The sequence below is a fragment of the Cheilinus undulatus genome, linkage group 6 (assembly GCF_018320785.1).
Source record: "Cheilinus undulatus linkage group 6, ASM1832078v1, whole genome shotgun sequence".
NCBI classification, from domain to species: domain Eukaryota; kingdom Metazoa; phylum Chordata; class Actinopteri; order Labriformes; family Labridae; genus Cheilinus; species Cheilinus undulatus.
Genome location: NC_054870.1, coordinates 29,080,213 through 29,224,391, shown reverse-complemented (window position 1 = coordinate 29,224,391; position 144,179 = coordinate 29,080,213). Strand labels below are relative to the sequence as shown.

Below are 144,179 nucleotides of genomic sequence, written 5' to 3'. Positions count from 1 at the left end.
TTTGGCGACTGACCACTCTACTGAAGCAACTGTCACTGGAAATCTGTATTCAGCATTTTGGGAAGCTTGGTTGGGGTAGAGAAGGGCCCTTAAGCAAGTTTTGTCCAATGAAAGACCACCCTGGAGAACACATTATCATTTGTCCGCTGAAAGGGAACCCTTGAGAGCACATTGCAACATTTGTCCACTTGAAGGACACCATAGATGCCTTTTATCACATTTTGTCCTCTCTTAAAGCACCCTGGAGGACACTTGCCCATGTTTTGTTCACTTGAGGGGCACCATGGAGGGCACTTCCTTATGTTTTATGTACCATGGAGGCATCCAAGAGGGCCCTCCCTGCCCCCCTCTGAGTCCACCAGTGCTTAACACACCTGTTTGTCTCTATGTGTCTCTTTCTTTTAGCATATTTATCTGACTCACTTTCTAAGCCCTTAACAGATTGTGTTTCAGCAACAGAGCCATAACAAAGCTCTGCTGTCATTACACCTTTACTTATTGCATCCACAGCAGTCTAATATTGATCTTCCTGATGTTGATGTTTTTATTGTCAAGTTGATTTTATCTCTATGTACAGCACTTTGACTGAAAGCGCTTTATAAATAAATGTATTATTATTATTATTATTATCATTATTATTATTATTATTATTATTATTTCCTGTGTGTGGATTCACATTGCATAACAACATTGCAGCTTCCAATAGAGGCCTAAGGGGCATGGCATATTAACACATAATCGGAGCTCTACTCAAACACACACACACACAGGCATGGAGACATTCACAGCCCTGTTAAACTCTGATGCCTCTGGCATTACACATTAGCAGCACATCTCCCCCATTATGACTCTTTCACCACCTCAACTTCCCATCACCATTCTTCTTCCTCGAGTATCACATTGAAGGCAAGAAAACAAACAGGTGTCAATTTTCCACTTAAAGACCCTGTAAAGTGAAATCCGAAGTTTTTGTCTTAACACACTGGATATGTTGAAAACATTGAGATCTACATGTGACTGGATTCTGTATTTAGACTGTTAGAAAGTTTTGCACCTCTTTCCTGGCTTGATTTCATGTGGGCGGGGCCAATATGTGGGCTTATGATGTCTGAGCCCACAGTCGGGAATGACCCCGCCCCTCTAACACTACAGTATAAAATCACACAGCAGTTTATCTCAGTACAGTCTGTTGTTAGCTGATGTCACAAGGAGCCCCTCAATGCAGTGTGCAATAGGGGGCAGAGCCCAATGTGGGAGATCCTCAATGGTGGGCATCGCCCACTCAACGCTGCCTTACCCTTCCTGTGAAACCTGTGGGGTACTAGGAAAATAGTACCGAAAAAGATAGTTTGCGACCCACCAATAAAACAATACTTAGAAGTGCTAAATGGAACAATGAGTATCTGACAAAAATCATCGTAATTGAAGGCTTCACAACATTATAAGTGGAATAGATTGACAGTTGAATTTTATGTGATAAAAGATATGTTTTAACTAATTGAATATTAAAAATCGGAATTAATCTATTTGTGAGTGTGTTACACTTTATATATTATAAACTATAGTGTAATAGAGTTTTGAAGATGTATCTAAAAAAAAATCATTTTCATAGCATACTGTTTACTTCCTGTTTCTTGAAAGTGGATGTGATGACGTTGGTCAAAGGTGATGATGACGTAATGACGTAGACCAAACGTCTGATTGGACAACAGCTTGAAAGTGGGCGATGCCCACCACCTTACAGTGGGTGATGTCAAACGTTTCTTTTTCGGTTGTTTTTGATGATGATAAACGCTACAGTATTTTGAACTGTTATCATATATTCCAGTTCTATTCAGTCCTAGGCTTATCATCATTATAGCTCCTCTTCAGATTTGTTCCTGACTTTTCAAAAAACAAGTTTAGTGAGCTAAATTGCAGTGCTTTAGTGACCCTGCTGTCATGTTTCTTTAGTCCATATCTAATGTATTTTGATGTTTTGTGGTGACCTCTCTCACTTATAAACACAGCCCTCTAAATGTTGTATTTAATATGAACTATTTATAGTACTATAGGAATGCAAGTTCCACACTTCATGACGTTTGCTGCCATTGATTTATGTGTGTGTGTCTTTTATGTTGTGGTGACCTCGGTCACGTGATTGTGTCACATGATGCTCCTTTTGTACTTAAACGTGTTTTTTATCTGCTCATCATGTCCTGATGAAGACTCGTTGGAGTCGAAACACGTAGACATCCCTGTTCAATAAAGGATTTTTATTACATCAGAGTGCCTCGGACTTTTAGTTCTGACTGCCATCTATATCATGGACTTTTATTGATAAGTAAACAGGAAAGTCATTGCTCCCCTTTTTTTTGCAAAAGATATTTTCGTCCATCTCCTGAAGAGCACCTGATCCTGAGGACACAGTGATGGATACTTTGACCCCATGTAGCACTCACCAACCCTTTTTTTCTAAAAGGTGTTTTAGTTGACTGAAATTTAATTTAAAGGTTCATACCACAGTGACCTGTCATACAAGAAACCTAAATACAGATTCATTTTCACTTTACAAGGTCTTTAACTCTGACAATCTATAAGTGTCAGTTCACACAGCAGACAACTCTTCAGCACAATAGTATTTATTCTCACAGTTTCTGCCTGTTGGAGGGAAGTCTTTCCTTACAACTGTGACTTGTTACATAGGATAATTGGGGGTGTAAATCTCTACTTACTATACACTACACTATACTGATGATTCACTAAGCCAGTGGTTCCCAAAGTGGGGGTCGTGATACACTGAAGGGGGGGTTGCATGTGTTCCAAAAAATAATAATAATAATAATAATTTTTTAAATAATTTAAAGTTATATATTTGATCCATTATTGTTAAAAATCCATAAATAAGTTCATTTTAACTTTGTTATCAAATGAAATCTGTGCTTAAATTTGCATATTTTGTTCAACAACTCCCTACAACATAAATTTGTACTTAATGCTTTATGCACAGTCGTACCCTTCAACCACCGTGTGGTGGGGGTCCCCAGTCTCTGGAGCTGTTATTTTTCGGGTCACAGGCTGAGAAGTTTGGGAACTCTTTCACATAACTATAGAGTGATTTGGACCAATTCTATTTGAGTGAGACACTTAGGTACCTAGAGAATCACTGAGGTAATTCTAACAAAAGGTCAACATGAGTCTTATGAGATTTAAGATGATAGAGCATACAGAAAAAAAACTATAATAATAATAATAATAACAGTTATTATTATTGTCATTATCATTACCATCATCATCATCATTATTATTATATAGAATCCTTAAATAAAAGGTTTACAATGTGCTCTAACAATAAGCAAAACCACAATTAAACAAAGCATCATAACACAACACCCAAACAGCAGAAGAAACCACGAAATATTCAGCCAACAGTGAACTCCAACATCCTAATAACTCAGCAGACACGTTATAAACCCCAAGAACAATCCATCTTCAAATTAAAGACATCATAGAAAGCCAGATTTGTAAAAATCCAGATTGAAAATCAAGACCTAGAATAAAAAACTTAGAATAACCTAGACGAATCCAGGGAACACAGAAACCTGACTACATAAGAGTAATAGGGATCAGAAAAGTTAGAGAGTATTAAAAATTAGGAAGACATGGAATAGAATATAAATCAAAATAACAGGAACAGAATAATAACAAATAAAATGTGTACAGATTAATTAATCCAAATACAGAACTTAGAAAGCTGGAAACTGTAAAATAATAATCATGAAATAAAAAGATTATAATAAAGATAATAATTGGTTAAAATAGATTTAACATCAAAAATAGGTCAAAACAATGAAAGAGGAGGAAGGGGGGAAAAAGCTCTAAAATCCATTTGGAGAAGTGAAGATATAGCAATAAGAGTCTAACCAAGCATAAAATACAGAGCAGAGAAGATTAGGAGGTAAATATGAGGAAGAAGTAGAACATTTGAGAGAGAAGACAGTAAAAGACATCTGTCAAGTCTATGAAAATAAGTGTAAAAAAGGGATTTAAAAGGTGTTACTGATTCTGCATGCCTTATTTCCCTGGGCAGCTTGTTCCAGAGGAGTCCTGATGGAGAAAGCCCTGTCACCTTTAGTTTTGAGTCTTGACTTTGGAACGACCAGGATACCCACACCTGGTTGTGGGCTGGCTCATAGATGGTTTAAAGTTCTGTTAAGTAGTTTGGGACCAGGCCCAAAGTAACGAATAAAATCCTAAAATCAGTTCTCAAGCTTACAGGGATTTATTGTAAGGAAGCAAAAGCAGGGAGGATATAATGTCTTCTGTTAAAACTAGTAGGAAGCCTGGCTGCATTCTGAACCAGCTGTAAGAGAGAGAGGGAATTTTGATTGATACCAGAGAAAAGAGCGCTCAAGTGATCAAGTCTTACGAAAATTAATATTTTTTCAAGGTCTGACTGGGTGAATATTGTTTTCATTTTGACGATGGTTCAAATATGGAAAAAGTATGGTTTCTGATATAGAAGTGTTACTGATATGGGTTGTGAAGGTGAGGTCTAATGTTTTCTGAGAGGGTACCATTTTGGATTTGTTGAGGTGGATGGAGTTTTGAATGTTAAAAAATATATATTATTTCAGAATTTGAGTCACTGAGTTGAAGAAAATTCTGAGCCATCCAGCAGTTGATATCATTTAGACAGTCTGTAACAGCGGCTTGGCTTCTAGGGTCCTCAGGTCTCAGGAGCAGGTATATCTGTGTGTTGTCTGCATAGCAGTGAAAGGAGCATTTGTGATTTGATAATTTGACCAAGGGGCAGCATATAAATAGAAAATAAAATTGGACCTAATACTGAACCTTGTGGCACACCACAGTTGTACTGTGTTATTGTGGTTTACATCAACATATGCAAATCTGATCTAGAGATGCTGCTGAGGCGGGAGAACACATAGCTGAAAGTTAATTCCTGTGATAGTGTGAAACAGGATGTCCCTCTGGAAGAAAAAAAATAAAGGTCTTAGAATGTTTTACATGGCATACATATGAGCAAATGTTGTTTTCAGGCCCATTTTGACCTAACACTCACTATAACACACAGCAGCTGTGCCTGTCTGTAGCAGTGTATAGCCTAGCTTCCCTGCTGGTTTTCCCAGCACATACTGAAATCTCTTGAGTCTAATGTCACCACTATTACCAGGTACCTTAAAAAAAAACAAACTTTAACAATACAGAAATGTCCCTTTAACATAATTAATTCTTTCTGTGGGTGAGAGGGCTGTCCTTTATATATAACCTCTTTCAAAGTCATCTAATTCTGTATGCACACTGACAATAGTTACTCTTATCTCCTCCACTCAGAGTCATTCAGTGGTTGAAGTGAAACTGTTTTCCATTTTAGTCAATGGGCTTTTGAATTTTAGTATGGATAGAGGACTTGATTGTCAAATGATTCAATGAACACAAATGGGTGCGCCAGAATGACTGCAGAGGAGACATCTATAACCAATCTGAAAGGAGAGCACAAGTGATTATCATTCCTCAACCTTGGTAAAGAAATGGGGGGGGGCTGTGTGATTCAGGGAAATTGAATTTGAAGATAATAACAGAAAAAGTGCTTCACTGGAGGACATCAAGTGACCATGACTGTTGAACACGTGTTGGAAAAAAATTAGGACACAACGGAAAACAGGCTATTTGTTGAGTTTTTAATTTTCTTTACAACTAGTGAAATCCAAAATAATCCATGTACAAAAATACAGAAAAGGAGAATAAGTGTGTATTTTTGATTTCAAGTGAAACTGATGTGCTGAGTTGGTCCTTAGAAATCAGTACACCTGCCAGTGTCCTGGTTTCCTGCTTTTCAGAATGAAAATCAACTTTATAGAAAGAAGCAAAAATGGGAGACAAATGGGAAAAAGATAGGTTAAGAAGGGCAAAATTGGGCAGAAAATGGTGAAAAGCAGGTAAGCAGCTGCAAAAATGGGTTACAGAGGCAGAAATGGGCTGCTAATGTGGGGTGGGTGGGTGGGTGGGTGGGTAGGTAGGTTTACAAACCTCTCTAGCCCCTAAAACAGTTTAAAACAGTGTAAGCAGTGTAGACGTAGGTAGTTATTGACAGCCTACAAAATTACAGCCAAACTCCTCACTTCCCACTTAGTTGGGTTAGTTATTTCTTCTTTACTTATCCAAATGGATATATTCCCACAGATCTGGGCACATTTTATCCCTTTTTTTGCTAAACGAAAAGAAAAGTTCCATAATTTTGAAAAAACAATCATTAACTTTGAAAAAAATAATTGAGATTTTGTCAGTTGCTTAGACAAACGGCTGATCTTTTACATTTCAAAAGTAAATGCACCAATCTTCCTTTAAAATCATCCCTCTGAAGCAGCTAGAAATTAGCTTATGCCCTGATAAAAAAAAAGCAGGCGGCACAGAAGAACAGAGGCTCTTCCGTCTGGGTATAAGGACCATTTGCATGTCTAAATCTCCTGCTGGTTGCAGTGAAATTCAGACACGAGAAAGATGGCACATACTGTGAAATTGGATAACAGCTGTTTCTACAGGCAAGACATCACTGAGTCAATACAAGATTGAATTAGCGTTATTGATCTGCTGCATGGACGTATGAGACGTGTAAGAACATGACAGGGAGAATGGATACTGCATAAAAAAGGAGATTTCCTTCTAGTGTTTTTCAGTCATTCTTTCTGCTGTTGATGGAGAAATGGGAGTCACAGACTGTACCCTTAAATTCATGAAATATTTATCAATATTTGTTTCAACTATAAAAAATCAGAGTTCTGCAATGTTTATAACTAATGAACATGTTACAGAAACACCACCTAGAGCTGCTTATAAAAGTTAAATCATTCTCTTGTAACCAGAAGTGTTAAAGGCTAAACTGTTCAAATATAAACCCAGAGGGTATCATTTCCTGGCGAAGTGTGATTCTACCTTTTTTTATGATCTATGATGCAATTATACTGAAAATTGGACACATTTTCATCACATCAATTGCAGAAAGTCACAGAGAGTAGCAGATGAGTGTTTTCCATCTTAGAATACCAATAATGTTTTTTTCTCACAGCATCCTTTGAGCAAGGTCACATTGAAGAATGAAGACTTCAGCTGTGCCAGTTTGTAAAAAGAAAAAAGAGGAAGAGGAAGAAGAGGAAGCAGAGCCCATTTTGTGATTTTATTGCAAGAAATGTGCTGCATGATGGTGAAGGAGTACAAGAACAGAGGGAACTACTTTTGAAAAACACATTTTTTTACTCTCAGAGGATGTGGATTGTTTTATGCATAATCTTTGCAATAGATGCATGTTGAATACAATTAAATTAGTTCAAAAGCAATCAATCAATAGTAGCATGAATCTTAATATGAGAGTGCAACAAGGAGGAGGCTGGGGTGGAGGAGGTTAAACTTTGCCAGCAGCAGGAGCGTGGTGCATCAGCATTAATGCAAGCAGAGATTGGGGAGAAGCACATCATATGTAAATGACCACCATGTCCTGCATGCACTAACGCTGAGCTTTATTTTATGAACCATATCCCTCTGATGACATGGATATGTTTTTTTTTCTGTTTTGTTTTTTAATTAAAAGCTAACTTCATGGTTTGAGAATCGTGGGATGCATTTTTATGTACTCTGGGCGCTTTACAGTCAAAGCCATCACTGAAAATGTAAAATCTGAACTTCAAAAATAATTTAAACCACCATCCTTTATATGAATAAATCATGAATGATTGTTTTTATTTTGGTTACATACATGTTAACAAAACAAGCATCAAACTTCATCAAACCTGTATCAAATTTGTCATTCAGTAACTGATAAAGGAATGCAGTGGTCCAATTGAAGTGGAAAGTGCCCTGCTATTGCTACAGTCACTTTAAAATCATTTGTGTGGCAGCTGGTAAAGAAACAGAGCACAACTAATCCTCCATCAACCCCCCTCACATGTTAAAAAAAAATTGTGTAATATCTCATCTCCTGTCATTCTTGTGCGCAAAACATCCTGTCACACCCCTACTGAGCTTACGGGAAGGCTTTAACTGTTCTCCTGACCACAGTTTATTTAATTTTACCTTTTCAGCTGTTCCCTTCTGTGGCTTACCCCCTGTGTTGTGTAATGGTGTTCACTGCTCCTTGAACTTAAAGCCTTGCTTAATACAGCAAACCAACATGGGCCATCCTCTTTATGTTTGTGTAACCATGGAAACAGCTCTCTGCAACCTCCAAGCTCTTTTCTTCCTTTACTTACACAAAGGCAATTTTTGGCCTGCTTTGTGTGGTCATACAAGAATGTAATGGGGTATATGTGGCTTGATAAGCATGTCAAATCAAATGGCACTGTTTTTTCTTCATAAGCCACATGCACACGCATGCATACACATGCACACACACACACACACACCCCCACACACACATACACTTGACCAGACATATCCTCTCTAATGCTGAAAGGAAGAAGGGCTGTCATCACATCTTTTTAGTCTGACAGATCTGTCAGCATGTCAAGTTGTCCTGTGGTTGATTGGAGCTGACTCTGAGCAGAGATAGAAAGCCTGATAGATACAGTATTCTCATCAGTCTTGACTTTGTTGCCTTTACTCTGTCACTTTGGCTTTTTTTCTTTTTCATCCCTCAGGTTATGAATGGACATAATGAGGATGTCTATTCTCAGTGTCCTCTGGAATTTTAGTGTCACAAATGTAATCGTACAAGGGTTAATGGAAACCAGAGGGTTTAACCCTTATTAAAACAGGTCTATCATACAGCAATGATACTCAGGAGGAAGAATGTCAGGGTTGACCCCTCATAGTCAAATATTTGACAATAGTTTGAAAAAGCCTCAGTTAGCTGCCAATCTCACAGCTTAAATGCCTGCTTATAAAACAACAACAATCCCATTCCAGCCATATGGGGGTACTATTGTCTGTTTTTCCTCCAAATAAATCATGGCAAGCCTATCTAAGTATAAATCTACATGAATTAAACACCTAGGTGATTTAAGGTGGACTATCCCATTTGCCAGAAGTACCTCAGCTGGCCTGTGAATCTTTAAAGTTTCCTAAAAGCTCACATTGTCAGGGAGGAAAAGTTCATAAATGTGGGAGCTTGTTGTTATAAGGTCACCAAGATTCAGACTTTTGACAAATGATTTATCTTGCCTGACGACCTCTGAAATGCCACACTGGCACTGAGAAAGTAATGCTCATATTTTACTCAAATATCCTGACATTTCTGAATGAAAATGTGGAGACCTGCATGACAGCAGCAACGAATAACATGCTGCACATCCTTCTGACTAGACTGTTTCATTAATTCATTGGATCAGATATATTTCACATCCATCTGGGCAGCCACCAGTAGTCTGTGTTAGTGCTGGCCAGTCCATCACCTCCATCACAGGCCAATCAGAGCGATTAAGACACATGTCACAGTGGATGTACACCACATCACATAAGCTCATCAGTCAACCACTACAGTTGTTTACTATCTGTAGAGTCAGTTGGTGAATCAAACCCATGCTGAAGCTGGTCAGGGGATACGCAAAAACATCTTTTCCCTATAGCAACATCTGAGCTAACGGCTTCAACGGCAGCAGCCATTGTTTGCTGGCTTGCAGTACAACTAAGCCCCACCCATAGCTACCGCCTTGTTTTCCTCAAATTATACTGACTGGCAAGGTCATTCTCAGACATCAGGGGTGTCCAAACTTGTTACACTGAGGGTCACATACAGAAAAAGATTAAGGTGGTGGGGCCACTTTCATATTCCTCGCCATGAGGATTTTAAAGTTCTTAAGACTAATCCAGTGTAAGTTTATACACGCTTAGTGATTGAGTATGCCCAAGTGGCTGGTTAATGGCTGAAAGGGCAAATAGTCATTTTCAGGATTTCTGGGGGTCAATAAGATTTCAGGGGGCCCCATTTAGCCCTGACTACCACTGGCTCTACCCCAGAAAGTTCTTGGTGCTGCTAATTGCTGTGATAATCCATCAGTATGTTATTAATCAAGATATCTTCTTGTCAAAATGTTTGCTTACAGATTTAACATGGTAGCGCTGCCTCATGCTGAAAACAGGAAGTACAATACAGTTAAGCACAAGCTTCACATTTTAATGTGGGCCATATTTAATTTCATCTCTGGAATTTGCTGCAGGCCTATCAAAAATGGGCTGCGGGACACATTTGGCCCCCAGGCCATAGTTTGGACACCCCTATCAGACATGGTGCAGACGTTCAGACCGGAGCATTTCAAGATGGGTTTGTCTATTGTCAAACATGTAATGTTGGTTAATACAGTGATATGCAACGCATGGCTCTTGAGCCACATGTGGCTCTTTTTGTGATAACTTGAGGTTCTTTTAAATTTTACTTTGAAAAAATCCCCCTGATAACCTTAAAAAAGGGAAATTCTGCCATCAAATATGATCATTGCAAGTCACATCAATCACTGTTTCCTACACTTGTACAGTAGGCTTTTTAATGTCAAATTTAATCGTCAATGTTTTTTTCTGCAAATTTCCATCAGATGTGCACAGAAGAGAACATGCAGGATGAATATCACTGATTCTTGAGAAAAGGGATAAAACACAGTCTGAATCTGATTTTGTACCCTTGTTTTACTACAACAATTTAAAGTTGATTTTTTGTATAGGTTTAGGTCTCAACTAGCAGCTGTGTGAAGGAACAGATTTTAAGCTCAGCATTTCTTACCAAAATATGCCTTTTTGCCCATCAAATCTGGATTTTTGTGGACTCTGTTACACAAACTAAAATGTATTCAGTTTCAATTTTATTAATTCAAAATTAATGTAAGATTTTCAGTTAGCAAATAATGGTATTCAGTAAAGATATTTTGTAGTAAAATGCATCATTTTTGCTTTTTTCCCCTTTTACTCACCTGAACTATATAATCATAGAATTTTATGATAATCATATTAACCTAATGTTTTTAAATAAATTGGTCATTTTGCATATAGATTCGCTGGTATTTTTAGAAATAAGCAGTAAAATATGAACAGAGGATAATGTATTTTTGAAAAATGAGGGAAACCTTCCTGAAGGAGCTGACAAATATCTGATGAGTTGATGAGTATGTGATTGAGTTGACAATGGGGATAAAAAGTGATGGCCGAAACTAGCTTTTCAAACCAAATAACTATCTCACTTGACTGAAGATAAAGAAAATGATGAAAATGAAAGCAGAAACCAAGCTCTCTGCATGCTCTGATTAATTATTTTGTGTCATAATTTTTGGATTTCCTCCCCAAGTTTGGGTTGTGGCTCTTACAACAATCTTCTTCTTTTGAGTGGTGTTGAGTAGCATCCGTTAGTTTTACATGCATTCCCAATCCTTTAGTCTCTGTTGAAATTACGCCTTAGTGTATGCTGTAGGTTTACTTAGCACTGAAGCCTATGCTGAGGCCTAAACATCGTCGACAAAAATGTAACTAATTGTTGAGATGACACAGATCACAAGCACTATGTCCAGTGGTTAGCACTGGGGGATATAAATGGCTGGAGTTGGAAATACAAGTTGTCAAATGTACTTGCCAGCTTCTGAAAATAAAGAAAAATAAAGAATATGAATCTAAAACATTAGCATTTCCTCATTCATGTCTTTCTCAGTGGCTCAGTGGGTGCAAAAAATCTCCCATCCTCTGCTTCAGCTGATTAACGTGCTGTAGTTTCTATCTCCTCTGTTGTCTGCTCTTTTCCTCTGCATCACTGTTATCAGCTGCAGCTTGACATGTATCAGCTCAAACATAGTACACTGGTTTATGATACTGGTTTCAGTTGCCATGTGTCAGTGACACTAGGAAATGGCAGAAAGTCCCACTGCCTAGTATATTAGTGAGGGTATTTCAGAGTGGTGCAGACATGATGGCACACATGTACTCACAGTAGTGTAGGTGGGGTAGCTACAGAATAAATGTGACACAGTTGTAGAGGACTTTAATTAGGGTCACACCTACATGATATTAATGCACATTAATCAAATTAACCAACTCCCTGAGCGCTGTGAACACCAGTTACTCTGTCACACACATAATACTACTTTAAACCGTCCAACCATGTATTCACAGACTGGTGTCTGATAAAAGCTAACAAAGGCAAAGGCAGAAGTCACAATGACTGTCTGTGTGCGCTATGTGTCGATAAACTGAGTCCACATCCAACAGGGTTTATTACACCAATCTCATTGGCTCTGCTGCTGAGGTGATTTGGAAAGACTCCCTGAAGCTGTTTTCCTGTTTTCCTGGAATAAAGTCTGCTTTTGTGTGTGGACACATATCTACTGTGAGTGAATGGGCAGTTTATTTAAACAATATGTTGAATGAATTTTAGATTTTAAAAGACATAGAAAAAGAACATTTATAAATATATATATATATATATATATATATATATATATATATAAATTTCTTGACCTATTATCTGCCAGACCTGTTGTACTTTGGGTTGAATTAATGTTGTAGGGAAGGACAGATGATGGCTCCGCATAGGATTATGAGCCGAAATGCCTTCACTCTGTGACGGACACTCAATGTTTAGCACTTTTATGAGCATCATTCTAGCTGTCATCTGTAATTGTAATGTTGAGTTCTCTTTCCCACAAGTCTTTTGGGTAAAAGGTATTTGTAGTGTTGTATCCTTTAAGTATATTATTAAATATACTAAAAGAGCTGTTTGGCTGTGTTAGAAAAAGCTGCTATCTATTATTCCAGGTGGGAAATTTAGGTCTCTTTATCAAACCATAAAGACGTCAACCTACCATACACCCAGTCTGCTATAATGCATAAATAAACACTAAGTTGGTATTTCTGAATGTCTGGGAGGTCTAGACTTCCCTCTGAGGGTGAGAGACCTAATGTAGCTAGTTTGAGGCGGGGCTTCTTCTTAGCCCATATAAATGAACGGAACCAACTATTCAAATGCTTGATGGCCTTTCGATGCAACATTACTGGGACCATTTGTATCATCTGTCTTAATCCAGCCTAAAACACTCTTATACATGAGTAGAGTTTACTTTATATGTTTGTTCAAAAGTGGGTGTTATATGTATTCCTAAATATACAAAACCTCTGGAGACCATTTGAAAGGAAGAGGGCATGGAGTTTTAGGCTTCAGTTTCAGACTTCCTATCGGCATTACTTCTGACTTGCTCAAATTAATTCTGTAGCTAGAGAAGGTACTGAACATATTAATGATCTTTATAAGGGGGGAACAGATACTTCAGGTTTAGTCGGTACAATCAGAACATCGTCGGCTGATGTGTGATCTTATGCTGTCTGTAATCATAAAGCCGTTTATGTTCTCATTTGTTCTCATTACCTCTGTGAGTGGCTCTATTGCCAGAGCAAAGGACAGCCTTGTCTTGTACATCTTAAAATGTTGAAGATAGAAGATTGTAGACCATTTGTAAGCACTGCTGAAAGAGGGTTTTATAACGTAATTGTATCCAATTTATGATTTTTTTTCTCCTAAGCCAATCTTTTGTAGTGTGCAAAATAAGTACAATAATTCAACACAGCTAAAAGCCTTCTCAGCATCAGGAGAAAGCACCCGCCCTTCAGGGATCGTTGTTAAAAAAAATCTTGGATTATGTTAAGTAATCTGCGCATGTTATTGTATGAATCACTACTGTTAATAATCCTGTTTGGTCACCATTAATAAGCACAGGGAGCAAATCTTCCAAACGTGTTGCCAGTATAGTATATGATGCACAGTCCTAAGGAGCTTTACCTTCCTTTAAAATTAGAGAGATGTTTGCTTCTCTCAAGGACTGCCTTTCTTGAAGGTGTCATTCAACATATCCAAAAGAGGGTCCATTCATAAATTACAGGATTCTTTGTAAAACTCACTACTGAGTCCATCTGGTCCAGGAGCTTTGCAACACTGCGGTCCTTTAATAGTGTCAGTCACCTCTTTCCAAGATAAAGATCATCAGATCATCAGGTAGACTAGGCACATTAAGAGAGGAAAAGAAAGAGTTCAAAGTCTCTGGAGCATCAGATTGTATTTGAGATTTATACACATTTTGGTGAGATTATTAATTGTACTGTTAATGGTTAAAGTGTCAAAAGCTGCTTACCTGAGTCACCTATGATTGAGTGAATGGAGTAAGAGTCAGCTTTTTTCTTTGTCAGATATGCTATGTATTTCCCAGCTTTGTCTCCATGCTTGTATATTTATGTTTAGTAAATCTGATTTTAACTTCTGCGTCTTTTGTTAAAAGAGAGTCTAAAGCACTTCTGAGTGCAGAAATGTCTTTAAGTTTATGTGCAGAAGAATTTTTGACGTGTTCTCCTTCAGCGTGCTTTAGTTTAGTTAGTGGTTGTTGTTTGATGTTAAGTGTCAGAAACTCCATTAATGCTCACCGAAGCATCCATCTATCATGATTTTATCAGTGTTTTTTCTCTCTCTTTTCATTTTTAACCACTCCTCTCCTCTCTCGACCATCAGACAGAGAGTAATAGTTGTTTCTACAAAATGATGGTAGATCTCACAACAGCTCTTAGTGTAATTAACCTGAATGCCACAATAGCTGCATTGGCATATGGCCATTAAGCCACAACATTATGACCACTTGCATTTATTGTACTGGTGCCACTTGCCGGGTTAGGGCTTTTAAGTGTGTGCTATGGTGGATCATGTATGATAGATAAGGTTGTTATGATTCCAGTACCAGTATCAGAAATATGTCCGATACTGCTTAAAATGCAGTATTGGTATCAGCGAGTACACAAGTTTATGTACCAATGATTAGATTAGACTAGATTAGATTAGATCAGATCAGATCAAATCAGATCAGATCAGATCAGATCAGATTAGATCAGATCAGATCAGATTAGATCAGATTAGATTAGATTAGAAATCTTTATTGATCCCCAGTGGGGAAACTCATTTGCCATCTCATCAACACATGCAAACAACATGGACAGTACATTTATAATACACAACAATAAAATAAATAACACCAGAGAATGAATACATTTGATGCATGATTTACAGGTTGGGGTCACGGTTTTACTGAGAATGTTCATTAAAAAATCTGACTGCAGCAGGAACAAACGACTTTCTAAGCCGCTCAGTAGAACACTGAAGGATCACCAGCCGATTGCTAAAAGAGCTCCTGGGTCCATTAAAAACAGTGTGTAGAGGATGACCTTCAAAGATTAGGACTGTCTTTAAATCGGTTCTCATTCTCTTCTTGAAGGTAACCTCAAGAGAGTCCGGGGTAATGCCAATCACTGACCCAGCCTTTTTGATCAGCTTATTGATCCATTTTTTATCATCAGCACAGATATTTACCCCCCAGCAAAGCACAGCATAGAAGAGGACACTAGCCAAGATACCATGATGAAAGACACTCAGAAGCTTCCTGCTGATGTCAAAGGATCAAAGTTTTCATAAGAAAAAATTCTGGACTGTGCTTTTTTGAATAAGACCACAATATTCTTTTTCCAGTTCAGTTTACTGCCCAGAAAGATGCCAAGGTACTTATAAAACTAAACAATCTCAATCTGCTGGCCCTTAATCATCACAGGGGTGTCCTCTTCCTCTTCCTTCTAAAGTCAAAAGAATCAATCTGGTTTTTGTACCCAAGGTCGTTACCCTGGGTAAGTAGACCATCTAGGGCTGCGTCATCTGAAAAGTTCTGTATAACGCAAGAGGGCTGACTGTGTCTAAAGTCTGCAGTATAAAGAGTGAATTAAAAATGGGGATAAGACTGTGCCCTGTGGAGCTCCAATGTTTGTTAAGATGATGTCAGACTGTTTGTTATCAAGACTGACAAACTGAGGGTGAAACAATAAATAATCTAAAACCCAAGCAATAGTTCGGTTGTGCAATTTAAAATTGATTTATTTATTTGCTAAAAGATGAGGTTGGATAGTATTAAAAGCACTTGAAAAATCAAAGAATAAAATCCTAACAGACCTAGCTGTTGTTTCAAGGTGACTGTAGATGCTGTGAAGCATGAAGAGCAGTGCATCATCTTCTCCCACATCTTTCCTGTAAGCAAACTGCAAGGGGTCTTGAAAAATAGAGACCTGTCTAGTCAGGTGACCCAGGACAACCTGTTCAAAACATTTCATTATGTGTGAAGTCAGGGCAACAGGTCTGAGGTTAGTAAGACAGCTTCTCGTATTAGCTTTTTTGGGAATGGGGACAGTACAAGATGTTTTCCACATTTGTGGAACTTTTGATGTGGTCAAAGACAAGGAAAAAACAGAGTGAAGAACAGAGTGAAGAACAGAGCACAACTGATCAGCACAGACTTTTAAGGTGCGTGGATGAACACCATCTGGACCAGCTGACTTGCTGGCATTAAGGCGCTCTAACTGTTGTTTGACCTCGTCAACATTAATAACAATAGGTGAGCTGCAGTCATCAACCTCTGTGCAATAGTTGAAAAGATGCTCTCATGAGCAGAAGAGAAATCATGCTCATCAAACGTAGCAAAGAATTTGTTTGCCTCATTTACATTAATCTGAGAGGCAGAAAAGCCAGAGTTACCGGTTCCAAAGCCAGTAATAGATTTCATACCTTTCCAAAGACCCCTTGGGTTACTATATGACATCTGACCCTCCACCCTCTCCTTGTATTTGCATTTGCCTTTTTTGATTATTTTTTTCAGCTCTTTTCGAGCAGCTCTAATGTTGTCTTTGTCACCACTAAAAAAAAAGGCTGCTTTTTTCCTGTTAATAGCGGCCTTAACTTCCCTTGTTACCCATGATTTATCATTAGAGTAGATTTTAATTTGCCTACAGGGAATCTGATACCGTTTGGTTTTGCTTTGTTTAGCCATGCTAAATATTAACGCTTTAAACTGGAAATCAACTCTTCTTCACTGCTGAAAAGCACTGCGTGCACAGGCTACTGTTTTAGAGCAGTGTAGAACAGTGGTTCTCAAGTGGTGGGTCGGGACCCAAAAGGGGGTCATGAAGCTGTTTCCAGTGGGTTGCGACCAGTGTCTGGGGGAAAAAATGGTGGCAAAAGGTCTGAGAAGTACTGCAGCCTTAGTGGACATGCATCCATACATGTTCTTTTACTGTGTTTCATCATAATAATAATGGGTAAATGTAAATGTTTTCTCATTATTTCCACTCATCTGTCTCCTGACAGATGAGTGGAAAAAACAACTTTGCTTCTCCCATGATAATGAGTTTTTTTTTCTCAAAATCATTTAAAAAAAATGTATTCATGGGGAAATGGGGTGTAAAACATGTTTCTTGTCTTTTTTTTGCATTTATTTGTTCTATCCAATATTCCAACTGCAAAATTACATATTTAATAAAGACACCTTTTTGAGGGGGGCTCCCAATTTGTCAGTGAGGAAACTGGTGGGTCCCTAGGCTAGACCAGTTGAGAACCACTGGTGTAGAAGAACCAAATGACCCACTGCAGCAGCGAAGAATGGTGGCTGTGTGATACCTGTTCAATTTCTTTTTAACATAAATAGCTCATCAGCCAATCACATGGCAGCAACTCAATGCATTCAGGTATGCCGATGTGGTCAAGACAACTAGTTGAAGTTCAACCCGAGCATTAGAATTGGGAAGAAAGAGGATTTAAGTGACTTTGAACATGTCATGGTTGACCAGACAGGCTGGTCAGAGTATTACAGAAACTGCTCTTCTGGGATTTTCACACATAACCATCTCTAGGGGTTTACAGAGAATGGTCATAAAAAGGGAAATATCCAATGAGTGTCAGTTGTGTGGATGAAAATGCCTTGTTGATGTCAGAGGTCAGAGGAAAATGGGCAGACTGGTTAGAGATGATAAAAAGGCAACAGTAACTCAAATAACCACTCATAACTACCAAGGTATGAAGAATACCATCTCTGAATGTGCAACACATCGAACCTTGAAGCAGATGAGCTGCAGCAAGCAGAAGACAACACCGGGTGCCCCTCTTGTCAGCTAAGAATAGGAAACTGAGGCTACAATGACAAGGGCTCACCAAAATCAGACACAAGAAGATTGGAAAAATGTTGCCTGGTCAGATGAGTCTAAATTTCAGCAGGAACATTTGGATGGTAAGGTCAGAATTTGGTGAAACAACAGCATGAAATATCCATCATGGATCCATCCTGCCTTGTATTAATGGTTCAGGCTGCTGGTGGTGGTGTAATGTGTGGGGCAATATTTTCTTGGCAAAATTTAGGCCCCCTAGTACCAAGTGAGCACCTATTAAATGCCTCAGCCTAGCTGAGTACTGTTTCTGACCATGTCCATCCAACAGTGAACCCATCTTCTGATTTCTACTTCTGGTGGGATAATGCACTATGTCAAGAACGTCAAATCAACTCAAACTGGTTTCTTGAACGTGACAGTGAGTTCACTGTACCCCAATGGCCTCCACAGTTGCCAAATCTCAGTCCAGTAGAGCACCTTTGGGGTGTGGTAGAACGTGAGATCGTCATGGATGTGCAGCCAACAAATCTGAAGCAACTGTGTGATGCTATTATGTTAATATGGATCAAAATCTCTGAGGAATGTTTACAACACTTTTTTAAAACTATGCCACAAAGAATAAAGGCAGCTCTGAAGGCAACAGGGGGTCCAACCTGGTACTAGCAAGGTGTAGCTAATAAAGTGGCGGGTGAGTGTATATGATCAATTTAATTGAGACTTCCACTGGGTTTTTTTTATGTTGTGGTGTGAAGAAATGTTGGAAGTAAGAGCTGACAGTGAGGCCCAATAACCTTCTATGCAGATCTACAAAACAACTGCATGCATAGCCTACTGCCACTGTAATGGAATGTGTACACATGTAAGGGGGGCAGACATGGGACCATGCTGCATCTTTGACAGCAGAGCAGAGGGGAGAGGGAGCAATCAGGTTCAGACATTTAATGAAAATGATGCCTCATGAGAACACGCTCAGCTGTGCATGAATTGTGCCATATCAAATTGGTTGAGTTGGATTCAAAAAGAGCCCAATAATTTTGCAGGTGAAAAGAACATAGATACTTGTCCAGCAGTAAATCTTATTAATGTATGCAACATCCATGTGCTCTTGTATCTAAGTTAGGAAGCCCGTAGTCTCTTTATACAAGATCTCCTCGTAAGAATAAATCAGTAGAATTTATTTACTAACCTTTATGACACTAATCTAAAAACTAGAAAGCATCAAATCAGGACAAGTGCTGCACTCAAGCACATCCTCACTCCCTGCCTAGAAAAAAAAGGCTTTTTTTTTTAGTGACAAAGAAAAAACCTGGGCTGAGATTAATTTAAAAGGTCAGGTGGAAATAGGTAGTGATGTGTTCAGAGGGAGGGACTCCACATGTCAGCCATACATATGGAAAAAATACATTTATGTCCATCCCCATGTTATGGTGGCTTTCATCTATCTTCACGCTGTGCTGGATGTCAAGGCGATGCAGTTCATGATCAGATAGTGAAAGGAATGTGTGTGTGTATAAAACGGCTTCAGTGCCTGACTGAACTGCAGAGTCTCCATTTAAAAAAACAGATTACAGTGAGATCCATAACTTTTTTCATTTCCTCTTTTGCCATGATATCAAGTTATTTTTTGCCACCTATCAAGAGTTTGATTTATTATCTCATTATAAAAACACTGCTTGTTCAATTGCAGTGAGCTCTTGTTGCTCTGATTGGCCAGCAATGACTGTGACAGGTGGAACATTGGTCGAATCACCTTCTGAAATTCTTTTGGAAGTCCTGCCCCAAGGATCCTTTACAGCACCTGATCGTAGGAGACCTGAGGAGATTCTGCAGGAGGTCCAAGTTGAAAAAAAAGGCCTGTTGCTTTTCCTCAGTAGCCATGCCACCACCTTCAAGTTCCAGCAGCAGAGCAGCTGCCTTCCACTGTGTGCTCTGTGCTCCCAGCTTAACCTAAGAGTTGGGCACAGTCAGCCAAAGAGCCGGTGAAGCAGAAAGAGTTTTCTTTCCTTTCATCGACGGCATCCAGGAGCGCCTCAGAAGGCCAATTTAGCCCTGCTCTCATCCTAAGGCTGAATGTTGACACCACAAGACTTTTAACTTGCTTGAACCATGAGAGAAACATGAATGTACTGACCTCTGCTTACCTGGATCTTGTTGGACATCAGACTCTGATGACACATTATGATCACAAGTAAGACACTTTGATCTAGGCAGAACTGGCTATCAGAAGCGTTTCATGTGCATTTGTTGAAAGCTGCATTTGCTGTATTATTGTCTCAGCTTTTGTAGTGTTGATTTATTTGCTGTGTCCATTTATGTCCAGTACAGTGCCTTCACCTACACAAATATTAGTGACACACATGAACTTCCTTGGTTCTTTTCTGGTCTTTAAATTAACACGTGAAACCACTTGTGGTCCAGCCATTTTATTTTTTTGATTAGGTTTCATTGATTCTGATTGATGCTGCTTTGTTAATTAAATTATTTTATAGATCTTAATAGAAGACTTTTGTGATTATTGGGCTTACACATTGTAATATTTTGCTGGGTTGAGAGGTTCATGCTCTGTTTCATACCTTCTATTTATTTAAAGACCAATATTTATTAAATTATATTTTATGTTTGCTGTTCCCTGTCTCAACTTCATGGCTTTATGAAACAGTCTTTTTGGCATATCAGGTTTTGTTCACTCGGGAACAGGGCTTGACATTAATTTTTTTGCTCACCAGCCACAGTGGCTAGTTGTTTTGCAAACTTACTAGCCTCTCTGTATTTCCACTAGCCACAATTTTGGTGTTTGGAAACTATGAGCTATATGCCGAATTTGGTACAAAGGGTATGATATGACACACGTGCTCTACTTTCCCTCATCAATATGATCAATATCAGCTCTCCTCTTAATAAAGCACCTCTCCCTGTACACAGCACACTACAGAGATATTTCATACTTCACTGTTAGAGACAGTCATCTAAGAGTCAAGGCTCTTAGATTTTTATTTTCTTCAGTGGATATTAAGTTTATGTTAATATTAAAATACTGTTAATTGGCTATTTATTAGGAAAATCTACAGCAGATTACAAGAACATCTCTAATTTTCACTCTGACAGATCTCTACCAGAGAAAGTTGACTGTCAAACTTCTGTCTTCTGCTCTATACTCCTTTAAACTGTATGCTGGAAATGTCTTCATATGCTTGTCTGATATTAATTTAAAAAACTGTTTAAATAATAGATGACTTACGTTTTGTGCATGAAGGTCACATTTGGAGAACATTAAACAATGTTGCTGTCTGTTGTTTAATATTAGCAGCAAAAAAAAAAAAAAACCTGTTTGGTTGAATTCTGTTTGACTCCTAAGTGAACAGTTACAGACTTTCATCCTTCTGCTTCTGTTTCTCACTGCCTCAGTAAACTGATTTAAAGTTTTGGAGTTTCTCTCGTCTTTTATATCCGTTAATTATCGATATTTGACAAATCATTATACAAACGTGTCAAAGGTTTTAATAACGTTTAAATTATGTGCGTATTTGCGGAGGTTTAATCATTCAGATCATCCTTAACAAACAAAGAATATGGATGGAGTATTTATCAAACAATGTTCAGACACACTACACACCCTGGAGCGCACACACACACAAGCAGCGCTGACTGCTTTAAATCAGAAGGAGAAAGTTCAGGTCTGAGCTTATCCTCCAACATTCTAAAACATTTTCCCTAAACAGATAGAAGCCTTCAGTCTACATTACCAACACGTCAGTGTGAGTGTATCATATCAGTATATGTTTGTCATGCAGCATCAAAGCCCTTGGCACTGCATAAAAACGCACGAATGGATGAAGAGACCAGCCTTTTCAGTTATTTTTTGAGGGATATGTGAGCCTTTATGTGCCAAACGGCCTCTCTGTAAGCCTAAATCATAACGGCTGACAGACAAGCACGGTCAAAGTGAAGCATTAGTTGTGACACCGATAAATTCAACCCGCCATCGTGGCTAGTTAGAGTCACGCTGCTACCCACCACAGCTGAAATCCACCCGCATTTGGCTAGTTGGCGGGTGTAAATGTCAAGCCCTGCTCAGGAAATATTGCTTTCTTCTTAATGTGCGTTGCAGGGTGAGTTACCTGGCCTGACAGTCTGGGTGACATTGCCTGAGCGTGAGCCGTCATACCTGCAAAGATGACCTTATCCTTCCTGACAGAATGATGTGCACCATATACCAGAACATGCTGCTCTGTCTGACAGAATTAGCAAATCTGTATGACAGTCTGAGTTTCCCTGTCTGACACAATGGGCTACCTGTCACAGTTTACATAAAACAAAGGGAGGACCAAGTGCAGGATACAAAAATAATGTTTCAACAAAGACAAAGGCGAATAAACAGTTTTTACTCATCACAGCGTCCTAGGGATTACACAAAGAGAACTGACACAGAAGGGCAGAGATTAAACACACATGGCAATAAATTGAGACTGAGACACAGGTGCGAACAATGAGGGCAATAAAAACTGGCTGCAATGTCACAAAGCAGGAAGTAACACCACAACAAGACAAAGTGGCCCTCATTCATCAAACATGGCAGAAACTGGGTGTATGGTTATTTTTACACAGATCAGCACCTATAAATCTGGACATGAGTGAGGAAATGTTCAGATCCCATGCCTGCTTTCAGCATGTGTATGTGTGTTTTGAAGTCAGTGTGGATTTGCTGTGATGTGTAAATCTGGCAGTGTTAGATAAGATATGGCATTACAGTTTGAAATCTTTGATCAGCTGGCACATTTGAACTTATTTTCATGCATGAAGTGTCATACATTGACCATTTATGGTTGAACATGACTGCAGAGGGCAACAAATGAGGCAGATCTATATGTGTATTTTCCAAGTAGGTCATGTTTTATAAAGAGAACATTGTATGCATATGTGCATGCACATGGTTATATAAATTTGAATCTTTTTTAGTATACACAGTTTCCAGGTTTTGGGGGGTAGTTATATTTGGTATGGATTCTACACACAGTTCTAATGCTCTAGTGATGATTTAATTAATGAAGGTATAATTGGGTATGAAACAGCAATTTTAGAGCTGCTTAATCAAAGGAAACTAAAATAAAGGGCTCTATGTACTTACCTTCCTTTGTACCTACCTGACTACCTTCCATTCATCCACTAACCCATATATCCAGCTCGCCTGCCTTTGACTAGTGGATTAATAAATTCATTAATGTGTCTGTTTGTATCTGTGGCTGGTAAAGGGGTGAGCTGTCTGGGGACCAGCCAAATGAGGGCCCAATGGAGGCCAGGAACATCATTATCCATTGCAAAGTTAAGCTGTGATAACCAAAGCCCCTCTTATCAAAGCAACAAAACTAGATTGTATTTATTTGTTTATACTGTAGTACAATATAGTATTTCCAAATGTAAACCCCTTTTCTTAAACCTGAATTACCTTTTCATCTGTAACATTAACAATGTGGATGGTCACATGACTACCATTTGGAAAGTAATGTCAGACTTCATATTTCAGTCACTATGTGCATAAACGTCAGGATACAGGAGAATACAACAGAAAGAACTGAAACATATTTAAAGGAAAACTACTTAAATAATTGCAGTTGGGTTGATTAAATGGATTAAAAGTGGCAAAAAAAATTGGCAGAAAATGGTGAAAAGTGCAAGTAAAGATTGTTTTAAAGGGGCAAAAATGGGTGGGAAATGGTAAAAGTTGTCAAGTAGCAATAATGGGTGAACAGTTGCAAAAATTAGTTGTAAGTGTTAACAAATTGGTTTGAAATAAGGCAAAAAGGGCAGCAATAATTGGCAGAGAATGGTGAAAATGGTTAAAAAGTAGCAAAAATTGGTTAACAGTTGCACACAAACAGTAGGTCCGAAAAAAAGGCAAAATTGGTGAAAAATGGTGAAAGCTGTTAAAAAGTGGCGGAAATAGGTTAAAAGTGGCAGAAATGGAAGGCAATAGTGGTGAAAATGGGTTAGAAGTAGCAAATAGTAGGTAAAAGCAGAAAAAATGTGAGGCAGCAATTAGTCAAAAGAAGAAAAAGCTGGTTCAATGGGGAAACAAATTTGGCAAAAATTGAGGAAACTGATGAAAAAGGATTAAAAAGTGGCATTAATTGATCATCTGAACCATTATCCAGAACACCAGTTCTACTGATCCAACACACATGCATTGATGTCATCAATAAAGCACAACTGGGGAGGGTCCATTCACTGGGTTTTTCAGGGGCCCTGCCAGCTCTGTGGGCAAGCCTGACATCCAGTAAAACAGCCTTTTTCTGTTCTACTGGTTGCCTGCATGACTAATGGGCTGTATCAACAGAAAATTTGGGTTCAGAGCCCCAAAACTAGGGGCCTTGCACTAATCTGCCTTCCTACCATACCTACCAGTCCTAGATCCTTAATACTTCGACTGATCTAAAGCAACTGTGAGACAGCAGTTTTCAAAATGGAAGCAGACTGGATTCACAAGCCTCCTTTAGTATCAGATCACTGACGTCATTCAGCTTTTTTCAGTATTTTCTACAGTTTCTGTTTTTGAAACCAACATGTGTTTACTCATATTTTAGTGCCCATATCCTGTCTGTGTTCTTTGAGCCACTGTTGGAAGACTGTGAGGAGCAAAGATGAAAAACCAAGCAGCTCTGTTTAAGGATGGTTAAGGGTCTGATTCATGGCGGTACATCAGTTGGTCACGCTGCCTGCAGCCTCGCCACGAGAGGATTCTCTCTACTGAGTCTTCTCCTCCCTCTGCTCTGAGTGGGCAGAGGACGATCATCCCTGAGGTTTAATTAGGCTTTTTAATTACAGGCTGGAGATGCTTCTTGAGAAGATAACAGTTGAGCAGAGGTGATAACAAAGGGAGGGGGTTACGGAAAAGTGGCAAACACATACACAGCTGAATTCACTGTTAACTAAAAGACAGCTCATTTGTGTCATGATGGAGTACATTTCCATCCCCCTGAAGGAACTTTAGAGAAATGATCTAAATTGATTCACTGCAGTCTCTGTGAGTTGGGCTCAAGTTAACAGAAAGGTAAAGAAGTTTTTCTCTAAGCCATTAGCTGAGCCGTGCATTTAAGAATAAATGTCTAAGTTTAGAAAAAGGCTTGAGTGTGACCACCTAGGTAAACCCCTTTTCAGATGTTCCTTATAAAGCATGAGTCATGGGTACATTTCATTCAAAGACAGGTTGTACATGTGCCAGCCAATCAGTTTAATTTCCTCTATTGTGTGTGGCTACTGATCCAATGTTTGATATGCATCAATGTATCTGTAGTTACTTTATGTGGTTTTACATCCTGTTTTTTAAGAAGTAAGAATGTGCAACTCCAGTAGTAACCTGAGCTCTACAGGCAGGCATCGCCATAGTTTATGAATGGTGGAGCCAGTTGGTTGAGAAAAGTCATGATCGAGAGAAGAACAAAAACATCTTTGCTTTGCTTTTAATAAAGAAATATGGCCCAGTTCTGGATAAACTGTTTCTATACTCTAGCTGCATCTGAGCTAATCGCTATTAGCAGCCATTGCTATTGGCTTCCGGTACTACTGAACCCCGCCCATAGCTACCACTTTGTTCTTTTCAAATGACGCTGATTGGTCAGATCTGTTTTCAAACCTTGCACAGTTGTTTCAGATCAGAGCTTAGCGAGATGGATTTGCCTGATGTCAGACATGGATTCTGGCCAATTCATCTGCAAGGTATCACAACAATCATCTCACACAATCTTTCTTCACACAATATTTGTCCAAAGCATTTCTGGTTCAAAGCGTGGCTTGTTTGTTCAAAGAGAAAAATAGATAAAGAAAACAACACAGAGATTGTCTGTTTTGGAAATCCCAGTAAACACGTAAATTGCAGAACCTAACAGGCATCGGCACAACAGCTTAGTATATTTACAGCAACATTTTTGCATTTTTCTTTATTTCTCCCACTACCAACATTGATCTGAGATCAATAAACTTGTGGAAAATCTCTCTTTTTGCTTTATTTTGTTGCAAACCTGCAAGAAATAGGTATTGCAAGGTTTTGGTTTTAAAATATTGTCAGTAAATTTGCTGGAGTTTGCTGATAGACTCCTCACCTATACACCTGTCAAATCAGATCTGTGCAAATATTCTACTTCAGTCTTATCCATCCATCCATCTTCTTCCACTTATCTGAGGTTGTGTAGCAGTGGCAGCAGACAAAGTAAGTCAACCCAGACGCCCCTCTCCCCCAAGCAACGTTTTCCAGTTCCTCCTTAAGGAATTCCCCGGCATTCCCAAGCCAGGTGGAATACATAATCCCTCCCACGAGTTCTGGGTCTCCTCCCAGTTGGACTTGCCCTCCACAGGGAGGCAACCAAGAGGTATCCTGATCAGGTGTATGAACCACCTCAGCTGGCTCCTTCCAATGTGAAGGAGCAGTGGCACTACTTCAAGATCCCTTTGAATGTCCGAGCTCCTCACCCTATCTCTAAGCCTGAGCCCAGACACTCTCCTGAAAGCAAGGCTTTGTCTGCTCTGAGATTGTCAAAATTAGATTTGCCAAAATAAAGTAAAATCACGATAAAGCACTTAATAAGCAATTAACACCATTGGTCCTTTGGTACGAAAAACCTTATCTTGGCAGCAATATGTTTTTTTGATCAGCTCTTGGGGGGCTCAGCTTGTCTTTGAAACCAATAGGGGGGGCTCCAAGGAAAAATGGTTGGGAGCCACTGTTCTACATGATCATATCATCATTTCACACTCTTGAAGCTTGTGCTAAGTCTACCATAAATGGTTTTGCCATTATGGCTAATGATGAGATCTGGACAGAAGCATGAACTCACTTAAGTTTTGGCTGGTAAGGGACGGCAGGAAGGGGGGTCAGGCTTGTTTTAACACCCCCCGCAAGCCCTTTCCATGGCGTTCCAAAGGCCTTTTATAAAATAACAGAGTAGATGGACCTCAGCTGAAACTCCAGGGTTTCATTAGCCTTTAAATTAAACAAGCAGCCCTTAGTACAGCCCAAGAAGCTGATTTTAACAGAAGTCTAATGCAAGCAGCAGCCTCTGGATGTGAATGTTCCTGTCCCGCCCACTTGCTAGCAATAAATACTCCCGACTTTAACCATCTGTGCTAAAACACTGACTCGCCTTAACTTCATATAGGCTTTTTACTGGAAGGCTGGCACAAAAAAAGTTCTCATAAAGATAGGGTGGACAAATTTTCTTGTCGTCATTCACACATCAGCCCTTCCTTCACAATGTCAGGAAACTGAAATGACTTCAGGAGGGTGACCGGGGCTGTACTTTACCAACAGCTCTTTACATTTCCCTAGTTACTGACACAGGATATTGTCCCTTTGCACACCATTAGTCTGACACTAATGGTGTGTTATGCTTAAATGTATCAGAACTAAACTGGCTAACTAAAGTGTCTGCTCAGCAGACTTTGGTTTGTTAACACATCACTTCCAGTTGTTTTTATCAATATTTATTCTTCTAAACCTGCTAGAATTCATTAACACTCAATGCTGTTTATATCATTGGTTTCAGGTGTAGACCTTGAAGGGGGAGAAGAGAAATTACAGAAGGTGTAAAGGAAACAGAGAGGATGAAGAGAAGGAGGAAAGAGGCAATTATGAGTTTGCTGATGTCATGTTCCCATTAGTTGGGGAGATTGATCCTAATGTAGCCATGGAAACAAAAAAGTATGAGTCATGGTGTGCAAAATAAGAGTGAGGGATTAGCAGAGATTGAATCATGCTCTGAATATTACTGAAGACTCCACAGGAGAAGTCAGAGGGAAACTATTGTTATCAGAATAATGCAGACAGAATTTCATTTTCATTTTTTTTATTCCGTATGTCAGTATTCCTAGCCTTCTCTAGTTGAGTCTCAAGCCCAGTTCAGACCAATGAGTTGCAGCAAGTCCTTGTCGAGTCTTGCAACGGTGCACTCTGCAACGGTTCAGAATCACTTTTTTAAAGAGATTTTTTTAAAACTTACTGTGGAATAATTCATCCTCTTCACAAGGGACAGTACTGAACATTAACTGCACTGTAAATCTTTATTATCTTGAAAATGCAAACATTAGACTGTACGATTCCTGCTCATCACTGATTTATACACTATATTGCCAAAAGTATTCACTCACCTGTCTTGACTCTTATATGAACTTCAGTGACATCCCATTCTTAATCCATAGGGTTTAATGACGTTGGTCCACCCTTTGCAGCTTTAACAGCTTCAACTCTTCTGGGAAGGCTTTCCACAAGGTTTAGGAATGTGTTTATGGGAATTTTTGACCGTTCTTCCAGAACATCTAGCGCCAGCTGTGAGGTCACACACTGATATTGGACAAGAAGGCCTGGCTCTCAGTCTCTGCTCTAATTCATCCCAAAGGTGTTTTATTGGGTTGAGATCAGGACTCTGTGCAGGCCAGTCAAGTTCATGGAATTGTCCAAAATCTCTTGGTATGCTGAAGCATTCAGAGTTCCTTTCACTGGAACTAAGGGGCCAAGCCCAGCTCCTGAAAAACAACCCCACACCATAATCCCCCCTCCACCAAACTTTACACTTGGCACAATGCAGTCAGACAAGTACCGTTCTCCTGGCAACCGCCAAACCCAGACTCATCCATCAGATTGCCAGATGGAGAAGGGCGATTCGTCACTCCAGAGAACACGTCTCCATTGCTCTAGAGTCCAGTGGCGGCGTGCTTTACCCTTTTCATCCAATGCTTTGCATTGCACTTTGTGATGTATGGCTTGGATGCAGCTGCTCAGCCACGGAAACCCATTCCATGAAGCTCTCTATGCACTGTTCTTGAGCTAATCTGAAGGCCACATGAAGTTTGGTCTGTAGCTATTTACTGCAGAAAGTTGGCGACCTCTGTGCACTATGCACCTCAGCATCCACTGACCCCACTCTGTCATTTTACGTGGCCTACCACCTCGTGGCTGAGTTGCTGTTGTTCCCAATCGCTTCCACTTTGTTACAATACCACTGACAGTTGACTGTGGAATATTTAGGAGAGAGGAAATTTCACGACTGGACTTGTTGCACAGGTGGAATCCTATCACAGTACCACGCTGGAATTCACTGAGCTCCTGAGAGTGACCCATTCTTTCACAAATGTTTGTAGAAACAGTCTGCTGGCCTAGGTGCTTGATTTTATACACCTGTGCCCATGGAAGTGATTGGAACACCTGAATTCAATTATTTGGATGGGTGAGTGCATATTTTTGGCAACATAGTGTATCTCATCAACATTGTAGTGTGGCAGCAAAATTTCACAGCACATACAAACTCTAAAATGCTTTGCTCCCTCAGTCTAGTTACAACAAAGGATAATCAATATTCCAGTGACAAATTAAGCTCCCATAGTCTTGGATTTCTTTCTTTCTTTCTTCTGTCTGTTTCTTGTGTATTATCTCATATATTGCACCACACGTCATATAGCACTGTACAAATGATGTTTCTGTTTCTGCACATTTATCTGCTTCTTGGAGATTACACGGAGTGTTTTTGGCCTGGGTTTCCAAGTTAAAACAAAAAAATTAAAGGATATAATTATCTCCAAAATTCATGGCACAACGTAATCTAATGAAATTGGCATTTATAGCCATTCATTTAAAAAAGGCCAATTTCACACTTTTCACTGTAAACTGCAATAGTAATATGTCATTTTGTAGCTGTCAAAATCTGAGTGAACTTTGTAATTCCCTATGTAGTGCACACATTGTATCCCATAATGCACTGTGAAAAGAAGTCAACAAGCAGTGATCACTCTTGCAGCTGTGTTTACCATCATGCATCACTGTTTAAAACTTTTTGTGTTTGTTTTTTATTGTGCTGATGAGCTCACTCTAGTCCACTACAGACAGTTCACTATACAGTGTAGTGCATTGGTTCTCAAATGGTGTGGGTCAAGTTTAGGTGCACCATAGGAATTTCTACAACCATATCTTATTACTACAACTACGCAACAACTAAAGGACTCCTAACTGCACTGTGCTGTAGAGGCTATTTTTGTATAGATAGGAATATGATGTGCCTTGAGATTTTGGCTTGATCTTAGATGTGCCTTGGGCCAATAAAGTGTAAAAACCACTGATATAGTGAATATGGAGTAGGGAATGAGAGTGGGATTTTAACGCAGATCTTACCTGTCAGAGTAAACACTGCTCCTGCTACAGGCCATCACAAGGTTTTCATCCAAATTGATTGCAAACGTAAACATTTTTATAGAAATTCAGTTAAATAAAATACAAATGTAAACATGTTTCTATCCACTTGTCCTTTGCGAGTATTTAGAGTTGAACAGGTGGTACTACTCGTGAAAAAAAAAGTTGAAACACTGCAGAAGAAGAGGGCCCAATGCCACATTGAATTGTGGTTCAAGTTTTTATCTCGGCAGGTATGAATGTAAGAAGATTGTATCCATGTAAATGGATCATTTTGACAACTTTTTCAAAAACTGTGTTCTCTTGGGAGAGCTCTGGAAACAGCCACAGACGTCATTGTTTATTCCAGGGTTTTTTAGAGTGTGGGAGAGTGCACCTCCCCTGTGCTTGGTGCAGGTTTGCACTGTGGAAAGGAGTAACTATGGATCATTGTCCACCTTCAGCCTCGATCCGTTCTTACTTTTCATTAATTTCTAAGTGGAAGAGCCATTCTCACACAGGTTGCCTTGGTATTTAACAGTGATTATTATGTGTTTGAAATTCCTTTATCTTCCTATCAGTAAAACTCGTGTTGGTCACCAAACATTGGTGTTTGGTCCAAACATGACACCAGAATTTATACGGCCTCCTGATATCAAAGCAAGAACCTCTTCAGCGTAGCCCACACTACACACATTTTTAAATTATAATCATTTTTTAATGTTCAGTACAGCACACATGGCAGAAAACAAGTGTTAGCATTTTGTTCCTAAAGTGTGTGGTGTGGAATAACATGACCAACTCAGCACACTAAACACTTTCAGATTCTTTAACCAACAACCTAAAGATCCACTTTTAAAATCCAAATCTCACATGGTCAAAATGTCTATAGAGTAAACCAGCTGTTAGCTACCTGCTACATGTATTGCACTAGCAGTCTGGATATATGTCCTTCCATTTCCATTTTGATTGCGGTATGTTTAATAGTACCTGTTGCACAAACACTCTTTGCATCAAATAAACAAGTTCCTCCTCCATTTCTGATGTCCATCTAACTTTATGTTTCATGTTTGGGCTGTGTTTGTTGTGCTTCCTCCTTTGGTCAGCTTGCTTTCTGATCAGCTATTACTCCACGCCAACTAACAATCCTGTCCTTAGTGTTCCTCTCACACACAGAGGGATTTCTAATCATAAATACTCCAATCATCCTCTAAGAAGATCAGAGAGAACTAAAGATCACTCTAAACAAACCTCAGGATAATCTGTCATGGTAATCTTTAAAACTATCTGATAATCAGGCCTTTGCTGACTTTTCATAGAAGGGGAAATCAGCTATGATAAGAATGCAGGCATGATTATCTTCTAGTGTGTGTCATGTTATAGCAAATTACACACTGTGACACATTAAGAGGACCCATCCAGGAAAACCTAAACTTTAAGTAGTCTTTGTGATACTTCATTTTTTTCTGTTCGTTGTTGAATCTCTCTCCTTTCTCGCTGTAGTTACTAAAATATATATATTTTGCACTAACACAGCAGAAAGCAAATAACTTTTTTTTTCTGGTTTATATTTCTGCACCTCCCCTGAAGTCTGCCATTGCCAGGGGAGGCTGGCCTCACACTTTGAAACTTTCTGTTTATTGCTAAATCTGTTTCCACTGCAGAAAGTCACACTTTCCTTTTATTGACACATCAACTTTTACACCTCCTTCAAGTGAAAAAAAGAAAAATGCTTCTACAATATTATGAGTTGAACCAACAGCATGTCATTCTTCTCTTCACCATCTGCATATTTCCATAATGCAAATTTTGAACTACTCAAACAAGTGACCTTTCACACACCAGTGGTTCAAACAGTTTTCAGCCTTAATGTCAACTCTGTGGTATTCTTTTTCCCATCATCTTCCTGATCTTCCCTTATCTAAGGCTGCCCATAAGGGGTGATAAAGGGGAGAGCTTTCTAGGGTCCTGCAAAACTGAGGAGCCCATGGAGGTCTGCAAAATCATAGTCCATTGTAAAGTTAAGCTGTTATGATATTTTATTTTTTTATTTAAAAAAAAAAAACTCGGAGGGTGATTGGATGAATGTTCTGTCTGTCACATTTTTACGGGCCAATCACAGCAATAAAACACGTGACGTTGTACCCCCAAACTGAGGTGCGCTGCTATAAAGAAATAAACTCCATAGAGAACTGCATAACGCGAACCATGGCGACTGTAGACACGTCAGTACATGACTTTTGTCATTTTTGAAAAGGAAACAACTCAATGCTGTTCTTTGTTGTTCTTTCAATGAAGAATGTCATCATGTTCTGGTAAAATTAATGCTTTAAAAGCATCCACGCTAATCTCTTCCACCATAATTGCACTGGCCTCTTGTTGCTGCTTGCATATGTCATGACTCCGCCACATCCAGAAGTACTGCCCCTCGACGCTGATTGGTCCTGTCACTTTCTATCCGGACCCAAACATTTCAGACGGGAGCTTTGCAAAATGGATTTGCCAGTGAGAAACACGGGAATGGGGGAATCCATCTGCTTTGCAAGGTTAGTGTGCAAGGTTAGGTTAGTGTTGCTTTGAGTAATTTTCTAGTGATTGATCTCCGTGAACGTACCTGTGTCTAACCTTGCCTTCTCCTCCATTCCCTCCAGTGCCTCCACGAGCTGCCAGCACAGCCCAATCTCTGCCACGCTGCCGCACTCTCACAACTGGACTCACTCACAGCCTCTCAAGCCCTCACCTCACGTCTGGAGCCTCTCACAGTCACTTGCAGCCATTCAAGCCCTCACCTCACGGCTGGAGCCCTGTCACCGGTGGATTCCCCCCTCCTAACTCCCCACTGCCTGTTTCCCCTCGATAAAACCTGTTTAACTGCTTCCTGGTTGTCCGGTTCGCATTCTGGGTTCAACAATAAAATCACAATCATCAGATACTCACCATTAGAGTAATTGTGAAAAGAGACCAAAAAAAATGTGAAAAAGTGGGAAAATGGGTTTAAGTGGCTAGAAATGGGTTAAAATGGGCAAAACAGGCAAATATTGAAGATTCCTTGTCTACCTATATAGCGGACCTGCCTCTCGCAACATGGCGACGATGTCAACGTCTGGCCAGCCAGCCAATCTCCTGTTGCATATTATGTCTGCGCTCAGTGATATGTGAATTGGGATCATAAATTGATTTATTAAAATTAAAGTTGAGTAATCGCTGTGCTTGTTAGTCCGAAAACTCACGTATTTTTCATCTACTTGTATTTCCTGAAGTGGCGGACCTGCCTCTATTAATATGGTGGTGACACATAAAGAAAACAATGAAGAAGATGATCAGTTCAAGTGACTTTCAGTATTAGAAGACAAGATATGGCGTCGCTTGTCCAACTTCAGGAATGAAGTGTAGGTCCTCGGCTGCATCCAGGTCCCTCTCCATAAAGTAGCAAATAATTGGGGAAAAGTGGCAGAAGTGTGTGGAAAAGGGCATAAAGTAGCAAAAATGGCAAAACAAAAAGGCAATGAAAGGCTAAAATGGGCAAATAAAGACATTGTAGAAATGGGAGAAAAGTTGCAATAAAAAGACTCAAAAAAATCACAAAAAAATGGAAGAAACTGGCAAAATGGGTAAAAAAGTGGCAAAAAAAAGTTGCAAATATGGGTTAAAAGTGGCAAAATAAAGGCAAAAAGAGGCACAATGGGCAGGAAAGTGGCAACAATGGACAGAAAGGGTTAAAAATGGATTAAAGTGGCAAAGCCTTTTCTTTTTTGAATTGCCAAAAACTTAGTGAAAAGTGGCAAACATGGGTTAAGTGTGGCAAAAGAAACGACAATAATAGATGGAAAAAGTAGTGAAACACAAATCAATAATTCCAAAATCAGAGCCTAATAATACCTTGACACATTTTTCATCTCCAAATTGGGGTAACTATTGGCCAGGATGCTAGCACCAATGCTACTGATCTAACACACATGCACTGATATCGTCTATACATCACATCTTAGGAGTGGCTGTTCTTTCATTTTTTTTCAGGGGCTCAGACAATTCTGTGGCAGATCTGATCTGCAGCAATAGGATGAAAGCGCATACAACTTCACACTTCACATATGAAGACTACATAGTCATTGTCACATTGCTTAATAATATATGAGGAATATAAATGTCCTTTGTAGACTTCTATTTTATGTCACAGTGACCTGCTGAAAAAATATACAGTAAAAATTATGTTTTTAACAGGTTGATGATGAATGGGAAAATTTATTATGTACTTTTTATTTACACTTTGGACTAGATTTTCAAAGATATTGGATATCCTTTTTTCCCTCACATAAAGATTTTCTAGTAAGTGTTGACAGCAATATAGAAAGTCTTCAGAGACATGTTCAAAGTGAATTAACACGTTAATGTGTACAACACACTTATTGGTTTATAACATTTTACCCTTCAGGTACATCTTTTTTGCAAGAAAACTAAACAAACATTGTGCTCTACTTGGCACACTCACAGTTTCCCAGACTCTGAATGATAAATATTTCAATTTGCAAACAGACTGACCTTTCATAGATAATTCTCTGATATTCAGTTGTATTAAACACTTTCCCTGCTTTGGAGATGATTTGGCATTTTCCTGAGAAGTGAGGTGTGTATAAAAGGGGGCAGGCAAATCTAGAGAGGAAGGAAATCATAAATACGATTGATATCAAATCCTAGAAATGCATTCAAAGAAGGAGGGCAATAGTTTGGGAAATATGCTTATTCGTTTTTGGGGCCAGTTGCCTGGCAACTAGGGGGGATAGAAGAGTTTCTGTCTCACCAAAAAGTGATCTAACTAAACAACGGCAACAATCACACAACATTGCACAACCATAGACTGTAGAAAGAATTGGACAAACCCTGTGTGACATCAGCCATCTGCTTACAATCGGCAGACTCAAGCTGCTTTGGAAGCCAATCTGTGGCGGCTTCCATATTGAAATCGTGGTCTCAGCCAAACTTTGGATCAACCTGACGGCCCGCCCACTAAGCTCAACTTCCTGTCAGCTAACTAGCTAGCATTCTGGTCCACAAAAACATAGCTTCTGCCTTTTGAGCTATCTGTCAATCAAATGAGACACACCAATCAGTCCAGAGTGAGGTTTTTCCTAAATACAATCTAAACCGTCATGGTACAAAAAATTTCAACCCCGTACAGTGAGAGCACATGAAGACATTAGCTAATGAGACACGTTTGGTTTTTTGAACCAGGCTGTAAACCAGTTTATTTCTAGTGTCAAAACCGGCTGTTTAACAGGTGTGGGACTTCTGGTTTTTCTGCAGCCAGCCTCAAGTGGACACTCATGGTATTGCAATTTTTTGCACTTCCACGTTGGCTTCATTTTTCAGGACTAGCGTAGCTGCTTGGGCACAACACAGAGAGTGTGATCCTGCGTTACTTTTGAAATGGTGCCGGTGACTACGGTGCTTGATTTGTTACTTTTTAGAGAAGAGTGTTGAAAGTCAGCAGGAGGATTAAAGCTGTCTCTGTATTGTAAATGATTCAGAGAAATATCTTTCAAAGATGCCAGTAGAACATGGGATAAGAAAAGGAAACAGGTGTAACTCTGTTATGAAGGAGGCTAAAACAAAAATTCATATGCTGTCTTAGAAAAATAAAGTTTCCGTGTAAATGTTGATTTTCAGAACAGGCAGATCCTTTGGTAGATCATGAAAAGCATGGTAAACACTACCCGCAATCCTAGAGTGTGTCAGCAGCGTCTGTAATTGCTATAACTCACACTCTTAAAAGTTTATCTGATGTTTGCTGAAGTTGTGTAATAATTTGCATGATTCGAATCCATTTTTGTGCTTTAGTGGTGATTGTAAACTGTTGTGGGCTATTTCAATTTCAAATTCCAAGTTGCTCTTTAACGTAGAGCTATGAGTTTAGGTAAAGTGCATTAGGGTTGCTTGGCTGTCTGCTGAATCAGCAGAGTTTTCCCAGAATGCCTATGGGCATTAAACTCTTTTTCACCATGAATGAAGTCGTTGGCTGTGTCCAAAATCACTCCCTATTCACTATATAGTGCACTATATAGGGAATATGCCATTTTGTAGTGGTGTCCGAATTCTGAGTGAGCATTGTTATTCACTATATAGTGCACTCATTCTATCCCACAATGCATTGTGAAAAGTAGTGAGCAACCGATGGTCACTAGCTCAGCAATATTTACCATAATGCATCGTGGTCGCTGATGCATGACATGACAGACGAACGAGAGGAGCACAGGAACATTTTTGAAAACTTTTTAAAATGCTTTTTTGTTTATTGGTTTTGCCAAATCTGTAAGATAATATTAAGGATTCAAAACAGAGTAACTTTGTCCCCCTATGATGATTACAAGACATGAGACCATCAGCTTTATGCAAAAATAAGTGATAATACACACAAAAAATGTATATTATGTTGTCACTATAGAGAGAACTTTTTCATCTATTAGTATATCTATTTTTTGTGAAAATACGTTACATTTTGTAGCAGTTTTTATTGAAATTTTACCGTTAATTTCGATCCTCAGCCGTTGTCAAGGAAATTTACGAGCCGTTGCTGCTAAACGTTTAAATTGTGAGACGGTGATGACATCATCGCCGTCTCACAGCCAGTGTAGTGTCCGAAATCATTTCTGCGTTTTGCAGTTGAGTCCACTATATAGTCCACTATATGCTGTTCACTATATAGTGGATAGAGAGTAGGGAATGAGTGAATGGTTTCGGACACAGCCATTGACTCAGTTAGAGAAGTCTCACCTGTGGGGATCAACTAAAGTTTTGTAGGGAAGATTTGACTCTATGGATGTGCACTTTCTTGATTAAATGTATTTTTCTGCCTTTGATTGTAAGGCTGAACTGTTTAAGGTTAAAAAATGGACTTGTGTTAACTTAATCAAAAACAGCCATTAAAGCTTGCTTTTGCTTAGTCAGAACAAACTTTTAGTTTAAAGTGAATAGTATTAAAAAAAAATTAAGTGCTTTTTGTAATTGTACCATTTGACCATCAGTCCCTAATCTGCAGTCTTCCCAGGGTGCCTTTGGGCATGAGACACTTCTGCACCATGAGTGAAGTTGCTGACTCAGTCAGAGAAGTTCCATCAGTGAGGAACAACCACAATCATGAATAGATGGTCTACTGAACATGATGGAAGAGGACTTCCTGGTTCATGGTGCAATTTTGGTTATGGTCACATGCAGTCTCTTTAGTTGGTCCAGGGCTGGAGTGGTGATCTGGCATACAGGGAATTTTCCCAGTGGGAATCATACTAACTGCTTGCGTACTTCTACCGTAATAAGGGTATTTTGTCCACTACATTACCAATTAACATCAAGAAGACCAGTGAAAACAGATTTGGAATCATGCCATTTCAATTGACTATAGCATTTACTGCATGTCTCAGCCTTTAAGCAGTCTTAGGCGACCATTTGGTAGACCTATTAAAAGGGGCAAAGGAACATTTATGGCATGTTCAAACCCCTAGTCCTAACCCTAACCAGGGGTAAAGGGACAGTTCATATTAAAAAATGCCAGGGCCAAGTTTTCTTTCCAGTCTGGCACTGAGTTGGCCTGTTTTGAGTGAAATAAATATTCAAGATTAAAAAATGTTTTAGAAATAGGGGAAATAGCAGTGGAAGACAAACATTTAGCTTTATGAAAAGAACTTAAACATGTTGCTTTGAGTTGGATTTCAACACAATTTTTAAGTCTAGGAAAGTTTAGATAGTGTAGTTAAACTTCAAAATTTCAAGTTAACCTATCATGAATGTGGGGGTACAACTGAGATGATATAACTTAAGAGTGTGACTCAAAGGAACTGTATTAATACAACTTGTTAATTTGAGTTGAGAAAACTTAATTCAATTGTGAGTTACCACTTGAAGAAATTTTTGAATTTATTTAACTGTTCTCTTTTTTCAGTGCACTGCTATCCACAGATTTCAGGAATTAGCAGCTACTACTGAAGTTAACAGTCATGGTAAACTGTGCGCTCACTGTCAAGGTTTGTGTGGTGATGATGAAAGCTGACACCGTATACGTCACCAGATCAGCAAATGGAAGAAATTCAGTTGCAGTAGCTGAGTTTGAACCTGTAGAGGGCAGTCATTATGTATATTTTTAACACATAATGTAAAAGAAAAAAGCTTTAATGTTGAGATCTGGACCCTAACTTAACAATATCACAATATACACATTTGTATATTCAGCAGAAAAAAAGTGGTCTGAGAGTTAAGTAGGCCAGCCACACACTAGACGATTTTTTAATCTGAAACGATTTTAAAACGATGAGAGACCACAGACTTCAGGACAATTTCCAAAGATTTTTCATCTTTAATCCTCTGAACGCACACACTAGACGACTCAGCAAGATTCTCAGATCACTGGAGACCACACACCTGCCGACCTACCTACGACCTTGTATGATCACGTGACTTCAGAAAAAAAAACACGGATGTCTGTCGATACCATCTTGCTGTCTCTTCACAACAGGCTGTCCTGGCATGCGTTACAGGTGCAGCAACAATCATAAAACAAGGGACAGACTCAGGACAAAATCCTGGCAGGAATTAAGGTACCATTGTGTTCATGGTTGTGAGCGGTGAAAGTACGTATGATTCGTCTGGTGATGCTGCCCGGTGTGCTCTCCCTCATTGGTTGTTGTGGGTACTCCGTCAGCGGCACTATGACCTAGAATCGTGAATATCAAACATGTTTGATATTTACGATTCAGGGTCTGGGAGGCTACAACGCGATTTGGAGCAGTAAATTAATCGTGTTGACACCACACACATGCAGACTACTCAGACAAATAATCGTTTGCGATGAGGCTCCAGTCAGTATAGGCCCCCACGATCATTGAGGGAGGCAAATCTTGCCCCAAATCGGGCTTAAAATCCTGTAGTATGTGGCCAGCCTTACTCTCTAAAAACGTAAGAAATGATTGAACATCTTTTCCATCTAATTAACTGAACAGAATGTTTTTTCTATAATGATGTCACTCTGAACTCTGGACAAACAGCTAATACCAGCTGTTAGACATCCACATATGCTTTGCTATAAATTGAGAAAATAAGCATGTGAACAGGTGGAGGATTGGAAGTTTAAAGTCTTACTAAAGAAAACTGAAGGAGATATTTCTAGAGAATGGTGGGAAAATACATTCAGGTTGGTCATTCTGCTTGGACTTTCTGCACATTTGTTCAGACAAAATAGATGTGTGAAATGAAAGGTGGGAAAGAAGCTTCAGAAAAAATTACCATATGTGCATCTGGGAACTGCAATCAAGAAAAGTGACACATCTGTCTCAAATAGTTATCCTGCAAATTTGGTAATCAGCCATGAACAGATGGAAGGACTCATTGACTTGGAAAAGTGCTGATAAATATTATCAAGTATCTCTTGGTGTACTTCATGAATGATGCATTTAAGGCACAGCAACAGAGATGAATTATTTAATGTGGTTTAAAAAGATTTCACAGACAGAGTGAGGGACCAAACCGAGGTATTATGCCAAAGTGTGTGTGCTCTGCAGAGAGGTTTTGACATTTCACAGACAGATGATGAGAGATGACAGATCCAGAAACAGACTGGTAGATTTGACTGCAGAAGTGAACTTTAGGACTTGTGTTGCTGCTTTGGGGTGTAGCTGTGTATCACTGATGACAAATTGAAAATCTGCCATATTTTGAAAATGTCAACCTTTCAGAAAAACATATTTTTGATAGAACAATGAAAACAGTGAAATTTCTCAGAGACTACTGCACTTGATTTCACTGCAACATGAAATCTGGTTTGTTATAAAAACTAGCTCAAATCTCATAAATCCAGCAGGGACTCAGTTGGATGTTAGAGATACTATACAGTAAGAAAGGTTTAGATTCATCACCATAAACTGGGAGACTGCTCAAGTGTAAATGAGAAGTCCTTTTTGCAAACTGTTAAACATTACATACACAAAGTTTGGAGCAAATGTCTGATGACAAATTACAACAAATTCTGCAAATTTTGATGAAAGAGAAATCATGAGGACTTCATGTACTAGAAGTCCTACAGCAGGAATAAGATACCCTTCACTGAGTCTGGTGGTGATGTTTTTCTGTTACATATATGATTTTTTTACTTAGGTATGTGTGCAGTTCCCATGGTTGTCACATCAATATTTGGGTAATATTTGATTATATTCATTTTATGATGTGACGAGAACTCGTGACACAGTTAAGGCAATGGTTATGATTAAACTTATTTTAAAAATTGGTTGGCAAGGTAAATTATTAAATTCACTGAAATCAAAACACTGTCTTTAAAGGGATTTTCTTTTCTATCAGTATATTTTTTGTGTGTGTTCCTGTGTGATTCCAGGTTTGCCCACCTAACTGAGAGTCTGATTTAATGGTTGTGTTGACAGAAGCAATGCCTCCTGCCTGACAGCAGGAACCTTTGGAGCGCTGTGTTCAATAACACTGTGCACACTCAGAAAGAGGATTTATTTCCAAGCAATAAACCTGAGTAAAGAAAAACAACTCAGGGCAACAGAAGAACATTTTAGAGTTGCCTCTACTGTCCAAGCAAACAACAAGTTGGGCATATAATGCTGTTTTCTGGACACATCCAAGAGTAAACGGGCTGCTTTTTGGCAGTTTCATAACCCTTGTTTAATTAATTTCAGCTCTTCTTTGCATTATGAGAAAGCTGTGGTGTAAAACAGAATTATTTACAGTGGGTTGAATATTTTAATCCTCCCGCTGAAGGGCTTCAGCCTGCGAGGCTTATCTTATTGTAGTCCTGCACCCTACTTTAAAGTTCTTTGTTGATGTTATCAATTAAGCATCTGCTCCTCTGTATCGCATTTACATCCCCATCATAGTGAGATTCAATTTAAGCCTCAGAGCAGAGAAATAACTAGTGTTTGTGTTGTCTCTCAAGCAGAAAAAATCTGGCTTTGTCCCCACTTAAGTCAAACTCTGTCTCTAAAGAGAGGCAGGCATATCTGCCTATTCATTCTTTCAGGTCCACTTAAAGAAATCCTCTGCAGGGAGATAGACTAGACTGGCCAAAAGTAACCCCCCCCCCCCCCCCCAACCACCCCTATATCTGATGCTGTGCATCCATTATTGAACCTTTCATACTCTCTTTGCAGAAAGAGAGTACTCAAAGCAGGTATGTTGATGTGTTGGTCTAATTAGCTCATCTATAGCGAGTGCTCTTCCTACAGTGAGTGCTTCTCTAGCTAATGAGGGGCATCACATGGATGTGCTAACAGCTGAACCAGCAGCATTTTTGGTCATTTTGTCTACATAGAGAGAAAAAAAACACACACCTTCAAAGCTGTAATGTAAATGCAGAGGTTTTATCTTGAAAGCAGCAGCAGAGAAAAAAAGCTCTTTTAATGTGATGTAAAGTCCTCAGTGTTAGCACCACTGCCATGTTTAATATTAATATGTACACCACTACCATACCAAATTAATACTGAACAGGGAATCTAAGTAAGACTGAAGCTGTAGTCAGGAATGCTTTTGTACGATCAGCCTTGGAAGTCTGTCCTTAGGACAGTTTAGAGAGACTGTGAGAGGAAGTTGTGAAACTCTGTGAAAGGGCAAATTTAGAGCTGCCACCTTGTCTCTCATGGAGGGGATCACTCCCAGTTCACTTGAAATCCAGCAAATGGCCCAAAATATATAGCCTTTTCCAGACGTCACTAAGGGTTAACTGCAAAGTAAAATCCACCACCTAGAGGCTGTTGGGGTTTTAATACTAGATTTTGGTTATAAATAAAGCATTAATATGAACAAATGGAATTATCAGTCAGGGTTAATAAGTAACAGGGCACTACGCTGAAAGCAGGCAGCAACAACCAAAAAGGAGCAAAAATCAGTCTCAGAAGGAAGATATAGATATTTTATTATTGTTATTTAATAAATATATGCTGCTTGAATGGTGGTGGAATGGCCAATGGCAGAGGGTAACAGATTTCTCTCTCCTCTGCTGATGGAGTCAGTCCTTGCAACTGAAAGTTGCAGCTTCTTACCAAGTACATATGAAAGTTCCACTGCAGATTAAGCACATTTGACAATATTATACTGTCTGACTTTGAATTTGCTTGCAGTGTCTGGGGACACAGTTGTGCTTTTGGAGGCACCAGAAGACGATTCAATTAGTACTGTACATTTTATTGAAATTACAGGCTTGGCATGTCTTTTCAAATGTAAATAGGAGTTCTCTTGATTCATGTATGTTTAAGGCAGGGGGAAGGCACATCTGCAGCTGTGGAGTGTTCCCCTGCAGATGAGGACACACTGTCACTGGACTCCAGAAGGCTTAAGGTATCATATGAAATTTGTGGAGATATACTCTTAGTCCAAAATGAATAGGAAGTCAGTGATGTGGTGCTAATAAAAATGTGTTACAAGACCTAGAGACTGCACTGCCTCAAAAGCAAGCTGGTAGCATTGTGAGTATCCTGTATGCTGAAGTAAATCTATGTGATGCACAAATCCTGTTGTGCTAGTTGACAATTTTTATACAGAATTCACAAACCATCAGGATCATGTATGCCAAACTCCTGCAGAAACAGGCAGAGCTGGCAGAACTCCAAATCCAGAGAGGGAAACAAATCCAATTGAGCTGGATATTGAAATCAAAAGGAGGAAGCAAAGGAAACTGGAACTAGAGATCCAGAAATTGGAACTGGAGGTGAGTATTGCAGTGCACAGTGTAACCATATTTGTGATTGAGTGTGTTAATCCTTGTGACTTTTGCTCTCTCCACTCCAGACTCAAAGCTGAGAAACGGCAATTGCAAAAGAAACTAGAAAATAATGGTGTCCTTTTGTTTTTTTACATCTGTATTGTATTGTATCTATTTGAGTAAGGTCTGATTTTTTTTGTATCTTTTTGAACCTTTCAATGTTGGTGTTGTATTAACAAGGAAAGGATTCCAAGGATTCCTTACTTTTGTTGCTCAAATATTTTGTCTTTTTATATGTGCTTTTTGTCTTTATATAATCTGTGCAAATAAATAATAAACTAAAAGTCAACCGGCAAATTAAATGACCACAGTTATAATATTTGGATGCAGGATAATTAAATGATGTAATGTGTAGAAAAACCATGGAAATGCTGTAAACCACACTCATCTCTCACAGTACTGACAGCAGGGGTTAAGGAAAGATGGGAGTAAGATGATAAAGGAGAACTGTGGTGATTAAGGAATCTGACTGTACTTTCCCTAGGCGGATCTTACGGATGTGACGTGTCTTTTGTGTAAAAACTACAATTTAACATTGATGGACTACAAAATTTGCATCTACCACTTGGTGCGTTCTCCGTGTTATGTGCTGCGAATGAAACTCTAAAACGTCAGAGATAAATCTGAGCTCATTAAGATTTTTATATGCCAAAGTCTCTTCAGGAAGAGGAACTATGACTGTGAACATCCAGAACAGCAGAAACTTTTCTCTTAATCTGAACTTTCTGCTAAGTCAATACAACAAGCTGAATAATGTTCAAGTCCTTTTATTTCACAACAAATTGTTTTGCTTTATTCCCTACTTATCCATTTGCTCTTTAATTTTCTCATCTGTTAATTTTATTAGTCTACTCTGGTTCTGTCCTTCTTTCAGCTCGTCATGTGACAAGCTCTATAAACAGCATCTTCACTGTGTAATTATGAGGATTGATATAGCCTAATATTCACAATATAGCAACATGCCGATTTTATTAATTGGTTGGGATTTACAAATGTTTATCACAATAACTTTAATATTTCAAAATAGCAAAGCAAATACAGTTTAAAATACTGACTGATACTATTACTTTACTGTTTGAATAAAATAGAAATGAGAAGAATTGAAATAGTTATAAGTTGAATGATAAAGTTGTCATGTCTGTAATATTCCTCTGTTCGTCCCTACTGCCTTCCATTTATCACATGGTTATAAGTTTGACACCGGGTTTAAATCGGGGCTAGTAAAGTTACACTCAAGTTATTCACTTGTTTTGATGAGCGGTCAACAGGTGCATCACTTTATATGAAGTATTGTGTGTCGTCTTTTCATCTCTCCTTTGGTAAAGGATGGTCCAGTGTTTCCTAGGCTAAAGGAGATAATAAAGGAAGTTATGAAGCTCCTTTCCTTTTCAGTTGGAGAATTCGAACAGCCTTTATCATGGCCGACACTAAAATGCTTCCAGGTCGTTTCACTCAGTCAGGAACCTTACTTAACCTGACTGTAGAAACTGGAAATGTAAGTACTCAACTTTTGTCATTTTTGAAAAGAAAACAACTCACTGCTGTTCTTTGTTCTCCTTTAAAAAAGAAATGTCGTTGTTTTTGGCAGCCCTGCTCCACAGATGAGCAAATGAAGGACCCCTCATTGGTTTCCTTGCTATTGTACAATATTTCAAATTTGCTCTCTTTAAATAAATGTGATGACATTTCTTTCAAAAATGTTAAGACATTTTCCCCAAAAGCACAAATGTGAACTAGATGGGGATAGAGGGAAAGGTGCATTTTGTTCCCTTGTGTCAATGAAACACTGTCAAGGAGGCATGCATCTTAGTTCACTTAATATTCCTTAATATTGTTGAGATATTAAGTCTGTACAGAAAAGAAGCTTGGTATTAAGTTAATGCCATTAAAGAAACTATATCAAGAGCAAGAAGAAGTCATTTTTCTATCAAACTGAACAGGTCTAAATATTGTAGAAAATCATAACCTTAGAAAGGTTTAAGTGGTGAAAATCGCTTACATTTTCAACTGGCAAAAACCTACCAATTACAGCAAGGTCAAAGACAAATGGAGGACTGTTGAACCTTGATTGTTCTCATGAACTCTTATTAAAGGCTATGGATCCATTAACCACAATAAAAGAGTCCAAAAATACCACTGACTGTATGGAAGGAGCATGCTGGTCACCATGTAAGAACATGTATTCAATGACTGCTTTTAAAGGGCTGTTAAAACTTGAAATATTATTTCTTTGCTTACTGACATGAATGCACAATGACACATGGAGGAAAAGCTGTTTTCAATGCTGCTGTCACTCTGTGTGAGCTTGTGTGCTTTTTGCCAAAGCGCAGCATGTCTCCTCTTCTCTGTAAGTCCACCTGCCTCTTACCTTCTCTCCTCGTCTCCCTTTCTGTAATTCACTGATCCTCTCACACACAGCCTTTTATGTAAAAGTCATCGAACAAATTAGCTCCTGGAAAACCCCATTCAGCTGCCTGGGCCTAGCCCAGTAAATCACACTGACACAATGACCACAGGGAGAAGATAACTCCCCAGGCTCTTCTATGAGTATGGTAAGAGGCTCTGCAGGTTAAAGGATGATTGAAGGGAGACAAATCCTCACTCCAGGCCACAGGAAGGATGGCATTGTCTGTCTAGTGTCTGTTCACCACTTCAGATAGACAAGAAATATCTTGCTTGCTGGAAGATATTTGATGGACTGCCATGACATTTAATACAGACATCACAGTTTGTTCATACTATGCCGCCAACATCACTTATATATTGGTCAGGTATTATCAGTTAGGGGACAAATGATCACATAGCAAAAACAAATAGCATATATCACAAATCACAGCATGTTAACATGTTTAACTTACATAGTGGATAGTTAAGATACTGAATATCAATTTGACAGTATTATAATTTTATAGATTTTGGTATGCTGATAAACACCACCTAAAATTAATCCCCTGCTTGGATGTTTTATCCTTTTTAATGGTTTTGTAAATTAGTCATGGTCCTTGTTGTCTTTAAACCATTTCTGTGTAGCTTTCACTGTATGCTTCGGGTCATGGTTTTGCTGGAAAATAAATCTTCTCCAAAGCCGTAGTGCTCACACAGACTGAATAAGATTCCTCGATTTTCTTCTATTGTGCTGCATTCATTTAACCCTCTACCTGAAACAATGAACAGCACCAATGATAAAGATTCAAGCTCAGACCGGATGGGGTGCTAAAAAAAGGCAGGTCATTTAATACAGTCCAAGGTTGGTACACAAGGTCGATTCAAAGGCAGAGCACGATTGGGAAACAAATCCAGAGCAGCAGCAGAGTCGAAAAACACTAAAAGATCATTCTTACACTAGAAAACAGGGATGGGACAGTCACACAAAGGAGAATGCTACGAATTGGCAACATGAGGGAGCACACATTGGGATTAAATACACAGACAATCAGGGGATAATGAGACACAGGTGAGGATAATCAGGGGTGGAGCTGACACATGAGGCAGGAAATAGGAGGAGCAGGATCTAAAAGACTGAGACATGGGTAAGTAAAATACAAAATCAAACAGGAAATAATCATGAACAAGAACTAAAATGAAAACATGACCTAGGTAACTTTAACAACTGTGTCACTACCTTATGAGTCTTCCAGGGCTGGCTGCTGAGAAGCATCCCCACAGCATGATGCTACCACCACCATGCTTCACAGATGGGATTGCGTGTTTGCTGTCATGTGCAGTGTTTGGAGTCAACCAAACATAGAATCTTGTCTGATGGCCAAAAACCACCATTTTGGTCTCACCTGACCAAAGAACTTTTGTCCACTTGACCACTGAGTCCCCCACATGCCTTCAGGCAAACTCTAGTGCAGATTTAATTTGAGTTAGTCAATATAAAGGGGGTAAATATTTATGCATAAAAATATTTCTATATACTATAAAATCTTATAAAAATCTTAACCCTAACCAAAGTAAGGTTTATGCCACGGCTGAACTCAATTAACAGCATTGGTAATCAATTTTTATGTTTCTGCAATGGTTAATACACCAACATGTAGAAGCTCTTTAACCCAAATGATATTTTTAATGCTAAAATATATTTATTATTGTTATCCATGACTTTTCAAATTTACTGATTTACAAAAAAACTGAAAAAATAGTAAAGCACATTAATATTTCTTGATTAATATGTCAAATTATAGTTATTTACTTGCATTCCTGAACAGAAAAATGAGTTTTAGTGCTTGAATGTTATGCTTGATTCATTTCTGACTTCTCAGAGAAGCCCAGTGAGCCGGCTCAGATTTGGGTGAATTCAGTTTGAAATTCCTCATTCCTGTTCAAAATGGTAAAACGTGGAAAGATCGCTGAAAATGAAAGAGTCCACATTAAAGCACTTCATGATGCTGGATGGTCTTTGAGACAAATTTGACAGGTGGTCTAATACATTTGTTAAGCATTGTACATATAAATCTTATTGCAATTTTGGCTCATATAGCAAATTTGATATGAATTGCCATTTTAAATTGTGTGGATTAAAAAAAACATACATAAGCAATGAATTAGGATTTTTGTTTTGAAAAAAAGATACTTAAATGTTTGCATAATGTGTACAGCATAAAATCTCTGCTGTTCTTGCAAAAAGAAAATCTGCATTTAACTGGTATTTTGACACATTTTAGGTTAAAGAAATATTGCACTGTCTGGGATTTTGAATTTTGCAGCAAGCCACATTGCAATATAATCGCATTATTTTATGCAAGCCCATCAAAGGTAATTCCCATGGTTTGTTAGTGTCAAGCTAACAAGCTAAGACGTATTTCGAAATCCATGTGTGAAAATTGCGCCTAATAGCTTTACTCCTGATAGGCGAACAGATGAACAACATTAGGTAGGTGTTTACTGTAGATTCTATGTCAAGGTAAGTTGCAAAAATAATCATAAACAGTACTTTAAATTCAGTTAATTGAAAAGGTGTGAGCTGGTATGAGGTTTTTAAAGTTACCTAACCATCTCTCTCTCTGTCTGTCTATCTCTCTCTCTCTCAAGCATCCCCCCCCCCCCCCCCCCCCACCCAACAAGCGCACCCACTCTCATTGATCCCTCATTTTCTGCTTTGCACATGCAGAGTACCAGCTTGTACTTCTTTGTTCATCCCTTGGCACTCACACTTCTTTCTTATTGTTTATCAGATGCTCCACCTCTAGCTCCACTGCCAAAGAACTCCCTGCTGCATGTTTGAGAGGCTCAATGAAGCTGAGTCGTGCTTTGGTTGCTCTTGACCTTTTCACATGCAAATCAGTGCAACACTTCTCTGCTCATAGAGAAAACAGGAGTTGATCTAGACTGCTTCAGATCTCTATCAATGAGCCAACACTGTCACAGAACATACACGTTCTGTGCATTTCCTTCTGGTAATTCTCCCAGTTCACTATTTTTCTTTAGATACCAAGTCCCATAATGATGTAGGTAAAAGAAAAAAAAAAAAAAAAAAAGGCTGGTTAAAAACATTGAGCGTAATCTCCTTGCAAAACTAATTTAAGACAATCTCATTCAGACTGAGAAATTATCTGAAAAGCAAACAACAGATGCCATTTTGGGTACTCAGATTTATTTTAATACTCAAAACTTCTTATTGTAAAATTAATAATGCTAAATCATTGTTAAAAGGTAGATTTACACTTAAGAGTTTCATTGATGTAGCAGAACAGGTATGAGTTTTTGAAAGTGTTTGTTGGAGTAGGAGAGCAGAGTTTTGGTGCCCCCCTGTGTTAATGGCAGGAAAAAGACACAGTAGGCTGAGCATTCATCAGCACCGAGGCTCAGTGGAGGAGATTCCAGGTTTCCTGCTCATGACTGAGAAAACAAACCGGTGAAAGAATACAGAAGCTGATTTTAAAGTCTTCTTGATGAGGATTTATTCCTGAAAATTTGACATCATATCATAGATTGCAATGGCAATATTAGCTACAGAAAAGTCAACGTCAGAGAAAGAAAGTCTGCTTGGCTGTGTGTGCTCAAAGGGCAATACTGAAATCATTCAGTCATTTCATTCAAATACCATACAGGTACTGCTGTTTCGCTGCTTAGAAAGAATGATACAGAAAAACGTCTTCTGTGCAGTTTTATTAAACATTACAAAAATATCCCTGCATGAAACAGATGCATGGTCTTAAAGACTTGAAAAAATGTTTCAAAGAGCTATCTTTTATTGCTTTTGTAGCGTTCATGGTGCGAAAATCAAGTAGATTTCAGTTTAAATGACCTCAGAGCTACAGATACTGTTGATACTGCTGCTCATAACATACCATTATTCTTTGACATCTACAGCATACTGGATCATCATAGTGAAGACATTTTTAAGAGACATACCATAAACTAGTGGATCCTAAATTGTGTGTGTAACACACTTGTGTTAAGGCAAGTCGAGGTGTACCATGGTATTTTATTCAACCATACATTATCACTGCAACAACTAGACGACAATTTAAAAAAATATACAGTAACGTGTTTAAGAGGCTTTTTTGCATGAATATAAATATGTGGCTTGAGATTCTGGCTTTATCTTAGGAAGGCCTTGGTCAAAAAAATCTTTAAAAACGACTTCTTTAGACTACAATTATTCATTTTGTAAGAATATAGTACAGCAGGAGGCAAAATGTAAAGAAGTACTATATATATTCCTCTATATTTGGATGTTTTATATAGAAAGACTTGAAGGGATTTGAATTCAAATCGTCTTAAGTGTCTAATTTTACATACATTGCTCTAAAAAAACACAAGAGGTTATATGTAACGGTTTATAAAGACAAGCTACATTTTCTCAGTTTTCACCATAATGAGTAATGGTCTTTCTTACAACCTCCCCGTGGGTCTCTTTCTCTAACTTTTGGATTGCATTTTCTATAGATAGAGAGTCGTTTATTGTCATTGCATTGTAAAAACGCAACGAAATTACGTTTGGCAGTCTCCTGTGTAGCAGCAAACACAGTGGTCCACACGGTGGTTAGAAATCCGCAGCCTCACATACCTATACCTGCCTTAAGATGAATGTAGAGCAAAAATTTCGATAATACTCAAAGAAATGTCCAGTTACGTGCATCTTAGATGTAATTTGAACCGCCGTGTATTACAGACTGAATATGTGGATCCTCAGCAGTGCATCTTCTCATCGACTGCAGCCACACAGCACCGGTGGCAGCGCGCCTGCGCAGTGCATCCAGGGGCTCGGTGGCGTTCGGTGCTGAAGTGGGGCGGATGGCAGAAAACCAGCAGCGATGGACGTTACACCGCGGGATTCCCACTAACGATGTCTTTAAACAAACATCGGAACACCGCGTTTTCACACCTATCGCCCTAGGACGCTGACAGCCCAACAGAAAGGGGTAAGATGCTGTTTATTGTGTGCTAACGCTCCACACAGGCAGGCTAGCTGGCATTAGCACGGCGCTAGCTGCTCGCTGCTCAGCTCAGCTGCCACCTCCTCCTCCTCTCTCGCTGCGAGAGGTAGCGGATCCCGGGCTGTCGGCTAAAGCTAGCAAGTACAAAGTGGGTGGTGTTTGATTTGTAAGAGATTTTCTGTACGACAGGCAGCACTGTGAAACCCTGTCTCTGATGTGGTATCAGCCCGTGGTGTGAGCTAGGAGGGGATCTCCTCACTCTCCCCGGCATGCTGTGACCTGCAGCGGCGGGGCTCAGATGTTTCGGACAGCTGCAGGAGAAACCGTGCAAAACAGGCAGCCCAGCAGCTAGCCAGCAGAGCTAGTGCTCAGGGTCCGATGATCCTCACTACTCCTTTTCTGAAGATATGCACGGGCCCTCAGGCAGATGCAACAAACTCCAGGGCTGCGACAGGAAACTGCATGTATGCACCATAAACTATCCTGGCAACTCATCTCCATTTAACAGTGTCTCGACTCACAGAAACTCTTTTCTTCTTCTGTCAAGATATCACGCTTGGAGCACCCACATTGCTGTTTCCCATGGGTGTGTTGAGTCAGAGCAGCCCAGGTTTTGTTGCCACTACATCCTGACACACTTCCTGATTAATCTCATTCAGCTTTTACAACTTATTCTCATTTTACTCATTCAGCTTTTCATAAACACGAGCTCTCTTACCAGAGTATGTGACTTTGATGTTATTTGCTTGTAGGGTGGAGATATGCCACACTGAAGAGATGTATCCTTAAACAGGGAAACCGTGCAGTACAAATAAACCAAAGAGGCAGGGTTCATTCAGTGACACTTAAATATCTAAAGACACTGTATGATATAGCTAACATGTCACAAGATTTAGTACTTGTGTTCCTTGTTTAAATTCAATCACAAGTAAGTGTTTTAAAGGATAGATGAGTTTTTTTAATTTCAAGCAGGGTTATAGAAGTTGATTGTTAATAGAAAGTAGAGCCCGACCGATATGAGATTTTTGGGGCCGATATCGATATTGGGGGCTAAAAGCCGATATCTGATATATCGGCCAATATATGAAATAAGAACATTAATATACACAGGATATATACTGTACATGAACACAAATGTGGACATGTGAATAACCAGTTGCATTTATCTTTGTTTATGTCACAAAGATGCAACTGAGACTACATTAAAATGCTGTAAAATAATCTAATATTTTGGCTGTGGATCATATTAGACAGGAAAATGATAAATGGAGAGCCGTATTAACATCATTGTGGTAAATATGCACATAGAATATGTTTACAATGTGTTTTTTAATAACCCTGAGGAAGGCCACAAGCTTAAGTGCACCTGTTTTATAAAGTTGTTCTCTAAAGATCTACTGTTAGTGAAACTTTCTGTCTCCACACTGGTAGAATATGTAACAGGAAAGATAAACACCATATGAATGCTTTCCTGGTTTGTGCTTTTCAAAGTAAAAGCCCGGTTTAGCATTTTATAGAGAAACTCCTTTCACTTGTACAGAATGCTTTTATTTTGAAAAGTTCCCGACAAACTTCCACTGTACACTGAATGAAGTCGCTTTTATAAGGGGGGTTTATTGAGTTAAAACTTATGAAGAAGGACAGGGCTTTGAGAGCAGGCCAGGGAGATGTGGCTGACAGGCAGAAAACTCATGCCCTGTGTGCAAGCTGCACCTGCAGGATTCGGAGCTGACACGCGTGGCACACGCAAGCAGCAAAACAAGCCGAGTGAGTCCGACTGCAGCAGGGATTGGTCTGCTTGTGAGTGCTTAGGGACGAGAATGGCAGCCCCTGCTGCTCAGTGAGAAGAGCAACAACGATATGTGCTTTCACGTCAGAGTCTCCTAAACTCTCCAGTAACACCAGAAAAAGTTGCTAGATTCGTTGCTAGTCGCTTTTTGAAAAAGGGTTGCTAGAGGGGTCTGAAAACTCGCTAAATATAGCAACAAAGTCGCTAAGTTGGCAACAGTGAGTGGGGGAGCGCTGCTGCTGCACTCTGCGTCTGGGGGGGAGGGGCCAGGCACTCGGGCTGAGTTCTGCACGGATACACACAGAGCGACAGGAGCAAAAAGAGAGAGACAAAATCCCAGCGCAGCGATAAAAGTTTATCGGCTACATATTGGCCAGTGTTGATCAATCTGTGAAATGCTGTAATTGGCCTGATTAATTGGCCCGCCGATAAATCGATAGGACTCTAATAGAAAGTGTAATTGCCACAGGGGATGCTGACCCCTTTTGTGAGAACATGGCAGCAATGCCAACCCTAAAGCAAGGCTTTTTACTGGCTATGGGGTCTTGTTTTTCCTCGTAGCTTTACCTAATTTGAAGAAAAGTTTAAAGATAAAACAATAGGTTATTAGAAAGCATATGACCCTAAATGCCTGTTGGGGGCCAGAAAGAGGGTGGCAGCCATTAGGAATGACTGGGAATAGAGGACAGTTAGTACTTTACAGCCTGAAATGGACTTGTGTGCTGCAATTATTATCAGAAAAATTTTACATACATTGAGTAGGATACCTACACTTTACAAAAGAGGGATTTTTTACTACAGTTTAACTGATTTACCTGGCATGGAGGCGATCATAAACACTCAGTCCTGCAGATTACCTAGTGTCTTCTGTCAAGATGAAGGGTGACAAGAGTCTAGAGAAGTTTAGTCTTGGGCTAAGAGGTTAGCTGAGCCCCTGTAACTTAAAAAAAAATCTCTTTTTCACAAACATGCTTTTAATTGAGGCGCTGATGTACTATCGAGAGAATAAACCTTGTGGAGTAAGAGACAGAGTAATAATGAGCCATTCACAAACCAACCTGTTCTATGAAATGTGAGCCACTGTAGCTAACTATTCATTATTTCATCTAGAGCTGGGCGATATGGCCTAAAATTGATATCCCGATATACTACACGATATGTATCGCGATATTTTGAAATGTCCTCTGAGCAGCTGTGTAATGTTTAATTCAGCCCCAAAGGACACTAGTTTGGTGATTAAAATAGACTGTTCTATCGGGGTTTTTTAATAAAATTGTATGCAGAAAGGGTAAAAATCAATATTAAGTCAAATTTAGCAGTTTTATTTTGAAAAGGACTTCATTCAATCTTTTACTAATAAATTAAAAATACATAAATCATGAAATACTCGGTCTTTTACAGTGTATGGAAAGTCCTGAAATGTTTTCTGTGTTATGTTTACTATTGCTGATTATAAAATGATTATTTTCCTCATTAAGGGTGAAGCAAACCTACACAAAACTCACAAATCCTGCGTGCAGCCAATGGCCTGCAGTCTAGTCCATCATTCAGGCTCACAGCTGTGATTATATTAGTCCATTATCTGTGCTGATGAACGCTGGACCAGTTTCTGAGAAGTTCATAACACGAGAGCATCTTTTGACTTTATTCAAGAAACTGTGATCATGGGGAAAAAAAGCTTGTCTGGAGGCAGGGACATTTTAAAACCACTTTGTCAGTCTTTTGAACTGTTGAGGATGAGATAAGGCTCTGTAGTTGTGGATCACATTTGTCTGTTGCTGGGCCGTCTTCTCTCTGACATGTACGTCTCTTGCAAGGAGAGGTCAGCAAAATGATCACGCCCAAGCAAATCACGTATTCTGGGTTAAGTGTCTTTATGAGATTTTTAAATCCTGGCTTTTCAACAACACTGGGCTCATGTCTTTAACAACGTGTTGTGTTACTGCTGCCGTTATCTCGGAGTCATTTTGCGGCGTATTTTATCTAATACCACGTGCATCGAGTATACTTGATATATCGCCCAGCCCTAATTTTATCCACATTTAAAAAGCCAAACTGGTACCAAATGAAGAGCTGTTTGGGAGCCAAACAACCAGCTCTACTGAGCTGAGCCAAATTATCTGGATCTCTGAAGAGAGACGTAATTCCCATGACAACGAAAGGGAGTGGAGCAGAGTTTCCCAGCATTTGCCGGTCTTTGGCCAGCTCAAGTGCGGATGTCCGGCAGATGAAAATATTACTGGTCAAAATGCCTGGCAGAAAATATGCCATTGACCAGATAAGTAAATACTGAATACTTGCATATCATATTTTGTGTTACCTAAAAGATATGTTGCAAGAATCCTTAAATCTAACTCAAAGTAATCTTACTATACCTACTTTCCCTGCAGTGCAGGGATTGTTTTATCGACTTAGTCAGCAAACTCATGGCTAATTAAGGTGCATATATATATTCAAGATGACACAGTTGATGTCAAACTGAGCCTATCTCTGAGAGACTTCAGCGCTACTGGAAGCTATGCAGAGAAATCTGTACCAGAACACCAATGTAAAACAGAATTTTAATCTCAATGAGTTTTTTTACTGTTTAACCAAAGGTTTAATATCATCAGCGGTATGGAAGGATTTTGAGTTAGTCATCACTGCAAGTAATAAAGAGGCTAAAACAATGAACGGTAGACAGCTGAGCGGCTTAAACACCGATGCAGCAGTCAGGAGGGAAAGGCCTACGCCAAGCAGAGTTTTAGTGGACTTTGATGAGTGGGTAAATCTACCTGTGATCAATTCTCAGATAAAGTGGGACTATATTAAACACAGAATCACATCGTGCAGAATGGCATGGACCGTTTGGAGTTGATAGCAAGGGCTCCATCTCATCTTCCTCATAGCTGGTTGTTAATGCTCGGGGCGTCCTGGCTAATTAGCAGCACCAACGAAGGATAAGCCATTGATGAGAGAGGACTGGACCGGACTATCCTCTGTGTCAAAATGTCAGAATGATGATTTCTACTAAAGGAAAATACTATACAATTTGATTTGAAGCTTGATTATTGAAACCAAAACCTTACTGGTGAATATGTTAAACAGTGGTAATCTTGTACGATAGATGCATGTAAGGGTTTTGTTTGTTTGCTTGTGTCTTTTTGTGTACAGTCCTTTTGTTAGCAATATACTACTTATGCACAACAGCAAAGGTTATGAAAGTATACAGCGACTTTAAAAAATATTCAGCTCATTGGAATTGCAGCTCTTTTATTGATTTTAATAAATCAATCATGGTCAATAAAATTTGGCTTTTTTTAACAAAAATTTTGCAAAAAATGTTGATTTCAAAGTGGAAACAGATTTCTTCTAAGTGATGACTATCAAATAAGAATATGTGCTGAACAATAAGTGACTGCATAAATATTCACCCCCCTTCTGGTCAGTATTTAGTAGATGTACCTTTGGCTGCAATCTCAATCCAGCTTGCACATCCGGACACTGCAGTTTTACTCCATTCTTCTTGGCAAAACTGCTCAAGCTCTGTCAGACTACATGGGGACCAGGCTTGAACAGTCCTTTTCAAGTCCAGCCACAGATTTTCTATTAGATTGAGGTCTGGGCTTTGACCCAAACTATCCTCTGTGTAGCTTTTGTCTTTTCAGGACTACTCCCAATAAACCACGATGGTTGGATTTATTGCTTTAGCAGAGGTTACAGTTCCTGTATATCACCATGAGGGCTAATATTAGACGACCAATGTAAGACTCGTTTTTCCTTTAAAATGCGGAGTTTTAATGGTGTGTCTAGTTAACGGAGCACCAGCGAGTTATATGTCTGGACAATTTGTTGTTGTCAGTGGAGGATGGTATTTGACTGTTGTAGGCTGCTAAATTATGGTAGCGGCTAATGTGCTAACAGGCTAACTGTGCTAATGTAAAGCTAAGCGCTGTTGTTGAATGAAGGCATATATTGTGTAACTGACTGCCTGTGTGTCAGGGAAAGCACATAGCTTTAATTTTGTTTGTTCAAACTGCTTACACAAAGATAAATAAGAGAAAGTCTTTGTGCAGTATTTCCAAGGTCTGGTCATGTGTCTGTGTCTACCAGACTGTAATAACAGGCTAACAGTTACTCTGGTTGTTACTCTCTGTGGCTTGGTACTGTCACTGTCATGTTTGGAAATAAAAATGTGTCCCCTATTCCTGCCTGCTACCATTTTTCTGTGGAATTATTTTTTTATTTTGTAACTTTTTAAAAACCTTTTTTCCAGAATATTTCACTACTTAAGGACACAAAAGTAGCTTAATAATTAAGATTTTTTTCTCACACTTTTAACACTTGGCATAGTCATTAACAGCTCAAAACATGGCTTTGTGATGTAGAAATCCCTTCTTGCCCCCCATCTGGAGTTCTCTGCTGCTGCGTGACATAATCTGCAAAGAACCTATTCTGGGGTATATTTTATTCAAGAGAACTTTCTCAGTACTTATTTTCAGCCAGGAGGACACTTGGTTTGACACAATGCAGTATATGCATGCTCCTCAGCCTGAGGGGCTATGATTGGCTGTTAAACTCTAAGGGCTTTAAAAGAGACAATATATGAATTGAAAGGTAAAAGATAGCACTGTTTTTTTTTTTTACAGAAACTACAGCCAAACTAATGTTTTAAAACAATATTTGTACACTAGAAATAAGAAAAGTAACAATGACACCATATGGCCTTTCTCAAATCTGTCTAACCATTGTAAAAAAGATTGTGAAACTATTATCAGTGTAAAAACTACTTGCTTACTTGAACAATTAGTTGACTAAAAATAGTTTTTAAAAAATCATTAGTATGTCAGTTTACCAGTTGATTTATGGACCCAGTAATGAAGCCTTTGTACAAAATGTGCACATGCACCAGAGGCTCTTCATATATATATATATATATATATATATATATATATATATATATATATACACACACATACATACATACATACAGTGCTTAACACATTTATTAGACCACCACCCAAAGAAAGGTTTATGCCACAGCTACCCTAAATTAACAGCATTGGTAATTACCAAAATCATTTTTTATCTTTCTCTAATGGTTAATACGCCAATATGTAGAAGCTCTTTAACTCAAATGATATATATATATATATATTTTTTTAAGATTTATTTTTGGCCTTTTTTGCCTTTATTAGATAGGACAGTGGATAGAGTCAGAAACAGGGAGGAGAGCGGGGAGAGACATCCAGGAAATAGTGCCACGGGCCGGACTCGAACCTGGGTCGCCTGCGTATATGGCGTGCGCCTTAACCACTCGACTACCGGCGCGCCAACCCAAATGATATTTTTAATGCTAAAATATAATTATTATTGTTATCCATGAATTTTCAAATGTACTGATTTACAAAAACACTGAATAAATAATAAAGCACATTATTATTTCTTTATTAATATGTCAAATTGTAGTTATTTACTTGCATTCCTGAACAGAAAAATTAGTTTAAGTGGTTGAATGTTAAGCTTGATTAATTTCTGACTTCTCAGAAAGGCCCAGTGAGCCAGCTCAAATTTGGGTATAAAAAGGTGAATTCAGTTTGAAATTCCCCATTCCTGTTCAAAATGGTAAAACGTGGAGAGCTCACTGAAAATCAAAGAGTCCGCATTAAAGCATTTCATGATGCTGGATGGTCTCTGAGACAAGTATGACAGGTGGTCTAATGAATTTGTTAAGCACTGTATGTGATCTCATCATCATGAGAAAGCAAAATGTGTTATTCTATAATGAGATAAATGTATCCATTACAACAGGAAAGCCAGCTTTTTATTCAGAGATAACCAGAAAAACACGATGAAAATGTTATAAAAATTTGAATTGCATGGCCATGTTGGGCTCAGTTGGTTGTTAAAGTGTCTTGCTGGTTTGAGTCACAACCTTACTTCAGTGCAGTGATAGTGCATCAGATAAAGAGTCTGCAGTGCTGAGGACAACATGCAGACACTTCTAAGCTGCTGTTATGAGTAAGCACGTTGTTGGAACAGTAACTTCTGTATGAACATATGCAGCATCAGGAAGAGGCTCTGTGGATTCAAGCTCACTCGCCTTCAAATGGTATTGGTTAGATTTAGTGTTGTGATGTCAAGAAAGTGTTCGAGCTTTACGACAGCACCATTAGTTTACTTTTGACTTGACAGGCCTTCCTGTTCTTTTTGCTAATTAGTGGTCTGCATCTTCTGGTGTAGCCTCTGTACTTTTGTTCCTGAAGTCTTCTTTGAACAGTAGACAGCGATACCTTTGCTCCTGCCCTCTGGATGTTGTTGCTGATGTCACTAACAGTTGTTTTAGGGTCTTTCTTTACAGCTCTCAAAATGTTTCTGTCATCAGCTGCTGATATTTTCCTTGGTCTACTTGTTCGATTTCTGTTACTGAGTGCACCAGTGCTTTCTTTCCTCTTCAGGACATTCCTAATAGTTGTACTGGCAATGGCCGATGTTTGTGCAATGACTCTGATTAATTTTCCATCTTCTCTCAGCCTCACAATTGCTTGTTTTTCACCCATAGACAGCTGGTTGGTTGGTTACACCTCTAACTGCAAATGCAGTCTGCCCAGGCAAAACCCAAATCTGAAACTGACCGTGGAATTCAGCACTGTTTTTTTGTGTTAATAATCAAAGTCATTGGACGCACCTGGGCAACAAAACATACCTGTCAGTCACATGTTACAATACTTTTGCTCACATGAAAAATTGGTGGGTTCAAAGAAAGAGTTCTATCTTCTAAGTCATGTATCAGATCCAGATGTAAACACCTGGAAATAAAATCTGAAATGTTGATCTCTTGTCTCATATTCATCGTTTGATTTCAAACCCGAATGTTTTCAGTCTACGGCAAAAATAAAAGGAACTGGGCCCATCGTTCCAGTACTTTTGGAGGGGACTGTATAAATCAGTGGTTTCTATTTTTATTACTTTTAATTTTCAAAGTGGAAAAAACAAAATCTGTCATTTAAACAAGAATGAATAATTTGACACCAACCAGTGATCATCATCTTACCAACAATAAACTGAATGTCAACTGTATGAACAGAGAGGACTGGTAATTATAAGCCCCATTTCTAATTTGAAGCACTATTTTTTTGTGTGTGTGTGTGTGTTAATTATTTTAAATATTGTTATTATTATTACCAAAAAAGTCTGTCTATAATGGGATGTATCTGCTGATACTGGCACATAAGTTTGCAGTAATACAGAACGGATAATGTGTGTGGAAACCAGCATTTTTCTCTGTGCACCTTTGATCTGATATTTGTAAAAACCAACAGAAGTTTAAGCCCTAGGTGCTCCTTTATTGGATAACTTATTCTTTTTCTAACCTTCCAAAAAGTGCAAGTAAAACTCTTATATTTGCATGTTTGACAGTGCCACCTCCTCTGCTTTTTGCCTCTTTCTGAGAAACAGAAACATGCTATGTCACAATTCTGACTGTGAGCCTTGTCTTTTTCTTATTTTTCAGATGCTGTACCTTCACTGCTCCATGTGCTCTCAAGTCCATAAATGACCCTTTCACCAAAATCTGAGGAGGCCTAGGAGGTGCCGGCGAGAGAAACAAAAAGAGAGAGAGAGTAAAACAAGGAAGGAAGAGCAGGAGGAAATCATATTTTCGCCTCAGCTGTCAGGTATCCCTCTATGTGCCAGTCAGTCAGGGATGGTCAGACCAGTAACCTCTGCTCCCCGTGGTGAAAAGAAGCTCCCTGTGTCTCCAGTGAGCCAAACGGCCTGTCCATTCACCAAACAGACACCAGGACAGTCCACCAGTCAGTCACTCCATCAACCAGCCTGCTATCATCCAGCAACTTCTTACCTCATGCCATGACTGCCCTGTCTGACCTGTTTTTAGGAACTCGCTAATTCATGGTAAGTTTGGCTGTTGTGATTGTGTGATTCATGTATCTTCAAGTTTGTTTAAAAAATGTTTAAATGAAAAGATGAGTGACATTTTGTGTGAGTTCAGTCTGGTTTTGAGCTTCAAAGTTTCTGTGTAAAACATTCCTTTAGCTTGCTTATTCCAACCCAGAGCGTTTACACTCCTAATATAGACTATCTTATCAGATTCTGTGTAAGATAACGGCTGTCCCCTATCACCTCCGCAACAAAGAGTGACTGTTTTTAAGATTTTGATGCCCACTGATGCCTCACTGATGTAAAGATGATGCTTTATGGCTAAGAGAGGGTGAAAATGTGTAGAATTGTTAATAAGTGCAATTCAGAAGGAATTTATTGAATAAACCAGCTATTTACTGCTGTATACAGGAATATACACTTGAAGAAAATAGAAAGAAACATACATTTAAGAAACATGCAATTGTGGGATGAGTAGCAGAGCTGAGTGTGTGGGTTGCGCTCATGAAAATTTCCCAAATCCTCTCTGCCAGTGCCAAACAGCTTATTTTGCTGCCACTATTAACCCTTGTTTTGAGCTTGTGGTACCCCCAGGTTCTGACAATCAGGTGCAAGTCAGGCACCTGATTGTCAGAACCTGTAAGTATGGGCCCTGCTACAGTGCTAACAAGGCTCCTGTTTTCAAATGATAAGATATATCAACCTGCCTTGGTTCTTTAGATTGCAATCTTCCAATCCACCAAACTACTGCTACTGCTCATCCCACAAATGCATGTTCCTAACAAATGTGGCACCATTACAAAGGGATAATCAGGCTTTCCAGTGGAATAAGATTTATTGTAAAGAAGCATTGTTACAACAAAGAAATAATTAACCAAACACAAATTTCCTTACTTTTTGTGCTAATTTTGTATCCATCTCTGTTCTTATCTACTCAGTTACCACCTTACTATAAAAAAGAAAGAAGCAGAAAAAGAAAGAAGCAGTTTGATTTCATTCTAATTCTGGCTAAAAGTTAAAAAACTAGAACCTTGTGAGTTATTTTTTAAAAGCTTCGGTGTTGTCATATTTGCACCTCTGTGATACCTAAACCCAGCCATGTGCTGGGTAAGACCCACCTCAGGATTAATTAAGTGCCTGAAATAGCAAGAAGGCAAACCTTGTCCTCCAAAATAATCTGTCACAGAAGTTACATTTTTACTGAAACCACAGTAAATAAAAAGTGCATTTTTTCTGTTCTGTTCTGTTAAACAGGGAGAATGTAAGTTAAAAATTATGTCTGATCTCCATGGGCCCCTATATTAGAACTGGCCCTAGAAGACTTTGCCTTTTTACCCCCTTATGCATAACTTCACACTCCTCTAAATATTTTCACCATGATCATCTTTCTCATTCGTCACTTTTTTGCACTTGCATCATTTTATTTGCATTTCAGCTCCATATTTGCATCTCCCGTCGATGCATTCTGCTTTTCCAACTTCAGCACGAACCTGTATTTGCTGTCGTTTGCATCTACCGGCCTGTTTTTTCTACAGACACTGCCGGTGGCTAAATAACTGATGGCTCCTTCACTGTCCGGAGGGCAGCATTTACATAATAGGCAGGCAGATTGTCTTATCCTCACCTGATATGAATCTTCACTGTCGTGAAAAGGATGTGTGTGAATGTGCAGAATGGTACTGGAGAGCATTTTTCTTTTTTATTCAAAGTTGTAAATCATTTAAAGGAGTTTAATTTTAACATGACGTCACAGGTAAGACTCCTTTTAATAACTACGTTTCAGGTAATAAGTAATAAGTTTTGACTCTTTATTCCCAAGCTCCAGTTTCCCAAATAATGCCGCTTAGTCTGTCTTTACCTTCATCTGGTCGCAGGAGAAGAATTTTATCCTACCATTACATCATCGTCTTCTACCAGTTTTCTTGACGCTTACTGGAAAATTATTTTTAGTTGAACAACCTGTCAGAAAGTTGATATAATTTAAGCTAACTTAGCAGTAGGATGAGGGTTTTTGTGATCTGTAAAGCTGATAAGTAGCAAAACTATGTGTTACTATGTTTTTCCTACGATCTTATATGGGCTGTTGGTATTTAGGCATTTCAGTGGTTTTATAGAGGGTGTTTTTGTCTTTCAAGAGTAGGCAAAAGTGTTAGAGCTATTGTGGCTACTGTATACAATCACAGTGGATCTTCACACACTATACCTGTAGCATCGGGCAAATTTACCCTCAAAGTAACTCCAAAGACCACGAGAAAGCACCATGTCATGACTGGCACATATTGGCCCATCGTGACATAAGGGAAATTTTTATATTGTTGGAAAAGATGTAAAATGATGTGTTGCAATCCCATAAACATAGCTTTTCAAAGTAATCTGTTATGGGAAACTTTAGGCAAACATTGCTGCTTCCATACCCAAGTTTCTGAATTTAGATAGCAGCAGAGTTTTTTTTAAGTGATTATAAATCAAGATTAAAATTTAAGGCTTGAAGAACACTGTAGTTCTGTTTCAAGTGTGAAAGTGGAAGCAAAATAACAGACCTTTTTGTTGCATTTCAAAGAAACGTGCAGAGATTGGCAGCCAAATAGACAGTTTGTGGGGTGACCTTAACTGAGGTGACAACTCAGCGTATGCACATGCCTCTGCAACATATACAATTGCAGGACAGTGAAAGTGAAGGAAAAGAGCTGGAGTAGTTTCTGTCTATTCATCTGCTTTCTTTCACTTAACTGGGTCTGGGTCGCAATACTCTCCCTAGCAACATTTTCCAGCTCTTGAAAAATTAATCCTGGGGATTTCTGAGGTGTTCACATAGCAGAGGAGATATATAATCCCTCCAGCGAGTCTAGGGTCTACTACTGGGTCTCCTCCCAGTTGGACACAACTGGTAGACCTCCACAGAGAGGCAACCAGGAGCCATCCTAGGGCACAGTGAAATTCTAGTTTTTGCCAAATTCTGTTTTTCTTTTTTAATTATTTGGAATTCTGTTTTTTACCTTGACACTAATTTCACTTTCAGAGAGCACATGCTGTTTATGTAAGTGAATAAAATGTCCACTGATTAAATAGAAATAATGGTTGTTTGAACAACCTTGATATAAACTAATGATACTCAGGGGTAATAGTAAAATATTTTCCAACATTATGAGACAAAAATCGTGAGAGTTTGAGGACTTCCATATGTATAATAACACAGAGTCCTCTTTATAACAAATAAAGAAATCCTTCCATTCTCTCCAACACAGTGTTGGTAACTTAATAAGAAGATAAAATCAAAGTTAAATAGTTAAAGTAAAGCTGTTACCTAAACTTTCCTATACTCTCTCTCCATTTCCCTCTCCATTCTCGCTGTCTGTCGGTCTGATATCGGACCTGTACATTGAACGCAGACACATATTTGCTTATTAACCAAATAACATAACCTACAATATCAGTATCAAGACATATCTTTTATTTTATGAATGAAACTTTAAGCAGAAGTTACTGCAGAGAGCAAATTCTCTGTCTTCAAAAGTCAAAGTCAAAGTCAGAGTATCTTTATTGGTCTCCCTTTGGAGAAATTTGTCTTGGGCAGAGGGGCCTGCTGTACAGACAACACATTCAGCTCATTTGGCACATTTAACTCATGCATCCAGAATTGGTCAAAGAACAACCAAATACATAATAAATACAAAAAATAAAAATACATGGATCAGATAAAAAGTGCATACTAGCATCTCAGCGCAAATTTAGCATCACATGACCTCAGACTCTCTTGTCTCTCCTTTCTGAGCAATCTGCTCATTTATGAGCTTCACTGATGGTGGGATGAACGAGTGTTTGTATATGTTATGTTTACATAGAGGAACTCTGTACCTCCTTCCTGAGTTAAGTAAAACATTCAGAATGCAGTCCATGAGACGTATCAGATATAATATTGTCTGCAAGTGTGAGGGTTGTTTGTTCAAACAAGTCTTGGGGAGTTATAAGTACTGCCATACCAATGATTTTGCCTGCCGTTTTTGTCAGAAATAACATTTGAGTTTTTAATTTAACAGTTAAGTTGCCGAACCAGCTGGTAATACTGTACCTCAACACAGACTCAATAGTTGCTCTGTAGAAAATCAACATAATATTCTTACACACACCAAACACTCTGAGTCAATGGAGAAAATGCATGCGCTGGTGGATTCGGGCACAAACACTCTCCACTTGATCAATTTTTGCAGAAATCCAAGAAATCCCAAAGGGTTCACATACTTTTTCTTGCAACTGTATCTTTGTTTATTTCACAAAGATGCAACTTAGATGACATTAAAACGCTGTAATATGCTCTCTAAAACTTACGTGAAATAACTAGCATGCTCTTCTTGACTTGCCCTAACAAGGTGTTTCTGTGAGGATGTTAATGTCATGGGGCACTAAAGTGTAGTGTTATATTGTTTTATGAAGTCACAGCTTACTATGGAGTAAAAAAAATGCAGTTTCTCTCACTGCTTCTCTGGTCTTAGCCCTCTTCTCTGGTGCAGCTGAGTGAGTGAGTGGGGGAGAGCGCTTGTGTGTGAGGGGGAGGGCCAGGCACTCGGTCTGAGTTCAGCAGAGACCCACAGGAGCAGAGCAACAGAAGCAGAGCAACAGAATCCCCGCGCAGCAGAAAAGTTAATATATCAGCTACATATTGGCCGATGTTGATTAGTCTGTGATACGCTATAATTGGCCCTATTAATTGGCCCACTGATCAATCGGTCAGGCTCTACTTGTAATGTAAAGGAGGGGTGGGTGAGTGTTTGTGAAGTGATGCGCAGGTTGTGCCACATATTGGTTGTCCCCTGGAGTATTCTCCCCAGATATACATTCCTCTTTCTCACGAAAATTGCATTTCAGTCAAATTAAATCAATTTCCATTATAATTTGATAATAGATTCAATTTTTAATGGCCAGTTCCATCTGCGATTCTGTTAACACAGAAATCACAGGGCCCTACAGATGCCCGAACCACCTCCAGTGGCTCCTGAAGGAGCAGCAGCTCTACTTCAAGCTTCCTCTGGGTGTCCAAGCTCCTCCCCCCAGCCACCCTCCTGAGGAATCTCATTTCCTCTCATTGCTTGAACCTCTGATCTTATTCTTTCTGTCATTACTCAAAGCTCTTTACCATAGGTGAGAGTTGGAACATAGATCAAATGACTTTGCCTTATGGCTAAGCTCCCTATACACCACAACGGTACAATCCAACACCTGCAATACTGCAGATGCTGCCCCAATCTGTCTGTCATTGTAATGGTCCATTCTACCCTCACTCATGAACAAGACCCTGAAATAGCTGAACCCCTTCACCTGGGGCCAAGATTCACTCCCCACCCAGAGGGAGCAATCCACTCCACTTTAGACTTAGAGGTACTGACCCTCATCCTGACCACTTTGAACTTGGCTAATCTACCCCAGTGCAGAGATGAAAACTAAAAATCCTCCTCCACCCGGGTGCACCTCTAGATCCTGTCCATGTAAATCATAAACAGAATTAGAGCTAAGGGGCAGCCCTGGCGGAGGCCAACACGTACCAGGAGTGTGTCAGACTTTGTGCCTAGGATGTGCTCTCACTTTGGTTAGACAGGGATCTGACGGCACTCCTGGGATCTCATATTCCCGCAGCACCCCTACATGATTCCCCCAAGGGTTACAATCAAAAGCCTTCTCCAGGTCCACAAAACACATGTAGGCTGGATGAGCAAACTCCCATGCTCCCTCAAGAAGCCCTGCAAAGTAAAGAGATGTCCCACAGTGTTCCTTATACCATTTGGTCTAAAGTACTACTGTATCTGAGGTAGGGCTGCTGGAAAAAACACTGTTATAAAATCTTAATCAAGACTATTTTGACTGTTATTTTGAGATCTTTATCATAAAACACAGTTACCAATATTTCATAGCATCTGCACAACATGCATTTATTAACACACATGACCTAAATACTTGGAACACATTAAATAATCATTTTCAATAAAAATGAATAAACAAAACTACTTTTTCTGAAACTCAACTAATTGCCTAGCACTAATCTTAAGTTAAGGTCTAAATTATGTTAACTATTAACTGAAGTAAAAAGCACACACTGCACATTTCAAAGAGACATGTCACAGTGTTAGCAGAAACCACAACACTGTGTCTGCAATGGAAAGATGTGCCGGTCTCCTCTATAACAAATCAAAATGCAGAGACAGCTGCTGTATGCTCACAGCCTCGGTGTATGACAGGTGTGTATCTGTGACTGTTTAAATCCTTTCCTCCTCCTGTTGTCTCCTTTGCCTGGACAGAAAATGAAAAAGGAGGCGCTGGAAGGGTTAATACAAGTGTCTTTGTGGCATGAATTTGTTTATAATTTACACAGATGTGTGTCAGTGGTGTGTGTGATGTGTAGACCCTGCCTGTCTATTTCTGCTGTCTGCACCCAGTGAAATGTTTGTGTGTGCTTGTAGAGTCTGGCTGAGCCAATTGAGAGGACTGGCTTTGTGCCAGAAACCTTCGTACCGTACAAGGAAGGGAATCCTCTATCCTGCTTGAGTGCTCTCTCTCTCTTGCTTCATCTCTCTCTCTCCCTCTCTCATACACACATGCACTCACACACTAAACAACATTTATTTTTCTCTGCTCTAAAAAGATATCCCAAACATGTTTTTAGACTTTGGCACTGCACTTTTAGTTACAATATTGTCCTGTTTGAAGGGTATTTATTGTGTTTATTTTGTGTGTATCCTCTGTGAAGCCCCGCAGTGTGAGTGGAGTGGAGATGAGAAAAAGGCAGGCGGCACACATCGAGGCCCCTCCCCAGGCCCCTGGACAGCCCCGACCCAACACCTGCTGCCTCTGCTGGTGTGGCTGCTGCAAGTGTCTCTGGTAAGCATTCACTGTTATAAACTATTTGTTACTGTAATTCTGTACTTTAATATGTAGAACAGTATGATACTGTATAACTGTTTCATACATCCCTTAGAGGTGTGATGAGACTCTCCAAAAATATCAATATTGATATCGTATCGTATCAGGATGAAACTAATAATTTACACCCCTAATATTTTTGTCTTTAAACCATTTTTGTATGTCTGTGTTTTTTCACGTGGGCTTTGACACATCATACACACATCTCATTCACTGAGCAGTGAGTGTGTTTGTCAGACACCAAACTGCAGGTTTATTAGCAACTTTATCTCTGGTTTGTGGAGCAAAGCAGAGAAACTCTGTCTTAGGGCTGCAATAAATGATGATTTCAATCATTGATGAATCGGATGGTTATTTTCTGGATTAATCGATAAATCGGCTGTTTCCCAGGGAGCAGGGTCCCTTATTCAAAAATTGACATGGATATTCCAAAGCTGTCAAAATAATGTTAGAGTTTAAATGTCTTTATTCTAAAAACTAAAACAAAACTTTTTTTGAGTTCTGTTTTATTAAATAACTTGAACATTCCACAGAATAAACACAAAAAATATAATAAATTATTTTTAAAAATTATAATGATATTTTCTATGTTATTACTTTGCCTCCCTCCTCGCAAGTCTCGCAAGGTCTCGTGCCAACCCTAATATGCCACTACTGTATTATACTTTGCTATACTGTGAATGATGTCAGCCATTCAGTTAACCTAGTTGGCTTTTGAGTATTGATATCCGGTACCAACATGGTACTGGCACCAACACCTCTGATACCTACCGGACCAAATTACAACACAGATATTGATACTTAATTCCGATGCCCTGTCATTGTAAATGAAGGGCAAGAAACACATTATGGAATTTGTGTGATTTATGTTTTAAGTCACAGTGGTTTTCTTTTCTTATCCCATGTTTGAATGGCATTTTATAGATATCTCTGCAAATCATTTATGATACCTTGACACATACTTTTTTCTCTCAAAAGTATCAGTTCAGGCACCATCACCATATTAAAAGAGCCAATTTAGTACTGGTATCATAAAAAAAACAAATGATGCCCAAGCCTACTTTCAAGCAAATCTGGAATGACATCTTAAACTAACTTTAGATCGTCTAACAGACAAAGAGGTGGTGCTGTTGATGAAAGACAGCTACACCATGCTGCCTCCGGAGGGGACTGAGACCTGTGACTTAGGCCTCAGTCCCCTCCTTATAAAGCTATGAGTTCTTAAATCTGCTTTGTTAGTCAACCCTCTGAAGGCTGGGTTCATCCCTGTAGCTTTTTACTTTTTTCACCACACTTTTCCCTTCCGGTCAACTTTCCTTGAAAATGCTTTGACACAGCCTCTGAGAACAGCAGCCCTTTCAGCAGTGACCCTCTGTGGCTTACCCTCCTTGTGTCCTCTGGACATTTGTCAAGTCAGCAGTCTTTCCTATGATTGTGGTTGTGTGCACTGAGCCAGAGTGACAGAATGAAGGCTCAGGAAATCTATACATATTAGATTTTTCCACAATATTTTAGTATTTTGAGAAAGTAGATGTCAGATTAAAATGAGCTGTAAGCCGTAATCATCACGATTAAAACAAAAAAGTCTGAAATGTTTCACTTTGTATGAGATCAATCTTGAATTTTTAACAAATTAACCATTTGAAGTAAATCCCAGGAAAAAAAGAAACTTTTCTTGATATTCTAGTTTCTAAGATATTGTACTGGATGTTTGTCCATTTTTATAAGTTTAAAAAAAAACACATTAAGAAGCCTGATTCAGTAACAATGTAAAAAATGATCAGTTCTAGCTTTAATATAACCTCTGTAAATAAAATTCATAGCAATAGTAGAATTAAAGCAGAACCAGCTGAACAACAAATGGTTCACTGTCCAAGTTCTATGATGATTAACAAACTCACATTAAGATTTTCAGCACCCCGTGGCCCTTGAGCAAGGCACCAAACCCAGTAAGAGCTCTGTGTCTCCTGCAGCTGCCTCACTGTGGCTTCACTCTCTCTGCAAGGAGAGAGAAGTGAATGAAACATTGTTTTCGGGCAGTGAATGGTGAATGTGCTGCTTCTTTCACACCACTTCATCTGAAGTGGTGGCAGCTTGTGGACTGGGCCTAGACTGAGTGAGTGAGCTCTGTGACTCCACTGTGTGCCTTTAGAACAAATGCTGGTGTTAGATAGCAGGAATGAGCCTGAAAAATTTGACCTAGTATCTTTTTGATGTTTATTTTAGTACATGTTACAGGACAAGGTGAGTTTTAAGTGCAGGTTGATCACAGAAAATATTGGGAATGTGGTGAGTAGAGTTTTTGAGACTGGCAGTGAGTATGTAAAAAGGATGTCAAACAGTTGCTTATAGTTTTTACTTTCTACAAACCCACACACACACAACCTCGCCCTCTCCTCACATAGGGCCCTTATCTAGTTGGGGTGCTTTCTATTTCCATCCACACATCACATGCAAAACAGCTGTGAAGAACAGTCTGTATATTTAGCTGTATTGTGAGGATGCCGGGGGGCTACAGCTAGCTTAGCCCATTACCGCTGCACAATGGGGACTTTGACAAGAGACAGCAAGAGGAAGGAAAGATCTTCTATGCTAGGATAAAAATAGATTACTGTGTGTTGCGTTGTATGACTGGGCTATAACAGACACAGAGGCTACGTGTGTGTTTTAAGTGTGTCAGTAAGTTTAAAAAACTGAAGCTTTGTTGTTTTACTCTGATTCATATGTTTCCTAATCATAACGTTCAGGCATACAAGTTCACTGATACAGTGAGGTTATGGCATACAAGGCTAAAGTTCAAACTCTTGAATTGCCTAGGGTGTGTTTTACACCAACACTGCTCAGACTCAAACTTTACAATTTGTCAACTACACAAAGAAGAAAGTCCTTTAAAGAAGAGAAAAGAGTGCAAAATACAAATTGGAAGGTTAGCGGTGTAGACGTTGAAGTCAGTCAGCTGTGGTGTCGACCCTTTTTAGCGTCTGAGTCATTGGCTATGTATTGGGACGCTTTATAGCCTATAGATTTTTACTTTTGAAGATTTCATTTATGCTCAGAAAATTATTAAAGTAGATTTCTTATTTTTGCCTTATTTTCAGTAACAATCAAATAAGTCTTGGAAAACACCCTATCATGCAAGATGGCCTGATGCTAACTTTTGAGAGGGCAAGCAAAACTGCATTGTCCCTGCAGCATCACATAGCTGAGCACACATGGCAAGCTGCATCTGGCTATACAGTGGTTATTAGTGTTTTTGAAACAATACATAACAGTGAGCCATAGTTTGAAATATTAAAATGACATCTTGTGAGTAAATTACTTTAAAGGAGAAGGATGAAAGAGGAAATCCCATGAAGACTTTATTTCATCTGAAGATATGTTCCTCATTTTAAGTTTTTTTTTATATATATCTAAAAAATGCAGGAAAATCCAACAGAAATGTCTGGAGAAGTTAGAATATGACATTTATTCAGTCATTGTGCACTTGCACTTGTTCATCTAGTTTTTCTGGCTGTTTTCAGACTTAAACTCCAGAAATGTTTTGAACATTTCAGGACAGCATGCCCCTGAAATATTCCTGATTAGCTTTTTCACAATCAGTGATCCTTCGGAGCATGAGGTTTGCCCATTCAGATGAGGGGAGTCTTGGCAGGTAAGGGATGACGTTAGAAGGATGCTTCTGAAATCAAAGGGGTTGGGAGGAAAACATCCTGATATAATCTGGTTGAAAAAGTTGGCCATTGTGTTCACACATAGCAGCTCCCCCCTGAAAATGTTAGGAAACTTCCAGTCATTGTGTGAAAACGGCTGTTACTACCTACCTACCTACCAAGACTACCCATACATATCTTTGAGAGCCAATAAAAGAGAGAAGATATCAAGCAGTTTGGATTTAGTGAAGACTTCACTTTTTGTTTCTCTCTTTCATACTATCAAAGAGATGTGTTTGATTTTTTTATCTTGGCAATTAATGCAATACTGATTTTGATCCCCATCCAGGAACGAAGACAGACTTGAGAGGAGTGAGCGACAGACCTGTACCAAGATGGATAGTATTGAAGCTACAGAAGAACAGTGAGTCACTGTCACCGTCATCGTCCATCCAGTCATGGATATTTGTGTCAGAATCATTTTGTGTCATTGTTACATTAATTTTCTTCATATGCAACTGCAGACATCCTAGTCTTGAGGAAGTGTTATCATGGGCACGGAGCTTTGAGATGATGCTGCGCTCATTGGAAGGCCGGGAGGTCTTCCAGGAGTTCCTGCGCTCAGAGTACAGTGAGGACAACCTACTTTTCTGGTTAGCTTGTGAAGAGCTGAAAAAAGAGACCAATCCCAAAGTGGTGGAAGAGAAAGCGAGGATCATATATGAAGACTACGTGTCTATATTATCACCAAAAGAGGTACCAGTTATATTTCCCCCAGGATACGAGCTCAAAAGTGTGTTTTTAATCCTTTTAATCAGTGTAGTATGTCATTTAGAGTAGGCAGTAGTAAACAGCTCCCTGAGAGTGAAGCCAAAACATCTGAAACTCCTCCCGTTAACCGGCTGCAATGTCTTGTAAACTCCACCTACTCCATGTTAATAGATGAGATATGGGGCAGACTTTAAAATTGTGATACACAGTGCAGTAAGAAAGTATGCACACCACTTCACTTTTTTAAAAATGTTGTTACACGCCCAAGAGCCTGATAAAATTGTTTGAATTAATTTTTTCTCTCATTAATCTACACTCATTACACTATAATGAAAAAGTAAGATAATTTTAGAAAGTCTTTAAAATTTTTTAGAAGTAAAAAGCTGAAATATTACATTGACATAATTATTTAGACCCTTTACACAGTACTCAGTTGAAGCTCTTGTCAACAATTACAGCCTCTAGTCTTTTTGAACAGGATGCATCAAGCTAGATTGGGGGATATTCTGCCAATTCTCTCGAGCTTAGACAGGCTGGATGCAGACCGTCGGTGGACAGCCATTTTTGGATCTCCTCTGAGATTTTCTAAAGCGTTCAAGTCAGGGCTCTGGCTGGGCTGATCTAGGACATTCACAGAGCTGTCCCTAAGTCACTCCTGTGTTGTCTTGGCTGTGTGCTTAGGGTCATTGTCATGTTGGAAGATGAACCTTCGGCCCAGTCTGAGGTCCTGAGCACTGCAGAACAGGTTTTCATTGTAGCTATCTCTATACTTTGCTCAATTCAGCCATCCCTCAACCTTGACCAGTCTCCCAGTCCCTGCTGCTTAAAAACACCCCCACAGCATGATGCTGCCACCACCATGCTTCACTGTTGGGATTGTATTGGGCAGGGTCTGGTTTCCTCCAGATGTGACGTTTAAAATTGACAGTTCAAACAGTTCAATCTTGGTTTCATCGGACCAGAAAATCTTGTTTCTCAAAATCTGAGAGTCCTTCCAGAGCTTTTTGCAAACTCCACTCAGGCTTTCATGTGTTTTGCACTGAGGAGAGGCTTCTGTCTAGCCACTCTGCCATAAAGCCCAGATCTGTGGAGGGCTGCAGTGATGGTTGTCCTTCTGGAACTTTGTCCCATCTCCACACAAGATCTCTGGAGCTCAGTCAGAGTGACCATTTGATTCTTGGTCACCTCTTTTACAAAGGCCCTTCTCCCCCAGTTGCTCAGTTTGGGGAGAGGGGCCTTTGTTTGGACTAAGGTTTTTGTTTTTTTTTGTTTTGGTTTGTTTTTTGCAAAAGGTCTGAATACATATGCCCATGTGATTTTACATTTTTTTTATTTTTGATAAATATGAGATTTGAAAAAAAAAAAATTGTATTCACTTTATCTTGATGGGGTACTGAGTGCAGATGAATGAGGGAAAAAAATTAGAATGTAGCATCAGGCTGCAGCTTAACAAAATTTAAAAAGTGAAGGATGGTCTGAAGACTGAATGCACTGTAAGTTGGTAGTTTTCTAATGAGAGCCATGAAAGCATATATTAAAAACAGCACAGTATATTAGCATCTGATTACAGTGGTGTTTTGGCTTTACTTTTGTACAACTCAAGGAGACTGAGACGTATCAATTTTTATATACTGCAAACAGGAATGTCCCGATCCTGATCACATGTATCGTATCGGGGCTGATACTAAGCATTTTTAATTGATCTGCAATTTGATCCAATCAGCCCAGCTGATCATTTACGTCAGTTGCCGTAAATGGAGCACAATTTACGACAAGCCGTAAAGGTGCCAGTAACAACAAAGCAGCAGTAGCATATTAGCTTTCATGTGTTAAAAATATCAGCGGTGTGGAAATGCTTCAAACTTAAAAGCAAAACCAGTCCAGCGGCCACTTGCAGCATCTGTAACACGATCATTTCACGAGGTGGTAGCAGCAGAGCTGCATTTAATTCTACAAATTTGATCCGTCATCTCTGATCAAAAGATGCAGCGGAATACGGGGACTTCACTACAGCAACGGGCAGCTTCACCGAAGCAACAATCTCTGGACTTTAACAGAACAGACAAGTACCTTCAAGAGATGGATAAGGCAAAAAAGATAACAGAAAGGTGGTCGAATTCGTCGTGTTGACAAAGTACAAACAAACAAAGTACGTGATAGAATACTAGAAAAAGGCAACTTCACTGCCAATAACTTCACTACAGACATTTGGAGCTCAGATGTTTGCCCCATGTCACTGCTGAATCTCTGAGACTTTTTCTTAGGGGGGGAAAAGGTGATGTAGAAGCTCTAGTCGCACAGAAATTGCACTGAAATAACAAGAGTGCCTTGTATTTGGGTTTTATTCCAGTGTTAATGTTTTGGTTTACATCGCAGATTAAGCTGCTACATTCTTATAAGGATTGTTGTTTTGAGTCTGTATGATTCATATGTTTTTTATCCTATTCAAGTTAAGCTGTTTACACCACTTTAAAGTGGAGTTAGCATGTTTTTAATTCATTTTTTTGAGTTAAGTTTTTGTTGTTACTAATAGAGTCACGTTAACTTGAAATTTTAATATTCAAAATTCATTTATTGAATTCATATGTTATTGTGACTATTGACTCTGTTATACCACCTCTAAGTGAATCTGAGGTTATTTGAGTTCACTTTTTTGACTGCTCAGGTCATTTAGCTGACCACTTTAAAGGTACAGTGTGTGATATTTAGCCTAGTAGCATTAAGTAGAGCAAACTTGATAAAAATGATACGTAATATTCATAATCAGGCCTGTCTAAATTTATATTTAATTGCCTAAATACATAAAATTATTTTATTTTTTGCTAACTTAGAATAAGCCTTTTATACACACATAGGGAGGGTCCCCTCCATGGAGTCCACCATCTTGGATTTTTTTCATCTCTCACGTTTCTACAGTATCACAGAAGAGACCAAATAACAGATACAGTTTTTTTTTTTTAATTCCACTGGTGGCCACAGTTACCATCAGGTGTGAGCATTACATGTATGTAGTAGTCTGCATCACGTCTAATATTCCCCAGTTTTACACACTGCAGATAGTTAAAGCAAAACAGATCTATTATACCATTCTGAGAAATATGATTTTATGTTTTTTAAAACAATATTGGCTTTACTGAGTTAAATGGAATAAGTTTGAGATATTGTAGTAACAATTGAAACTCTAACCTAGGCAATTATGAGTATCGGATCGGGACTCTGTATCGGCCGATAATCAATATTAAAAAATTGGATCGGGATCGGAGGCTAAAAATGCTGATCAGGACAACTCTAACTGCCAATGATTGAGATGTTGAGGAACTTTCCATGTAATCAGTATAGAGTGTTACCTTACTGAGGTCACACTTAGTGAAATCTTCACAGAGACAGAGCAGAGAAGTCTAAAAACTCAATTAAAAGCCTAATTCAAGTTATAAGAAAGTATTTATCTCACCCATTCCCAAACCTTACAAGGCTGCAGCCCAATTTTGAAATCTTGGGAGGAGTGGTGATAGTGAGATTATTTTTAGTCTCATAAAGTAGAACCATGTCTTCCTGTGGAGTCTGCTTAATGTCCAGAAAATAACTTGTATTCTTCAAACTTCTGTGGTTCAAAAACTCAAACTGTTTTTCTCCATCAGGTGAGTCTCGATTCACGGGTAAGAGAAGGAATAAACCAGACCCTTGCGGAGCCCAGCAACCTGATGTACGAGGAGGCCCAGTTCCAGATCTACACCCTGATGCACCGAGACTCCTTCCCCCGTTTCCTCAACTCCTCTGTTTACAGAGACCTCCTGGCCAACAGGAGGCGCACCTGCCTCGACACCTAAAACCCCTCTGACCTCCTCCATCGCCATCGTATGCCAACAAGACTACTACTTAAACTTCAAATACTACTATGGTGCCAGAAGTCGGGTTTGGACAATCTCTCCCTGCTCTTTGATTGAAAAGACTGAATGACATCCAAGATAGCTGGTTGTTTTTGTTTTTGTTTTTTTTATTTATATTTTTTAAGCAATTTATATCCAGTTCTCCACTGGAGCCAGGTCGGCCTTTGCTGGTTTGTTATTGGTCAGTTTGAGACCATTAATGCTGGCCAGTGATTGTTTCGCTAGCAATTTGTGCTGTTTGTTATGTCTGACTGGCCAACTGTGTGGGCTGTTGGTTGTGGCAAACATGAAGGCCGGCTGTTTAACTGTGGACGTGGACTCCTCAGACACTGGGGATGAAAAGAGAGAGAGAGAGAGAGAGACAAAAGGACACACCAACTGTTCCTGTACTGTAATATTTAGACCTCATGCTTTCTACTTTTAATGCTCTTTGTATTAATTTTTTTATGTTCAGTTTTCTAATTTTGTCTCATCCACACACAGATGTGTTTTACTTTCTATAGTTTTTATTTCTTTACTGTCCAAACATGACACATAGTAGTTGTTGGTGGGCGTCTCTGCCTATTACTCCAGTAGAAGCACTGGCTCTGCATAAAACTCTCTCTCTACAGTAGCTTGATGATGTAAGCCGTGGACTGCAACTGTTTTTTGAAAATTGAGATTTGTTAAGGCAGGTGACCTGTCTCTCTGTCTCGCTGTCTATGTTCAGTGAAGGGAAAAAGTACTACTTCTGCCAATCAAGAGCTTATTGCAATTTTCACTGAGGAGATTTGAAGGCTCCTGCAGCAACGGCAGCAGCACGTACACATACGTCCATCCAGCTGTTCACATATCCGTCCATCTGTCAGTCAGTCAAAGCACTTTCCTTCTTTAGGATTCTTTTACTGGGAGAAGTAAGGGCTAGAATGTGGTTGGGCAGCTACATGTATTTCTCATGAACTTTGAAACAAAAAATTCTCCGCTGAGAAAATCACAATGCCTTTACATTTAAGAAAAGGCAGCACAAGGGCTGCTGGAGTTCTTTTTTTTTTTCTTCTGGAGAGCAACCACAGTTAGTCCAATGATCCCTGCCTCCCATCCTTTTTCCCTCCCTCCAGCTCAGACCATCACAGCCTGACAAGCACAGGTGCCCAATGTGGGGGAAGAAATACATCTTGACAAAATAAACATAGATAACTAACATCCACTCCAAAAAAGTCATTTACACATGGAAATTCTCACAGAATAGAGGGTTTACCTTTAAGTGTTGAAGCAGTGGATTGATCTTTGTGGGGAAGCTGGTTCTGCTTGTGGAGAAATTCAGCAGATGCAGCAGACACTGATGTAATTAAAAGGGCTTTGAGCCCTGGCCTTTGTCTGTAAGGCTTTAGCTGTAGATGCTGTAGGTAACTTGACAGACCTTGGACTGGGATGTCCAATTTGTGACCTGGGTGCCAAACATGATGTCAGAGATGCTGTGAAGAGTTATACAATGCGACTGGTCACTAGGCTGTGGAGTCTTGACAGTATGTGTCTTTTATTACTGCCTACTAAAGACACTCATTTTGCCAGTGAAGAGGGTTGGTAAAATAATGCTAACTTGCTACCGTATCAGGTAAGCAAAGACGCTTGCACAGTCATGCTACATGCTAGCCTCTTCAACAAGGCTAACTAGGTTTAAGCATGCTGTAGTAAAGCAGTTAGCATGTTTGTGCTAGCCATGCTAATCTTCCATCCTACTGCCAGCCCTCTCACACTCTGGTTTCTTTTCTAATCTGACTTTAACAGCATGCGATGATAACGGCTATGTGTGTGTGTGTGCGTGTGTATGGTACAGTTACACACCCAACAGAAAAAAAATAGAAAATAAAAAATGTCGTTTTTTTGTTTTTTTTTTTGCCAAATGTCCCATTTAACATTTTTAGTATATAAATGGACAATTTTTATTGATGAACTTTGTTCCTGGCCTGTGGATGTGCAGTAGAAAGTGCATGAGTGCAGTATATGCTATTTTTTACCGTCAATTACCTGGGCCTCAGAGTATATTGATTATATTACATGATGAGTAGCAGCAGAGCTTTTTCTTTGGTGGTTATAGCAGTCTTAAAGTGTCAATGAAAGAGTGGCACTCCTCATTGAGGAACATGGGCACTGATGTTGCCACCTTCTTTTAACTACCTGATGTTCATGTGCCAAGTTTGGACTAGATAAAATTTTAGAATGTCTAGCAGACTAGTGCAATTGGATGTAGTTGTAATGAGGGTTGTAACAATACATAATTTTTAAGCTTCAGTGTGACACTAGTGAAAACTGACTATTGATGCCTGTTTTCAAACCATGGTAACAAAAAAAAGGAATCATAGGAATTCAACATTTGGTTATTTCTTGTTTTCAATCATGATATCCTGGCAGGCTCCTTCATGCTGTCTAAATGTCACTACTGTGTTGACGGAGCAGAAAATATGCCAGTGTATTTGTACAATTTAGACAAATTGTAGTGTTGCCTGCAATTATCTAATGATTTACTCCTCTCCTGTGCACTGTTCTTTTGAAATAGACAGTTTTTAAAGTTTCAGCACTATAACATAATTTATATTGTTTAACATTACATGATATTGAAAAAGTATCAAAGTATTTAAAAAAAAAGTTGACAGATTTAGTAATAGATTAGAGTCTATTTCAAACTTTGTCCCTCTATTTTAGTTATTGGTTTTGAAATGAAAATCATGTACCTGTCAGGAAACATTTAATGCCTTTAGATCTCATTTTGAAAAATAATCTAACCCGGAAAGATTGTTCAATTTCTCTTCTCAAAAAGAGATGCAGAAATTCCTGTTTCTAAATGGAATCAAGTCCATGGACTCTCACCAAGTTTTCCTAGTTCATAACCAACTTGATATCTGGGGATTTAACGATACCTCACAGTGCAAACACAAATATGGACAATTGAAATTGATTTATCTAAATTTATATTGCAGTAGTCCTTTTTAACTAGCAGAGGGAGCTATTTGCTTTTGGCTTCTGTTGACGTCAGTAGCTGAAGAAGTGAGACATGCAGACACAGTGAAAGCAACCTCAAAATATAAGTTTTATATATTAAAGTCATATATTTTTTTTATTGTCAGAAAATCAAAATAAAAACATCATATTTTATTCATAAATGGCCTTAGATTTTATGTCTTTATTAGAAATTTAAAAAAAACACGATACAACCGTATTTTCAACCCAACATCATGATGCATATCGTATCTTGAGTTGAGTGTATTGTTACATCCCAAAGCATATTATTGCAGAAGCTTTCATTTGTCAATTATTGGTTAAAAGTAATGAAGTTCCCGGTGTTGAGAGCAGAAAGCTAGTCTAAACCAGTAACCACCACACAGTTAAAAAAAAAAAAACTATATTTAATCTTTTAATACGGTACTCACTAAAGACTACATTCATACCCTTGAGGACTTGACTAATATTGCTTAGCTTCTGTAATGAAGAGCTGTGCATGCATGCGCTCAGTTGTTTGGATGTAGATGGATGCAAAGTCATTTACCAATTATGACACTGAAGGCAGGATTTTCCAGAAGAACTTCAGATGTTGTATTTGGACAACTCTGTCATCGTTGACTCAGTAGGAGGATGCCTGCCTCTCCTGTCAAGCAGACAAATTACTCCTCTGCGCAGTAAAGCTGAGTCTATGCGATATTTAACACAAGAATGTTTCACCACGAACCGCATCATGAAATCATGGTGCGATTATACAGAGTTTACATTTATAAATTGTGAGATGTGTGTACCTTGTTAAATACTTGGGAGAAAACTTTCTCCAGTGAGAGCAGAGGAGCCAGCAGGCTTATGGCTGGCCTGAGACTCTGCACTGTGCTAACACTGTTAGCACTTTATGGGATTTACAGGGAGGATAGACCCAGCAGAAACCCAGGTAACAGTGTTTTACAGGGAGGACGGACATGGCAGATACCATGGTTTTCTGCTTTAGTCCTTTCCTATTATTTATTGTGACTTTTACACAGTAGTGGGAGGACGCACACTTTTTAATTGCATTTCAAAATGAGGATTTTACAAGCAATGATAATGATGTGAAGTGATGTGGTGTCATCGCTGAGTTTAGATTTTTGTCCTTTAAAATTTCCATGGGTACCCAAGGGAGGTTTTTTTGATCATGATTATTTTTTTTTAACATGGCTGCGGTTTTATTGGACAGAAGAAAAAAAACATAAAGAGCTGAAGTGTCCTGATTGGTTGGAGGAGGTTGAAGAAATTTGGCCTTACTGACACATTATATTTTTTTCCTTTGTATAAAAAAAACAACAAAGTAGGCTTTTCACTACCTCTCATGTTGGTTCATTTATTTCACATCTAGTTGTCAATGTACAAGTTGTTTTTAGATCTACTTGAAGCCTAACACTGTAAACAAAAAATGTGCACAGAAAAAGACTATGTATGACCAGAGGGGTTGACGAGAGCTTGGCCTAGTACGCATTATTATTATTATTGTTTGTATGTGTGTTTGTTTTTGATTATGTTGAGCTAAACTAGATTTTGCATCTCTGTAAAAAATTCAGGAATCCACTGTCTAAGGGCTAATCCCATTTTTGCCTATGCAAATCTGTTACTGTGGGTGAGTTGGGAAAGGGCGAACTACCTACCGCACCTTTCACCTGTTTTAGATGGACCATGGTTTACATTGCCCTTTGCTGATATTCTTCAATCTTATTCAGCAAAAATGTATGCTTATTTTTGTTTCTATATAAATATTATATATAAAATATATCTATATATATATATATATATAACAAGTAATATACAGAGAAAATAGTATATGCCTTTGTGATGATAAAACAGAAACCATGCTGAAAACAAATAAATGTGTTGTTGTCTGACATTATGTGGCTGTGTGCTGAAATCGTGGTAAGATGATTTTTAAAAAATTACAGAAATTCAACTGATGGTAAAGCAGCTGATTGAAAAAATTTGATTTTTCAGGCTACATAAGTAGCCGATCCTGTTCAGTAGTTCCAAATGAGGGAAATCTTTATTTATTCACTGCTTAACCATAGCATGAAAGCATGTGAAAAATTTCATAATTGGCCCCAGCCTATGGAGTTAAAGCTCTTTTAAGGAAATTATGATTTGCGTTGACTTTGGTGCCCCCTATTGACAAAACAGTTTGTGTCTGCTTATTTTGTCCTGGGCACGTGTGAGTAGTGTGCTATAACAAATTATCTTCCTGGTTTCTTTGAAAAGTCAAACATGTTCCATAAAAAATGCAGGATTTTGTTTTGTGTGACAGCTACCCCACAGCAGTAATGTCATACATTGACGTAACCATACAGAAATGATTAGTGTAAATTAGGGCTGTTGAGATTAATTACATTTTTCAAAAATTTTCTGTGACCTTAATTTTTGAAATAATTGTATGGATAAAATCTAAATTCCACAGGTAAACACCATCATAGATTGACTAGTTAGTGGACAATCTGCCTTTGGTCCTAACTTGTTTCAAAAGCTAGTAGAAAGTTTTGATGACATTAAGGAACAAGTCCTTTCTAATGAATGTTATCTCTAAATCCACCAGCAATGTAGTCTTTCTCAGATCATCAACATATTTGATTAATGTGCTTAATTAATTACATAGCCTTTAATTAATTAAATAGATTTTTATAATCGACTAGTCACAAGTTAAAATCCTTGATCCATCAGTAAAAGTAAGTCTGTAAATAAACAGGGAGTCAATTTCCCCTAGTCTAAGACAGTAGAAAAAATGATAAAAACAGTTTAAAATGCAAAATAGTGGAATTAAAAATGTGAAAATGGTGTGATTAATTGCGTTTAAACTTTGTAATCTTTTGACATCACTAGTCTGGATGCTTATTGTCTTTTTGCTTTTGTGAGTCATAAAGATATGTCGGTATCAATATAAGTCACTTTTTTTTTGCAAACAACTCCTTACAGGAGCTTTAACAAGACACATGGGCCAACTAGAATTTGTCATTGGTTTTATTGATAATTGTGATTGGTTTTAAAGTAAGACTGTGTTACTTTTGCTAAGTAAAGGCTGTTGTTGCAGCTGACACTTAAAAGAGAAGATGATTTGTTTATTTTAGCAGAAATAGTCATCATAAAGATGGTCAGTTAACTTGGTAATTTAAGGCTAGTAAACAGAGTGAGTGGTCACTACAGACCAAGTGTGACAGCAACACCAAAACCTTTGAATCAATAAGCAAAAGTTCATTTTACTGTGTATATTTTTTTCCATTAGTAAGAGTCGGACAGCTTTGTTTCTTTGTAAAAGTTGCATAGTCTGACTTTGAAGGGCTGAGTTGGAGCAAAAACCTTGAAACAGGATTGGTAATTTATGGTATTTGCCTTTGAAATGTGCACTGTCTAAACAAACAAGACACAACCAGCATGTAATTCATGAAATCAAAACATCCATTTGCCATAAAAATGAGCATTTTATCAGGGTTATCTTTATGTTGTTTGTCATTGAAAGCTGCTTTGATCTGAAAGGTATAACATGGTGTCATCAGTAAATGGCGGCGACTTATTTTTCTATTCTTCCTTAATTTTTTGTAGCTGCATCCATTCAGACTATCACTGTGTTCAAATGGTAGCGTTTATACAGAAAATCGCAAAAGTGGGTTTTGTCTTTCTTTTTTGATACTTAACTGACGGAAGATACATGAAAAGTCGGTTACAGGTTGCTCAAGCCGCTTTCAGCTTTGAGTTGGGTTTTTGAGATTTGGGTTTATTTCTGTTTATTTTCTTAAATAAAAGTTTTATCTCCTGAAGAGAAATTTAAGTGAGAATAGGCTGGGTCAGAATTGTATAGATCTTTCCCACATAGTATCATGGTGGAAGAAAAGATGGGTTTATTAACTGATGTTGGTTCAAAATGTTTTCTGTGTTCCCTTGGTTGGATTTGGTGCCTCTTTATGCTTCAAAACAGACCTCAAGATCTCTTTCAGTCTTTTCTTTTTGTGTCTGTCTCTCTCCTTCTCCCTGTGAAATCAAACAATACTGTTAATAGCAGTAAGAGCCGAGACAGAAAAATCACACAGATGTTTGTTTCCTCCTTCATAAACACTGTCACCCTCAATGTTAAGTCTGAACCTATGTTAAAAGTATTTGTGCTACTAAAAGAGATTATGTTTGTGCAGGTACTGGATCAAGTTGGATTTGGACAGATTTAGGCAATCACTTTCTCTTTATTGATTTAGATGCCTAAGCCTCATGGTTTTTGTCATGCCTTTGTAGATAGATCGCAGTCATCGAGAGATGATCCGCGGATAAAGAATTTTACTGTCACTTTAGGCAAACTGATAAAAAGGTGGCATTTTTTCTATTCAGCATGCTTTTGCTAAATAAATGAAGTAATTCAGTTATTTGCTATAAACGATACTGTATGAGTATGTATTCAAGTACTGCAGTATGCAGACAATTAAAGATATCAGAAACTCTTTTCAGAGGTTCATATTTTCTTCTAGTATGTTTCACTAATATTGACAGTTATGGATTCTTAATTATTTTGAGTGTCTTATGAATTGCCAAAAGGACTTAACGACACTATTTGTATGAAACATATACTCTATGGATGGTTACTTCCATGTGCATGACTCACAGAGCAATTTAACCAAGACAACAGTGTTTTTTTAGACAGGAGTTTGGTCAGTCAAGAGCAACTTTTTGTTTTGTTTCACTGGTTGCTTGACAACTTTGGTGCTGACTGAGTTCCTGACTGTTTTATTCACACCAAACAAGGTGAAATATTATCTTCGTTGTCGCTGCTGGTCAAAAAAAAGAAAAAAGAAAAAAAAAGCTATGGGAGTGAAATGTATTTCTCTTGCAAACCATAATCTTTCTGCACATGAAGAATGAGGGCTCTAATGTTCAGATTCAAAAAGGTCTACATGAGAAACTAAACCCTAAGCATCAAAGAGAGCTCATGAGTTCAACAGATTGTGCAACTTCCTTGAGCATGTTGGAGCACTGTTTGGCTAACCTCCAGGGTTAGGCTGAACAAGCATCTGACCGCTTTTCATCCTAACTTTGAATTTTCAAAGAAATCTGATCATCAGTGTCTGTCCAAAGCACCATGAGATGCAGGAATCCTATTCATGTAGCATTGAAAATACATCTATATTATTAGTCCAACCTTGTTGAGGGATGAACTGCAAAGCTGTGAAAATTAAATTGAGCAGCTTCTCAGTGTAAGATAAGATTAGTGGTAGTGACAGGTCCTTGCATGATAGTGCAATACAGATGTGACTACTTGTACCCAATGACAGAAGAATAATTCAAAATCTTATTTGAGAAAATGTGGATATTTTCTTTAAGACTCAACTCGGTTAGCTTACTTTAGCTGCACAAAACAGTAGTCAAAATGTGGGAGAGGTTGTCAACTTCTTGGAAAAAAATCTACCACATACTTGGATACTTTCACCTTCTTGCCTAGTTTTAGAAGAGCAGATGGATACCAGTCCCAAATGTACACACTAACTATGAAGCTAGCTGTGAAGCTTTGTGTAGCTAGGACTACCTAGCTAAGATTATCAAATTGAAACTGCAAGCCTCTTCTATCCAGCTCAAAGGCTCACTCAATTTTTGTTGTGCAAAGTATGAAAACAACAAATGTTAAAAAAAAAGATATTTGTTGTGTTTAAGGGGGTATGGTTTGAGACGTATCCAAGACAGCTCAAAAATAGTCTTGCTATGCTAAGCTAACCATCTGCTAGCTTCATATTTATCAGAGTGGTATTACTCTTTGCAGAAGCAAACAAGTGTATTTTCCAGGTTTTAAACTATCTGTTCAAAAGGTAAATAATGGTGGAGCTATGTAACATATAATGAAATGATAAACAAGGTTTAATTTGTCTAGCAGTTGTCAAAAGACTGTGAGCAACAACACTTTACTGATGGAAATATCTACCTTCTGCTTCCATGTAAGCGGGTCAAAGAAAAACAAATGTGTTGGACTCCGAATGTTGCTTTCAATGACACAAATTTGTCTTTCTCTGTCATATTTTTCTGTCATCTCTGAATCATCCATGTTTTATCTTCATTATCAACAAACCCTAAAGACTCTGCAAACCTGGTGTGGATTAAAAGTAATCCCATCAGATACAAATGAATTTGTAATCATGTCATATCAAAACACTGTTTATTTTTCTCAGTCTGCACTGTACTGTTTTCATTTATTTTAACAGGATGCTTTTTTTCAATTTTCTTCTCAAAAGAATTGAAAATTGTTCTCAACACCTCTCGGCCTCATTGAGTTACCATTATGTCAACATCGTGTTCAGTTGTGGTACATTTTGATCCACGGTTCAGTCTCTGTTTACTTGATAACATCTTCCATTAAGAGAAAACTCTAGTCAATGGTAACTGCCCTTGAATATCTGTAATTTAAATAGTGCTGCTAGAGAAAGAAATCTAAATGTAACAACTTACAATAAATACTTAATAGATTTTTTTCCTGTGTGATTGTGTGGTTATTGGGCTGAAGTTTGGGGAGATAACCCATGAATTCAACATACAGATTCAGTTAAAGTCTGGGGAGAGATTGACTCCATTTTAATGTTAAGATGGGTGCAATTATACAAAATAAAGGTTTCTATACTTTTAGGACATCCTTAGCCCTAAAGGATGAATTCAAATAAAATGTTATATCCCAAGACTTACTCCTCCAGTGTCATGAGTTTGGCATTTGTGTTTTTTGAAAATAATCTGAAAATATCAAATTGGTTGACATTAACCCTTTATGGAGCAAACAGTAGAATCAGTATGATTTTTCTCAACCAATCAGTGGGGATTGATTAGTGACATCACACCATATGACCAATCAGCAGTGACCAAGAGCATCTCAAATTTCTTGTTTCCTCAAGAGCTCAAAAATGCAGTTTTGTCTTTTTTGGTCCCAAACAAATGTCCCTAAAATCCTAACGAACAATGACATTATCACATTATAAAGCTGAATAGTAGTGCTAATTGCCATGATATTTTGCAAAGGTTTCAGGCAATTACTAAAATTTTAGCTTGAAAATGGAGCAACCATATATGGGAATACACCTGTTCAGGGGCTCTTTATTAGGGCATATGGGCAACTCATCTTGTAAGCCATACTAAGGATATTTCTTGACAAATAACTCAATATAATGTCGGAAAATAGTACTCTATAGTGTAGTTGGATGGTGCCACTGATATATAAAAAATTAAGCAGTGATCCAGTGAAATACCTTACTAATTCATCAAACTGTTATAATGATCAAAATAGGTGTGATTTTTGGTCAGTTTACAACTTTATACTAGTTCTATTATACTTATGTTGCTAATATCAGGGATGCACCATGTTGAACTTTTGCAGATATCTGATATGCTGATATTTACAGAATAATTTAAGCCGATAGTGATATCGACACTGATAAATGAATATGTTTTACATAATGAAAAATTCAGTCCTTTGAATGATTTAAGGTTTGAGGATGAAAAAAGAAAAACTTTTTTCCTTAAAACTAGGAGTGCACTGATTGCAAGTTTCTGGCCGATCACCAATCACCGATCTTTAAAAAGCCTGACCTGCCGATCCTGATTTTGGGCCGATACCAATTTTTTTTATAACTGACAGCATACACCTTCAATGTTCCAATCTTATTTTATTGAATAACATTGAACAATACCCGTGAAACAATAAAAAAACTTGTTGTTTTAACTGCACATGAGGTAGTTCTCTCAAATATAAATGAAAAGTTTAAAGCATTGCTGTCCAAACTACTAAATTATATCAGTTCCTTTAGTCTTTCATTTTTCACATTTTAGTAGGTAGAGGCATATGAAACCAATCTTATCCACCGATCTTATTTACAAGGATCGGCCGATACCGATTTTGGCCGATTGATCGGTGCACCCCTACTTAAAACACACTTTAAAGTTTAAAGAATGAAGATGAATAAAGATAAAGATCTCAACTTACATAGGTCTGTTGGTCCAGCCTAAAACTCCATTCATTTATTAGTATATATGGCCAAATTTTACAGTTGATATATGCTGATATTCATGGCCAACAAATCGTTTGTAAATATCTGTAGAAATTTAAATATCTGCTGATATTGGTATCAGGCTGCTAATATTGTCCATCCCTGGTTTATATCAGTTCATCAGCCTTGTTTCTGCTAAATTAATTTTGACGTTTAATATTTGTGATGTTTTTGTACAATATCAGGCAGAATTACAAGGAAGAATCTGTGGTAAAAATAGAGAAATAAATATGATTTTAGTCAGTTTAACAACATAACTGTTTATTAAACTTAAATGGCATAACTCAGTTATTATTTTCATTGACTCATCACTGTTGGAATTGTCTTGCCAAGGACCCTCTTGTAAATAAATAAGGTCATTACTTATACAGTATTTTGATGCTGGTCATGTTTTCCTCTAAAAGAAGTCAGAATCTAAAGTCAAGCTTGCCATATCTTGTAAAATTAATATTTTGCATTTAAATTACTTTTTACTCTACAAGGAAATACTCGTTGGACTCGATATGTTTATTTTCCATTATCAGCATCTTAATATGCATATACTTTGTGGATTTTTTACTATTTTTTTTCCATGATATTAAAAAATATTTATATGTGACAAAAGTAAAATTCTATGGGATGTCCATCGATTATATTGTAGGGCTTCAATTTTGAATTTCCTATTATCTTACTGAGTGCCCTATAAATGGTTATAGCACGACTGTGCTTGTGATTTGTTAAATGTTTGCTAACATTTTTGGGGACCTAAATCCATGACTATGAATCTTAAAGTTATTTTTAGTCAAATCTTAAAGTTGGTCTGGCACTTTGACTGGTGGGAAGCATTTAAATTCAGCTGTAAAGTCAAGGCCTGATCAGACTACACCAGAGTAGCCATATTTTTCACTGTGTCGTTGATGGCCATTGTCAAATGTCAGGCCCAAATATGAACATCAAGAAGCTCAAACACTTTTGTTGTGTGGCATGGTAAACAATTTGTCCAGGACACCTCACAACATCAGTATGACAACATCATCATGTGCAAAATTTTCTTGCATCTTCCTAACGATGTGTATCCTTACACTGACCAAATAGGTCAGTTTACATACAGAGAAGCTAGTGAAGCTAACACACATCATGGTATTTAGCCCAGCTAACTGGGCTAACTTTCATGACATGTAATCACATTCTTACCTCAAGTTCTACTGAAGAATAGCCAGTCCATATTGTCATTACCTTGATACAAAGGGAAAGTTCTCAATATTTAATTTTTTTCTTCTTTTCAGAGCATTAGAATTTTAGAGTTTTATTTCACATACATTGTAAAATACTAATTTAACTGTTTATTTCTGAAAGTAGAGAAGAGGCAAGGCACTCAGAAATCTGACTTTGAGCTAAAATATTTCATAACCCACATAATTGCCATAAGCAAAAACAGATCAGCCTGGAATGTTTCCAGAAAAAAACTCTAATGAAAGGTTCTGTTTTTTTCTGTTTGACTTCTTCTATGGTGCCTTTACAGGCCCATTTATCCCAGTGTTAAAACAACATGAGGCATCATACCCTGACAACTCACACATTTTAACAAAACATAACAATTTCAGGTCAAATGCAAATAGGTTAAGAAGAGGCAGCTTCATTTAAAAACATCTTTAATTCATCAACCGGAACCAAGGTCTTGTTTTCAGACTTGTTTACATTCCGACAAACAAGGTGAGACCACATGCTGAGGGCAGGAGAGGAGGCAGGTTGGTGTGCATGGGTGCTCTCTCATACAATCCTCTGAATGTATGTGTGTGTAACTTTTGGTACAGTCCTCCCTGTACACTGGCATGTGTGGAAACTCGTGTTTGTGTATATCTCTCTCACACAGTCTTTTGATCAGTCGCCTCAGGAGCTGTTGAGGCAGATGCTGAGTCCTCCAGGGTTTTGTCTAATCCCTGGCTGCAGCCTCGGTCACCTGACTGCACGCCGTCTTTCACTGTTGGAGCATTTGAGTAGGTTGCGTCTATGCTCTCATATGCCTCTGACGTCCACTGACAAAAAAAAAAAAAAATAGGCTTGTAAGAAGGGATAGTAAGGCATGTCAGAGAACTACTCTTCATTTGTAGTCACAACAATTTTACATCCATGTTCAGAGAATAAGACATTGAATTCAAGAGTGCAAAATCATCTTAATCATTTCTGACTGTGTGATTAAATTAGAGATCAAAATTTTTCCATTGCTGGCCTTAAAAATGTGATAAGCAGACACTTTTCTTTCTCTTGTAATGGATTTTTAAATCCACAAATGGGTTTTTGGTAAGAAGTCTGAAAAAGGTCAATTCTCAAGATAAGGGCTGAACTTTTTTGGAACAAAAATCTAACTGCTATTATTTTGACTTATACTGTAATGTCTGCAGCTTGTGAACTTTTGAACATGTATTTATCTAAAAACCAACTTAAATGTTCAATTTATAGATTTTTCACACTGAACTGTCTTTACTTAATAAAAAGACCACTTATATATATATATATATACATATATATATATGTATGTATATATATATATGTATATATATATATATATAAATTACAAATGAGTACTCTCATTGTCTTAAATATTTCCAACAGTTTTTAAAAGCGGCCGCAGACCATACATCTTTGACGGCCACTTTCTCAGACGGCTCATCTGAGGCGCTGCCTCTTTGAGAATGGAACTGCCATAATTTGCTGGTACAATGTATTAATTTTTTTTATTCAACATTATTCATAAACAAAGTCCGTTAGTTACAATCATGAAACAACCACAATGCAAACACAACAGACTAAGCAACATTTCATTAATTAAACAGAGAAAAAGATCTTATCTAATATGGGAATAAATTATGTAAAGACCCATTTCAGAAATAGTTACATGAATGGTGGCTCGCTTTAGCTTTGTTAGCTTTAGCTAAAGTTAACATAGCTGTGCTAGCAACGTAAAAAACATTACTGCGTAAGCCAATGTAAATAAGTTTGCTTTAACAATGTGAGTTTTATCAACATAGGCTTTAGCAAACGTAGGTAAAGCCGACATAACTATTTGGATTATGTAACCACTATGTGAGCTTAGCTTTAGCTACGTAGCTACATTATCTACATATCTTTCACAGCTGTGAGAGTGCTTTCATGGTGGAGGGGCTTTTTTCCTGTAAGCAGACTGTTTATTCAGCTTTGCCGGTCAGGTTTATAACGTTTAACTTTTGGTATCCTAACTCTTACCCTAAGCCTACACCTATGGGGCCCGGCCAGGCACAGCCCGAAGAGGCAACGTGGGTCCCCCCTCCCATGGGCACACCACCTATAGGAGGGGCCATAGAGGTTGGGTGCATTGTAAGCTGGGTGGCAGCCAAAGGGAGGGACCTTGGCAGTCTGATCCTCGGCTTCAGAAGCTGGCTTTAGACGTCACCTCTCTGGTGGGGAAGGAGCCTGAGCTGGTGTGCAGTTCGATGATCACCTTTGTAGCCGTATCATCAGACTTGCGGCCACATGTCCTGGACACTTGGGTGAAGAAAGGGGCGGAGCTGTCATGTGATCACCAACTGGTGGTGAGTTGGCTCCGCTGGTGGGGGAGTATGCCTGGCAGGCCCAAACGTATTGTGAAGGTCTGCTAGGAACATCTGGCAGATAAGAGCTGTGGCCGTAAGATGGTCGGTGAGGGGTGCCGTCAAGCTGAAGAAGGAGTCTTATCGGGCCTTTGTGGCCTGTGGGACTCCAGAGGCAGCTGACAGGTACCAGCAGGCCAAGCGGTTTGCGGCTTCAGAGGTTGCTGAGGCAAAAACATGGATGTGGGAGGAGTTCGGAGAGGCCATGGAGAACGACTTCCATATGGCTTCGAGGAGATTCTGGTCCACCATCCAGCATCTCAGGAGGAAGAAGCAGTGCACTTCCAACACCTTGTACAGTGGAGATGGTGCGCTGTTGACCTCGACTTGGGACGTTGTTGGTTGGTGGTAGGAATACTTCGAAGACCTCCTCAATCCCATCAACACGTGCTCTAATGAGGAAGCAGAGTCTGGGGGCTTGGGTGTGGGCTCTCCTATCTCTGGAGCTGAGGTCGCAAAGGTGGTCAAAAAGCTCCTCGGTGGCAGGGCCCCGGAGGTGGATGAGGTCCACCCTGAGTTCCTCAAGGCTCCGGATATTGTGGGGCTGTCTTAGTTGACACACCTTTGCAACATCGCGTGGACATCAGGGACAGTGCCCCTGGACTGGCAGACTGGGGTGGTGGTTCCCCTCTTTAAGAAGGGGGACTGGAGGATGTGTTCCAACTATAGGGGGATCACACTTCTCAGCCTCCCTGGTAAGGTCTATTGGGGGGTCCTGGTGAGGAGGGTCCGTCAGATAGTCGAACCTCAGATTCAGGAGAAGCAATGTGGTTTTAATCCTGGTCGTGGAACAGTGAACCAGCTCTACACTCTCAGTAGGGTCCTGGAGGGTGCATGGGACTTTGCCCAACCAGTTTGTGGACCTGGAGAAGGCATTCGACCGTGTCCCTCTGGGAATCCTGTGGAGGGTGCTCCGGGAGTATGGGGTACTGGACCCCTTGATAAGGGCTGTTCGGTCCCTGTACGACCAGTGTCAGCGCTTGCCAGAACGAGGACTTGTTTCCAGTGGGGGTTGGACTCTGCCAGGGCTGCCCTTTATCACTGGTTCTGTTCATAACTTTCATGGACAGAATTTCTAGGCGCAGCCAGTGCATTCAGGTGATCTGGTTTGGTGCCCTTAGGATTAGGTCTCTGCTTTTTGCAGATGATGTGGTTCTGTTGTCTTCATCAGGCTGCGACCTTCAGCTCTCACTGGAACGGTTCGCAACCAAGTGTGAAGCGGCTGAGATGAGAATCAGCACCTCCAAATCTGAGGCCATGGTCCTCAGTTGGAAAAGGGTGGAATGCCCTCTCCAGGTTGGGAATGAGATCCTGCCCCAAGTGGAGGAGTTCAAGTATCTCGGCAATGGAGCAGAAGATTGACAGGCGGATCATAATTTATAATTCTTACGTAATTCAAGCAATGATGGAATATCTAGTCGAGGTTTTTAGGGAAAGATTTGTGCCAGATTTTTTTCTAAAAGGACGAAACTAAAGAGTGTCTAAAGGGAGAGAAGTCCTTGCCCAAGAAAGCAGAAAAAAATCTGAACAAACAGGAAAAATTAACTAATGATTTCAAACTCAACTTAATTGACAGCAGTTGTTCCCAATAAAAAAGGGAGCAAGCAAAGACAAATGTAGGTATTTTGGACCCTGAATGCATCTTTGATTTGGGATTTCAAGGCTGCGTATGTCACAGTATAAAGTAGACATGCTGTTGTTCTATAGGTCTAACTGCTTTCTTGAGTTTTGTTTGGAAGGACTAACTTTCTGAATGAATAACTTGAGTTGTTTCTACCTGTGTTGCTCTGCTGCTGGATCTGTGTGAAGGTCCGATGGCGATGTTGACGCTGGACGAGGACTGTGTGTCAGTGGTGTTTCCCCCTTCAGCAGCAGATAGCCCAGAGATAACCAGTCCACTGGAAAAACTACGTTTCCCAAACAGCAGGCTGAGCGTGGATGAAGATGAAGAGGCCTGGGGAAAGGCAAAGGAAAAAAAGACTAAACCTTTCAGTTTTATGTAGAAAAAGCATTCAGATGGTTTTAAACAAGTATAAACTCAGGTAGTGACAATTATGGGAGGAAGCAGGCTTTGGCTAAGACAAGATATTATTATTAAGATTCTAAAATAAAATGCAGATCTATTCAGGCATTTTACTAATAATCATTATCAATGATCAAGTAATACTTTACTAATCCCGAATAAGACATTAAATTTAAATGGATATTTGGTTGGGTCACATGAGGTTCTTGGCAATGGTAGTGGAATAAGCCTTCAGTGATTTCAGTGAGTGTGACCCCGTTAGGACGGACTTGCTGGTCGTACTGGAAGGGAAGCTAGGCTATACAGGCCAACAGATCGTATCAGTGTAACATTATTAAAACAATATATCAGCTGTTGAAGTGGAAAACTCAGCTGAAATTTCTATTTTAGTTTAGTTTGTTGCTGTTGTCTCTGTCAAAGTCTGTATGCCCATGCAGCTGATCAAGGGATGACAGTACAACTTTAAAATGATTCAAACAATTTTGATGGAGCGTACAGTTGAGCCAACTTGCTAAGGAAGCTTCTTAAAGGACATGCAAGTGCTCAAACACAATGCCATGATCAGAAATGCTGCATGAATGGAGAGATGTCAAAGTAAAGAAGGCGCACTTGAAGGAATCAGTTGGGGTTTTGCTGCTTTGTTCAAGGGTACCTCAGCATTAATCAGGAAGGTAGGTGACACTTCTCAAGCAAGCATTCTACGTCCTTACCATTGGTCCAAACCAAGAGAGACCCCCTGGTTCCCAACTCAAATCTCTACAGACCGAGCTGATGCCAACTTTTAACAGTGCTGATATTCAGCAATACATCTCAGCTTTGTGATCCTGCTTTATTTCATCTCCACAAGTGCAAAAGTGTCAAACGGCAGTATTCAGGAAATATGGTTGAGGTGGATTGATAAACAGAGTGGAAAGCACCACTGCTGTTACACACAGTACTCCACTTTAAATTCCTCTTGTCTAATCACATTTATTGGTCTGAACTAACTGATGTATAGATATCAATCATATTCTGTAACTTGTACAGTCTTTTGTATTCAAACTTTCAACAAGTTCTGTAAATCAGCCTTATTATAGATTTAATGTTTTGAAGCCTGGCTTCAAGGATGCATGAAAACTTTGTCACAATGCTCTTGCCAGCTAATTACATGAAATCATGATACAGTTTATTTAAAGGGGACATATTTTACCCTTTTAAGACAAGTTTATATTGTTCTTAGAGGTCCCCAAAACATGCCTGTGAAGTTTGTTGCAGAAAAAACACTCCATTATTGGATTTTTGCATGTCTTAAAACCCCTCTGTTTCAGCCCTTCTCAGAATGAGCCATTTCTGTGTCTGTGGCTTTAAATGTTACTGAGATGTCTGACTCTGCCCCTGACCACACCCCTCTCAGGAAATGGATGTGGCACTCCTGATGTTACAATGTTACAGACACTTCCATCCAAAGTTAAGGACTTGAGTGGAATTCGAACCTTCAATCTCCCAGATCAAAGTCAGCAGGGTAACCCACTGAGCTATACAGCAACTTATCTGGCAGCTGAGAGGATGATGAGAGGAGAAAGGGCCAACCAAACCTGGGGGTGGGTGCTTACTTCCCATGTGAGGTCATGAGGGTAAAATCTGAGAACAGCTTGTTTCAGCACACATTCTCAGAAAGGTGTAGAAAGGGGGAAGGGAATGGATTTTTCTGGTACTTCAGGGGATTGTGGACAGGCCAGGGACACGAATTTTTGTTGGAAAAGCCTGAAAAAGTGATTTTTACATAATATGTCCCCTTTAAAAAAGGCATAAGAGGATTTTCTTCAATAAAATATTGTTTCCCAATGCTGCGGTTGGATTGCACAGTGGGGTCACAAAACATTGAACGGCCATCACGAGACTCTGTGAAAAAACAAAAACAAATTTCAAATGACTCCGAATCGAATATTTTACCCATTTTAGTAAAAATACAAACAGAGTTCAATCCAAAATAAAACCATAGCCAGTAGGTGAGATTTAAACTAAATGAGAGTTCATGGTTTTTATGCTGTTGGGCTCTTTTGTGTTGCTCTTCTGCAAGTGTAGGGAGAAGCCTGCAAGTAAATATTCAAGGCTGTGCACATTATACACTTTAACCACCTCCAGGAATTGTGGTTGTGCCCAGTCTCTGGAACTGTTATTTCATGTTGAAAGTCTGGGAATCCATGCTCTAAAACTTCAAAGACTGTTATATAAAATAGTGTGAACTGTATCCTCAGACAGTAACTGAATGGAAATTGGAATCTGAAATTGAATCCGTCAGCTGATTTGGCACTGAGAAGATATAATATTTGGCACTGAAATGTAGTGAAGCTTTGATGAAGCTGCATAGAGTGGGAGTATGGCTGAGGCACCAGGACTCTGTACCTAAATATAGCTCTATAGCAAATGTAATTAGTTACATTTGACCGCCATGAATTCAGCATTAAATCACATCAGCTTTTTAGTTTCAGTGTAGTTTCAGTTTGATAACTAATTTGCTCGCTGAATCGGTGTGTTCACCACTGTGGTTATACGGAAATTTAACTCTTTTGTCTATATGTAATTTGTTTTGTAGTTTGGTATAAATCAATACATTAATTGTTCTTTCACACAATTAACTAAGTTGTTTTTTTTCTTTAATCTTTAGGGGAAAGGAAGTGTGTAATTGATGCTCTTGCCTGGCTGGAGCGCTGCTGATGCTGTGCCGCCTGCAGCTGTGAGCTGATCCCACCGGCTCCTGACAGACGAGGGACCTGAGGAGATAAAGATCCTCTTATTGTCTTATTCTGCAAGTTAAAGCAAACTAAAGCAGTAACAATAAGCTTTATGGGAAGAGTAACACCTGGGAAAAAATTGAGGCTATGGAGGTGTTAAAGGACAGCTGGCTGTTGGACAGACGCTGCACAAGACCATGGGTGGAGCCTGAGTCCAAGATGGGCCCTGATTGGCTGCTGACTGGGGGGCGCTGAGTCTGGGGCTGAACTGACCGACTGCGGTATTCTCTCCGAGCTGCTGAAACACAAAGTTTGGTTTGTGTCATTTATATTGATTTCATGCAAAGTTATAAAAAAGGTACAGTGAGAACATATTAAAGCAGCTATTTTTGATGTACATACCTGTAAATGTAAACTTAAAAAGGTGATAAAACCCTATCAAAGCAACTTAAAAATTAGTGTTCATTTAAGAAATAACAAAAGTTTTACAAAACAAGAGAAAATAATGTTTAAAAAGTATGTTTGTGGTCCACTAAACATGATTCATCTCTTCTCTGAGTTGCTTGGATTGTTACTTTTGTCTTCATGGTATAATGGTAGCCAAGGATACTAATTAACCAGTGACTGGACCTTCCAGACACAGGTGTCTTTACCATACAATCACTTGAGATGTATTCTTTGCACTCAGGTGATTCACATTTCACTAATTACGAGACTACTATCATCGATTGGCTGGACCTCTGTTGAATTAGGTCAGTCGCTTTACAGGGGGTGAATATTTATGCAATCACCTATTTAACATTATATATTGTATTCAGTTGGCATTACCCTGTAGAACTTTTTTTTTTTTTTGCTTTGACATTAAAGAGGATTTTTTTTTTCTAAAAAGGCAGATTATATTGACAACGAAACATCCAAGAGGGTGAATATTTTTTCGAGGCACTGCACATGTATATTACATGTCAGGTCTGTGTATGGCTGATTTTGTGTATTTATTTGTGTTTTTTCTAACCTGCATTGTGGTGTCTGTGGCTGTGTGTCGTCCTGGCTCTGTGTTGGTAAAGGCTCAGGCTGTTGGAGGTGACAGAAGATGGCCGGTTGTGGCTCAGCGAGGAGGAACCGCCAGCACCACAGTCCACATCCTCCATGTTCATACCGCTGTTACAGCTGGTCAGGTTGTCCTTACGCACCCTGTTCACACACACAAACACACACCACTCTGACTTAATTATTCATGTGCACACTGGTACAAGGGACCAAAAACCAGCAAAGGACCATCAAAAATTTATAAAGCGTTGACTTTTCTGCTAGTTAAACACACACACATAGATTTACATCCACAGAGAGGGAGCAGTTATGTAACTGTGCAAGCATGCCTGACATATACCAGCACAGCCCTTCTCTTAAACAAGTTAAATGAGTTCTGGCTGACAAAGCTCAGCAGGTCTCCTTGGCTTCTCAGCTACTTAGTGAAATTAAGGCAACACCTTTTACTGAAACAGGATTAACAATCTAATCTAATCTGAAAGAAAAACTCAGCCCCTTAAGAAGCTTAGAGGGAGCCACACATCACATTAGCTGCCCTGCAGAGGTTAATGCAGAGCCGGTATGATAAATTCAGCTGAAGGTAATGTGTAAAAGAGGGATTGAGAAAAGAAGGAGAGCATACAGGGAGACATAGGAAGAGGGTGGAGGAGGGAGGTAAGGAGTCAAATCTTTGGCTGCACTCCAGCTTTGCTATATCTTTCTCTTATGTGTACACTCCCCCTGTCCTTTACATGGATTTAAAACAACATTACATGGTAGAGGAAGTCTCCCCACCAGCAAATACTGAGTCAATATCCTTATATCAGCAGAGAAGCACTCTCTCAGTGGGTAGTCGGGCTTTGCACAGCAGTTTTTAGCTTTAACACCGAGCCTTGAGGATCCCAAAGAAACATTTTTAACAAACCTGGAACGAGTGGACTGAATTTACTACCTATATGCAGACACATTTTGTGTACTTCCACCAACTACTCTGCAAAAACCCTAATATGACAACTCCAAATAAAAAAAAGCAGAAAGGGTCTGAATTGGTTGCTTTAAGTGAACATTTCTGCTAACAGGGTAAGTAACTGACCGTAACCATTTAGAGCAGAGCCAGGAACGAATGACATCTAGGCTTAAAGCTCCGCCTCCAATGCTGCGGAGTGTGCGGTGAGTTCCTGCATATGATGTTGTAAGTGGTGACACATACCTAGCAAAGAAACAAAAGATATGCGTTAGCAACACCAGACACCTGCAGATACACAAACATGCAGGGGAGAGCAGGGTAAGTTGTCACATGGGTTGGTTGTCACACTCATTATATCTCGCCACCAGAGGGCACTGTTACTCAAATTTTGGTATGGCAATTTCCAGAATTGGGAGCCAAACTCACCTAGATAGTCTTCTCAGGAGTAGGACTGAACTTGCTCATCAGTATTTTTTGTCTAGGCTTTTACACAGTGGGTTTATAACAAAACAATATTTACCCTCAAAAAGTGTGAAGGGAAAGCTAAAGTTTAGATTGCTGTTAGCTGAGTAATTTGTTAGATGTTTGTTAGCCTTGCTGCTAACTAGAAATACCAGTGTGGGTTGGTTGTCACATTCTCTTTGGGGTTGGTTGTCACAACTGTTCAGGGAACGTATGGGAGAAGTGTCTGATGTCAATTCAGTGAGCCCACAAGCTCTGGTTATTTGAAGTGCATGGACCATCCATTTGCTAGACAGCCTAGCTAGAAGGCTAATATTGTTAGGCCTATTTGTTTAGTTCTTTATGTTGCTTTAGGCCTATAGGCTGGCCTAAAGATGTTCCTGTTCTTGGTCCTTGCTCATTTTGTGTTTAGATGCATTAAGTTATGCTATATGTCAACTTGTCAATGCAATTTAAGTCCCTATATTTAGTTCTGCCTTCTTTTAAAGATTTTTCATATTAAAATAACATTGTGACAAACAACTCCATAGTGTGTGACAGCCATCCCTGCTGATGCGATGCAATGCGATGGTTGTAACAATGTGTTCAAATGTCTTTGATAGTTAATTACCTTTTTGTTCTAATAAGATGGACAATGAGAGACATACACATTTCAAACCAACACCTTTAGCTTCAGTCTAATGTAGGAATAATTACTGAAAGATGTTTTGATGATGAGCAATTCAACTGGAGTAAAAGGTGTAACAAACACCTTTCTCCCCTCAAGATAAGTACACGTAGAACCCCAGTCCTTAAACTTGATAATGTGGCAGTATAACAGTGAATTGCATACATGGGGTAGCCCAGCGGCTGGTCACAGGATGAGTTGACCATGTTCCTCAGCGCCTGTTTTGAGTTCTGGATGCTGCCCCGCTCTGGATTACGGTTCCGTAAAAAGACCAACTCCTGCTGCTGACCTGCCCAAAGACCTCGGACACACTCCTTATTGATCTGCAGAGAGAGATGATAGAGGTGATCAGATTAAACAGGAGGAAATATCAGGTAGGAAAAGAAACTGACTTTTCTCAAATGCCCTCTGGGTGGTGCTATCATGCACCCCCCAGGAAAACAAACAGATTCTCAAACTCATTTATCCCATCAGCTATCAGGCTGCTAAATGCTGGGAGGTAAACTAAAACTGATTTGAACTAAAATTTGAGTCACAGGTGGGTCTTCCTTCTTAATGGATCTTTGACATTGTATTTATCATGCTCGTCTTTCTTCCTGCTGATCTGTTGGCACTGACATGTGAATGTGGTTGTCTACACAGAAATCTGTAATTTTAATAAGAAAATTTGATAGTTCTTCTCAAAACTTCCATTATTTGCTGACAATTAATGATTGCAAACTGAATGATTTCCCTTGGGTAAAAAAAAAGAGTGTCAAAGGACTCTTAGAGGAGAGCCATTTTGTGCAATTAGTTCATAAAATATGGGGAATAGTTTGAAAATTGTTTTCGAGCCAACAAAAGACAGTGGTATTGTCAACTTTATGAAAAATGAAGTCTGGAAATAATGATATGCTTTGACCTTGATGAATAATTATAAAACTTCCAGTACAGTCCAGTATGTAATAGAAATGCTGCATCATTGTAACCTATTCCATTCATAAAAACCTTTGTGCTGAACAGTTTCCCTTGAACATATACCTCCAGGGCTCTGGAGCCAAGGAGAAGTTAAGAATTTACAGTAAATTGCAGTAAAAATTATTGATTGAAAAGCTTATTGTGGTTATTTTGTGTGATGGAAAACTAACTGAACTTAAAAGTAGGCATCTGTATAAATTAGAAAATGTAAAGGCCAGCACTTTTCAGGAGACATCCTGCTTGAGTGCCTCATGCTTCTGTCTGAGTATCGGTTCAGACCTACCTGACCAATATTTATGTATATGGGACCATAGACTGTATAAAATTGGAACATGCTAGATCCCTTTGTATGTGTCCTAGCTCCAGATTATGGAGACACATAGTTCACATGAAAAGCTTTAATAAAAAATATTAAATGTTTGCATAAATTTGTGATCAGCTATATATGGACAGAAAATTACTTGATCACATGATTTATTCTCTTTCTGTGCCATTATTTCCCTGTACCTGTTCTAAATCTACACACATGCACACAATCTTTCCCACACATGTTACAAACACCTCGATTCATCCTCATCCCTCTCACCTTGATAACCTTGAAGCTGAGGTGGCGTTTGTACAGCATGATGATCTTGTACTCGTCTGTACCGTCATCAATCATGTGTCTGAGTGTGAGCAGGGTGTCACGACTGGATAGCACTGCCTTACGCCAGGCGGGGTCACTCTCGTGGCAGATGACCAGGCTGCTGCGGTAGTTTGTGATGGCTTCGTACAAGATAGATGCCTCTTCAGTCTCCTCCAGACAGGTGAAGTGATCCTGAAAGGGCAGCAAAAGGCATGATGGAGTACTGCAGGATTTTATCAGATTAAAGGTAAATGTCCACTCCAAGGATGAGAAATGGACATGGTTAAGGAATACTAGAGGCTTTATTGTCTACAGTGGCACAAAAGCAGAGGTAGGGAGGAAAAATGTACAGTCCCAGCCATTTAAAGGTGCAGCACACCTTACCTGATGCAGTTTGAGGCTCATTCTGACAGCAGGAGCCACCACCTTCTGTAGGAGGTCAAGATCGGCAAAAACCCACTCATCTTTGGTGGCTATGCGGAAGTCGCCTTTGAACAGGGTGTTGAAACCGTAAAGAAATGACTCCAGACTTTGAAGAAAGGAGGCAGGAGTTTGTTAAGGAAGAGAGAAAACAGGACCATAATGTAACAGGGAAGTGTTCACAGAACAGAGATCACTTACTGATAGAAAGTCAGGCAAGCAGGAACAATGTATAGTTAAAGATTTAGCTGCTGGTGCCACCCTGTGGTGTATCTATAGAACTGCAGGAAAATATCTACTGAAACTTTACCTGCAATTTAACAGCACCTTTGCAACAAAACGAAAAGAGAGGTGTTCATACCTCATGTGTTCATAGTGAATTAACATAAATAATGCATCGTTCTATTTTGTACTGGATTTGATCTTTAATGTTAATTTTGTTGTATAATTATTTATTATTAAATTAACAGTTATTATAGGACTTTATGTTTGGATGCCTTAATTACAGATCCATGTGTAAAACCTTTTGCTCTACTTCATAAACACAGTATGTTCCCAACTTGACAAATATACAGTTTTAAAAAGATCTGTGGAAAATCCAAGAAATTTGACAAATTTTTGGTTAGTAAAACACATGAGTATAAAACTTTTAAAAGATACAAAACAATGTGTTATTCACAGAAGGACAGGAGGAGGAGAAAAGTTGAGTTGAAAGAATAGAAACTTACGCTAAAGTCAATACACCTTGAAATTAATTTTTTGTTGTTGTAAGGTAGAAACTTCCTATCATCATTTTTCATGAATTTTTCTTTTTTTTCATATATTTGTGCTATTGGTCATCCTTTATGTCTGTCAAACAGTTGTACAAATACAAAACGAATGAAAAGTGTCAAGCAGAGCTTGTGTTTCAACCTCATAACCACCTTTGATCGGAGGAACTTTAATAAAGCTGAATATTATGTCCATTTTTTTTTTAAAGATTATGTTTGGCGGCTTTTTCCCTTTATTCAGACAGGACATTTGAAGAAAGACAGGAAATATGGATGGAGAGAGAGGGGGAAGACATGCACCAAACAGGGCCAAGACCAGAAAATGATCCTGTGACCAGTGCGTCATGGACTAAAGCCTCTATATATATGTGCACCTGCTCTACCAACTGAGCCAAACCGTCCCCATGATCTTCCCATACAAATGAGTTCAGACATTGTTTTTAGTCTTATTTAACTTTTATAAACACATAAATAGACTAGATATTTTTGTAATTCTTTTTCTTGTCCAAAGGTTACCTGTTGGACATATTGTGTGATGCCGTGCCGAGGGATCTCCTTCCCAGGACGGAGAGTGCGTAACTCAAAGTCACCAACATTGAATCTTCATCGCTGTCCACAGGCTGTGCAACAGAAACACACCAATGGAAAGGGTAACATGATAAGACTGTCTTATAGGAAAAGATAAAACTGCCTTATGTTGTTTTATGAAACAAATTTCAAGGATAAGCAGAATGATTTTGAAATCAAAGTTAAGCTTTCACCATCATACATGCTGCTTTGGCATTCCTTTTATTTACTCACAAAAAAATACCAATATTTAATGGATTCCTCCTTTTAAATTTGTCTGTGTTACTTAGCATTACACAGAATTACACCTAGTATTTCAGGTCTGAACATCCTATCCTGTGCTCTGGGAGCCCTTTAGCAGCACTAACCCATGATGACGGCTGATAGAAAAATCTTTAAGTGACTTACTGTCTCCATCTTCCCTGCACAGTACTGGATCCACTCCAGGTAGACGTTGCAGAAGCTGGCACGTGTCACCCCCTGCAGGCAGTGCACGTAGTCTTCATCGATCTTCACACTGAAGACTTGAGGGTCGCGTTCGATGTGGTGCCACTTTGTGTAGGACTGCAGCGCCTCCTCGATGGAGGCATCTTTCAGCCAAGTGGACAGTTTGGGAGAGTGGACAAGGTAGTAGATGATACTCTGAACAGAGAAGGGGAGAAAGGGAGGGGCGGAGGATGACTGGTTAAAAAGAAGACTGAAAAAGAAAGTGCACTTGCGTTAAAACTGCTGACTAGATTTGGAGGAATCATTTGTCTGCCAATGATACTGTTTAACATTATGGATGTGAGGATAGGTGAAATATTACATTTCAGTATCAGTCTATTACTGAGGAGAGGGTCAGTGAAAACAGCAAAGGCTGATGCATTATTTCCAGGGGTATGCTCAAACTGTTGAGACCAGGATGGCCTGACTGATGCAAAGATGCATCACACTACGCACATTCATGAGTGATTCACTTTTTTAGCTGTAACATATGGAACCGCTGGTTTGGGCATTAGCCTAATATCTCAATTTTTCAATTGTTTTGAAAATAAAGTTTTTTTATTCTCAGTCCCTGAAAAGTGGTGATTTTATAGACAGAAGGTTATGGCCCAAAAGCAGCAATATGTAATATTCCTGTGTAAATCTTAACTTTAAACTGTCTCTCATTTAAGTGGAAACATTTACATTTCCCATGTGCTATTCTTTAAGGACTAAAAAACTAGGCATTAATCCAGGGTCAGACTTAAAAGCAAAATAAAATGTTCCAGATTGAATTGCAAAGAAACTTGCTTGCAGCCTGTTCAACAAATCAAATAGCTGATTTTAACATAAGTTCTATCTCTGACAAGGCTTAGCCAATCGAAGTTTAGATTTTCAGCCAGCACCAGGGGTGGTAGATCAGCCACCATTTTTGTTTAAATGACATTACTCTATAGAAATCTGTTTCATTTCAACAGTAAAAAGCTTTTTTGTAGTATCTTTTTTCAAAAAAGCCAAATTATATTGGCTGTGATTGATTTATTAAACCGATAAAAGGGTAAAATATCCAATGGGGTGAGTTCTTTTTTATAGACACAAATAAGCTGCGTTCACACATGCAAAATTCCCCAAAGCTTTGGATTGAGCTGATGTAATGGAAAATAGCTGTGGGTTTCGTGGAAATTTCCATGTGAAGTAAGGGAGAGTCCTGTGAATGCACCGGGTAATATTCAGGAATCTTCATCATGAGGGTGCAGGTGGGGAGGATGCCATCCATATCACACAACCAGTGAGCAAACCATGATCTTGGTGTATGAAATGAAGCTTCTTGATATTCTCTTCGTCTCATCAGTATGTAACTATCACTCATGTTTTTTTTATACAATTCATTAATTCAATTTATACAAAGATGACATCCAGTTGGAATATCATAAATAGAAAGTCAGAATTATTATTTCATATTAATATCTCAGGGGGGCATGCTCTCCTGCATTATTTTTGGGAAATTTTTAAGACAGCATTTGTGGAAAAAAGAACACTACTTTATAGATAAAATCAAACTTTTAAGCTGAACATAAACAGCTTGAGATAGGATGTACCTTCAGGTAGTAGGTGATGAGGAGCTTCCTGAGGTCATACACTTGCAGCATGGTGGCAGCATTGTTCTCACTGATGCTGTAACCCTCCAGCAGATACTTGGTAGCCATCACCTCCCAAGCCAGCCAGCGCAGGTTGAAGGCCGCATTGCACGACAGCATATGAGGTAAGTGACCCGGCTCGCAGCAGCAGCATGCATCATCCTCCTCCACGCCCTCTGTGATAGCCTCTACCTCTCTCTGCTGACAGTACGTACCTGGGACGGTGCAGGTTATGTATTTAATATTCAAAAATATATATATTTTTAAAAAGACAGGGGAATGGAGGGATTGATGAATTTTACCTCTGAACTCCAGCCCTCTCAGCTGAAAAGTGACCAAACCGTTGCCGATCTCAATGAGGTGGACCAGGGCGTTGAGGTAGTCAGACGCCAGAATGAAACAGTCTCCAGCGCTGTAGTTGCCCCATCGGCCCAGCATGAGGTCGCCACACAGTGAATGCTGCAGTGAGCGGGTCAGGTACTCATAAAAGATGGAGTTCAAGTTGCTGTCATCACACCCTAAAAAGGAAGGATGGGGTGAAAGGACAATGATGCAAAAAGCTGACACATGAATGCTTTCTTTCCTTACTTATTATAAAGTACAGGATTTATGTTAACATTATTTTAAAGCTGCCATAATTAGCTTTTATCCGGATATGGAACCGACTGAAATGAACAGAGACGACTCTATTTGACCGACAAGAGCATCAGCATAAAGCCTGAACTCACATTCTTAAAGTATGAAAGTGGTGCTGTGGGGTAACAACGGTCCGCCCTCTGCTCAGCTGTTCTCTTGTAGCTCTGTCTTTGATCCCAGGTAAGCTAACATCATTGATATGTATTTTTTAACAACTCACTCATTGTTTGTTTATCTTTCCTCGAAAAAAAAAATCGTGAAAACTCAATTAAGTTCTTTCAAATGTTTCTTCTTTGTTGTGTTTGCTACTTTGAGTTGAACTGTTTGCTCAACACTGCCCTGCAATTGGCGTATCCATAAGCCTCGAGAGAATGAACTAAAAATGGATGAAATGAACACTGAGTATGGATAGAAAGGTCGGTCTATAAAAATTCAGTTCATACCGGGAGCAAAAATGAGCCTCTACATGTACAGAACAAAATCACAAAAGATTTAAGATACTGCTGTGTCCACAGGGGGGTGCCAAAATCAGTACAAACAAATAGTTCCTCACAGTAGCTTTAAAAGGAAAGTGATGTTAAAAAGACTAAAGTTTAGATAGAAGGACTCACCTGTCTCCTTATCCACTTGGGACACCAGTCTGCTGTTAGAGTTGTCTATGCGCTTTGTACTGCAAAAACCCAAGGACAAGAACAGTCAAACTACTGTGAAAAGGCACAGTATTGTGCACCGTGTTTAATTTCTACCTCTAGGATCTTAAGTTTTTTTAAATAGTGGGATTATGTAAGTTATTTTTATTGTTAGACTGCAGTTAAAATGTCTTCTCAGGCTATACTGAGTGTGCATTATCACCAGTGTTTCATCAATGTCCTTCTCTTAACTTTATACCATTTTATCTTTTTCCTTATGGAAATTTTTCTTATTCAAATTATAACTTATTATCATTGATACTATTTCAACGCAGATCTTGTGCAATGTCATGTCATGTGTGGTTTCCCCTGTGGATTTTGTGGTTACAACAAAAATACAAAAACAACAAAATCTCAAATAAAGTTTAGTAACATTTTACAAAAATAAAGTACAAAGTAATGTCAATTAAACAAAAATATGTAACATACAATAAGTGACTGTATCAATATTCACCCCTTTCAAATCAGTATTTAGTAGATGCACTTTTAGCTGCAATCACAGCACTTTGTCTGTGTGGATAGGTCTCAATCAGGCCCGCACATCTGGACACTGAACATTACTCCATTCTTTTTTACAAAACAGCTCAAGCTCTGTCAGGTTGCATATGGTTTAGGTATGCTTATCCTGTGTGTTTCAGGTCATTTTCTTGCTGAAAAAATAAATCTTCTCCCAAGATGTAGTTCTCTAGCAGACTGATTAAGATTGCCCTCCAGGATTTTCCTATATTTTGCTGCATTCATTTTACCCTCTACCTTTACAAGCTTTCCAGGACTGGCTGCAAAGAACCATTCCTACAGCATGATGATGCCACCACAGTGGGGATGGTGTGTTTGTGGTGATGTGCAGCATTTTGTGTCCACCAAACAAAGCATCTTTTAAGTCCTTAGAACAATCTTTCTTCAGCTTGACCATGGAGTCGCCATGGGTTAAATTTACTGTTTTCTGGGACAAATCTCTCTGTTATAACACTTATGATGACCCGTAGGCCACCGTGGCTGGTAGATTTGGGAACTTTACCTCACAGTGAATAAAAACACAGCATGTAGCTGGCTATTCATGTTAAATAAAGGCAGTGACATCAGCTAAAAACAGACTGTACTGCAACTGTACAGGACAACTCTCCATCAAGAATGATGTCATGGCTTCATATATTTGCCCCGTTCAAATAAAACCAAGCCAACCAAGAGGTGAACAATTTTTGAACGGTTTAAATCAAATATTCAGTCACACATAGATCTAAGTGTTTCCACATTTTCTACAACAACCTTATTCTGTATATCTAGTGTGTTACGATTAGGTATTTCACTTGACAGAGAATTTTATGTTTTAAGACTGAACTGGTCTGAGATCGCAGTAAGTCACTGTAAAATATTTTGTTGTCATGTCTTGATGTTAACATTATCACCCTGCACATCTACAGCCTAACATGCCAAAATGGTACTTCTGTGGAGGTGCTGCTGCCAGTGGTTTAAATGTTGTATTTCCAAAGCCCTAAGGTCTAAATATAATCAAAGGCTGCCTCATGTCCAATCACTCAAGTTTTCACAACAAAGCTGCTGCTATTTTTGGAGTGCTTTCAGTAGGCTGAAGTACAAATAGTCACATCAATAAGTAAGAGGGAACAGAGGGGCTGTATTGTGAAGGAGTGTGCAAAAAAGCAAGAGGAAGAGTGGTGGCTGTTTACTTAAAAGAGTTAATTTTAAAGGAAAAAAATACATTTTTGTCAACTAAAATCTTAAAAATAATGGCACAGATGCCCAATCAAATGTTTTAACTTCTGCACTGTTTTCTATAATTTCCAAAGAAGTTGTAGCCTCATAGGAAAAACTAGTAATGTGCAATGTGCTAATATTCTCACTCAAGATTAGTTTCTTAAAGTTGCTTGGATTTTTTTTATTAACTCAAACTGGATGCAATAGCAGATACTGTACACTAGGGCAGTGTTTCCCAACCATTTTTCTTTGGACCCACCCCTACATGTACCTAAGAAAAGCAGAGCCCCCAAGAGAGAAGAAAAAGTGACACACTGCCACAAAATATCAACATAGATTTTAATTGTTTCACTGATAAAACCCTAAAAAAGGCCTATGCTTGGTTTTCTAATAAAAAAAAAAAAAAACCTTGGTATAAACTACTTAATAACTGCTTTATCATGGTTTTAGTCAATATTTGTAAATCTAATTTTGGCAGCCTCAGAGCAGACAAAGCTTTGCACCTAAGATCTTTGGCATACCCCCTGGGGGGTCCCGGACCCCCCGGTTGGGAACCCATGTTCTAGGGGACAGGGAGTTCAGGAGGATTCTCAGGCTCCCATTTATTCACACTTTCTTGTCATGAGAGTATTCACAGCTGCACAACTCTGCATGTGCTTCAAGTCTGTGTATTTTTAGAGGCTTAATAAGCAACATTCTGAATAGTAATGGAGTAAAAAAAAAAATCAAATATATCTTATGGAAGAATGACTTTTAAAGTTTTAAGTCTAGGTCTGGTTTGTTGTTGTCAGCTCTGCATTCACACTGTCTGAACAGAGCTTCTTTAGGCTTCTTTATGTTTCAAACAGAGGCTCAAACATGCTTCTTACATGTTATTTTTTTATGTAAAACCCTCACACTCTGACTTTCAGCCATGCCTACATGTGGGGAAAGAGAGACGCACCTGCAAGCTTAGGGACACTGTGTTTAGGTGCATAATTACAAAGTGCTGTGGCAACAGTGCAACTGAAGGAGAACCTACAAACTTTCCAAACCAAAAGAAAGACACTTTGGCCTTAAAAGACAAACAGATAACTGAATCAACTTTTAGATGCATATTGTCACTTGAAATTAGTCACATATTCTTGATTTTGAATGTTTGTTATTATTTTCCTCTATTCTCTGTCTCACAGACACTTGCTTATGGCAAGGAAAGAAGAGGCAGGGAAATTGTGGGTATAAGATGGCAGGGTGGGACAGAGGAGGTATGTCCAAAGAGAGCATTTATTTTTATCTAAATATCTGCCTTGAATAGCACACTCAGTATTATAGTCTGCTTAAAATAATCAGATATGTACAGTTGTTAGTATGCATAGTGATGAATGACCATGTTAGTAATACTGTCTGGTTCTTTCATGATTTTTCCACTATTTGGACAACAAACAAACCCTTTGGAACTGATTAATGAACTGCTCAGGCTGAATAAAAAAACTTGGTAGTACATTTAACTCAGTGCATATTTGCTCTAAGCATTTTCAAGGGATTTGTTGACACTTAAACTTAGCCCTTGGCTAGCAGCTTTCTTTAGGGTTTGTTAATCCTGGATTAAAATGTGAGTAAATAAAACTCACAGATTTCGCAGCTGTTAGGGAAACTCATCTACACTCAGTGACTCAATCAGTCAGGATCTTACTTGTAGTTACGCTCCCAGAACTTGATTGGCCGAGGATAGGAGGAAATAAAGATGGCACTGCCCAGGAAAGGAGCCAAGGGTGTGTAGAAAACGGTGGTGAGCAAAGTCTGGAGCAGCAACATGGCTGAGTCTGAATACACACATACAGCGGTCAAGGAGAGACAAGTAATGAGTGGTGTAATGCCAGCAAGACTAATAAAAAAACACATACAAGCACACACAGGGTTTAAAGAAGGATACGAGGCACAGCAAACGGCTGAGCAAAGGCATGGAAAGCACTGCCCCAGGCGATCTGCCAGGGAGCGATGTAAACCAGGATGAAATGGAGCTTCAGCAGCAGCTCTCGCATCTGGACAAACACAGACACTCACAGTAAGTCGTCCATAAACAGACAAACATAACAGTGATTTAACATGACATAAGAGTGTTATTTCTACTGTAGGTGTCCAGTAACTTTTGTAATAAAGCATAATAAAGTTGAACATATGAATCTTTTTTCCCATCACATCACTAGAAATGTCAATCACCCTGCTGCGGTCAGCCATCTTTATGTGGGGACACTGTATAGAATTATATCTCCCAAACTATTGTTGACAAAATCAGCCAACACTGTCTCCATGTTTTACTAAACCATGGTATCTCACCTTGTGGAAAACAATGGACATGATGAAGAAGTCCAGCAGGAAGCTCTCAGAAGCACGCGGACAGTCGAAGTGGAAAAAGACGAGAGTAAAGAGCAGAGTGAGGAACTGGAAGCTCGGGTCACAGAAGGATGAACGTAAGAGTTTTAGTCCAGCAACTGTCGTCAGGAGAACGTCGCAGCTGGAGGAAAACAACCAAAAGTTAAAACAACAGACACATAAAGAGAGCCCATCACTGTGAATATATTTAATTTTTACACATGTGCTTTAATACTGTGTGTTGGTTGCTGTTTGTGTCCACTCACTGAATTCCCAGCTTCTTACGGTGGCTGAGGGCAAAGCCATCATTAGTAAGCGCGCTCAGAACGATTGCTGGATACACCACATACTTCTCAAAACACAGAAGCCCAACATATAGTCGCTCGAACCACATCAGCACGGCATCCTCTGTGACACAAGCAAAAAAAGAGAGATGATTCAAGCAGACTAATATTGTTTTTTTTTGTGGTATGCGTCTGGAGAGGTTAGTGGATGATGTTTGCCTGAATAAGCTGTGTTAAAGAAAAATTTCTGTTTTCTATTCTATTCTAGACTACACTCTCCGCTTACCAAAGCACCAAAGGTCACAAAATAATGCAAAGGCTGATTTTGCCATTTTGAAATACATTGTTTCATTTCATTAGGCTCAGCAAAATAGACTCTAAAACCTACTAAAAGTCTGCTAGCTGTACTAAATGTAACAAATGTAATAGGCTATGCAAGTCAACTGTCTAAAACTCAGCAGTAAAGTTATTTTTACCTCAAGTTTCATAAACATTTGCAGGGTGTATTGCATTCAAATGACAAAATGAAATTTTGCTCAGTTTATCTGAGATAATGACACTATCTCAGAAGTACACGATATATTTTGATGAAAAAAATGCTCTGTTTTTTGAGTTAGTAAAATCATATTGAATTACAGGAATAATACTCATTTTGTTCTTTCAAAATTATGAGATAGTGATGTCTGTAACTCAGAAATATAGAGCAGAAACATTTTTTCACAGATCTTTTTCACCATGTAATTGCAATATTCTTCCATAGAATCTATCCAGTATTTGAATAAAATGGGAACCGATTAACCGATTATCAAGTAGTTTGTGCCAGAGATTTATGATTAGATGATAAGTTCCAGTTCCAACAATGCTGGACTGTACATGTCGTGCATGCTGACCTCTGGGTTCAAACTGATGATACTCTTTGGTCTTCAGCACAGGATGAGATATCCACAGCCAAGGGTGGTGCTTCCTAAGCTGGGGGATCAGGTAGTGTGTAACAAAGCCCACCGTCCCCGCCAGAGCATACAGAACGATGGTCACAAAGGGCTAGAACAAAGAATTCAGTGTTATTTAATAAAAGAAAGGTAATGAAAATGAGCAGTAAGAAACCTCTAGTTTGGTTAAAAAAAGGACTGAGTCTCACCTTAAGAGACAAAAACACAGTACTTGCAGTGATGGCAAAGGTCAGGATGTAGGCAACAGAGCAGACAACTACATCCGAGAGCAAAATCTCCTTCTGCAGAGAGGGGGGAAGATGTGATCATTGATAATCAAAACCCAGCAAGAACTCAATTAGGTATCATTATTTCTGTCTAATCATTCTGAGTCTTCAGTTTTAGGAGATCAAACATGCAGCAGTTTTATAACGATTCAGTGTGAAAGGTAACAAGAGGCTTGTTTTCAAGGATGCATCACTCCCAGTAATCCAAGACTATCTTTTATTACTCTCATTAAAATATTTTATTCTATTTTTTTTTTTAAGATTTATTTTTGGGCATTTTTGTGCCTTTATTAGATAGAGGAGGACAGGGGATAGAGTCGGAAACAGGGTCAAGAGTGGGGAAGAGACACGCGGTGGGGGGCCTCAGGCCGGATTCGAACCCAGGCCGCCCGCGTACATGGGGAGCGCCTTTAACCACTAGGCCACCTGCTCCCCCAAAATATTTAATTTTAAGGATTTCCAGCACCCGAGGTGTAAAGTAATGATTTTCTGGTGATAATTACAGAGCTTCCACCATATAAAGCAATGAAAAATGTTTCAAGAAGGCAGGTAAAATCAACACTAGAAGGGTGTAATTACGCTGTCACTGAGCTGAATTATCTAACGCTGATGAGAATATGATTGACTAAACAATCAGTTTAAATCCATGCAATTCTCTTTGGTCATTTAGTCACCATTGAGTTCTGCAGTTTTTCAGGAAGTGGATCTTTAATGTCGGCGTCTTCTTCTTCTTCTTCATCACTCTCCACCAAAGCAGGCATTATCTTGGACTTGATCAGAGACCTGTAAATAACAGCGTTGCATGACAGAGTTTGCATGTTAAATAAAAACACAAAATAAACTTCATTTGTTGAATTAAAAACATCAACATGAATGTATTAACACTCACAGGAGCACAGAGGGGTCACTGCTCTGTCGGCTGAGGTGGTAGGAGAAGACCACCAAAAGGCCACAGAAACCAGAGAACAAAGCCGGCGTGTGCTGCTCATCCCACGGCTCCTGTAACAACACAAAGGCACGCAGACCCGTGTGAATCACACCATAAAGCTGGAGTCTGCCACTTTTAGATCCTTTCACTTTAAAAGCATCTTCTCCCAGTTGCTATCTTTTCGTTGCTTTTGAGGATGACTGGCAATACTTTTGTTTTGCTGCAACTTGCATCAGTAAAACTGCCTGGCTGCACGCTATTTTTAACTGAACTCCCTGTCTCCTTCTATTCCCATAACCAGGAGGATGACCATGAACTCAAATTTACTTCAAAACTCTGATGATGAAAGGAGTAAAAGGAAGGAAAGGAAGTGTTTATTTGTTGTTAATTTGTACCTTGAGAGCGCCAAAGCAGAAGCCGTAGAGCAGAGAGAGAGCGATCAGACTGCGCAGGATGCTGTACACGGCAGAGACGAGACTCGTAGCCGCTGGAAGAAACAAGGTGCAGTCGTATTAAACAATAATACTGCAAAGACGTGTATACAGTTCTGACAGACACATTATTACTGCAGTTTTAAATCTCAAGGAGGATCAATCTGCGCTTAAAGGCAGAGAAAACTTTGCAATCAATACTAAAGTTTTCACGCATACACACAATTTCCAGCAGCATTAGATTAGTTATGAACATTTCACATTTCTGTTTTTTTGTCTTATCACTGGACAAAGTTCTGGCAGAAGGATACATATTTAAGGAAACCTGTCAGGATTAAGTATGTTTTCATAAACATTAGCAGGGGGATAAATCTTTGAAAAACACCCGGCTACAGCAAGATACAAGGTTTTTGTCTACAGCTGCTAATTCAGTCAGACAACTCATGTTTTAAAATATTCAACGCAAAAGCAAACTATGTTTTGTTTGGTGTCTGGGTTCCGACCCCATCTCATCTCGTTACATGCAGTATTTTAGGGCTGATTAGGGTGGATGCTTGGGTCATGCTGGGGTTTAAAGCAAGAGTGCATTCCTGTTTTAGGACAGAGCAGAAGGAGCGACCTGAACCCTTGCAGCTTAAATAAATTGCAAATTGGAGGGATGTTTCTCAGGTGATTGCAATATGGCACATATTAAGTGTGAAATCAGCACAACTTGACTTGGCTGCCGGAACTACCTCACAGGTTTCCTATTTTTTTATGTTTTGTCATTGCTTTTTACCCAAGGATATTGTATATATCCAAACAGTAGTACTGCAGAGAGCCCCCAGTATCAGAAAAAAGACAGGTTACTCTTATCCCAACGCCCAAAGCACAATCTGAGCCCTGCTCTCGCCCTAAAGCTGAATCTTGATGCCGTAAGACTTTTAACTTGTTGGAACTGTGGAAGGAACATAACTGGACTGAACTCTGTTCACTTCTTGATTTGCTGCAGACAGACACTAATCACACACTGTGATCACAAGTAAGGGGCTTGAGCTGGGAAGAACGAGCTGTAGAAAACGTTTCATGTACATTCATTGAAAGCTGAATTGTTGTCTTGTCTCTGGTTATGTGATTTTTTTTATTTACTTTGCCATGTCCACATTTATCCAGAACAGTGCTTTCCCCTACACAAACAGTGACTGCCTTCAGAGTTAAGGACCCAACACAGAGCTTCTGTGTCGTGAGGCGACCATACTGAAATTTTAGACTCCTTAGCCATGCCAGGAAGCTTTCTTTGTTGTACTATATCTACCATCTTTAAAGTCACATGTGAAACCACATATGCATCAGCCATCCTCTTTTTCTCTCTCTCTCTTGTTTCTCTCTTTCACTTTCTTACACACAAACACACATACACCCACATTTGCCTTGCTTTGTAAATATTCTGTTTTGTTGTAGTTTAGTTTTTCATATAGTAATTGGTTTAAGTGTCGTTGATTTTAATTGATGCTGCCTTGTTAAATAAATTATACCAGATTTAAAGATAGATTATCTGAGATTGCTGTGCATGCACACTGCAATAATCTGCTCGTTGAGAAGGCCAGTACTCACCTTCACACTTTCAACATTTTTGAATACCAATATTTAATAAATAATGCTAATATTATTTAAATCTTAATCCTGAAACTGATATTTGCTACTTTTTGGTTGTTGTCCCCTGTCTTCATGGTGGTGCCCCATTACTTATAAATCTTGATAAATAATTGTATTCATTTATATTAATATTTATAAGCATTATAGCATTAAACCCCAACACATGCAAACAAACAATACATGCTTCACAGACATAGCATAAACAATTCAAGCCAAAAATTCTCAGATCCATCCAAAAGTGACAAAATGGACTTAAGTGACAGAGGAAACACAAACATTTACATTTGATAAACACGCCTACGCTATAAAATCAAGAGACTTTGTACCAACCTGTCCCTCCAAACAGGTGCATGTCGATCTGCTCCAGCAGGTAGATGGTGAAGGTGTTGATCTGAGGGAAAAGCCCCACCAGGAACGTGATTGGGAAGCAGTAGGTAAAACCTGTTACATGCATCAAGCACAGACATGTCTGAGTTATTCTTTTTTGAAAATAAAATAAAATAAATTATAAACCACAGCATAAAGGTGCTGTGTGGTAATAGCTGCTTGACTGTCTCAAACAAGTCATGCACATGTGCACAGGTGGCCATATATTCTGATCTCTGCTGTCTCCGTACCCACGAGCAGGTCTCGCAAGAAGTGGAGCGCGTCGTGGCAGACGATGGTAACTCCGTACAGTGTAGAAACAGGCAGGTCCTTCATCCTCAGCAGCTGCTCAAGCAACCAGATCAGAGAGCAGAAGATGCAGAAGTAGGCCGCTCGGCTGTAGGCCACCAGCTGGTTGTGACCCTGGAGACGTATTTAGACACATATTTAGACACCCATTGGGATTTTGAAATCGTGGACATCAGCAGGAGTTCAATTTTTAAACAAAGCAGTCTTACACCTCCACATAAGACAGATTTTACTTGTCACAGACATAAGCACACACAACCACTTCTTTTGGTCACAAATCATTAAGTTTTCAATGTATATACAGTATGGCATGAATAATAAATATCTTATGAAAATCTCTAGTTGTTTTGTTGAGCTGGTTTGATTGCCATTAAAGTCATTTTTGAAGATATTTATGATAATACAAAAAAAATAAATATGTGTCAGAGGCTTCAGGGAGAAGACTAGACTGTAGTCTTTAAGGAGAAGACTACAGTCTAGGCAGGGGTGTGATTGTTATTCAACAACCTAAAGGGGGCTATATTAATGGCTGTTGGATTCTTATATTATGTTTTGTATTTTTATGTCTTATTTTGCTTGAAGGTGTTTTAATGCTGTTTTACTTGAAACCCTTTGAGTTACTCTATGTGAATTGTGTTCCATAAATAAATTTGTCTTGCCGTCATGATTATCTATTTAATCCCTTACTCCCTAAACCTGCAACTGTTTTCTCAGTGAAATGACACAACTGAACAAAGTTAAGTCATTAGCATTGAATGGATACTAACTGATTTCAAACTCGCAACCTCACTGTGCCAAATGTGGATATCATACAGCAACAAAAAGGAACAACAGTCACAGCTGACACCAATCAATAAGGCCATCATGGACAGGCCTGCCCACAGAATTGGCTGGGCCCCTGAAAAACTCAGAGCATGGGCCCTCCGAAGTTGTGATCTATTGATGATATCAATGCATGTTTGTTGGATCAGTAGCATTGGTAATAGCATTCAGGCTAACAGTCACTTCATTTTAGGAACTAAAAAGCGTGTCAAGCTATTATTTGGTTCTGATGTTGTTATTAATTTGTGCCATTTTTAACCCCATTTTATTACCATTTCTGCCTACTTTGCCACATTTGTTTTCACATGAAACCTATTTTTGCCACTTTAAGTGTATTTTTGCTACTTTAAAACATTTGCACTACTTAAGCTGCAAATTTTTTGCCACTTTTTAACCATTACTCAAAATTTTACTGCCCACTTTGCCCCTTTAGCCAATTTTTTGCAAACTTTAAACCCATTACTGCCTCTGCTAGCCAATTTTTGCCAGTTTAACCCATTTTTGCAACTTTTTTTTACCACTTTCACCATGTTTGGCACCTATTTTTGCCACTTTTTTACTATCTTTACTTGTATATGTTCCTTTATCCCTTTTTTGCCTCTTTGAAGCTATTTTTGCCACTTTAAACCCATTGTTGCCACTCTTTAACCACTTTTCACAACTTATTTCTGACAATTTTGCCACTTTTAACTCATTTTTGCCACTTTTTAACTGCTTTTCGACACTTATTTCTGACAATTTTACCACTCTTCACCGATTTTTGCCACTTTAAACTGCTTTTCACCACTTATTTCTGACCATTTTGCCACTTTTAACCCATTTTTGTCCCTTTTTAACTGCTTTTCACAAATTAACAGCCCATTTTTGCAACTTCAACCCATTTTAGTGTATTTTCACCCTTATTCTGCAATGATTTAATTATTTCTCCTTGAAGTTTTTGGTTTCCTGCTTCTTTATTCTCTGGCATACTGATGTTTGTGCACATTATGGCTTGACTATGAAGACTGACATTACCTTACAAATGGTTTAGTTCAGTGTGCCAATCCACATTGTTAACATGACCATAAAAAGGTAATTCTGTTTCAAGAAAATGGGTTTACATTTTGAAAATGCCATATTTTACAACAGCATAAATAAATAAAACTGGGTTTTTTCGTTGCTTTGATAAGAGTGGTGATTATCCAGGTTAGATATAAAATATGGTTATCACAGCTTAACTTTACAATGGACCAGGATTGCCCTGCCCTCCATCATCCCCCAGTTTGGCTGGGCCCCAGAAAGCTTTCCACTTTTTCTCCCTTATGGGCATCACTGATCATGGGTGAATGCAAAGAAGTTTCTTAATAATTTATAAACATTGATCAGTAGTAATTATTATCTCTACATTTATTCTACTTCTACTTTAACGTCATCTGGGAATCAGCAAAAAATAAAATAACTTACATGTGTGGGTGAAGCTGCATCTGGTTGAACACTCTGGAAATAAAAAGCAAAGTCTTGATCATATTTGTGAAGAAGTTAAAAAGTATAACACTAAAATTCACATGGCTACTTCTTAGGTTAACAGAAAGACATTAAAGATGATATATAAAAAAAGCTTACAGAGCTGGAGTATGTGTCACTTAAGCTCAAACATTCCTGCATACATGCATGCTGATCAAAGTACAATCACTATCATAGCTTTGATTTTCCCTGTCAGTGTTGTCTATCTTAAGATTCAAGTACAGTTTTCAAGCTCATTAAATAAACAGCTGAGAGAGAAAACATAAAAGTTAGGAGTTAAGAAATCTGTTTGGTTTTTACCTTCAGTAAGGAATACTGGCAGCTGGCAATCACAAGGCAAAACTGGAAGACCCAGAAGTCTTTGAAGCATCCGTGGTTTAGAAGCACAAAACCAAGGAAAGAAACCAGGAAGGCCATGAAGACTGCAACCAAATTTTCCAGAACATCCTGGTTTCTATGCAGAAACAGCAAAAAAAAAAGGATGAATTTGACCATACCTATACATTTATAAGCTTTTAAGACATCTTAATTGCATTTAAACAGACAAGCCAACATTAAGGGTTTGAGATTAACAGACGATCCTCAACAAACATAAAATCCATTGGTCAAAATGGAACAAGACAGGCAATGATGAACCAATAATGACGTGAAATTAATAGCAAAGAAACTCTTGCATTAAAACCTTTAATTTAAAGAGACAAAACATGTCTGGTGACAGACATTTTTATCAGATGATTAAAATCATCTGTTTATTAGAAACAAAAGTAAGGAATAAAAAAAAAAGACATGATGTCAAACACAAAAGTGTCATTAAAATGATTTGTTTTCCTGGCAAAGGTTCATGTTTTAGTGTGGTGTTTGAACTTGGATAGGAATATATGGGCACTAGAGTGAAATGTAGTTTGGGGTATTTCTTTATCTGTTACCTGTCCAGAAGGGCAAGCAGGGTGAGCCGGTCGTATAAAATGTTGATCCACTTCCCGGGAAAGAGTTTTAGTTTGTAATAAATCTTTCTGGTGGGTTTCTCCTGAGTGGAAGTCTCTGATGAATCGTCCAAAGAGTCCTCTTCCTGAAAGACACACAAACACAAATCATTTACACCCACATGGCTTCCCCTGCTATTACTCAGGAAACAAGAGAAGCCTGCTGTTTTCCCACGTTGAAGAGAGTGAGGATTATTACAAGTACACAGAGCATCGTCTTCTCTACAAACACAAACTGGTGCAGTAATGATTCAGCAGAGACTCTGTGTTGTTTCTCCTTCACAGAAAGATCCAGGCAGTTAATATCTCTGCAGCTGGGCTGCATCCAGCACTGAGGCAGACTTTTTCAGGACTGTTTCAAACAGCAATGATGACTCATACTTTATAGTCTGAGGGTAAATAACCCTAATCCGATTTAAATGGTAGGATGATTATAGTTTGTTGCCCTCTGGGGAACTGCAATTGTAAATTTGCTGAACAACTCAGTGACACTAATGAGGAAAATATAAATTAAAGAGGAATCAATATGTTTACCTGCTTGTGTATTTCTAAATCATGCATTAAACAGTTTTGAATTCACTGTATTTTTTGCACATCCAAACATATATATTAATATTTAAAGGGTTTAGTTAAAGTCAGTGTAGATAGAAATTTAAAACTGGTCACTGAATATATGTTAGAAGAAGGGCATCGTACATATGTGAAAAGACTGAGGTTTTTATTTTACTGAATTTTCAGCATAGACTTCCCCCCTTTTAGGTTCAGGTCCTTGCTGACACACCGGGTTTCCTTGGCCTAATTCCCCACTAAGCAACACAATGATATAAAAGGACTGAGTGCTCCGTGTCTTTTTCATTGACCAGTCATGAGTTTTGCTTGCTAGCTATGGCTTCCTCTGCACTGGATGCCAGAATCTTAAAGATCGCTTGGGTCTGTTTATTCAGATTCCCAAATGACATTCCCACATACCAAGAACCAGGTATACTTTTGCCCAAATGTCCCCCATTGTTGTTGTGATGGATGTTTGGTGTAGGTACCAGATGTGCCTGGGTGTCACATCTGCTACTGACATTACACAATATAAATCTAGCAAATTGTGACTGGCTGTAAATATTAATATTTAGATTGGTGAGATGAATATTACTCCAATACTGCAGTAAGACATTTATGCAGACCATAAATTAATTAAAAAAAACATCTCTGTAAATTTTAATTCAAAAGAGATTTTTGTCATGGGAAAGAAGTTTATGTTGCTAAAGTAAATGGAAATTAAAAGCGGCCATATCAATCTACAGATAGTTATACACAAATAGAACAAAGTACGTGCACCTGTAAAACACTCACAACAAGACCAGGTTAAAACCTAGTATATGGCTGACCATATGAACTGCCACTAGATGTCACTACTCCTCCACTGACACAAATCTGTATGGCCCTGAAAGTATAGTCACTCACTCAGTCACTCAGTCAGGCAGTCACATACAGACCCATGTGTAGAGCTGACCCCGGCAGTCAGCGTTAAAAATGCCTCTGACGTAGTTAAGTCCCATTCAGTAAGTAGCACTTTATTTTGTCCAAAAATTCTTGGTGCTGGTTTGGGTTGTTCTGGTCATGATGAAAGCCATGCAAACCACTTCCACCAACACTCCACAGTAGCCCAAGGTCAATAACAATGTGCTATTTCATCATACAGAGGTACATCCAATCATACTGTGTAACATCATAAGCAGACGCAAATCTGACAACCAAGAACATCTGGTCCCTACAACAGCAGTGATATCAATCAGAACAACAATGGAGGACTACCCTGTCAGGGTTGAGGAGGTACTATCAAAGTTTACGCTACAATGGAAACAAAATAAAGTGTCTGGCCAAAATCAAGTCAGTGCCACATTTGGAAATAAGGCAACATTGTCAGGATGTAGCCAATCTTGGCAGTTGAGAGAGGCACATCTTCTCGCCTGTGGGCATGGCTTGGGCCCATTCAGTGGACACACCAGCGGCATCCCAGAGATCATTGTTAAATTTTCATTCATGAAATGTAATACATATATGTTTGAAGCTCCTGTGAAGATATTTTAGCAAAGGAAAACAAAACTATCAGCACACAGAATAAGAATTTTTATAATGTAATCATCAATGACCGAAACTACTTGTGGGGATAGGGATCAGAGAACTGCATGCTGCTTGAAGAGCCTCTTTTTGCAATTTTCACAGCAAATATTCACATGGATTGATATATTTGATTTAAGAGTAAGAAGAATTTGTTATTTTGTTAGGCAAAAAAAAAAAAAAACCTACACATATACAGGACAAAATCAGCAGAGAGATGAACATTTTATGGTTGTTCTTGTTAAATTTGCATTCTCCAACCAAAACACTTTTGTGTTTGCTAGGGCCTAAGAGACACAGTGAAAGCCGTTCCGCTCTCATGAATAAAGCCAAGGTCAGAATGATTGTTGAATGAATTTGAAACCAACATTGTTTGTATTCATCTCTGCTTGCTAACAGTTCTTTCCTCTTTTCTGGCAAACTGCTACATTTCTTGGCACATCACCACTAACAACCACAAACCACTGCATATAATCTCAAACAGGGTCTCTGAAAAATCCCGCAGGAAAGATTTACAGAACTATTTGTATAACTTCAAACACCTTAGTCTGTCTAAATACAAACCTTCATGAGCATATTTCTTATCCCTTCATCTGTTTAGAAAAACAAATAGCGAAGGGTTTCTCTTCAGATATAGAACATGTTAAAGCACACCTGAAAGATCTCAGGGTGAGTCCTCCGTGGACGAAGCCTGTGCGCAGGGATGATACGTCGTTGGAAAGGACAGTCAGTGTGACCACCTGCCAGGCCGTCCTGACACTCTGAGTTTGAGGAAGTTGACAGCAGGTCACTGAAAACACAAAAACAGAAAACATATTGTTTGTCAGTGTGTTGACTAAATCTGGTAATTATGAATATTAAAAGAAAATTGATAAAGGGGAAATGAAGTAAAATTTAGTTGAAAAAAATTATATTGAAGCAGGGAAGGAGAGTGTGAAGGTAAACAGTGAAGGAAAGGACAAACAGAAGATGGTAGTAAAAGATAGAGGAATGAAGATTTAACAGCACTACCACATGTTGCCAGTGATGAGCTCAGCTCCCAGCGGCAGGTTTAGAGCTCTCTCTGCGTACAGCTTACGAGGTCTGTCTCCTGGTGAGGCAAAACACACAGCAGCTGATGAGTGGATAAATGTATTAAGTGGGATTTTGTTTTAATTAAGCATTCAGATGCTGAACTATAACTGAACATCTGAGCAGATGAACATGTTGGAGTCAATCCAGAAAGAATTTATTTAACCTGCCAGAATGTTAAATTGTTAAGGCTGCATCAGAGCATTCAACACAGAGTACATGTTCAAACCATCTGAATATATTCACACTGATACACTGATACTCATGCAGGAATAAAACTTTAAAATTTGGACGTTTCTGACAATAGCATCATTGCCTGTACAAAAATACCACTGCAGTCCAAATGTCAGTGTAGTCTCAGTGATGTTACCAATTAGTTTGTGAAGAGGCAGGGTGGATCCCAACAGACGTGGGTATACTTTTAACTCATATACTCTTTAAAATTGGGTATATTTTTAACTCTAAAGTCCATGATGACAAAAACATACCCTGTACACACTGTGTATATTCCACTGGATCTGACCACATCAGTCACCATATTCTGAATGCTATTGACTACAGTTTAATGAATGTCGTGCTTAATTTGGACCCAAATGTAGTAACATATTAGCGTCGAGACGAGGTGCTTACTGTGCACAGTATGGAAGGTGTAGGCCTCTTCCTTGTTGGTAGCCTCTGGTCTGCAGATGACCTGCAACATGGAGCTCTCTGACTGGGAGGTTTGTGAGGGCAGGGAGTCGTAGTCTGGATCTTTCTCTCTGTCTGTCTGTGGGCTGCAGACAGAAAACAATCAGCTGGAAGTCCTAGATGTAAAATGCTCAGGTAAGTCCTGTAGATGTGTGTGTGCTTGTGTGTGTCCGAGCTTTTTATTGAAGCATTTGGTGATAGGCACTGGTACCTGTCAGGGGAAACTATTGGGATCTGTGTGGGTAGTATGGCCTTGAGTGAGTCGGTAGGCAGACTGGTGGGTGGTTTTGGTCTCTCTGGTTTGCTGTCTGTGTTGGGCTCTGCTATCGCCTCGTCTGGTTTGGAAGTCACACTCAGATTCTCTGTAAACAGATCAAACAGAAATGCGCGTTGGTTAAAATAACAGAAATGTGTCAAGTCTTCATGAAAGCTTTTACTCATATTCTATAGTCGACAACAGAAGAAGTTAAAGTCACTTCACATTATCTCTGGATTTTGTTGGGGTTTTTTATGTAGTTGTTTATTTTGTTGATCTCATCCGGCTCATCAGTAAGCAGCTTTAAATGCTAACTGCACAGCACAATACAACAGACAATTAGACATTTATTAACCATGAATCAAAAGTCATGAAGCCAAATGAAAGCTTCTGTTACATGAGTCTACTGAAATTCGAAATTAGCAACTGTTAGCCCAGAGGTGTGCTTTTATGAGCTTAAAAAGGAAGCACTGTTTTTACTGCTTGCTCACTGACCTCAAGTGCCCAATAAACATAATAATACATTTTTAACTGCTTGAATCCCATCATTAATATATTTTTTTACATGTAATACTTTGCAGCAGCCACAACAATTTGATTCTTCGTATGACTAAATCCTTTAAGCAAGACAGGCAAGAAAAATCTCAGATGCAATTAGAATACACATACACAGGTAACTGCAGTGTTAGCATGAAGCTTTAAATTTATATAGCCAATCAAAACAGCTTCACGAAGAGCAGCATTAGGAATTTACTGTAGCTATGGAAAGTATGAAAAGATGGACAACACAACACTTCAAAAGCACAAGTGAAGCAAAAATGTTTGAAGCTCCCTCCTACAGATTGGCTGCTGTGAAGGTGATCAATCCCACATCTTCCATGTTACAGTTTTTTCACAATTGCTAGGACACATTGGCCACACTGGCCAAGACACACTTCTCAAACTCCTCCCTTTTTCTCTAAAAATTGTACACAAATCCCAGTTTTCAAGCTATTTTTAAAAAACCTCTAAACCTGTGGTCAATCTCATCAAAACAGTCTTAACTGTGCTCAGAGACAAACTCAGTTCTCAAATCACAAACACAGCGGTCAAAAGTAAAACACTAAAAGCCAGTCATTAAACAAAACACAGCAAAATAAAAAACACTGTGGATCGCTCCAGGGAAAAGTTAATTTAGAGACAGTTGTAAGACAGCAAATAAGTAAAGTTAATTACAATAAATGATACAATAGTAAAAAACATTGTTAAATTTTCCTAAATGGATATTTAAAGAACAAAACCTTCAGCACACCTGGAGACATGAATATGAGAGAAGTCAATCACAACATCACACCTGTGGGAGAAGGGGTTATCCCGCATAAAGTCCTGCTCAATCAATTCTAGATACAGATTAATACAATTTAAAGTTATCCACAGGTTGCATTATTCGAAAGTAAAGCTGAGTAAAATATTTGAATCAATCTCTCCCCTGTGTGACAAGTGTGGCACTGCAGAAGGTACACTAGTGCATCTGTTCTGGCAGTGTCCAGTGCTCAGTAAATTCTGGTCTGACATATTTAACTGGTTCTCCCAACAGTATCAAATGACTATTCAGCCAGACTGTCTCTTAGCAATATTTGGTTGCTCTGACAGGACAAAATCCCTTCCATCCCATCAAAAACAAGCCCTAAGCACCGGCATGGTGGTTGCAAAAAAATTAATATTGTTAAATTGGAAGTCTCCAACACCCCCATGTTTCAAAAGGTGGCTTAATGAGATGCTTTCTGCTGCTAAGATGGAACAGATCCGTGCAAGCAATTCAAACTCCCACAGCTATTTCTTAAAGCTGTGGAGACCTCTTCTGATGTTGCTAGACAAGACTTAACCGTAAGAATTATAGTGTTTGCTGCTACCTTGTATCTACACTCTGTACATGCTCCTCCTTGATGGATTACTGTGTGATGTAAATAGCAGAACCCCACCCAAACGTGTAGTTTTGTTCTTGTTTCTTGTTTTATTTTATTTTCTGTGTGTCTGTTAATCCTCGATTGTATTTTGTTTCCACCCAGGATGGTATGATCGAGGGGCTGCTTACTTTTAAATTTTGCTTTGAACTGCATGCGACATCTCACTTCTGCTCCTATTGGCTGTTTTTCTTTTAGCCTATATATTCTTGTGATACCATTGGGTCCTTTTGTCCTTGTGTCTGCCTGTTTGGTTATACTGAAAAATTCAAAATAAAATATTAAAAAAAAAAAAATCACAACATCACACTTCTCTGCCACAATTTCAAAGTTTGCTGCGTAGCTTCAGAGCTTGGCATTACTTAGAGCTTCAGCAGGTTGATTCACTATAGTAAACAACAATGAAGGTCGAAGTACAAAAATGCAACAACGCCGTTGGAGCTGCAATAGTAGACGGTAGTGTGCAAGAGTGTTTTCTACATTTGTTTTTGCTTATGTTTTCAGAAAGAAATAATTACAGCTCAGTCATAGCAGACAGATTGTATAGGTGGGTGTGATTTTTCATCAAATGGCCCTCATTTTCAAGTTCGTCTATCACTGTTACTGTATCTGGAATTTCACAGTATTAGATTTTTGCAGGTATCTAACATGTTGATATTTACAAAAAAAATATTAGCCGATATGTTGTAAAACTCCAGTACTCAAAACACAAATTCTCCCCCCTGTCACTGGGTCACTTTCCTCAAGCTTCTCACTTGCACAGACCAGCAAGTATAACTTATCTCAAAGGTGAATTTGACTCCCAAATAGCCACCAGTATATATAAAAAGATCATCAAACCAATTTCAGTATCTCACAAAGACAACCCAAGTAAATAGAAAATGCAATTTCTAAATGATGATTTTATTTATTAAGGGGAAAAAATCAAAACCTATCTGGCCCTATGTGAAAAAGGAATTGCCCCCTGAACCTAATAACTGGTTGTGCCACCTTTGGCAGCAATAACTGAAATCAAGCGTTTGCAATAATGATGATGAGGCTTTCGTATTACTGTGGAGGAATTTGGCCCACTCTTCTTTACAGAATTGTTTTAACTCAGCCATATTGGAGGGTTTTAGAGCATGAACTGCCCATTTAAGTTCACACCAGAGTATCTCAATTTGATTTAGTCCGGACTTTGTCTTGGCCGCTCCAGAACCTCAATTTTGTTTTTTTTTTTTGAGCCATTCAGAGGTGGACTTGCAGTCATGTTTCATGGCATTGTCCTGTTGCATAACCCAAGAGTGCTTGAGCTTGAGGGCATGAACTGATGGCTGGATGTTGGCCTTCAGGATTTTCTGGTAGACAGCAGAATTCATTGTTCCATCAATCAGAGCAAGTGGTCCAGGTCCTGAAGCAGCAAAGCAGCCCCAGACCATCACACTGACACCACCATGTTTGACTGTTGGCATGATGTTTTTTTTTATCAAATGCTGTTATTTTTAAACCAGATGTAACAGGCCGCACACCTTCCAAAAAGTTCAACTTTTCTCTCGTCAGTCCACAGAATATTTCTCCAAAAGACTTTAGGATCATCAAGGTGTTTCTTGGCAAATGTGAGACAAGCCTTTGTGTTCTTTTTTGTCAGCAGTGGATGGATGCCATTTTTGCCCAGTGTCTTTCTTATGGTTGAGTCATGAACTCTGACTTTAACTGAGGCCAGTGAGGCCTGCAGTTCTTCGGATGTGGTTCTGGGTTCTTTTGTGACCTCCTTGATGAGTCATCGTTGCACTCTTGGAGTCATTTTGGTTGGCCGACCACTCCTAGGAAGGTTCACCACTGTTCCCAGTTTTCTACATTTGTGGATAATGGCTCTGACTGTGGTTCGCTGGAGTCCCAAAGTCTTGGAAATGGCTTTGTAACCTTTTCTAGACTGATAGATTTCAGTCACTTTGTTTCTCATTTGTTCTTGAATTTCTTTGGATGGTGGCATGATGCGTTTCTTTTCCAGATCTTGTAGCCTACTTCACTTTGTCTGGCAGCTTTATTTAAGTGATTTCTGGATTCAAAAATCTGTAAGTAATCAGGCCTGGGTGTGGCCAGTGAAATTGAACTCAGCTTTCCAAGACCTGTGGTTAATCACAGTTAACACTTGATTTAACAAAGGGGGACAATTCCTTTTTCACATAGGGACAGTGAGGGTTTAGCTTTTTTCCCCTTAATAAATAAAATCATCATTTAGAAACTGTATATTGTATTCACTTATAAGATATTAAAATTGGTTTGATTATCTGAAACATTATATATGTATATATGACAGCTGACAGCTTTGTTGACAAATATGTCTCATGCCCTATTGTTTACTCTGGAAGGGCAGGGTGGAGAAGAACAGTTAGAGGAAGTGTTAGGAACAATAGCAGAAAAGCCATTGAAATTTCTCTATGTCTGCTTTAAACCAACAAAATCATCTGTTCTGCTGAGGACTGTAATATAGCAGTAAGCTTTGCCATTTTAGATGTTTAGTTAAATGTGTGTTTTGGTTAGTAGATGTGCTGTGACATCAATACTACTGCGCTTCCTTCTTGGATAGACTCTGGCTCCAAGTAAGCAAGGTGTCTGCACCAATAATTACGCAGGATTTGTTCAAAGGAAGGGGTTGGAGATGCATTGAGAATACACCTATAAGCCTATATCTATGGTATAAATGTATAAAAATGCTTTACTTTGAGCCAATTATAGATAAAGGAGATGGAGATAAAGGTACAAACCCTCCAGATAAAATTCACCTTCCTCAGCAGTTCCTTCTTCCTCTTTGCAGTCTGTCCCCTCATCTTCCTGCATACTAGCAGCTCCTCCTCTGGAACTGAGAGACCCCAACAAGGAAACAAACTCCAAGAAGTTGGATTCGTTGGGTATTTGGCCTTCCTTTGCTTCCAGATCTGACTTGGAACTTGTCATGGTGGTCTGTTAAGGAGACAAATGTCTGTATGAATGCGAAGGCAGATTTTAATGGATATGGATAAACAGAACATAAAACAGAGCTAAAGTGCCAACATACTGTGTTTTGTGAGCGGTCTGACAGAAGAACAGCATCTTTCCCACTGTCCATGCTCAGCCCACGGATATGAGTCCTTCCCCCAGGCCCGTAGCGGCCTAAGGCAGGCGGCAGACGCAGGAAACCTTGTGAATCCACATTAGCATCTAGAGGATCTGTGTCATCAGGATGGGAGTGGACATCAATACCTGATGAGCTGTTATCGTTTGTTATCTGAGGGCTTGGTGTGCTGTCATTGGTCAGTTGAAGACCTAGATTTTCCTGGTTGGGATCAGGACCCTCTGTTGTGAACTCAGAACTGGTTGTTTCCCTGCACATGTGAAACTCTTCACTTTGACTTGTCTGTTGTTTCAGGGTGGGGTCGTCCTCTGAGCCAGTCGCATCCTCTTCCTCTTCTTCTTCTTCCTCATCAATCTCCTGTTTGTCATCCTCAGGGGAGTCGAAGGTGATGACGGGAATCTTGATGTGACACTCTCCTGCATCTTTTTGAGCCTTTTTGAAACACAGACATATCACAAATAAACTTTAAAGTCTAAAGCACATTTTAAGCAGGAGACAGTAAAATCTGACAGAAACATACTGAGACAGAAACAGGGATGAGAGAGTGGGGAAAGGACCACAGGCTGGACATGAAGCCAGATCGCCTGTGTACATGGGACACATCTTAACCACTATGCCATCTGAACTACATTTTTAGCCTTGCCAAAGAAACAAGATTAACAGTGAAAGTTTTTGTTTAAAATTTGTGTGCCCTTAAAACTTGATGCAGCCATCTACTGGAACTTTTTTTTTTAAAAGGTTCTTGTCCTATTGATATTAAGTCAATTTTTTACACACATGGTCTCTTCCGCCCAGCCTCTCCTTGTCCATTGACTTTTATACTGCTCTGCTGACAAAATTCATTAGTAATACATTTAATCAAGTCATCTATATAAAAAACTCTCAATTAAAAAAGTTTTACTTCATGTTCAAGTAAAGTAACTTGGTACACCAGATGGATTTGTTTCAAACATCCATCTGGAAAACCACTCATACAGAGCATTTGGGAAAGGGCAGAGCCTTTGAATTAAAAAAAAAAAAAAACTTGGAGGGTGATTGGATGAACATTCTGTCTGTCACATCTTTACAGGCCAATCAGCGCAACAAAACACATGATGTAGCCACCAGCTAGCTGAGCCCCTGCCAAAGGAGTAAACACCATCACAGCTGAATCACGCGAACCAAGGCGACTGTAGACATGTCAGTACACGACTTTTGTCGTTTTTGAAAAGAAAACAACTCACTGCTGTTCTTTGTTCTTCTTTTAATGAAGAAATGTCATTAAGTTCTGATAAAACTGGGGCTTTAGCCATAATTGCACTGGCCTCTTGTTGCTGCTTGTTGGAACTTTGCTTTCCTCTTTCAAAATAAAAGCATGACATTGATGATGACAGTGATGGCCAAATACTGGGAATATAAGAGTACCAACCTATATATTTTCAAAATAAGACATTAAATTTGTTTAAAAACCCCTAAAATCAGAAAAGATTTGGTAAATAACTGTGATATCAATATTGATTAAAATAAATGAGATTATATTTTTTGCAAAATTAAAGGAAAAAAAAGTACATTAACATAAATCTAAATATAGAAAACAATCTCTCAAAGAGAACATACATTTTAAAAAATCATTCATTGTAAACAAATACAATATGAATAAGAGTAGTTAAATGATTTTTGTACCTCTCCTGCCAAGTGAGAAAAATAAATTCTGGAGTTTTGTTGATTTGAAGGCACAGGCAATGGAAGAAGTGGTGCTGAGGCTACAGTAGCACCCCATATATAAAGTTAAGGTAAAATCCTCAAATTAAAAATAAAACATTTTAACTCATGTTTACCACTTTTTATTTGGTATATAGTGTAATATGTTTTTGTTGTTAGTTTTCTATAGTTGCCTGTGATTTGATTATACTTTCTGCAGAGATAAAACTCACCACAGGTCTCTAGCATTGCACACTCCATTTTTAGGAGGTTCCAATACAAACAAAGTGAACAAAGATGTCTGATCTTTCTGTAAGACAAAAAAAAAAAATCACATTTCTCTAGAATTTTGAGCTTCAGTTTATAATTCCTTTAATAACTTAAAAACAACTTGAGTGGCTCAGGTAGCCTAGTGGCTATGTCAGTGCAAAACTGACATCTCAACAATGAGTGCAACAGAGCCTCATAAACACATCTATAGAAAAAAACACTTCTGAGAAAGAGAGATAGATAACTTGTACAGATGAGTGAGCCAAGGATTGTGTCATTAAGCACAGAGGAGGAAAGAGAAGAACTTCATTGGATCATCTGCCCTAATTGGAGATACACAATACTGGATTTTGGCCATTTTACATTGTGAGCAGAATGTGACACAGCTGCATCTGAAATATTGATATCTGTGCATAGGTTTTTCATTTAGGATGCAAGGCCATTCTACATCCCAACAGGTGTATTTGATTTCCACTCATGCACTTTGGTAGTATTATGCTATCATATAACCACTTAAAATATTTACTGGATTTCAATCGTATCAAAAGTATTCAAAGAACCTTGTCCTTACCTGTGCATTCTCCAGAAGGCTCTGCTTCACACTCTCCTCCAGCTGAGCTGCAGTCTGAGGGTCACAGCTCATAGTGATGATGATCTTGACTGTGTCGTTGTCATCCAGATGAGCCGACACAGGCCCAGGGCCGGAGTTATCAACCAGAACTACTTCAATCTCATCAGAACAGTAGGTCTCCTCCACTGGCTCAGCCTTAGGGACAACATGAAAAACATAAAGAGAATAGTTATACTCAAATGAAATGATAGTTTTTTTTGTTCTGTTTCTGTGTCTGTAAGACCAACCTGTGCAGGAAGATCAGGAATGTTGATGAAATCATCTTGGCAGTCCTGGGGGGTCTCCAGTGAATTGTTGTTGGCATCTGAGAGCTCTTTCTGCCCTTCACTTTCCTCCTCACTCTCATCTCCACTTCCCTTTGAAGGAGGCAGACCTTCATCAGCTGTTTCCATATCTGCAGTCTCTTTATCGTCGCAGTCTTCCTCCTCTTCTATTCTATCCTTCCCTGAGTCTTTTTCTACCATACTTTCCTGCTCTGATTGTTCTCTATTAGGCCCTGTTAAAAGGGTCTGCGTGTCCATTCCTTCTTTCACAGCTCCAGTATCAATTATTTCCGTGTCCATTTTCCCTGACCCACCGGCAGATCCAGGTCGCGTCTCTTCTCTTTCAGCTCGGGATGGGGGCCTCTGCTGGGCCTGCAGCAGGGGGGCGGCCTGGTCAGGATTGGGGCTGGAGAGGTCATCTGGAGAAGGCTCTGGGCTTAGTTGCAGGCCTCCCTCCACAGGTTTCTCCTCTGCAGTGCCCTCAGTCTGTCCTGGAAGCAAAGAAAATGCTAATTTGGACTGTTGATTAAAGATGCAGTAATAATGAACTTCTGCTCGACAAAACAACAATAATTACAGTTCTTTGTCCCTAAATCACACTGCTGTTTACAAAAGTAATTGCTATTAAAAGATAAATGCAATTCCAGTCACCTATCCATACCAACTTTTTTGCACACTCATTTGATTCAGTACAACATCACAGTGTAGATAGTGATGCTGGATTTCATCTAACTAATCACCAGTGCATTAGGTCATACATTTACTGGAAGCAGTCAGCTGATCTTTTTGGTTGGCAGCTACATCTGTTTCTGCTTGCCTTAGAATATTTACAACAATGGAGTGCTTGCAGAAAAAGACTCTGCAATGTCCAAAAAGTGCATTAGAGAAAAGGAAAAAGGTTGGCTTCCATGTCTGAATTATTCTGTTAATAAAGAATATCTAACCTGTCATATGGAGTCACATACAAGCCAACACAAGATAGAATAAATTCATCACAGATTACCTGCAGCCTCCTTATTTACAGTCTTTTAGAGTATTCTTCTCATGTGGTCATATTTTCTAATCAATTTTCAACATTTAATGAATCACAGGGAAGTCATCTATCTGATTCAGATTCATTTTACATTTACTACCAAACTAAGAGAAAGCTGAATCAATGCTGTGTGTGTGGAAAACAAACTCCACAAAATGATGCTTGAAAAAATGTGTGACTTTATCCAAGGTAGCAATCAGAAACAACACTCACTGATTTCGTATGACAGTTACTATGACTGTGTCATAAAAAGCAAGAGCCCTTACAACTTAAGCATAGTTGCATAATATAATGCCCAAAGCACTGTTGTTTTCAGAAAAGAGGTAAATTATGTTAATAAAATACTTTTTTTTTAGCTCTAGAAGCAACAAACAACACATAAAAGGCACATAAACCAGCAAAATGAGGATAACCTGGGCTGACTTCTAGCTAATGTAAGCATGCACACTAAAATGTACTCGTTAGCCAGGGCTGTCCACAGAATTGGTCGAGCCCCTGAAAAAAAACACAGAGAATAGGTTGTCCTCGGTTGTGATTTATTGATGATGTCAATGCATGAGTGTTGGATCGGTAGCATTACTGCTAGCATCCTGGATCACAGTTACTTCATTTTTGACCAGAAAAGTGTATGAAACAATTATTTTATCGTTTTACCAACCCAATTTTGCTGCCCCCCCCCCAATTATTGCTACTTTTTAAAAACCTTTTTTGCCACTTCTACTTGGCGCTTTTCCCATTTTAGCCAAAAATGGCAATGCAACTTTAATCCTTTTTTGCCCTTCTCCACACAATTTTACTGCTTTTTGCCATTTAAACTAATATTTGCCACTGTTTGTCAATTTTTGCAACTACTTTGCCACTTTTAATACATTTTTTGTTGCTTTTTATCCATTTCGTCCATCAGTATATTCTGCCACGTTTAAACTATTTTGCTGTTTTATTGTCCATTTATGCCACTTTTAACCCAATTTTCTGTTTTTTTGTCCATTTTTGCCACTTTTCGGCTACAAGTTATCTCATTTTTTTCTGCTTTTCACCTATTGTTGCCTCTTTTCAAAATTGTTTAATTTTGTCCTATTAAAGTTGTCTCAGTTTTTCTACTTTAATCTCTGGCACCATGACATTTGTGTACATCATTGCTTAGCTATGAAGTCTGACATTACTTTCCTAATGGCTTTGTTCAGTGTATTCAACCACTTTGTTTATATTACCAATAAAAAGATGACTGTTATCAGGAAAGGAATTTTCATTTTGAAAAAGGCAATACTTTACAACAGCATAAAATATCAAATTTCCTTTTTGTTGCTTTGATAACAGTGATCATTATTCATGTGAAAAAAAAATATGGTTATTACAGCTTCCTTTTACAATAGACAACAATTTTGTCAATCTCCATAGACCCCCAGTTTGAGTGGGCCACAGAAAGCTCTCTCCTTTATACCCCTTTATGGACAGCCTTGTTGCTAGCTAATGTAGCAAACAATGTTATAAGCATATTAAGTGAGCTAATTAATCTGGGCTCTTGTAAAATTAAACATACAATTCCTTAATTTTTTGTTATGGTTTCAGCCTATTTTGTCCAACTAGCTTCAAGTGACTATGACTTGCAAAGAATAAGACCCATACCATATAAACATCAATTTAACATTGGTCGTAATTTAGACTAGTTCATTCACAGCAATCATGAGGGCTGCCAGGGATTCAAGGTGCAATGAACATCTGACAATAGCTGAATGAAATTAGCTCATGTTTTTATATTTTCACAGCCCCTGTAAGTTGTTGTCTCTAAGAACTATCCTAACTTTTCTTCCTCATCTGGCACCCTTAGAAGCAACCAGTTTTCCTTCCCATTGATTTCCATTTCCCTTGAATAATAGCCTATCTGTATCGCAGTAAAACTCAGAGAGCAGGCTGTCTCACCTTCCACAGTCTTCACCATCTCGTCTGACTTTGAACTGTCCTGTGGGACGGAGAATTCAGAACCACAAGATTCAAATCAGGACATCATGTAGGTCAGCGGCACAGTGTTTTAAAGTGTCCATCCATTAAATGTCACTTACCACCCCAATCAGTCCCGGGTCAGTTTCAGTCTGTTTTACTGTCACCTGTATTACTGGACTGGGACCCTTCCGAGCCAACATTGTCATGGCAACACTATCAGGGACTGTACTGCTTTTCCTGTAAGACAACGACAAGAGATAGGGGATGAAACCTTAGACAATGATAAAAGATGAAGATTCTGACGACAGCCATCGCTTTGAGAATAAATCATTTCAAGCCTCTCATGTCTTCTTAAATACACTGAATTTACAGCTGAGGAAGTAAAAATACCCATCAGTGCTTTCTTTATTGTTTCTCTGCAAGCACTTAAAAATCTTTAAAGAAACCAAAAGAGCACAGATTGATGGATTTCCTTTTCTTAGAGTCCATGCAGATTAACTGCATTGGAGCCAAGCAGGTAAGCAAAGACACCTGACATCCCCTCATTAAATTGACCATTTAATATAGTCTCAGTCAAGTCTTTAAAATGAAGTGGGGAAATATTTTTTCTTGCTCTTAAAGCCAATCTGACTATATTTACCCTGTGGCAATCTCCCACTGACATCATGCCCATTGCAGGATGATAAAATCTTGTTATCAATTTGTCCTGGTGGATTCAAGGTCTGCATAGGGAATAAGAACCTGGGATTCTGTCAGATTATCATTTCATTGCCTAATGGACTGAAAGCAACCAAAATACAACAGATAATGAAATCTGGCCTCATCTCAAGGTAAATCATAATATTTAAAACTCATGGACTTAAAACAGCAAAATGACTGCTGAGTATGTGAGAATTGGCAGCTAACCATAAGCTAAAAAGATGATTATACTTTCCAACAGTCACTTTTGCTATAAAGTTGAATGCAAACTCAGTTTTGCCTGTGTCTGAAGAAAGCTAACAGCACATCAACAAGATATTTTCTAAAGATGTTTTGTCATTGTTGCCTTTATTTGATAGGACAGCTGAAAAGAGGAAGGAAATATTAATAGAGAGAATGGGGGAAGCACCAAACATGTGCCAAGACCAGTTAGTTGAGATCTATAGCTGCTGCTTATGGGTGCCTGCTCTACCCACTGAGCCAAGCTGGCACTCGAGACGTTGGTCTTTGACATTAAACAGACACTGGGTATTGTCATTAACTAAAGAATGTGTTCTGATATAAACAATGTTGGGTAATTGACACCAGTAAGACTGATTTTTGAAAATCAAATAGGTGTTGGGTTCAACATAAGCTAAAAGCTGGGTTTGACACCAACTAGTTACTGAGTTTTGATGTGAACAAGATCAGTGTTTGTCAAAATTGGAGTCACCAAAGGATGGTAGGGGGTCGCAGAGGCAAGAGGTGGGAAAATGAAAAAAATAAATGAATACAATCAACTAATAGTATTACTTTTGGCAATATTTTCTAATTTGCAATGATGACATTTATTGCTACAAAATAAAAATTCACATTATTTTTCTCTTCCAAACTTTTGATTTAGTTTCACTGATAATTTACTTTTAGTCACAGTTGAATATTGTTAAGGGGGAGTTAGAAAGACAGAACAGACGAAAGAAACCTTGGATGCCATAAGTAGATGAAAAGACTGAATAATTAAAAAAAAATGCATTTATACTTTCTGTTGATATTATTGATGATTATTTTTCAAGACACAAATTCTAAAACCCATATACCTTCCTACACTTATCCAAGATTATGTCGCAGTGGAAGCAGGCGAAGTTAGTCAGCCCAGACATCCCTCTCTCCCACAACATTTTCCTGCTCTTCCTGAGGAATTCCGAGGTGCTCCCAGGCCAGAAAGGCCAAGTTAAGAAGTTGTATAATGGAAAGAAATGAGAAATTTTGCATGACGCGGATCCCTGCCAGAGGCTTATGCTATGTGGAGGTCCTTGGCATGGTTGAGATTGGGAACTCCTGAAATAGATGTTGGGTTTTGACATCAGCTGGATTCTGGGTGTTGACAACAAGTTCCTAGAGCTTCCTATAGATCTCAGCATCGTCAGACTTATAAACAGATACCTACTGCCGCAAATAGAATATCACACTGAAGTCAACAGGAATGTAAACACAAGCTCATTCACCAGCTCATAAAACAGAGGCAAGGCAAGGCTTTTGTTGATTGTTAGGTTTTGACAGCTGACTTCCTGTTGGCCAACCCAATCTCCGTTTATTACTTAGTTTATTGCATTTTTTTAACTAATAACTTTATCCATTTCAGAGCTGTACAGCTGATTTTGTTTTCATGACCGGAACTTTTAACCCTGTTTAAGTCTAAGCAATACTTAACATCACTGAACAAACAGTGCAGTGGAATAAATGATCTCAGGCAACAGGCAGTAAGATAACAAAAGAGCATATACAGTACTTCCAAATTGTTGATCAAGTCCTCATGCTAAGCCACCATAATACAACATCAGAAAATGTAACTTTTTCAGTGCAGTTTGTGAAAAAAAGGCAAAGACAACTTAATTGTCTGATATTCAAAAACTTAAACTATCTTTTCATTCCTTGAAACAGTTGGGAGTCTTTGAAGTGATTATAACTTTTCATATTCCCACTGGTTACACTGTGTATAAGATTAATGATAACAATAATGTAAGATAGTTAATGGTATTATCAGCTGGCATAGTTTAAATGCTCCGCTGTAGAGACTTGGCTGGTAATACCTCATATTGGCAGGCAGGCAGGAGTCCGATGCATTGCTTTTCTTCTCTGGAGCCTTACTGAGGTCAGATAGGCTGTTGCAAACCACGGCCTCACCCTCATCAAACATCACATGCAGCCGATAGTTGGCCATCTTAATTAAGATGAAGAAGACAGTGATGGAGGTACAGTAGATGCTCAAAGCCATGGCCGTAGGGGGCAGAGCCTGTTGGGAGGGACAGAAGAGCATCAGATTTTCAAATCAACAACTCCAGAGATGTCTGACTTTCTAGCAGCCCAAAAGCACAGCCTACTTTTTGTCATCTTGCTGTAAAATTCTGCCAAACATGAAGCATAATTGCATGACCACATTATTCTCAGAGTTTATTACAGGTTCAATGAACCAAATGATCTAACCTGATTAAAATGGTGTATTACTGAGGAGTATTGATCCCAAGATGATGAGCAGCCCGTAGCAAGGAACAGGAAGATTAAAGACAGAACATCTGCATCCTGCTCTTACATGAGTCATACAAGTCTTGAGAGAGTTGTGCTGCATTGAACATTGTAAACAATGATTTGTGTCTGCAGGTAAAATTATACAGTGTTCATGTAAGCTAAAATGTAATTCATGCCTTTATCAAATTGTTCCCTCAAATTTCTGCTTTCATGTGTGTGTGTGTGACCTTCAGATAAAAGTGCTAATAAAACTGAAATCTGAAACATCTCTCTCCTTGAGTGCTTGTGTTGTTTTTGCAGGAGAGGCAGTGAGTGTTTCCAAACAGAGGTTAAAAATGTAAGCACAACAGCATATAGTAACGCTTTGGAGACAAATGTCTGAGCTGCCACTTTTCCTTTAGGTGTTTTGACGTTGCCATACTATCTCCTTCAAATATGGCTGTTTCGAGATTATGAGAACACACCATAGGCACATTAGAAGTGCTGATTTAAAGAGATAAGATCCAATCATGTTTAGCAATGTATCAACATAAATCTCTGAATCATATTCAGATGTAACTGAGTAGGATGGGAATTTCAGCTTAAATCATGATACACCATACAATACAATACATATTAATAATATCATCATATAAAGATTCTGAAATTGTTTATATGTTACAAGACAATCATTTCATGTTATTTTCAAACCTGTTTTCTTCAGTTTCACTTTTCATCTTTGTCTTTCAGCTTCTTTCCCCCTGTCTATCATTATCCAGCAGTCTTTCTTTATTTGGTCGTTAAACATCCATTCATATCAGCCTCATTCATGTCATAATCAACAGAATGACACCCATTTCAGACTTTGTGCATGTTTGCTGCATGTTTGCTGAGTGTTGGCAGTGTCTCCCTGTTGTCACAACCCTATCTGTCTACATAAGTTTTACCTCAATAAATCACGCTACAATTTATGTGATTCATTCTATAGCTGAGCCAGGAAATACTCAGAACAAAAGCACTGTGTCAATGTGAGTTGAGATGTCAAAGTGGGCTTTTACATTGAAAAGCACAGCTGAATTGTACTGTGTTTATTTTGCCTGTGACATATTCTACATTCATATCTGCCAAAACAAGGCAAATGTGGCTCTCTATTAATCATTTTCCTGTCTATTAAAATGAGGAGAGCCTTCTATTTCATGACATGAGTTGCACTTTTATAACTGCGACAGTGATGTATGCATATGCAATAGCCAAATTGCAAGATGCGCAATGTTAGTCAAGTGACCTGTAGAATGTCATGCAACTTTTGTGCTGACTGGTGGAATCCAAAACATGTGTTTTCCCATTTTCCTCTGAAAATGACAGCAACTCATCCCAGTTTGCCTTAATATTCAGTCAGTTAATGACACAGATGTGTCAAGTGTTTACTTTAAAGCACTGTAGTGTATGACAGTCTCAGCATGGTTTAAAATTTAGTAATGTACACAAAAAGGCTAATCTGACACGCCAGATGGATGTGTTTCACACAGGATGAACGTTCTGTCTGTCACATCTTTAAAGGCCAATCAGAGCAACAAAACACATGATGTCGTTGCCGCTACCGAGGAGTAAACTGCATAACACGAACCATGGCGACTGTCTATAGGAACAAATTCATTTGTAGAGTTTTTGGCTGGACCTACAGACGCCAGATGGATTTTTTTCACACATCTATCTGGAAAACCACTCATAGACAGTGTTTGGGAAAAGGCAGAGCCGTTAAAAAAAGAAACATGGTGGTTGGATGAACATTCTGTCTGTCACATCTTCGGGTCAATCAGAGCAACAAAACACGTGACGTTGTAGTCCCAAACCGAGGTGCACTGCTACCGAGAGTAAACTCCATAGAGTACTGCATAACATGAAACATGACGACTGTAGACATGTCAGTACATGACTTTTGTCATTTTTGAAAAGAAAACAACTTACTGCTATTCTTTGTTCTTCTTTTAACAAAGAAATGTCGTAAAGTTCTGATAAAACCGGCACTTTAGCAGAATGCACACTAATGTCTTCCACCATAACTGCACCGGCCTCTTATTGCTGTTTGCTTATGTCACGATTCCGCCGCGCCCCAAAGTACTGGCCCTCATCGCTGATTGGTCCTGTCACTTTCCAACCAAGCCCAAACTGTTCTGACGGGAGTTCTGCAAAATGGATTCGCCAGAAAGAAACGTGGAAACGGGCATATCCATCTGCTTTGCAAGGTTACGAAAAGGCACTACATCTATTTCAATTTCCTTTTTTAGCAGAAAATCCCAATATATACAGGATATGCAGTTACCATTCAATAAGGGGGGGTGCCCCGCCCCCCTCAACGGAACCCCCCGTGAAGTTCTCCAATGCAACTGATTTATCCTCTAAAATGTGTATGTACCGATGCCCCACTTGCTTTACGTCCAAGATAGTTAAATGACCGCTGGATTTCGGCGCGAGATTGTAGCAATTGCGCACAATTTATAAAATTCTCACAACAAGTCTGACATTTGTAATACAGGAAAATCCTGCAATCCCCCGTATATCACGCTGCTAACTGACAAACCGGTGGGAAACATGGTTAATAAAATCAGCGACAGCTGGGTTCATGTCTGCACCGGCCCCCTGATCTTCTCACCACAGCAGGCAGAAACACACAGGGTCCCTCACAGGTGTGTGGGGGCAGGTTTGCCGAATATCGGAGGGAATCAGTTCCTATACAGACTATGAGCAGCCCATCCATGAGTCACCTGACGATCATTTTACCATTTTAAAATTCATTCATCTCGGATCAATAAACTGGTGGACTACCCCTTTTGACTTTTTATTCCTGGCGTGCATGTTTGTCATAGCGCCTGACGCTATTGGTGATATTTATGATCGTTATTAATACTCTTAAATAAACCTCATCGACATGCAGATTACGACAGAAACCTCAAACTTTATAAACCTAGGAGTGTTGACATAAGATCACACAGGCATAGAGACAACAGGAAACAGAGATAGCACTGTGTGTGGATAATAATAGTGAAGAGAGCGAAAATGAGTAGATTAAGTCAGTGGAGGACAATCATCATAAAGAACATTTACCAAGATACATAATCTCACCTGTTATAAATATGTTATATGTTACAATAAACGGTCTCCTAAATATTTTTTGGTTATTTAATAGTTAAATCTTTAAGATGTCAGACTCATTTGCATGTGGGGAGGCTTTTTTGACAGCATAGGTCAACTTTACTCATAATATTGGTCTGATACAGTCCTAACGTTACTCCTGATGTGGCAGGAAGGCAAAAAAGTTCATTTCCAACCCTGTCATTCATACATGCATGAATAAAGATAGATAGAAGTTTTTGTGTCAGTGCGCCCCCCCCCCCCCCCCAAAAAAGCTGTAATCTAGGGGAAACACTGATATGAAAGAAAGAGAAATATCAGAACAGATTGTTTTTCCTATATCTTTCTAGTTCACAAAAAAGTAATCTGAAAGCCCTCACTTGTTAACAGGCATACCAAAATGAAAATCAAGCCACAACGTAGCCATGGCACAGCCATTTGCCTGAAACAGCTAGAAGTCTTGAAGTTGTAATGCAGTGGGTCAGATTGACTTATTTGTTGGTTTATTTTTAGATAAAATACCCTTCTTTTTGCACCAGCAATTCCATACCTGTGTGACACAAGTCAGGCTATTGATATGTTGACATATCAATATTCTTCCCCACACCTTATAATGTTAGCCACATTATCAAAGTATTTTTTTTCGACTGAATTACACAAAACATAGTTTTCAGTGTCTCACTGCTGCAGTTTAAGATTGTGTTTACCATCATAGAAAATTCACTGTGCTATTTTTTATCATAACTAAGGTCAAGGTGTTTGACCTATGCTAGCAACTCTGTCTTGAATTCATGCCACCCTATTCTTTGTATGATTCCTCCTCAGCTCCTCCTCCCATTCTCCACAGCTACTGTATCTCTTCAAGATATTACAGCTGCCGCAAATCTCATATGAACTGTCAGGGTTTTATAACAGGGAGCAGTGCAGCCTCTGTGGCACTTACTCTGAAGGCCATGCCATGAAAATAGTATTTACGCCTCCTGTCTCTCCCACTGCCACATCCAGGAGCAGCCATGCGTTCCCTCACTGCATGCGAGGAAAAAATACTGCGACAGTGCTGCCTGTTTTCTCCAGCCTTGTGATTCACTCACCTCAGTAGCAAGCAGACAATGACTGGTGTTAAAATCTTGCATTGCCACTGCACGTTTATCCAAGAAAGGATTAAAAGGACGCTTGACAATAAAACATTTTGGCACCATACATCCCCTTCGCGGCCTTGAACGTCATGTTCCCCTGTAAAAACTCACCAGATGGAGGGACAGAGGCAACATCAGGAGAAATATCCACAGATAGAGGTGGCAGGAGTTGTTGAATTTGTTCTGGTCCGGGTCGTGATACCAGCCCCCGGTCAGAGATGCCCAGACTCCCTGACGCAGGGTCTGCACAACCTGGGAGCCCATCTCTGCTCCTCTGTCCTCCTCCTCCTCCTCCTCCTCCTCTCCGCTCAGGTTGAACGGACGGATGATGCCGCTGCTGCTAGGCTACAATGAAATGATCTCCTCTAATGCATGCTACTGTCGCTACGCCTCCATGTTGGAGCGATACAGCACGTCTCCTGAGCCGTTTCTCTCATGCATCGTCGGTCTGCCTCGGCGGTTTCCTCTCGTGTGCCTGTTCCCATCCCAATGTCGATTCGTCCATTGCTGCTGCCGCGGTCCTCATCTTGTCCTGTTCGTCTCTCTCCTTCTCCCTCTCCACCTCTCCTCTAGCTGCCTGTACAGATGCGCCGCTCCGACCGCCTCCCCTCCCTTTTCCACTCCTCCTCTCTGCCTCCCTCCCTCACAATCCTCTGCTGTTATGATTCCCACCTTCACTGTTGATCTGCGCAGTAACGCAGCCAAGCTGTTGGAGTGCAAAATAACAATCTATTCGAACAGACCATGTGCTTTTAATTCATAACGTGTATCTGACTCATTACGTAAAATTAATCCATTTTCATACACAGGAAAATAAAATTGGTACTTTTATAATACAGGCTAAAATTGCGTCATTGATACCCTAGAAAAAGTCTAAGTAATCTAGAAGTAATGTTTGGATGTGTTTTTGACTTTGGTGAACTCAGTATGATTGGGAGGTGAGGTTGAATGGGACTGTTAAACAAAATACGGTTGAAAATTGAATAGAAAAATATTCCACTTCCCACATATTGAAAATTGAATGCCCTCATTGGTATGACATCACGGGAGTAGGAATGGCAAACATCAAACAGGAGAAACTGCAAAATTTCTTTAACTTTAAATTTACAAAAAATTGTTACAAAAATCCACCTTTTTGTGTTTCATGTATGTAAGTTTTGTTTTAGTCAAAATGAGTGACATCAAAATGTTAATCCCCTTCAATAAAGCAATTGGTATCAATTTTGCAATATGAGCAAAAATGACTCGCTCCTTCTACTCTAGCCAGCTTGACCTCCCCCACCCCAGCTACCTCCATTATAGCTAAAAGCTTGTGTCACCCTCATATTCAGATTCATGCTACTATGATTAATTGCTTCTGAAATAATTTCATTATTTTCAATACACGTTGTGAACCCTTTGGGATTTCTTGGATTTCTGCATAAATTGCTCATAAAATGTGTTCTGATCTTCATCTAAGTCACAACAATAGACAAACACAGTCTGCTTAAACTAATACTGCATAAAAAATGATATATTTTCATGTTTTTATTGAATAAAACATGTAAACATTCACAGTGAAGGGTGGAAAAAGTATGTGAACCCCTAGGCTAATGACTGGTTGACCCTCCTTTGGCAGTAATAACCTCAACCAAACGTTTCCTGTAGTTGCAGATCAGACCTGCACAATGGTCAGCAGGAATTTTGGACCATTCCTCTTTACAAAACTGTTTCAGTTCAGCAATATTCTTGGGATGTCTGGTGTGAATCGCTCTCTTGAGGTCATGCCACAGCACCTCAATCGGGTTGAGGTCAGGACTCTGACTGGGCCACTCCAGAAGGTGTATTTTCTTCTGTTGAAGCCATTCTGTTGTTGATTTACTTCTATGCTTTGTGTCCTTGTCCTGTTGCATCACCCATCCTCTTTTGAGCTTCAGTTGGCGGACAGATGGTCTTAAGTTTTCCTGCAAAATGTCCTGATAAACTTGGGAATTCATTTTTCCCTCAATGACAGCAATCCATCCAGGCCCTGAGGCAGCAAAGCAGCCCCAAACCATGATGGCCCCTCCACCATATTTCACAGTTGGGATGAGGTTTTGATGTTAGTGTGCTGTGCCTTTTTTTCTCTACACATAGCGTTGTGTGTTCCTTCCAAACAATTCAATTTTGGTTTCATCTGTCCACAGATTATTTTGCCAGTAGTGCTGTGGAACATCCAGGTGCTCTTTTGCAAACTTCAAACATGCAGCAATGGTTTTTTTTAGGACAGCAGTGGCTTCCTCCATGGTGCCCTCCCATGAACTCCATTCTTGTTTAATGTTTTATTTATTGTAGATTTGTCAAAACAAATGTTAGCATGTGCCAGAGATTTCTGTAAGTCTTTAGCTGACACTCTAGGATTCATCTTCATCTCATTGAGCATTCTGCGCTGTGCTCTTGCAGTCATCTTTACAGGAAAACCATAGGGAGAATAGCAACAGTGCTGAACTTTCTCCATTTGTAGACTGTCTTACCGTGGACACATGAACATCAAGACTTTTAGAGATACTTTTGTAACCCTTTCCAGCTTCATGCAAGTCAGCAATTTTTGATTGTAGGTCTTCTGAGAGCTCTTTTGTGCCAGTCATGGTTCACATCAGGCAATGCTTCTTGAGAACAGCAAACTCAAAACTGGTTTGTGCTTTTCATAAGGCAGGGCAGCTTTGACCCACACATCCAATCTCATCACATTGATTGGACTCCAGGCTGGCTGACTCCTGGCTCCAACTAGCTCTTGGAGAAGTCATTAGCCTAGAGGTTCACATACTTTCTCCACTCTGCACTGTGAATGTTTACATGTTTTATTCGATAAAACAACAAAAGCATGTAATTTTTTGTGCGGTATTAGTTTAAGCAGACTGTGTTTGTCTATTGTTATGACTTAGGCCGGCCACACACTACAGGATTTTAAGCCTGATTTTAGCCAAGATTTGACTTCCCCGACTATCGTGGGGGCGTATACCGACTGGAGCCTCGTCCCAAACGATTATTTGTCTGAGTAGTCTGCATGTGTGTGGTGTCAACACAATTAATTAACTGCTCCAAATCACTTCATAGCCTCCCAGACCCTGAATCATAAATATCAAACATGTTTGTTATGATTCTAGGTCGTAGTGCCACTGACGGAGTACCCACAACAACCAACAAGATCGAGCACACCGGTACTGTCACCAGACGAATCATACATACTTTCACCGCTCACAACCATAAACACAACTGTACCTTAATTCATGCCAGGATTTCATCCTGAGTCTTTCCCACGTTTATGATTGTTGCTGCATCTGTAACACACCCGAGGACAGCCTGTTGTGGGGAGACAGCAAGACGTTATCGACAGACATCCGTGTTTTTTGTTTTTTTCCTGAAGTCACGTGGTCACACGAGGTCATAGGCAGGTTGGCAGGTGTGTGGTCTCCAGTGATCTTACAGTCTGGCTGAGTCATCTAGTGTGTGGGTTCAGAGAATTAAAGTTGAAATATCTTTGGAAATTGTCCTGAAGTCTGTGGTCTCTCATGGTTTTAAAATCGTTTCAGATTAAAAACTCGTCTGGTATGTGGCCGGTCTTAGATGAAGATCAGAACACATTTTACGACCAATTTATGCAGAAATCCAAGAAATCCCAAAGGGTTCACAGACTTTTTCTTGCAACTGTATATTTCACACTTATGTACTGATAGTCTTTGCTACAATGAAAGATATGGTTCAAAATGTTTTGTTCACTGGCTATGATTGCTTATAGTTAAAGAGGGAAGGGCCTAATGTTGATCTTTGTCTCAGGCCTCCATATTTATGAAAACCCCCAATACTAATTGGTGACATTAATGTTCATGGATAACCTTGATTTTGTTGTGTTTACCTTCTGCTGGCTACGTAGCAATTATGCCAAGTAATATCTGTTGACCATTTCAACCAATATACAGTATGGCCTTGCCTTAACGAAACAAGTTCATAAAGTTCAGAACAGTAGTTCGTTGCTCCTCAGAACATGAAAAGCTTTCCTTTCTCTTGAAATAGATAGATAGCATTCTCCAGTGTTACAGATATGTACCATCATGTGTTGGACTTCTTTAAATTCATGGCAAGAAAGCCCATTAAAGGCAGAAATTTAAAATTATTCAGACACCCTAAATTCACCTTATTCAGCCTAAAATTGCACATGTGATGAGAAATTAAAGAAAGAGGTGGAATTGTGGAGTTTTCTCAGTGGATTGTGATTACAGGGTATCAACTGTCTTACACAAGCAAATATGCATAAGTGAATTGAATTGAGTGTATTCAAATTAATATTATTATCAAAATCCCTTTTTGACTCTTTAAACTTTTGGCCCTTTACTATACAGGAGCCCTCAAGGAAAATTCTAATTTGTTATTTAATTTCCTTTAAAAATGGTAAAATTATTTTGTTTTCTCATGTCGTTCTCTCAGGATGAAAACGCTTGCTTTCCCATGATGACGGGATGAATAGCTAAGTTGAGCTAAAAGAAAAAAACAGAGATCTATTATCATGGAAAACAGAGACAAATAAAAGTTACACCTGTATTCGGACTCTAGAGAGTTTCACATAATCATGTCTGTTGATTAGGCATAATGTTTGTCTTGTCTTTGGCTGCATGCCTTTAGAAGGTATTGAAGCTGTAATCCTTTTTCTTTCTGGCATTTGCAGACAAAGTAGGTCTTTTATTATTATGTAGGAAGCCACAAGGGTCCTTTGCAGTTACTTGTATGCAAAAGTCACCTAATTTATCATGTATTTTATATTAAAAGTAGTTTTCGATGTAGTAGTAAGAGCAGAAGTAGTAATGTAAACTAGTAAATGAGCAGTAGTTAAATCTTAAATAGTTAAGTCACA

The 144,179-nt window shown here is 39.0% G+C and overlaps 2 protein-coding genes across 4 annotated transcripts; one reads left to right on the top strand and one right to left on the bottom strand.

Moving 5' to 3' along the window:
* Positions 1-50,049: 50,049 nt before the first annotated feature.
* Positions 50,050-84,491, top strand: rgs17 (regulator of G protein signaling 17). The gene is made up of 6 exons (XM_041789934.1): positions 50,050-50,185; positions 59,482-59,882; positions 66,604-66,734; positions 70,776-70,850; positions 70,951-71,182; positions 74,836-84,491. The coding sequence occupies exons 2-6, from the start codon at positions 59,880-59,882 to the stop codon at positions 75,022-75,024; spliced, it is 630 nt and encodes a 209-aa protein (XP_041645868.1). The 5' UTR covers positions 50,050-50,185; positions 59,482-59,879; the 3' UTR covers positions 75,025-84,491.
* Positions 84,492-87,785: 3,294 nt separating this feature from the next.
* pcnx2 (pecanex 2) lies at positions 87,786-139,868 on the bottom strand. Of its 3 annotated transcripts, none has more exons than XM_041789671.1 (40): positions 139,424-139,868; positions 134,630-134,832; positions 131,981-132,098; positions 131,841-131,880; positions 128,852-129,378; positions 128,565-128,759; positions 125,987-126,475; positions 125,715-125,892; positions 120,962-121,112; positions 120,694-120,836; positions 120,004-120,082; positions 119,647-119,782; positions 116,824-116,966; positions 116,198-116,351; positions 115,838-115,870; positions 113,515-113,686; positions 113,228-113,338; positions 111,227-111,318; positions 110,793-110,902; positions 110,578-110,686; positions 109,826-109,918; positions 109,578-109,728; positions 108,670-108,811; positions 108,368-108,545; positions 107,964-108,072; positions 107,724-107,853; positions 104,261-104,319; positions 103,316-103,531; positions 102,975-103,228; positions 101,320-101,553; positions 100,861-100,964; positions 99,539-99,683; positions 99,116-99,346; positions 97,738-97,895; positions 96,570-96,686; positions 95,463-95,641; positions 94,579-94,748; positions 94,415-94,489; positions 91,491-91,667; positions 87,786-88,123 (listed from the first exon to the last, which is right to left on the bottom strand). In XM_041789671.1, the coding sequence occupies exons 1-40, from the start codon at positions 139,574-139,576 to the stop codon at positions 87,953-87,955; spliced, it is 6,429 nt and encodes a 2,142-aa protein (XP_041645605.1). In that variant the 5' UTR covers positions 139,577-139,868; the 3' UTR covers positions 87,786-87,952. The 3 variants fall into 3 exon arrangements, with proteins under 3 accessions (XP_041645605.1, XP_041645606.1, XP_041645607.1); XM_041789672.1 differs by having other exon boundaries at positions 94,579-94,745; XM_041789673.1 differs by having other exon boundaries at positions 120,007-120,082.
* Positions 139,869-144,179: the final 4,311 nt, after the last annotated feature.

What these genes read in the sequence shown, in the direction of transcription:
- rgs17 (XM_041789934.1), top strand. An exon ending in GGCTGCTGCAAGTGTCTCTG is followed by an intron (nt 66,735 to 70,775) that starts GTAAGCATTCAC and finishes ATCCCCATCCAG; the next exon opens with GAACGAAGACAGACTTGAGA. An exon ending in CTATATTATCACCAAAAGAG is followed by an intron (nt 71,183 to 74,835) that starts GTACCAGTTATA and finishes TTTCTCCATCAG; the next exon opens with GTGAGTCTCGATTCACGGGT.
- pcnx2 (XM_041789671.1), bottom strand. Translation starts at nt 139,576, where the DNA reads ATGGGCTCCCAGGTTGTGCAGACCCTGCGTCAGGGAGTCTGGGCATCT. An exon ending in CTGTGTTTTTGTCTCTTAAG is followed by an intron (nt 109,729 to 109,825) that starts GTGAGACTCAGT and finishes TCTTTGTTCTAG; the next exon opens with CCCTTTGTGACCATCGTTCT. An exon ending in TCAGCTTCAAGGTTATCAAG is followed by an intron (nt 97,896 to 99,115) that starts GTGAGAGGGATG and finishes CTCTCTCTGCAG; the next exon opens with ATCAATAAGGAGTGTGTCCG.